Raw genomic sequence first — 113,717 nt, 5'->3', positions numbered from 1 at the left:
TCTCATCCACGAATGATTGGAAAACTGAAGGAGCGTTCATCAACCCGTATGGCATGACAATATACTCGTAATGGCCCGAGGTGGTACTAAAGGCTGTCTTCCATTCATCGCCCCCCCTAATGCGCACCAAGTTGTACGCGCTCCTGAGATCTAATTTAGTGAAGAAACGCGCCCCGTGCAATGACTCCGTCATGGTCGCAATCAGCGGGAGTGGATAACTGTACTTCACCGTGATCTGATTGAGACCACGGTAGTCAATGCACGGGCGTAACCCCCCATCCTTTTTCTTCACAAAAAAGAAACTAGAGGACGCAGGGGAAGTGGAGGGCCGTATGTATCCTTGTCTCAGAGATTCGTCTATGTAAGTCTCCATAGCTCTCTTCTCCTCCTGAGACAGAGGATACACATGGCTCTGTGGGAGCGCAACTCCTGCCTGGAGGTCTATCGCACAATCTCCCTGCCTATGGGGAGGCAACTGCGTCGCCCTCGACTTACTGAACACAATAGCCAAATCCCCATACTCAGGGGGGAACGTGCAATGCGGGCACCTGGTTTGGACTCTCCACCGAGGTAGCCCCCTACGGAAACGCCTAAACATCGACCCACACACTGGGCAGACCACTCCATCAGAGCCCTCTCCTGCCACGAAATAGATGGGTTATGGGTACTCAACCAGGGCATGCCCAGCACCACCGGATACGCAGGCGAGTCGATCAGAAATAGCTGGATCATCTCCTGATGACCCCCCTGCGCACACATCCTAAGTGGCGCCGTGACCTCCCTGATCAAGCCCGCACCCAACGGACGGCTATCTAGGGCATGAACGGGGAAGGGAACGTCAACAGGGAGAAGGGGAATCCCTAAGGCTAAACAAAATGTATTATCAACAAAATTCCCAGCCGCGCCTGAATCTACCAGCGCCTTATGCTGGGAATGAGGTGCTACCTGTGGAAAACGCACAGGCATACAGAAGTGTGCAACAGAGAGCTCTGGGTGAGTGGGGCGCCTACTCACCTGGAAGGACTCCCCAGTGCGGGACCTGTCGCCTTCTCCCCTAGGAGGCCATCCCCAGCACCTAGCCGCGGTGTGTCCTCCCCGACCATAGTTGGTGCAGGAGATGGACCCCCTCGTCATCCGACCCCTCCTCTCTCTAGCGCCAGTGCCCCCGAGCTCCATGGGGCACGGCTCGGAGGCGCTGGAGGGTGAAATGGACGGACCCCCCTCGGGACGTCCGCGGGTAGCTAGCAGGGTATCCAGCCTGATGGACATGTCGACCAACTGGTCGAACGAGAGGCTGGTGTCCCTACAGGCCAGCTCCCTACGGACGTCCTCACGTAGACTACATCGGTAGTGATCGGTGAGGGCCCGCTCATTCCACCCTGCATCCGCCGCTAGAGTCACGGAATTCTAAGGCGAACTCCTGGGCCCTCCTCTTCCCCTGCCGGAGGCAGAACAGACGCTCCCCCGCCGCTTTCCCCTCCGGGGATGGTCAAACACCGCCCTGAAGCGGCGGGAGAACTCGTCGTAGGTGATGGTGGTAGCGTCGATTCTCCTCCACTCTGCGTTGGCCCATTCCAACGCCTTACCGGAAAGGCAGGAGATCAGGGCGGACACGCTCTCGTGTCCCGAGGGCGCCGGGTGCACGGTGGCCAGGTAAAGCTCCACCTGGAGAAGGAATCCCTGACACCCGGCAGCGGTCCCATCGTAGGCCCTCGGGAGCGAGAGTCGAACTCCTCTGGGTTCCGGAGCGGGAATGGGCTGACTTGCCGATGGTGCGGGCAGGGAGGATGGTGGGGGAGGTGTCCCTCGGGTCTCCCAGCCTCGGATGGTGGTGATCACCTCCTGCAGTGCGGACCCCATCCGCAGGATCTGGTCATTCTGCTCGCGGACCCGGTCCTCCAGCGTCGCCTGTGCTGCTGCGGCTCCTGCTGATTCCATTCTAAAGGTGTGTTATTCTGTCAAGGTAGATGTAGGTGGGTGTGGTGGTGGAATCAGGCGCAGGACGCAGAACGTTAGTCCAACAGACTTTAGTAGATGCACACAAAAACAATCACGAATAAATGCCCTGAGGCGAAAACTCCGCACGTAGGCGAAAATAACGGGCGCACTAACAGGTGCGACAAAACACTCCAAACATTATGGAGAAATAGCTCAACCGAGCAAACAGTAGAATAACAGCCTACCGGCACGACAGTAAAACAATAACACACAACACTAGACAAACACAACGAGAACTTATAGGACACTAATTACACTAAACGATAACAGGTGTAACAACAATCAGACAAAAGAAAACGAACATAGAAACATGCAACGGTGGCAGCTAGTATTCCGGAGACGACGAACGCCGAAGCCTGCCCGAGCAAGGAAGAGAGGCAGCCTCGGCCGAAACCGTGACAGGCATACTCCCACAGATGTATGACTCTCATTGGGCCTTGCTGACAGAGGGAGTAAGCATTCTGTTGGGGTCTGAAATAAGTGCAGAACATTAGTGTATGTTTGAGGATTTCAACGGATACCTCCTGAAACAAGTGAAAATGTGATGATGTGGTGTTGAAGGAGTCAGGCGCAGGAGGGTAAATCACAGAACAACAGGCTTTAATCCACAAAATACAGGTTTACGCAGAACTGCATCAAACACACTCCAGGGCACAAAACAGCTGCACTGGAAAATACAAGGCACACGGGACAATACTCCCGTCAAACAAAATACACGAGCTCCACCGATTTTCACTAACCTTCACAATAAACAATCACCCACAAGGACAAGGGGGCAGAGGGAACACTTATACACAGACTAATTAGGGGATTAGAACCAGGTGTGGTGATAACGAGACAAGACAATTGTGATGATGATTGGGGCGGCAGTTGTTAGTACTCCGGTGACGACGAACGCCGAAGCCTGCCCGAACAAGGAGGGGAGGCAGCCTCGGCCGAAGTCGTGACAGAAAAGTAGTAATGCCGTACCACAACAAATATGCAAACGAGTGGTGTTGTCTTGTGCTTTTCCTCATATAGCAAAACCATTCCTAATAAATGTAACTGCAGAAGTCAAAGATTTTGATAATGAAATGAGAACTGTAAAGCATCATGTCAAGATGTTTTCAAAGTTCACTGAGGTGACTGCCCTTGGGTCACCAAACGTAAGAGTCATATCGAATCGTGATCGAGCTGCCCTCGACACGGTGTGAGAGGTTCCCGTGAACTTTGTGGTGAGATGCTACAAGAGAATATCTGTAAATGAAGAAAGAGTTCATGGTCAGACCAACAGCAAAACAAACGGATGGGAGTATTTTTAGAATTTCCCACTTTCTTAACATGGGTGATCAATGGTTACAGTGAGGGAAAAAGTATTTGATCCCCTGCTGATTTTGTACGTTTGCCCACTGACAAAGAAATGATCAGTCTATAATTTTAATGGTAGGTTTATTTGAACAGTGAGAGACAGAATAACAACAAAAAAATCCTGAAAAACGCATGTCAGAAATGCTATAAATTGATTTGCATTTTAATGAGGGAAATAAGTATTTGACCCCCTCTCAATCAGAAAGATTTCTGGCTCCCAGGTGTCTTTTATACAGGTAACGAGCTGAGATTAGGAGCACACTCTTAAAGGGAGTGCTCCTAATCTCAGTTTGTTACCTGTATAAAAGACACCTGTCCACAGAAGCAATCAATCAATCAGATTCCAAACTCTCCACCATGGCCAAGACCAAAGAGCTCTCCAAGGATGTCAGGGACAAGATTGTAGACCTACACAAGGCTGGAATGGGCTACAAGACCATCGCCAAGCAGCTTGGTGAGAAGGTGACAACAGTTGGTGCGATTATTCGCAAATGGAAGAAACACAAAATAACTGTCAATCTCCCTCGGCCTGGGGCTCCATGCAAGATCTCACCTTGTGGAGATGCAATGATCATGAGAACGGTGAGGAATCAGCCCAGAACTACACGGGAGGATCTTGTCAATGATGTCAAGGCAGCTGGGACCATAGTCACCAAGAAAACAATTGGTAACACACTACGCCGTGAAGGACTGAAATCCTGCAGCGCCCGCAAGGTCCCCCTGCTCAAGAAAGCACATATACAGGGCTGTCTGAAGTTTACCAATGAACATCTGAATGATTCAGAGGAGAACTGGGTGAAAGTGTTGTGGTCAGATGAGACCAAAATCGAGCTCTTTGGCATCAACTCAACTCGCCGAGGAGGAATGCTGCCTGTGACCCCAAGAACACCATCCCCACCGTCAAACATGGAGGTGGAAACGTTATGCTTTGGGGGTGTTTTTCTGCTAAGGGGACAGGACAAGTTCACTGCATCAAAGGGACGATGGACGGGGCCATGTACCGTCAAACCTTGGGTAAGAACCTCCTTCCCTCAGCCAGGGCATTGAAAATGGGTCGTGGATGGGTATTCCAGCATGACAATGACCCAAAAAACATGGCCAAGGCAACAAAGGAGTGGCTCAAGAAGAAGCACATTAAGGTCCTGGAGTGGCCTAGCCAGTCTCCAGACCTTAATCCCATAGAAAATCTGTGGAGGGAGCTGAAGGTTTGACTTGCCAAACATCAGCCTCGAAACCTTAATGACTTGGAGAAGATCTGCAAAGAGGAGTGGAACAAAATCCCTCCTGAGATGTGTGCAAACCTGGTGGCCAACTACAAGAAACGTCTGACCTCTGTGATTGCCAACAAGGGTTTTGCCACCAAGTACTAAGTCATGTTTTGCAGTGGGGTCAAATACTTATTTCCCTCATTAAAATGCAAATCAATTTATAATATTTTTGACATGCGTTTTTCTGGATTTGTTTGTTGTTATTCTGTCTCTCACTGTTCAAATAAACCTACCATTAAAATTATAGACTGATCATGTCTTTGTCAGTGGGCAAACGTACAAAATCAGCAGGGGATCAAATACTTTTTTCCCTCACTGTAACTCTCTGATGCTATCACACAGAAGCTCATGGACATTGTCACATTGTTCTTCTTGGGTCTGAGATAGCACGTTTGGCGATGTGACGGTGTCAAATCAAATCAAATCGAATCACATTTTATTGGCCACATGCGCCGAATACAACAGGTGCAGACATTACAGTGAAATGCTTACTTACACCCCTTAACCAACAGTGCATTTATTTTTAATAAAAAAGTAAAATAAAACAACAACAAAAAAGTGTTGAGAAAAAAAGAGCAGAAGTAAAATAAAATAACAGTAGGGAGGCTATATATACAGGGGGGTACCGGTGCAGAGTCAATGTGCGGGGGCACCGGCTAGTTGAGGTAGTTGAAGTAATATGTACATGTGGGTAGAGTTAAAGTGACTATGCATAAATAATTAACAGAGTAGCAGCAGCGTAAAAAAGATGGGGTGGGGGGCAGTGCAAATAGTCCGGGTAGCCATGATTAGCTGTTCAGGAGTCTTATGGCTTGGGGGTAGAAGCTGTTGAGAAGTCTTTTGGACCTAGACTTGGCACTTCGGTACGGCTTGCCGTGCGGTAGCAGAGAGAACAGTCTATGACTAGGGTGGCTGGAGTCTTTGACAATTTTGAGGGCCTTCCTCTGACACCGCCTGGTATAGAGGTCCTGGATGGCAGGAAGCTTGGCCCCAGTGATGTACTGGGCCGTACACACTACCCTCTGTAGTGCCTTGCGGTCGGAGGCCAAGCAGTTGCCATACCAGGCGGTGATGCAACCAGTCAGGATGCTCTCGATGGTGCAGCTGTAGAATTTTTTGAGGATCTGAGGACCCATGCCGAATCTTTTCAGTCTCCTGAGGGGGAATAGGCTTTGTCGTGCCCTCTTCATGACTGTCTTGGTGTGTTTGGACCATGATAGTTCATTGGTGTAATGGACACCAAGGAACTTGAAGCTCTCAACCTGTTCCACAACAGCCCCGTCGATGAGAATGGGGGCGTGCTCAATCCTCTTTTTTTTCCTGTAGTCCACAATCATCTCCTTTGTCTTGGTCACGTTGAGGGAGAGGTTGTTATCCTGGCACCACACGGCCAGGTCTCTGACCTCCCTATAGGCTGTCTCATCGTTGTCGGTGATCAGGCCTACCACTGTTGTGTCGTCAGCAAACTTAATGATGGTGTTGGAGTCGTGCCTGGCCATGCAGTCATGGGTGAACAGGGAGTACAGAAGGGGACTGTTGTCGTATGCTGAGGCAGTGAAGAAAGTTAAGGAAGATGGGTCAAGGGGTAGGAATCCTGAGGGGAGTGGTGTGAGTAGTTGATCTGTACCAGTACAGAGGGATAGGCCAATAAGTGATATATGTTTCCGTAAGATATGATTTTTACCATTTATAGCAATGGTTATCAACTGTACTGCAGGGATGGAACGTAAGTCGCAGAAAATTGAGGTTGTGGTGGCAGCTGCAGAGAGGTATTTGGGTGTGCGAGACTTGACATCAGAAGAGTTACAGGGTGTGTTAAGTGGTGGCGTCCCATCCTTTCAGGTTGTTGGCCTGAGGTAGAAATAAATAGTTTTAAATAGTGGAGTAGGGTGGTGTTATTTTATTATGATTACATTTTTTGTGAGTGTTAGATGTTTTTATTTGATTTTATTTGATTTCAAGCAAAGTATAAGTACTCCAGTCTAATAGGTGGCGGTAATGCACATTTATTGGATGCCAACCGCCGTTAATCTCATCGAAGAAGAATAGACCAGCGTTTTTGCAAGTGTCAAAGCATGCAATTCATTGTTCGTTTTGCATGAGACTTTATACATCTGTGAAAATGCCTAAATCAATCAAGAAGTCCTGCACTACCCAGACATCCATAAGTAGCTACTTCGGCGGGTTGAGCAGCAGTGTCCCTGACAGAAATGCTCAATCCGGGATTATCGGTAACAACGTTGAGCCTTTCGCAGGGCAGAAGCCAGTACGAAAGGTAAGGACACAGACAGTGCGAAGTCTTAATGGTGTAACTGTATACAAATAAAGCATTGAACTCAGACATAGCTCAATCAAAGTGCATGACAGAGTTGTGAGAAAGCAATGGCCATGGCTTTATACTTTGCATATAACTTGTTGTCAGCTACTTTCTTGCTCGCTCTCTCACACACACACCTATATCAGTGGTATTGTGTTGCACGCTATGAATTAAGTTATATTCTATTATATCTCCCTCTACTGAATTCTCTGTATTGTGCAGCAGAAGCATTCTCCGAATAATAATGGTGGGTCATTATGGAAACGAGCCAAACTGGCCCATAATGGACAGGAAAAGGAGGACATGAACTGTGAGGTCATATCCTGGCGTGTCGATGGTGAGCTTCCCTAGCCAAATGCCGTGTTAAAGACAACTCTGAACGCGAAAAAGCTGAAACTTCAAATTATTTTTATTCAACATTCTGACTTGTAAAGGAACTGTTAAGTATTATGGAAGCTTCAAATTAGAGAGTGGAGGCTTGTCCAGTCCACACTCAGAATTATAGTAGGCACCCCCCTGAAAATGTTAACCCAAATCAGAAAATGATTTACCTTGAAGGGGAGTGTATAAATGTGTCCTTACCTTGAAAGAATTCCATTTGCCTACAATACACACCTTGGGTGTGTTTACACAGTCACTACCAGTTTTCATTTCATCTCTTATCCCTTTCTCCCATCAGAAATCAGGGTCCCCTCCTCTCGAGGGGCAGGCAGCCTCTCCTCCTCCACCCTGGAGAGACTGAAGGGCTTCATCTGCCCTAGTGAGCCCCAAGGCAGAGGCCCTCCTGGGCCTGGGGATGCAGGTGGTAGGCCTGGTGATGTAGGCCGTAGGCCTGGCGATGTAGGTGATGGGTCTGCTCATGGAGGTAATGGGCCTGGGGATGTAGGAGGCAGGGAGGCTGTGACCCACAAAGAAATGACTGGCGATAAAGAGAGACAGAAAAGCGAAGAAGAAGAGAAGGAGGAAGAGGAGCGGTGGAGTCCAGAGCCGTCAACCAAAAAACAGGTAGGAGATCATCATCACCTTTCTCTTGAGTTTTTGAGACTGTACGTTAAATATGCACTATGTAGAAATCGCTCCGGCATTAACTGGTTGCTAAAATTCTATTAGTTCGCTTAATTTCAGTTTATGTGACAAAACAAGCAAGTATAGTGTAGAGAATCATTGTACCATCTTCAATGCTGTGAAATATATTTTCCATAACCAAAAATATTGTATTTTCAGCTGTTTGAAGCTGGTGTACAAAGCCGAAAGTAAAAGATGCACAAATTAAACTTAAGAACAGGAATCATAGAAATAGTACACATAACAGACCTACCGCTTCTTACTTGCTTTATATGAGAATGACAGACCTATAACACACATTTCTATGTGAATTTAGTCGGGTCACCCAAAAAGTTACATATTGCAGCTTTAAATGGAAACGTTTTGTTGTTGTGATCTTTCCCAGGCCCTCAGCCTCATTCAGTTTGCCAAGCCAGGAGAAGGAGGAAGAAGAAGAAGAAGAGGCGGAGGAGGTGGGGGAGGTGTAATGAAGAGTCCTCCAGGTGTAGGGGGTGAAGCCTCTGAGACTAGTGCCCCCTGTAGGATCTCTAAGAGTGGGTACACTCCTCTGGAGCAGCAGTACCTGCAGATTAAAGAGCAACATAAAGACGCTCTATTGGCTGTGGAGTGTGGATACAAGTACAGGTTCTTTGGCGAGGACGCAGAGGTGAGAGGCGAAGAAGCTGAACATCTTCTGTCACCTGGACTATAACTTCCTGAAGTGTGTTAATCAATGTGTGTATGTAGATAGCAGCGATGGAGCTAAACATCTCTGTCTTGTGTGTGTGTGTGTGTGTGTGTGTAGAAAGCGGCGAAGCAGCTGAACATCTTCTGTCACCTGGACCATAACTTCATGACATGTAGCATTCCCACACACCGCTTGTTCGTTCACGTACGACGCCTTGTCTCCCAGGGCTACAAGGTGTGGAAAAGGACAGATTCAAGATTCTCCAGTTAGGCGCATCACTGTTGCAACTCATTATCGAAGTCAAAGGGCAGGCAGAGTGAAGTAAAGCAATGTGTAATTCTTTAGGCGTACAACTGTTGAAATGTCACCATAGCTTTTGTTTATGTGTGATGTCAATGTCTGCAACAGATTAACAATCAAAATGCAGTTAGTCTCAGACATTTATTTTAGGAAGAAGAAAAATAATGATCTGTCAGTGATGACAGATGTTAGTCTGTCCGATTTTACGTTTGATTGACTGTGATTGGTTCTCTCCCCTCAGGTAGGCGTGGTGAAGCAGACAGAGACGTCGGCCATTAAGGCCTCCGGAGCCAATAAGAACACTCTGTTCACCCGCCAACTCAGCGCTCTCTACACAAAGTCTACACTGGTGGGGGAAGGTATCCTTACATATGCTGATGTTTGGGTGCTGTGTGTGTTTGTGTGCGTTATTCACCAGGTGATGTATGGACCGGGTATAAGAGGAGTCAACTGCTCACAGCTGCAGTAGAGTGTACTGTGTGTGATGGCTTCAGCCCTCCTATAGTGTGTTTATTAACCCTTGACACTGGGTGTCAGATGTCAACCCAGTTTATAGTCTGGTTGATGTGGAGGAGGGGGAGTGTGATGTGGTGACAGATCCTCCAGAGAGCTACCTGCTCTGTTTCAGCGAGACCTGGGATAAACAGAGCAAACAACTAATCATTGGGCTGGTGGTGAGTACACGCTCAATTGTACGCACATGGGCTCATAGTGGGGTAATTCAGACCCGAGTTACGCACACGTAAATGGAACTTAATTCCCCATTTTATGCAAGTTTCTCGCTAAGCTTATTCTTTACGCTCTAGGATCAATAAGGTCGAGCGAACCTGCTGGTTCCAAGTGGAAAAAGCGTTTACTTTATTTTTCCCGATTATAAATAACAGCATACTCCATACACTGTAATTTATAAATTGATAAGAGCTAGGTAAATGAGTAATCAGTTTGGATAAGGGGATTGTGTGTGTATATAGGCTAAATAACAATTGTTTTAGATCTATTTTACCTTATGATCACTGGATATTAATGTGAAACCAGTCATATGGCAGGAAATGGAAAAGCATTTCAACATGACAGGTATGCCCCTTTCCTGCAGTGAAGTATGAAATTCTGTGCCATTATGCAGAATTTTTATTGTATGGCCTTATTTCCATGACTGATCAAAACTTGTTTTCTCATGGCACACTCTTGTCCCTCTGCTCAGACATATGGTGAGCTATATGTTTGGAACATCGAATCGCAATAAAATCACAGTATCGAATCGCAATACATATCATATCGTGAGGTCCCTGTTAATTCCCAGCCCTAGTTTCCTTCAATTCGGAGGCTATATGTTAAATATTATTAGCTAAATATTATTAGCCACTATCAGTAGTGACTGTAAATAATAAATATTTAACTGACAATTTAGTGTTCGTTTCCCTTCCTTACATTCATATAATTCCTTTGTTTGACTTAGCCTAACTTTATTTGTTTCTTCAGTAAACGCTGTCATGTCCTTGTGATTTGTTACAGAGGGTCAAGTAATAGTGGATACTATTTAATGAAGGCCAAATACAAATTGTAGTAAAAATATATCGGGACATGTACAGTAAGCTTATTAAATCATTATGGAGCTCAAACCATTACTTTGAACTTGACCCACGGCGCAAGACTTGGCACTTGTCATCACACAGTTCCATGATCAGTGCTGGCAATTGGGGTATATTTTATCATACTATTGCATACTATTCTCCATATTATAATGATATTGTACACTACTTCCAGTGTTACATTGATGAACTGAATATGGAAGCTTTCAGAATGAATCAAACCACCTTTTTCGATTGTGCGTCAAGGCTCTATTTTTCCATTCCGTTTACCTTTCTTTCCTCTGTCTGTGTAGTTGTTCCTAAGGGTCGCTATCAATAGTGGATAATATTAGGCTAATGTTGTGCAATAATTTGGGACATGTATCCTATTTGAATCATTATGGAACTCAGACAACACTTAGCAGTTTAAACCTGGAGCCTGGTGCACGGTTCACAATGACTGGACCGTTGTCGTTACAGTTCCATGAGTAGGTTAGATTTATAGGACTATTATTCAACCCCTATTGTACACTTTTCTCACATTCCAATATTTCATGGCTTGAACCACTGTATTATTTATTCATCAATATATTTTGTACGTAAAGGCTTTCAAAACCAGTTTATTTTATTATCCTTAAATACTTTCCTAACCCTAAATTATCTACAAGGTCAGAGTATTTTGTAATCTACCAATTGGTGCTGAAATGGAGACTAATATATTTAGATCTTAACCCGTTCTCTCAATGTATTCTAGTTAGTCTGTCGACAAAATTCAAAATAAAGTTAAACCATATTTAAAGGGATGGATTAAGATGAATGTACTGACAACCCTGTTCAATGAAAACGCCATGAAAATCTGTTCGCCAGCAAGTGGGAAGATTTTCAGTGGTTTAATTCAATATATTCATTGTGCGCAAGAGAGCCACACCTGCAGAGCGCATTACGCGCCTGCATAAGATACTGTAAGTCTGAATGCCAACTACTGAGAAGTGCGTAGGAAAGGTGTGCATAGGAAATGTATACCTTTCCTAAGTCTGAATCGGGCCTATAGTGACTAGCAAAAATTGCTGTGTGTGTGTGTGTGTGTTAGGCGGTGCAGCCCAGTACAGGTGACGTACTGTTGGATAGTTTTGTGGACGACTCAACGCGTTGTGAGCTGGAGGGGCGAGTCTTAAAGGTCAACCCTGTAGAGATCCTGGTGCCCTCTGACCTCTCAGACTCCTCCCACAGACTGCTGCAGAGCATCGTCACCGCCAGGTAACCTCTCACCTCTAACCCTGACCTCTCATTCTCCTCAGACTGCTGAAGAGCACTAAAGCCTTTTCATTTTCTACAAAATAAAAGTTGATGCATCTCCCAAAAAGACTGGGACATCAACAACAGCCTAGTTTCTAGTTGCTGTCCGGTTTGGAAAATGGGCATGAAGACATTTGACCTCTTACACAGCCTGATTCTGCTCTGACCTCTGCATATATTAAAGTATTTCCATTTTACATTTCCATTTTTTACATTTTAGTCATTTAGCAGATGCTCTTATCCAGAGCGACTTACAGTTAGTGAGTGCATAAATTTTCATACTAAGTGAGTGCATACATTTTCATACTTTTGAAAGTTATGTCTGGAAAACTTGATATCTGACATGCAAAACACCCTGGGACCATACCAACAATGGACCAATGAAACAAACACAAAAAAATGGTTTTAGGTGGAGTTTTCCTTTAAGGTTAGGATTGGGGATGCGAATCTTAGATCTGTTCCTAGTTGAAACTTCACCCTGGAGCGATACAGTACATGCAATGAGAGGAAGAGAGATGCAGAATAGCGATGGAGCTGGGATTCATACCCACAGTGGGGTGGTGCATGTGTGCTACAGGTGGTGGTGTTTCCCGCTAGACCAGCTTCGGGCACAACCTCTGCAGTTGTTCCATCTCTGACTGGGTGGCAGTGCTAGGTGCTGAACACTAGGGGGAAGTAAACGTCTGTCAGAGAGAGGGCGTGAGAGAGAGACGGTGTGCTCCTATGATCTACCCTTTACCCCAGAGTGTGTATTGTTCAGTTCCCCTCATTGATTTAAAGTCATTGCATTGGTGTAAGTTTCCACTACATTTCTTACACCAGTCAATTCCATTTAAATCCACGAGGGCGTGTGAACAAGCAAACAACATAGGGAGGACGGAAAATAATTTGGCCACGGAGTGTGTGTGAGTGTGTTGTTGTACTTTCACTAAGTGACTGTGAACACTGAGGAGAAGGTAATATCAGTCTCTCATCTCCACTAGTCCTAAAGCAGGGCTGCCCAACCCTGTTCCTGGGTTTTGCGCCAACCCTAATCTAGCACACCTGATTCTGATAATTAGCTGGTTCATAAGCAAATTGGTTTACTTACAACTGGGGTTGGAGCGAGAACTTACCGGGAGGTAGCACTCCAGGGACAGGATTGGGCAGCCCTGGGGTAAAGATTTACTCCTCACTGCTGACGGTCACTGGGTGATGATGTCATTTATTAGTGAGTGGCTGGGGAGGTAGATAGGGGAGAAGGCAGGGATGTTTTCTGCGCTCGTTTAACTTTCCTTCTCCCATCCTTTTCCCTTTCTATTCACACTCTTCTGACAAACCAATTTCCCACCTGCTGTCATCTCTATTTGCTCTCTCTTTCTCGCACTCTGTCCCTTTCTTTCTCCCTTATCTTTCAATCGTTTTTATTCAAACTCCCTTTTCTTTTCTCATTTTCTGACTTCTCTTTCTTTCACAGCTTTCTCTATATCATTCCATTCTGCCATGTCTGTCTGACTCTTTCCCTCGTCTCCTATTCTCTCTCTTCTGTTGAGGTTGTGTGTGTCAAAAAGCAGATGATCGCACATTCTCCTGACCTTGTGAATATCATGTGCATTGTGTGCAAGTTGTTTATATGGTTAGCCTGATGTTGTGTATATTGTGTGTATCATCTTCTGTATGATGACAGGTGTTTTAGCATCTCCGGGTGCTGCTAACGTTAACTTTACTTGTCTCTGGGGTGGGCTAGCCAGAGAGGCCCCTTAGCAACAGTCTCCGTGTGGTTGTCGCACGGCTGTCGAGCGCCCAGTTAATGAGATCCCGGGAGAGTTCCAATGTAGGTGCTGTGTCAAGTCTTTCACTCTGCTAGAACGTAAGACCCTTAATATTTTCACCGTAACATTCACATGGCTAGGGTTGCAAAATTCCACCCGTGATTTCTGGAAAACTTTCCCCAAATTCCCAGGTTAGCGGAATTTTGCAACCATACACATGCGCACACTGCTGTCAGTGTTGGACATTAAACTGGGATATTGATCCTTTAGGTTTTATTAACCTCCTGTGTGTGTGTGTGTGTGTGTGTGTGTGTGTGTATCGATCCATCAGGTTTTATGTTTTCCTTACAAAGATGCAGTACCTTCAGAAAGTATTCACACCCCTTGACTTTTTCCACATTTTGTTGTGTTACAGCCTGAGTTTTTAAAATTGAGATTTTGTGTCACTGGCCTACACAATACCCCATAATGTCAATTTTTACATTAATTAAAAATGAAAAGCTGAAATGTCTTGAATCAATAAGTATTCAACCCCCTTTGTTATGGCAAGCCTAAATAAGTTCAGGAGAAAATGTTTGCTTAACATGTCACAATTGTAGAATAGTGGAAATGAACTTTGTCTAAGGATGAATTAGGTTAGGGGTCTATGATCCTACTCTGATATACCATCTGACTCCATTATCATGTGAATGCTAAAGGCCCATAATCGTATCCAGTGGGTATAGCCAAGGTGCGAGCCTTGCGTCACCACTGGGGATACGATAAGATGCACGTGTTGCATTACGGTTTATTATTAAGAGGCTAAGGGACAAGGAGCTCATATTTTGTAATCAATGTCCTAGCGTTAAATGATTGAGTTAACCTTAGCTCAGAGATGCACAGTTGGAGACCAAGCATATATGCTATGTATATTGTGAATAACATTTACCATTAGACATTTCACCAAATAATAACTCAAGGAATATTACTCAGAAATGTGAGAACTACAGTTCGTATCCATTTAAAAGTAATCCGATTTATTTCAGATCCGCAATAAGAATACAATTAGCAAATGGTATATACCAGAAATCTTCACGATAAAAATAATACAAAATATTCCAAGTCTTAACAGCATAGAAAATTCACCACTATGATATACAAACGTAAATCAGCTTACCAATGACTCCATGAGTGACCCCAGGACTTCCGTGAAAATGTCGCCACGGCGAAGATGTGACCCTCTCCTATGAGATGTAAATATACAAACATCCGTCCGGACAATGCCATATTGAATCAACACGCCAGGCTGGCATCAGCAAGTCGCTAGACACGTCTTCATCACTGGCTTTCATCGTTCACATTTGTTCACTCTATCTTCGACTACATAATAAGTTGCGTGGACTCACTGTGTGCAATAATAGTGTTTAACATGATTTTGCAATGACTACCTCGGGTCGAGCAGTGAATTTCAAACACAGATTCACCCACAAAGACCAGTGGGGTTTTCCTATGCCTCGCAAACAGAAAACCTCCCTGGTCTTTGTGGGTGAATCTGTGTTTGAAATTCAGTGCTCGACTGAGGGACTTTACAGATAATTGGCTCGCAAAGAAGGGCACCTATTGGTAGATGGGTAAAAATAAGAAAAGCAGACATTGAATATCCCTTTGAGCATGGTGAAGTTACTAATTACGCTTCGGAGGGTTTATCAATACACCCAGTCTACCAATAGGAAACTGCTCTGGGATTTCAACATGAGGCCAATGGTGACTTTATAACAGTTACAGAGTTGAATGGCTGTGATAGGAGAAAACTCAGGATGGATAAACAACATTGTAGTTACTCCACAATACTAACGTAAATGACAGTGAAAAGAAGGAAGCCTGTACAGTATACAACTATTCCAAAACATGCATCCTGTTTGCAGTAGTACTTTAGTGCCTTATTGCAAAAAATATGGCAAAGCAATTAACTTTTTGTCCTCAATACGAAGTGTTCTGTTTGGGGCAAATCCAATACAACACATTACTGAGTAACACTCTTCATATTTTCAAGCATAGTGGTGGCTGCATCATGTTATGGGTATGCTTGTCATCGGCAAGGACTAGGACGTTTTTTAGGATGGAAAGAAAAGGAATAGCACAGGCAAAATCCTAGAGGAAAGCCTGGTTGTCTGCTTTCCAACAGACACTGGGAGACAAATTCACCTTTTCAGCAGGACATTAACCTGAAACTCAAGGCCAAGTACACACTGGAGTTACTTACCAAGACAACGTTGACTGTTCCTGAGTGGCCTAGTTACAGTTTTGACTTAAATTGGCTTGAAAATCTATGGCAAGACTTGAAAATGGCTGTCAATGATAGCAATAATCAACAACGAACTTGACAGAGCTTAAAGAATACTAAAAAACTATGTGCAAATATTGTGCAATCCAGGTGTGCTCTTAGAGACTTACCCACAAAGTCTCACAGCTGTAATCACTGCAAAAGGTGATTCTAACATGTATTGACTCAGGAATGTGAATATAACAACACATCTGCCACGTTGATCCTCAACATGGGGGCCCCTCAGGGGTGCGTGCCTAGTCCCCTCCTGTACTCCTTGTTCACCCACCACTGAGTGGCCAAGCACGACTCCTACACCACCATTAAGTTTGCTGAAGACACAACGGTGGTAGGCCTGATCACCGACAACGATTAGACAACTTATAGGGAGGAGGTCAGAGACCTGGCAGTGTGGTGCCAGGACAACAACCTCTGCCAGGACAACAACCTCTCCCTCACCGTGAGCAAGACAAAGGAGCTGATCATGGACTACAGGAAAAGGAGGGCCGAACACGCCCCTATTCATATTGACCGGGCTGTAGTGGAGCGGGTCGAGAGTTTCAAGTTCCTTGGTGTCCACATCACCAACAAACTATCATGGTCCAAACACACCAAGACAGTCGTGAAGAGGGCATGACAACGCCTTTTCCCCCTCAGGAGACTGAAAAGATTTGGCATGGGTCCCCAGATCCTCAAAAAGTTATACAGCTGCACCATCGAGAGCATCCTGACCGGTTGCATCACCGCCTGGTATGGCAACTGCTCGGCATCCGACTGTAAGGCGCTACAGAGGGTAGTGCGTACGGCCCAGTACATCACTGGGGCCAAGCTTCCTGCCACCCAGGACCTATATACTAGGCGTTGTCCCAAAAAATTGTCAAAGACTCCAGTCACCCAAGTCATAGACTGTTCTCTCTGCTACCGCACGGCAAGCGGTACCGGAGCGCCAAGTCTAGGTCCAAAAGGCTCCTTAACAGCTTCTACCCCCAAGCCATAAGACTGCTGGACAATTAATCAAATGGTCACCCCTTTGTTTTTACACTGCTGCTACTCGCAGTTTATTATCTATACATAGTCACTTTACCCCTACCTACATGTACAAATTACCTCGACTAACCTGTACCCCCGCACATTGACTTGGTACCGGTACCCCCTGTATATAGCGTCGTTATTTGTATTTTATTGTGACTTTTTTTTATTTTTTTTATTTTCTTAACTCTATTTCTTGAACTGCATTGTTGGTTAAGTAAGCATTTCATGGTAAGGTCTACACCTTTTATATTCGGCGCATGTGACAAATAACATTTTATGTTATGTAAATTAGATTTCTGTATTTCATTTTCTATAAATATGCAAAAAATTCTAAAACATGTTTTCACTTTGTTATTATGGGGTATTGTGTGTAGATAGTTGAGAAAAAAGTCAATTTAATCAATTTTGAATTCAGGCTGTAACACAACAAATGTGGAACAAGTCAAGGGGTATGAATACTTTTTGAAAGCACTGTAGATATTAATCAACTGCATCAAACTCCCTACAGCCCTGACCCTTCCGTATAATGGATTACAGCCATCAAATCAGTCTTAGTGTACAGCGAAGGCTGCAGCAGTAGCGAACTCCTTTGTCGGCAACTCTTTCGGCGCGCGATTGGCTGGCTCACGGAGAAACTCATGAAGGGTCTCATTTTTTTCATTAAGCCATGTTAATATTATTTCACACCTTTACCTCTTTTCAATAAAAAATAATCTCAGCTGCATGCGATTGAACAAGTCACTGGAAGCATGCGCTGCATTCATTCATATGGAGAGAGTGTTGTGTGTGTGTATGTATATACGACATTTGGTCGTTTTAATTCAAAAACACTCTTTGTAACATGACTAGGTATAAAAATGTAAACATTGGGATTTTAGTGTGCGCAGGGGAACTAGTTTAAAGCCGCTTATAGGCCTACTATATCTAGGCCTTTATGTCGTTTCTACAATGTTGACAGAATAAGTAAAACGGTTGGGTGGATTACTTAAAAAATTGAATCCGTAAACCTACTAGTAACAAAAACAAATTAACCTACATGACAAATAAAGTTCAATGGAAGAAACAAAGATATCGAAATGAAGTCATTTCTGAATGACAGTCAACTGATTTTAAAAGTGACAAATGTTCTAGTAAGAAAGCATCAAGGTAATTTAATGTTTTCATATTTCTGTGCGTCGGATTGGATAACTAGTCCACTGTGCAATTGTGTAGGCTATTGCGCAACACCCAATGGTATATTCCTTTCCACTATTCAGAACATTTAGAATGACAACAAATGAGTCTTCCAGTGAGCGTATTAACAAAATGATCTGGTAATCATGTTATGAAATGTCATGGCAAAGAAATATTAAATTATAGTCCCAGATCTATTGTTGTTAGACCAAATGTGTGTCTCCTCACTGACGTCAATGAATGAATAGTGGGCGATCGAGTTGTGCATGTGACTTGATTGAATTTTAATTGTGTGAATAGCCTAATAATGATGATGATGGTGATGAGAGCCCAGTAACAGATTGACTGTAGTCTCCTTAATCATACGCTATTGTTACATTGTGTCTCTAAAATCACATTGTTTTGATTTCTATAGTCATGTGACTAAATAAATAAATTGAAACGCCTTTTACCAGATTTTTTTTTTCTCACATTAACTGTTTTCTTTTCAGAACTGATAAAAACCTACAGTGGGGGAAAAAAGTATTTAGTCAGCCACCAATTGTGCAAGTTCTCCCACTTAAAAAGATGAGAGAGGCCTGTAATTTTCATCATAGGTACACATCAACTATGACAGACAAAATGAGAAAACAAAATCCTGAAAATCACATTGTAGGATTTTTTATGAATTTATTAGCAAATTATGTTGGAAAATAAGTATTTGGTCAATAACAAAAGTTTCTCAATACTTTGTTATATACCCTTTGTTGGCAATGACACAGGTCAAACGTTTTCTGTAAGTAGTGCACCAGTCCCTCCTGCAGCAAAGCACCCCCACAGCATGATGCTGCCACCCCAGTGCTTCACTTTTGAGATGGTGTTATTCGGCTTGCAAACAACCCCCTTTTTCCTCCAAACATAACAATGGTCATTATGGCCAAACAGTTCTATTTTTGTTTAATCAGACCAGAGGACATTTCTCCAAAAAGTACAATCTTTGTCCCCTGTGCAGTTGCAAACCGTAGTCTGGCTTTTTTATGGCGGTTTTGGAGCAGTGGCTTCTTCCTTGCTGAGTGGCCTTTCAGGTTATGTCGATATAGGACTCGTTTTACTGTGGATATAGATACTTTTGTACCGGTTTCCTCCAGCATCTTCACAAGGTCCTTTGCTGTTGTTCTGGGATTGATTTGCACTTTTCGCACCAAAGTACGTTCATCTCTAGGAGACAGAACGCGTCTCCTTCCTGAGCGGTATGACGGCTGCGTGGTCCTGTGGTGTTTATACTTGCGTACTATTGTTTGTACAGATGAACGTGGTACCTTCAGGCGTTTGGAAATTGCTTTTGAGGATGATCCAGACTTGTGGAGGTCTACAATCTTTTTTCTGAGGTCTTGGCTGATTTCTTTTTGATTTTCCCATGATGTCAAGCAAAGAGGCACTGAGTTTGAAGGTAGGGCTTGAAATACATCCACAGGTACACCTCCAATTGACTCAAATGATGTCAATTAGCCTATCAGAAGCTTCAAAAGCCATGACATCATTTTCTGGAATTTTCCAAGCTGTTTAAAGTCACAGTCAACTTAGTGTATGTAAACTTCTGACCCACTGGAATTGTGATACAGTGAATTATAAGTGAAATAATCTGTCTGTAAACAATTGTTGGAAAAATTACTTGTGTCATGCACAAAGTATATGTCCTAACCGACTTGCCAAAACTATAGTTTGTTAACAAGACATTTGTGGAGTGGTTGAAAAACGAGTTTTAATGTCTGCAACCTAAGTGCATGTAAACTTCCGACTTCAACTGTACATGTAAACCACACAGCTAGAGGTGCCATCATATCTCAGAGGAAGACAGCATATGTGGAGGTCAATATCAGAAGCTGTTACAATAGTCTGTCAATGAAAACAGTGAAACGTTCTACATAAGGTTGATCAGAACGATTGGTGTGTGAAATTATTGATTATTTGGAATGGCTGAGTGTATTGCCTATTTATCATAGTGATCAGTTGTACTTCAGGTCTACCCAGGAGTGTGAGAGGGTGTTGAAGGGCCTGTCTATTGCTTGTATTTTATAACCATCTCTAGCTAGAATAGGAGTCAGCTGGAGGCATGTTGCTTTGTCTGTATTTTCAACAATTGAATCCTACAGACTAATATATGGTTCTTCGTCGCAATGGTTCAGTTCGTTGTGTCTGTGTTTGTGGAGTGTGTTGCTGTTAAAGTGAACCCTCCAACTCTCTCTCCCGGCAATGTGTTTGCTTTGGTTGCCTTGGAAACAGCGAGAGATGACAAAGCCACAGAGTCCTTGAAATCACAGCAGGCTGAAAGACTGAATGGAGGGATGGAGAGAGAGAGTTTGTGTGTGTGCTTCTTTCATAGAAAGAAATACTTGTCAGACACAAGAAAAATATGGGTGCTGTATGATGTTGACTGAAATTGAAGTTTCAGTAAAACACAACAGTTTATTTGAAGCATCATGTTTGTGTTATATTTCTTAAAACGGCACCTTATAGATGCTGTTATAGAGCATTATGACACTTTATAATGAAGCAATAAGGTCATTTCCATGAGCACCAACATGTCAAGTTCATAGGAGCTTGTCAAATGAAAGCTAAAGGGCTCTACACCAGGGGTGTGAACTAACGTTTAAATGAAGTTCGGATCCTTAACATTAGGAAAAATTCCTTACAGAAAAACAACGTTTTTTTTGTTTTTTCCCCCCCACAGAATTAAAATCACATTGCAGTTATCACAAAACATATTATTTTCCGTGTTATAGGCTAGCTAAACGGTAGCCAATAAAGGCCTGGGGAAAGTTGTGTCATTTACGTAAAACCAGAGAGGAAGAGGCGAACTTTAGGCTACTTTGGTGAATTTGCGAGGCATACAAAACAAGACATTGAGAGATACAGATTACTAAGACATTCTTTCTGCCTGCCCCCTCCTCTCTTTCCCTCGCGCTGGCTCGCCTGCCCTTCGCTAATGATGCGAGTGGGTGTTCAGTCTTCGGTCTATTCATTGATGATAGGCGCTGCTGTACTGAAATTGCGAGACATTGCAAGCCGAGAAATTGCCAGATACAGCATTCCATTGCGAGATACAGCTTTTGATTACCGATAGATAGGCCTAGTGCACGGTTCTGACTGTCTGCCTGGTGGCCGACCTGCTTATAATGTGCTCCTCCCCTCTTTCTCAGTCCCTCGCTAGCTCGCTATGAAAGATGCAAGTGTTTGTGTTCTCGGAAGTATGGCAACTAATCAGTGTCCGCCGTTTCAAAAATACTAAATCTTCCGTTGGCTCTTTGCGTAGACTGTGTTAGACCCTTTAAGAGTCTATATTATTGAGAAATTAAGGCATATGCAGTTGAAATCGGAAGTTTACATACACCTTAGCCAAATACATTTAAACTCAGTTTTTCACAATTCCTGACATTTAATCCTAGTAAAAATTCCCTGTCTTAGGTCAGTTAGGATAACCACTTTATTTTAAGAATGTGAAATGTCAGAATAATAGTAGAGAGAATGATTTGATTTATTTCATCACATTCCCAGTGGGTCAGGAGTTTACATACACTCATTTAGTATTTGGTAGCATTGCATTTAAATTGTTTAACATGGTTCAAACGTTTCGGGTAGCCTTCCACAAGCTTCCCACAATAAGTTGGATGAATTTTGGCCCATTCCTCCTGACAGAGCTGGTGTAACTGAGTCAGGTTTGTAGGCCTCCTTGCTCGCACACGCTTTTTCAGTTCTGCCCACACATTTTCTATAGGATTGATGTCAGGGCTTTGTGATGGCCACTCCAATACCTTGACTTTGTTGTCCTTAAGCCATTTTGCCACAACTTTGGAAGTATGCTTGGGTCATTGTCCATTTGGAAGACCCATTTGCGACCAAGCTTTAACTTCCTGACTGATGTCTTGAGATGTTGCTTCAATATATCCACATCATTTTCCTTCCTCATGATGCCATCTATTTTGTGAAGTGCACCAGTCCCTCCTGCAGAAAAGCACCCCCACAGCATGATGCTGCCACCCCCGTGCTTCATGGTTGGGATGGTGTTCTTCGGCTTGCAAGCGTTCCCCTTTTTCCTCCAAACATAACGATGGTCATTATGGCCAAACAGTTCTATTTTTGTTTCATCAGACCAGAGGACATTTCTCCAAAAAGTATGATCTTTGTCCCCATGTGCAGTTGCAAACCGTAGTCTGGCTTTTTTATGGCGGTTTTGGAGCAGTGGCTTCTTCCTTGCTGAGCGGCCTTTCAGGTTATGTTGATATAGGACTCGTTTTACTGTGGATATAGATACTTTTGTACCGGCTTCCTCCAGCATCTTCACAAGGTCCTTTGCTGCTGTTCTGGGTTTGATTTAAACTTTTTGCACTAAAGTACGTTCATCTCTAGGAGACAGAACGCGTCTCCTTCCTGAGCGTTATGACGGCTGCGTGGTCCCATGGTGTTTATACTTGCGTACTATTGTTTGTACAGATGAACGTGGTACCTTCAGGCGTTTGGAAATTGCTCCCAAGGATTAACCAGACTTGTGGAGGTCTACACATTTTTTTCTGAAGTCTTGGCTGATTTCTTTTGATTTTCCCATGATATCAGTCAAGCAAAGAGGCACTGAGTTTGAAGGTAGGCCTTGAAATACATCCACAGGTACACCTCCAATTGACTCAAATTATGTCAATTAGCTTATCAGAAGCTTCTAAAGCCATGACGTCATTTTCTGGAATTTTCCAAGCTGTTTAAAGGCACAGTCAACTTAGTGTATGTAAACTTCTGACCCACTGGAATTGTGATACAGTGAATTGTAAATGAAATAATCTCTCTGTAAACAATTGTTGGAAAAATGACTTGTGTCATGCACAAAGTAGATGTCCTAACCATCTTGCCAAAACTATAGTTTGTTAACAAGAAATGTGTGGAGTGGTTGAAAAACGAGTTTTAATGACTCCAACCTAAGTGTATGTAAACTTCCGACTTCAACTGTATAGGGCTGCTATGATGACCGTATTTCCGCCACACCGGCGGTCACGGGTCATGACGGCAGTCAAATTCTATGTGACCAATTAGTCACGGTAATTTGGCTTCTCCAAGCTCTGATGCTGCTGATGGTCATTAGTAGCCTACAAAACTTGCTAACTGTCTGGTACTCAGTACTCTATTGTCCGTCTAATCACTCTGACATCAATGTAAATGTTTTCGAAAATCTAATCAAACACTTCATGAGAGCCCATGAGCTCATGTTGTGCCACATTTCTATGGGCTATGCAATTGCTTGAGAAAAGTGTTTTGATGGCCTCTATTAAAAAGAGGAGGATCCCATCAGCTAGGTCTACTAAATTGTATTCATCAACTTTCCTAATATGAAGCACAATGCTTCACTTTAACACAGGAACATAGCCTACCTGGCTGGCATGAAAATGAACCATTGGAAAAGGAACATTTGCGCTTATAGCCTACTGCCGTGTGCGCATTGCTGCGCTTGTAATGTGAAAAATGGCCTAATAGTTTATAAATATTTTTAACTAAATCATCAGCCTCATTGCTTTTAAAATGTTTTTTGATGCGAGTGGTTGTATTAATTTGGGATCTATCTCATCCCACAACTGTCCCAGAGTTTGGAATATTTATTTATTGCACAGGAGGACAAGTTGACCAATCGAATAGGTCAACTTTTGGACTATGGGGGAGAGTAGATTGACATAGGCTAGTGCTTTTGCTGTTCGTTAGGCCTACTCATCTTGTTGGCTGACGAAAAGTAGGCTAAATGTGGACAGTTCCAACATTTTCAATATGCGCCTCGGAATTCGCAGTTGCGTCCCCGATGTGTCTGTCTTCATTCATTTGTAGCCTACTTCTTAGCTGAAATGCCTGTGCGAAGGTCCCGATCACGTGACAGGCATTGGCTACATCTGAGAGAGCCATATGAGTGAGAGTTGCTTCGGAGCACGGCAGCCGGGAGAAGGGAATAATAATTAGCCTATTATATTCAGCCCAAGGGCACAACGGCCACTTTGGCCGCAAAAGGCATGGATTTTTAAGGGGGCATTACGGCCACACGGGGGATGCCGCCGGGAAATTCGAGGCCTGGTGAGAATATTATCAAGTGCATGTCAAATTGTGAATGAGAGACTGATGAAGTGTGTGCAGCTTGTAACTTTTTTCAAATCATCATTAGTGGCCCATCATGCAGCCTTAGAATGTATAAAAAATCTAGACATATAGCCCAACGTTTGTATCACAACTAAAGTTGCATAAATAACTCTAAATTAAGCATATAGGACCAGTTTCTTTGTTAACCACTCAACACAGAATAGCCACGTGTGCACTTCCTTTGAAATTGTTTGGAAAAAAATATCCTTTCTATTTTATTAAGCTATGTTCAATTGTATTCTTCATACTATAAAATAATTTACAAATAATGCCAATGAATTCTAAGCAACTCTTGTCTGCCAAATGAACTAGTGTAGCCCACGGTCATATGGCATACCATATCAGGACTAACAGAAGGACAACTCAGAGTATGCTATTCTGTTCTTCTGAAATAGACTACATTTTCTTCATATCATGTTTCTTTAGACCTGTCTAAAATAAATAATGGATTTATTGTGATGGTATAGGCTATATTAAATGGATTTATTAGATATTTTAAAATGTAGATGTTCCAAAGGTCTGCATCAGTGGTTAGTAGGCGTGTGGAAGCCAGGAGATGCTAAACGTGTTTATGCTAATTAACGGTCAATTATCGTGAGACCGGCAGTTATTTGCTTGACAATCACCGGCTGACAAAATTTCATGACCGCCACAGCCCTAGGTATATACAGTGGGGAGAGCATGTATTTGATACACTGCCGATTTTGCAGGTTTTCCTACTTACAAAGCATGTAGAGGTCTATAATTTTTATCATAGGTACACTTCAACTGTGAGAGAAAAATCCAGAAAATCACATTGTATGATTTTTAAGTAATTAATTTGCATTTTATTGCATGACACAAGTATTTGATACATCAGAAAAGCAGAACTTAATATTTGGTACAGAAACCTTTGTTTGCAATTACAGAGATCTTACGTTTCCTGTAAGGTCCCCCTGCTCAAGCCAGCGCATGTCCAGGCCCGTCTGAAGTTTGCCAATGACCATCTGGATGATCCAGAGGAGGAATGGGAGAAGGTCATGTGGTCTGATGAGACAAAAATAGAGCTTTTTGGTCTAAACTCCACTCACCGTGTTTGGAGGAAGAAGAAGGATGAGTACAACCCCAAGAACACCATCCCAACCGTGAAGCATGGAGGTGGAAACATCATTCTTTGGGGATGCTTTTCTGCAAAGGGGACAGGACGACTGCACCGTATTGAGGGGAGGATGGATGGGGCCATGTATCGCGAGATCTTGGCCAACAACCTCCTTCCCTCAGTTAGAGCATTGAAGATGGGTCGTGGCTGGGTCTTCCAGCATGACAACGACCTGAAACACACAGCCAGGGCAACTAAGGAGTGGCTCCGTAAGAAGCATCTCAAGGTCCTGGAGTGGCCTAGCCAGTCTCCAGACCTGAACCCAATAGAAAATCTTTGGAGGGAGCTGAAAGTCCGTATTGCCCAGCGACAGCCCCGAAACCTGAAGGATCTGGAGAAGGTCTGTATGGACGAGTGGGCCAAAATCCCTGCTGCAGTGTGTGCAAACCTGGTCAAGACCTACAGGAAACGTATGATCTCTGTAATTGCAAACAAAGGTTTCTGTACCAAATATTAAGTTCTGCTTTTCTGATGTATCAAATACTTATGTCATGCAATAAAATGCAAATTAATTACTTAAAAATCATACAATGTGATTTCCTGGATTTTTGTTTTAGATTCCGTCTCTCACAGTTGAAGTGTACCTATGATAAAAATTACAGACCTCTACATGCTTTGTTAGTAGGAAAACCTGCAAAATCGGCAGTGTATCAAATACTTGTTCTCCCCACTGTATATACATTTCTCAAAGTGCCCATCCCAAAAATGTGGAATAAGCAGGCTTTGATTTCTTGTCAAACAGGTAGAAATGGGGTCTTAGAAAACATCTACCAAAAAAGTATTAGAAGTACATCAAAACACATTTACATTACATTTTAGTCATTTAGCAGACGCTCTTATCCAGAGCGACTTACAGTTAGTGAGTGCATACATTTTTCATAATAATGTTGAAGAGCCCTAACTAATATCAACACTTACATTGCCTTCAATAAGTATTCACACCCCTTGACTTTTCCCAAATTTTGTTGTGTTACAGACAGAATTTAAAATTGATAAAATTGAAGTAGAATTATGTTTTTTTTTGGTTTTTACAAATTAATTAAAAATGAAAAGCTGAAATGTCTTGAGTCAATAAATATTAAACCCCTTTGTTATGGCAAGCCTAAATTAGGTCAGGAGTAAAAATGTGCTTAACAAGTCACTTAAGTTGCATGGACTCTGTGCGCAATAATAGTGTTTAACATGATTTATGAACGACTACCAAATGTTGGTACCCCACACAGACTGATCTGTAAGGTCAGAGCAGTGAATTTCAAACACAGATTCAACCACAAAGACCAGGGAGGTTTTCCAATGCCTCGCAAAGAAGGGCACCTATTGGTGGATGGGTAAAAAAATAAAATAAAATAAAAATATATATATATCCATCCCTTTGAGCATGGTGAAGTTAGTAATTACACTTTGGATGGTGTATCAATACACCCAGTCACTACAAAGATACAGGCGTCCTTCCTAACTCAGTTGGCGGAGAGGATGGAAACAACTCAGGGATTTCACCATGAGGCCAATGGTGACTTTAAAACAGTTAGTTTAATGGCTGTGATAGGAGAAAACTGAGGATGGATCAACAACATTGTAGTTACTCCACAATACTAACATAATTGACAGAGGGAAAATAAGGAAGCCTATACATAATACAATTATTCCAAAACATGCATCCTCTTTGCAGTATTACTTTAGTGCCTTATTGCAAAAACTGTGGCAAAGCAATTAACTTTTTGTCCTGAATACAAAGTGTTATGTTTAGGGCAAATCCAATACAACACATTACTAAGTACCACTCTCCATATTTTCAAGCATAGTGGTGGCTGCATCACTTTATAGGTATGCTTGTAATCGTTAAAGACTGAGGAGTCTTTCAGGATAAAAAAGAAACTGAATGGAGCTAAACACAGGCAAAATCCTAGAGGAAAACCTGGTTCAGTCTGCTTTCCACCAGACACTGGGAGATGAATTCACCTTTCAGCAGGACAATAACCTAAAACACAAAGCCAAATCTACACTGAAGTTTCTTACCAAGAAGACAGTGAAGGTTCCTTAGTGGCCGAGTTACAGTTTTGACTTAAATCTACTTGAAAATCTATGGCAAGTTCAGAAAATGGTTGTCTAGCAATGATCAACAACCATTTTGACAGAGCTGTAAGAATTTTGAAAATAATAATGGGCAAATGTTGCACAATCCAGGAGGGGAAAGATCTTAGTCTTACCCAGAAAGACTCACAGCTGTAATCGCTGCCAAAGGTGCTTCTACTAAGTATTGACTCGGGTGTGAATAGTAATGTAAATGAGATATTTCATTTTCAATAAATGTGCAAACATGTTTTCACTTTGTCATTATGGGGTGTTGTGTGTAGATGGGTGAGATTTTTATTTATTTAATCTATTTGGAATTCAGGCTGTAACACAAAGAAATTGTAATAAGTCAAGGGGTTTAAATGTTTTCTGAAGGCACTGTATATTTAGTTTAATATATTTTTCTGTAAGTTTAAGAAACGTCTTCTCTTACCAAAAACCCGCATATCTTTAAGATATATTAAAATGTGTATACCTCATGTGGAGGGAGGATAATGAAAGTTCACGGAAGTAACACATAAAGGTAGACTTATCAATTAGTTATAGTGTTTTTACTGATATTAATTTTGTTTATTAATTTTTAAGTGATTAAAACTCAATTCTGTTACCAAATCAGTAACAGAATTTCCTAAAAATTGTTAACGGAAATTCTTCTATTGAATTGGCTACAATGAGAAATCATAGTAGTCACAAACCAGTCACACCTACTAATGTTCTCCCTTCCACTGGCATACTGTTATGTTCAGCTAATAACTGTTTTCTTTCTCTTTCTGTCATCTGGTGGTCAACCCCTCGCTCTTGCACTCTTCTCTCTCTTCTGTCTCTTTCCAATTAATGTCACTGCTCCCGGCTCCTACTGACACCTACTCATGAGGACCCTCTCTTTCCATTTACTGTAGTTTACATTTGGTCCATCCGCCCTGGCCTTGATTTCAATGTCCACAGACCTCTTTTTTTGGTTGGTCCGAGCCAGCCCTGATTTCAACGTCCACAGACGTCTGGACCGGCCTTCGTTTGGCCCAAACATACACTGAGTGTACAAAACATTAGGAACACCTTCCCAATATTGAGTTCCACTCCCTTTTGCCCTCAGAACAGCCTGAATTTGTTGGAGCACGGAAAGCGTTCCACAGGGATGCTGGCCCATGTTTACTCCATTGCTTCCCTCAGTTGTGTCAAGTTGGCTGAATGCCCTTTGGGTGGTGGACCATTCTTGATACACACGGGAAACTGTTGAGCGTGAAAAGCCCAGCAGCGTTGCAGTTCTTGACACACTGAAACCGGTGCGCCTGGCACCTACTACCATACCCCATTTAAAGGCGTTTGTCTTGCCCATTCACCCTTTGAATGGCACACATACACAATCCATGTCTCGAGGCTTAAAAATCCTTCTTTAACCTGTCTCCTCCTCATCATCTACACTGATTGAACAAGTGACATCAATAAGGGATCATAGCTTTCACCTGGATTAACCTGGTCAGTCTATGCCATAGAAAGAGGTGTTCCTAATGTTTTTTTGTACACAAGTTTTGACAGCACAGTAGGGCACAGTAAAGAAAAGTAGAGCATAGTTCAGTACTGTACCGTAGAGTGTAATAGAGTGGAGTAGAGTTCCGCACATTACATAGTAGAGCACACTAGCGTTGACTACACTATAATGTACTGAACTATACTGTAATGTACTATACTGAACTATACTGTGCTGAACTCTACTGTTCTGTGCTGTGCTTAACTGTACTCTGTACACACTAGAGTTGACTACACTATAATGTACTGAACTATACTCTACTGTGCTGTACTTTGATGTCCAAACTTGTGAAACATAGGCGTCTGTGATTGGTTCAGATTTGGTCCGGACCAACCAAATGTGGTCTTGTTTGGTGGCAGAGCTCATTAATATAATAGCCAGTGTGTAGAATAATACCCAAATATGCCTTGTAAGATATTGCATATTTCTACCTTTGTGTACCTATTTAGGATACATCACCAGGAAGAGAATGACTTGCATATCCATAATTATGCATTTCTGTGTAGTACAGATCAGGGAGCCATGATGAAATTCTGTTACCGCAATTATTTTACCGGGTGTAAATTCACTTCAATTACTGTAGTTCAATATTTTTTTTTTACTCAAGGTGTCATGTCATAGCTGACACCCCATTCTTTCTGCAGACATCTTTTAATCTTAATTCGGAGCTAATAATTAACAGTATTTTGGGAAAATGTGTTCACACAAAAAAACTGAGGGAGATTTTACAGAAATTCTGCTACCAAACTTTGCATCTGCACAGTTCTTCCAGTAAATGTGATTTTGTACATGTTCAGTGTAAATTGTTAAATATAGTCCTTGTGAATAGAGTTGTATGGTTTGTTAAACTTTGAAATCGCTGTTATTTTTTTGGCATACATTTTAATTTAAAAATCTTAGTCTCAGCGCAATTCCATTACCGTATAATTACCCATAACTCAAGCATAATGTACGCAGATCGTCATATACGACGATCTTCAAGCAAAGTTAAATTACTTTTTTCTAAAATGTATTTCTTAGATATTTTACTTTATCTTAGATATTTGTGCCTGAGCTGTTCTGACTAACAGGTTAATTCTGAGAGGAGCTGGTATAATAACCTCCTCTCTCTCCCTCTTCCCCCCATCCTTCACTCCCCTCCCTATCTATTTGCCTCTCTCTTTCTCCAGTGTGCAGGCTGGTGATGGTGTACGTATAGAGAAGAGGGACAGTGCTCAGTTTGACTTTGCCTCCGCAATGAACACTGTCACTGAGTTCTTCTGTCACACACAGGACTCAGGTGTGTCTGAGTGTGTTTGTGTCTGTCTGTGTGTGAGAGCGAGAGCAAGAGATGGAGCAAATAGAGGCTTCATGTCCTGATTTACAGGTCCGTGCTTCCATCTGTCCTTTAAGTGAAAAATAATTTCAGTTGGGACAGCGTGTGGGTGGGTCAGGTGGGTGTGTGTGTATTTTGGGGACGGTGGTGGACGATCAACAAAACAAGTATTCTCTAACAAAATGAGGCACGAGGTTGTGACTCATGGCTGTGTGTGGGTGTTTGTGTGTCCATCCCCAGGTTCCAAGCCTCTCTCCGGTATAGCCTCTTTGGAGAGCCCCGTGGTCTGCTGTCTGGGTCCTCTCATCCACTACCTCACAGAGTTTAACCTGCAGAGAGTACTACTGCACCACAGGTACACACACACACGAACACACACACACCGTCCTTGTGGTTGCCACAGACTGACTCCCTGTGACTCTTTTCATACTGTATGTGGTAATTCTCTGTGGATGTGTGACTTTAAGTTCGTTCAGGCGCCTCTCCTGTGAGTCAGATGGTATGGTCCTCAGTGCTACCACTCTCAGAAACCTGGAGGTACTCAACAACCAGGTACGTGTTAGTGAATGAGTGGGAACTGCTATGTTTTTCCTGCAATTTACTTGTGTACAACAAGGCCGTATTTCATATGTAACTTTATCTTATATAATGGTACTCAGGTCAGACCACGGGTTGGTGGCCTAAAATGTGCTATTTTGTGGCCTAAATTCTGTTTGGGCAATTGTTATTGTGAAGCATTGGAAAGGTATGAAAAATGTATGCACTCACTAACTGTAAGTCGCTCTGGATAAGAGCGTCTGCTAAATGACAAAAATGTAAATGTATGATATTACTAGGCCAAGTGCAGTACTCTTTTTCACAGACAGGTTTGTGTGTGTGTATGTTACAGACAGATGGAGGTGTGAAGGGCAGTCTGTTGTGGGTGTTAGACCACACCCACACCTCATTTGGTAGAAGACTGATGAGGAAGTGGGTAAGCCAGCCCCTCAAAGACACACAGTAAGTACACACTGAATCCCAAACCAGTCCCTCGCCCCTACTAACTCGCTTGGAGGGCCCTCCGTGTTGCTGACAAAACTCAGAGGGTGACTTCAAGAGTGGCGAGTGGATCAAACAATGGAAGCTGCCGTCTAGCTAGTCGTCTTGACTTCTTTCTTATCTCATTCTCGTTGGCACCAAAAGTAAAAAAAGTGTTGATAGGGGACAGAATGCGGTCGGACCATCATATAATAGGCATATACATTACTCTGACTGAATTTCCACGTGGGCGAGGATATTGGAAATTTAATCAAAGCCTATTAGATGATAATTTATTTATAATTAGAACAAAGGAATTTATAACTGACTTTTTCCAACATAACATAGGTACAGCGAATCCCCTCATTGTATGGGACATCTTTAAATGTGCCTTTAGAGGCCATGCAATTCAGTACTCATCTCGAAAACAAAAGCAATTTAGGTCAAAAGAGTTTATACTAAGAAAGGAAATAGAAAGTCTAACAGAACAGATAATGGCAATAAAAACTGTAACATAGAGGCTCAGAATAAATTAGAGGAAAAACAAAAAGAAATGGAAAAACTTATTCAAGAAAGATCAAGTGTAATATATTATAAAAATAAAGCAAACTGGATGGAATATGGGGAAAAATGCACAAAATTCTTTTTTAATCTTCAACATAGGAATGCTACCAAAAAGAACTTAATGAAACTGGTTACAATTGACGGAGTCACCCATAATTCTAATGATATTTTGAAGGAAGAAACAAAGTATTTTAAGCATATGTTTTCTTTTCAGTCGCCTCCATCTCCTCTAACTGAAGCTAATTGTAGAGATTTTTTTCCTATTGATAATGTCAAATTAACAGCCACACAGAAAGACTCATGTGAAGGTGAAATTACAGAGGAGGAACTTCTGGATGCAATTAAAGACTTTAAGTCCGGGAAAACTCCAGGGTTGGATGGCATACCAATCGAGGTATACCAAACCTTTTTTGATATACTAAGAGGACCGTTATTAGCATGTTTTAACCACTCCTATGTAAATGGTAGATTATCTGACACTCAAGAAGAAGGTCTGATCTCATTATTACTGAAACAGGATACAAGTGGAAAATATAAAGATCCAGTCCATTTACAAAATTGGAGGCCCCTTACACTTCAGTGTTGTGATGCAAAAATCCTAGCAAAATGTATAGCGCATAGAATTAAAAAGGTATTGTCGGATATTATTCATTCTAATCAGACAGGTTTTTTACATGGAAGATACATTGGAGATAATATAAGGCAAGTATTGGAAACAATAGAACACTATGGAAAATATGGGAAACCAGGCCTGCTATTCATAGCAGACTTGAAAAGGCATTTGATAAAGTTCGACTGGAATTTATATATAAATGCCTGGAGCATTTCAATTTTGGAGAATCTCTTATAAAATGGGTCAAAATCATGTATAGTAACCCTAGGTGTAAAATAGTAAATAATGGCTATTTCTCAGAAAGTTTCAAACTGTCAAGAGGAGTGAAACAAGGTTGTCCACTATCGGCATATCTATTTATTGTGGCCATCGAGATGTTAGCTATTAAAATCAGATCCAATAATAATATCAGAGGATTAGAAATACAGGGCTTAAAAACAAAGGTGTCATTGTACGCAGATGATTCATGTTTTTTTTAGATCCACAACTAGAATCCCTCCACAGCCTCATAGAGGATCTAGATACATTTTCTAACCTCTCTGGATTAAAACCAAATTATGACAAATGTACTATATTACGTATTGGATCACTAAAAATACAATTTTTACATTACCATGTAGTTTACCAATAAAATGGTCTGATGGTGATGTGGATATACTGGAATACATATCCCAAAGGAAATAAATGATCTCACTTCAATACATTTTAATAGAAAGTTAGCAAAAATAGATAAGATCTTACTACCATGGAAAGGAAAATACCTGTCAATTTGTGGAAAAATCACCCTGATTAACTCTTTAGTATTATCCCAGTTTACCTATTTGCTTATGGTCTTGCCTACGCCTAGCAAACAGTTTTTTAAATTATATGAGAAAAAAATATTCAATTTTATTTGGAACGGCAAGCCAGACAAAATTAAAAGAGCATATTTATATAATGAATATGAATTCGGAGGACAGAAATTATTAAATATTAAAGCATTAGACCTATCACTAAAATCTTCAGTCATCCAAAAGTTATACTTAAATCCGAACTGGTTCTCAAGCAAATTAGTAAGATTGTCTCACCCACTGTTCAAGAAAGGCCTTTTTCCCTTTATTCAGATTACAACCTCTCACTTTCAGTTATTTGAAAAGGAAATAATCTCCCAAATGTCACTATTTCTAAAACAAGCCATAGAAAGTTGGTTGCAATTTCAATTTAATCCTCCAGAAACGACAGAACAAATAATGCAACAAATATTGTGGTTAAATTCAAATATACTAATTGACAAAAAACCTTTATTTTTTGACAGAATGTTTAAAAAAGGTATAATCTTCGTAAATGATATCATCGGTAGGACTGGTGGAGTTATGTCGCACATGCAGCTAACAAAAACATATGGAAATGTCTGCTCTACCCAAAATTACAACCAAATAATTGCAGCCTTACCTCAAAAGTGGAAGAGGAAAGTTGAAGGGGGAGAAAGTAAGGAACTTGTCTGTCGGCCTTGCATTAAAGAACATAATTGGTTAAGGAAAACTGTGATAAATAAAAAAGTATATCAGTTTCACTTAAGGACCAAAGGATTGACAGCAGTCCCATATAGATTGCAAAATAGTTGGGAAGAGATCTTTGACGTACCGATCCCATGGCATAGTGTTTATGAACTGACACGCAAAACGACACCGGATTCAAAAATTAGAATCTTTCAATTTAAATTATTATATAAAATTCTTGCTACCAATAGAATGTTATTTATATGGGGGATACAATCTTCCCAGCTCTGCAGATTTTGCTGTGAAGAGATAGAATCATTAGATCATTTGTTTTGGTTCTGTCCATTTGTAGCTTGTTTTTGGACACAGGTCCAGGAATGGCTAAAGGATTGCAATATTTACCTGGAACTAACCTTGCAGATAGCATTACTGGGTGATCTGAAAAGTCATAGTCAATCAATCAATAATATAATAATACTTTTAGCAAAAATGTTTATTTTTAATTCACAATCTGTAGAAGCAATGAGAATAGAAAGGTTCAGAACTTTTGTAAAACATCACAGTATGGTTGAAATATATATGGCAAATAGAAATCCTATATGGATGGTGTTAAGAGATAGATGGGAGGTATTGAATAGAGTTGAAGGATGGGACTAATAACAAATAACAACAAATAATAACAAAGATAGCTAATAATGTAAGCATACTGTGTCCATAATAAGTATATAGGTTGTATGTTGGGAGCTTTTGGGAAAGAGCACAGTTAGAAAGATATGGCATTTAGAAGCAAACCGGATGGACATCATGAAAATGATCGGAGAGGTTGAGAGTAGAAGAAGTTTAGGAGCAAAAAAATAAATAAATATATATATATAGATAGATATAGAATTATTGTAAAATTAACTCTGTCTATAAGGTGCAGATAGTAAGTATAGACCGGAAGTAGAGGCCTGGGCGTTGTTGTTCACAAATTTACTCCAAGTAGGGAAAGGATGGTGGGGTTGAAAAGTAATAAAGGGGAATATATATATAAAAAATAAAAAAACATGGGGGGATTGGAAGTGATGCAGACAATTACATTGATAGAAGATACAATCTATCTGCAATATTAAGCTGATCCATCCCCGAAAAAAAAAAAAAACAAAAACAATGGAAGCTGCTGAGGGGAGGACGGCTCATAATAATGGCTGGAACGGAGCAAATGGAATGGCATCAAACACATAGAAACCATGTGTTTGATGTATTTGATATCATTCCACTCCAGCCATTACCATAAGCCCGTCCTCCCCATTTAAAGTGCCACCAACAACCTCTGGGATCAAATTAACCCATCAATTTCAGGACACACTTGTGACTTGAATGATGCAATTCATGTTCCACATTAAATAATAAAACGAGAATTATATTCAAATGAACAAATTTCCCCAGTCATTTTACAAGATATAAACCTCAGTTACAGTTAAACATTTAATTTGTGAGGTATTTCATTTGTTACATGTGTCAAGCCTAGAAATCTCACTGTCAACTGCATATATTTTCTGCAAACTTAACCTGTGTAAATATTTGTATGAACATACAGTGAGGGAAAAAAGTATTTGATCCCCTGCTGATTTTGTACGTTTGCCCACTGACAAAGAAATGATCAGTCTATAATTTTAATGGTAGGTTTATTTGAACAGTGAGAGACAGAATAACAACAAAAAAATCTAGAAAAACGCATGTCAAAAATGTTATAAATTGATTTGCATTTTAATGAGGGAAATAAGTATTTGACCCCCTCTCAATCAGAAAGATTTCTGGCTCCCAGGTGTCTTTTATACAGGTAACGAGCTGAGATTAGGAGCACACTCTTAAAGGGAGTGCTCCTAATCTCAGTTTGTTAACTGTATAAAAGACACCTGTCCACAGAAGCAATCAATTCATCAGATTCCAAACTCTCCACCATGGCCAAGACCAAAGAGTTATCCAAGGATGTCAGGGACAAGATTGTAGACCTACACAAGGCTGGAATGGGCTACAAGACCATTGCCAAGCAGCTTGGTGAGAAGGTGACAACAGTTGGTGCGATTATTCGCAAATGGAAGAAACACAAAATAACTGTCAATCTCCCTCGGCCTGGGGCTACATGCAAGATCTCACCTCGTGGAGTTGCAATGATCTTGAGAACGGTGAGGAATCAGCCCAGAACTTCACGGGAGGATCTTGTCAATGATCTCAAGGCAGCTGGGACCATAGTCACCAAGAATACAATTGGTAACACACTATGCCGTGAAGGACTGAAATCCTGCAGTGCCCGCAAGGTCCCCCTGCTCAAGAAAGCACATATACAGGCCCGTCTGAAGTTTGCCAATGAACATCTGAATGATTCAGAGGAGAACTGGGTGAAAGTGTTGTGGTCAGATGAGACTAAAATCGAGCTCTTTGGCATCAACTCAACTCGCCGTGTTTGGAGGAGAAGGAATGCTGCCTATGACCCCAAGAACACCATCCCCACCGTCAAACATGGAGGTGGAAACATTATGCTTTGGGGGTGTTTTTCTGCTAAGGGGACAGGACAACTTCACCGCATCAAAGGGACGATGGACGGGGCCATGTACCATCAAATCTTGGGTGAGAACCTCCTTCCCTCAGCCAGGGCATTGAAAATGGGTTGTTGATCGGTATTCCAGCATGACAATGACCCCAAAACACACGGCCAAGGCAACAAAGGTGTGGCTCAAGAAGAAGCACATTAAGGTCCTGGAGTGGCCTAGCCAGTCTCCAGACCTTAATCCCATAGAAAATCTGTGTAGGGAGCTGAAGGTTCGAGTTGTCAAACGTCAGCCTCAACCTTAATGACTTGGAGAAGATCTGCAAAGAGGAGTGGAACAAAATCGCTCCTGAGATGTGTGAAAACCAAGTACTAAGTCATGTTTTGCAGAGGGGTCAAATACTTATTTCCCTCATTAAAATGCAAATCAATTTATAACAATTTTGACATGCGTTTCTCTGGATTTTTGTTGTTGTTATTCTGTCTCTCACTGTTCAAATAAACCTACCATTAAAATTATAGACTGATCATGTCTTTGTCAGTGGGCAAACATACAAAATCAGCAGGGGATCAAATACTTTTTTCCCTCACTGTAACAAGATTCAACAACTGAGACATAAACAAGTTCCACAGACATGTGACTAACGGAAATTGAATAATGTGTCCCTGAACAAAGGGGGGGTCAAAATCAAAAGTAACAGTCAGTGTGGCCACCAGCTGCATTAAGTACTGCAGTGCATCTCCTCCTCATGGACTGCACCAGTTTTGCCAGTTCTTGCTGTGAGATGTTACCCCACTCTTCCACCAAGGCACCTGCAAGTCCCGGACATTTCTGGGGGGAATGACCCTAGCCGTCACCCTCAGATCCAACAGGTCCCAGACGTGCTCAATGGGATCGAGATCCGGGCTCTTCGCTTGGCCATGGCAGAACACTGACATTCCTGTCTTGCAGGAAATCACGCACAGAACGAGCAGTATGGCTGGTGGCATTGTCATGCTGGATGGTCATGTCAGGATGAGCCTGCAGGAAGGGTACCACATGAGGGAGGAGGATGTCTTCCCTGTAAAGCACAGCGTTGAGATTGCCTGCAATGACAACAAGCTCAGTCCGATGATGCTGTGACACACCGCCCCGGACCATGACGGACCCTCCACCTCCATATCGATCCCGCTCCAGAGTACAGGCCTCGGTGTACTGCTCATTCCTTCGGCGATAAATGCGAATCCGACCATCACCCCTGGTGAGACAAAACTGCGACTCGTCAGTGAAGAGCACTTGCCAGTCCTGTCTGGTCCAGCGACGGTGGGTTTGTGCCCATAGACGACGTTGTTGCTGGTGATGCCTACAAGCCCCCAGTCCAGCCTCGCTCAGCCTATTGCGGACAGTCTGAGCACTGATGGAGGGATTGTGCGTTCCTGGTGTAACTCGGGCAGTTGTTGTTGCCATCCTGTACCTGTCCCGCAGGTGTGATGTTCGGGTGTACTGATCCTGTGCAGGTGTTGTTACACGTGGTCTGCCACTGCGAGGACGATCAGCTGTCCGTCCTGTCTCCCTGTAGCGCTGTCTTAGGCGTCTCAGAGTACAGACATTGCAATTTATTTCCCTGGCCACATCTACAGTCCTCATGCCTCCTTGTAGCATGCCTAAGGCACATTCATGCAGATGAGCAGGGACCCTGGTGTTTTTCAGAGTCAGTAGAAAGGCCTCTTTAGTGTCTTAAGTTTTCATAACTGTGACCTTAATTTTGTAACTGTGACCCCACCCCCCCAGGTCTATTTGTGAGAGACAGGGTGCTGTATGTGAGATCCTGGAGTCTGATTCCGTCACCCTGCCCTCCGTTAGAGCCCTGCTCTTCCGACTGCCGGACCTGGAGAGAGGAGTCTGTAGCATTTACCACAAGAAGGTACACAAACATCAAACACTCACAAATCAAATACGCACACGCATGCACACACAGGGTCTAGGAGCAGTGGCCTCACTCAACGATTAAACGAGTGACCACTCTAACAATGGAAATGCATGTCCTCGATGTTTGAAGGCAGGCGAGATCAGGTGGGACCATTCTAGCCAGTAAGAGGGCAGATACGCGTGTGAACAGGCACAAGTAGGTTGTTTATCTCAATGTTGCTGGAATACTACGTGCATCTACTTAAATCAGTACATTTGTAACAGCCTAAACATTACAAAACTTCTATTCGATCAAATAAGCCTCACGTAATTCGATACTCTCTCATAGACCTCCATACAAAAAAGGGGTTATCAAATCAAATCAACTTTTATTTGTCACATGCGCCGAATACAACAGGTGTAGACCTTACAGTGAAATGCTTACTTACAAGCCTTTAACCAACAATGCAGTTTTAAGAAAGAATACACAAAAAAATAGAATATATAATAATACAAAATAAAAGTAACAAATAATTAAAGAGCAGCAGTAAAATAACAATAGCGAGGCTATATACAGGGGGTACCGGTACCGAGTCAATGTGCGGGGGCACTGGTTAGTCGAGGTAATTGGGGTAATATGTACATGTAGGTAGAGTTATTAAAGTGACTATGCATAGATAATAAACAGAGTAGCAGCAGCGTAAAAGAGGGGTGGTACCGCTGGCCGTGCGGTAGCAGAGAGAACAGTCAATGACTAGGGTGGCTAGAGTCTTTTACAATTTTTAGGACCTTCCTCTGACACCGCCTGGATGGCAGGAAGCTTGGCCCCAGTGATGTACTGGGCCGTACGCACTACCCTCTGTAGTGCCTTGCGGTCGGAGGCCGAGCAGTTGCCATACCAGGCAGTGATGCAACCAGTCAAGATGCTCTCGATGGTGCAGCTGTAGAACCTTTTGAGGATCTGAGGACCCATGCCAAATATTTTCAGTCTCTTTAGGGGGAATAGGTTTTGTCGTGCCCTCTTCACGACTGTCTTGGTGTGCTTGGACCATTTTAGTTTGTTGGTGATGTGGACACCAAGGAACTTGAAGCTCTCAACCTGCTCCACTACAGCCCCGTCGATGAGAAAGAGGGCGTGCTCTGTCCTCTTCTTTTTCCTGTAGTCCACAATCATCTCCTTTGTCTTGATCGCGTTGAGAGGTTGTTGTCCTGGCACCACACGTCCTGGTCTCTGACCTCCTCGCTATAGGTTGTCTCGTAGTTGTCAGTGATCAGGCCTACCACTGTTGTGTCATCGGCAAACTTAATGATGGTGTTGGAGTCGTACCTGGCCATGCAGTCATGAGTGAACAGGGAGTACAGGAGGGGACTGAGCACACACCCCTGAGGGGCCCCCGTGTTGAGAATCAGCGTGGCAGATGTGTTGTTACCTACCCTTACCACCTGGGGGCGGCCCGTCAGGAAGTACAGGATCCAGTTGCAGAGGGAGGTGTTTGGTCCCAGGGTCCTTAGCTTAGTGATGAACTTTGAGGGCACTTTGGTGTTGAACGCTGAGCTGTAGTCAATGAATAGCATTCTCACATAGGTGTTCCTTTTGTCCAGGTGTGAAAGGGCAGTGCGGAGTGCAATAAAGATTGCATCATCTGTGGATCTGTTGGGGCGATATGCAAATTGGAGTGGGTCTAGGGTTTCTGGGATAATGGTGTTGATGTGAGCCATGACCAACCTTTCAAAGCACTTCATGGCTACAGACGTGAGTGCTACGGGTCGGTAGTAATTTAGGAAGGTTACCTTAGTGTTCTTGGGCACAGGGACTATGGTGGTCTGCTTGAAACATGTTGGTATTACAGACTCAGACAGGGAGAGGTTGAAAATGTCAGTGAAGACACTTGCCAGTTGGTCAGCGCATGCTCAGAGTACACGTCCTGGTAATCCGTCTGGCCCTGCGGCCTTGTGAATGTTGACATCCTTGGAGAGCTCTTGGGTCTTGGCCATGGTGGAGAGTCTGGAATCTGATTGATTGATTGCTTCTGTGGACAGGTGTCTTTTATACAGGTAACAAGCTGAGATTAGGAGCACTCCCTTTAAGAGTGTGCTCCTAATCTCAGCTCGTTACCTGTATAAAAGACACCTGGGAGCCAGAAATCTTTCTGATTGAGAGGGTGTCAAATACTTATTTCCCTCATTAAAATGCAAATCAATTTATAACATTTTTGACATGCGTTTTTCTGGATTTTTTTGTTGTTATTCTGTCTCTCACTGTTCAACTAAACCTACCATTACAATTATAGACTGATCATTTCTTTGTCAGTGGGCAAACGTACAAAATCAGCAGGGGATCAAATACTTTTTTTCCCTCACTGTACGTACTGTCACTGTGGGGACGACGTCATCGATGCACTTATTGATGAAGCCAGTGACTGATGTGGTGTACTCATCAATGCCATTGGAAGAATCCCGGAACATATTCCAGTCTCTACTAGCAAAACAGTCCTGTAGCTTAGCATCTGCTTCATCTGACCACTTTTTATATTGACCGTGTCAATGGTGCTTCCTGCTGTAGTTGCTGTTTGTAAGCAGGAATCATGAGGATGGTCATATTTTTCAAATGGAGGGCGAGCCAGAGCTTTGTACACGTCTCTGTGTGTAGAGTAAAGGTGGTCTAGAGTTTTTTTCCCTCTGGTTGCACATTTAACATGCTGGTAGAAATGAGGTAAAACTGATTTAAATTTCCCTGCATTAAAGTCCTCGGCCACTAGGAGCGCCGCCTCTGGATGAGCGTTTTCCTGTTTGCTTATGGCCGTATACTGTTCATTGAGTGCGGTCTTAGTGCCAGCATCGGTTTGTGGTGGTAAATAGACAGCTACGAAAAATATAGCTGAAAACTCTCTTGGTAGATAGTGTGGTCTACAATTTATCATGAGATACTCTACCTCAGGCGAGCAAAACCTTGAGACTTCCTTACATATCGTGCACCAACTGTTGTTTACAAATATACATAGACCACCACCCCTTGTCTTACCAGAGGCTGCTGTTCTATCCTGCCGATACAGTGTATAACCCACCAGCTGTATGTTATTCATGTCATCGTTCAGCCACGACTCTGTGAAACATAAGATATTACAGTTTATAATGTCCTGTTGGTAGGATATTCGTGCCTGTAGGTCGTCCATTTTATTATCAAGTGATTGTAGGTTTGCAAATAGTATCGATGGCAAAAGCAGATTAGCCACTCGTCGCCGGCTCCTTACCAGTCACCCCGATCTCCTTCCGCGATATCTCATTTTCTTTCTACTGCGAATGACGGGGATGAGGGCCCTGTCGGGTGTCTGGAGCAAATTCCTCTCGTCCGACTCATTAAAGAAAAATTGTTTGTCCAGTTCAAGGTGAGTAATCGCTGTTCTGATGTCCAGAAGCTCTTTTCGGTCATAAGAGACGGTAGCAGCAACATTATGTACAAAATAAGTTACAACAATGCGAAAAAACACACAAAATAGCGCGGTTGGTTAAGAGTCCATAAAACGGCAGCCATCCCTTCCGGCGCCATCACTATTATCTCACGTGGACAGGTTTTGGGCAGAGCACATCCTCTCGCTTCACCTCTTCCTCTCTGCCTCACTATCATATCTCCCACCCTCCCAGTATGACATTGTCTCCTTTCTTCCTCAAGCTGTATTCAAATGTCAGGACAGAGAGTTTTCATCAGTGTGTGCTTATTTGATGTTGAACCTTGCTCTTGTCCACAGTGTCATTTTCTCAGCTTGCACACTTGCATCAAAATCTGCTGAAAGTTTCATCCTCACAGTGATTGGTTAGAAGTTTTCTGTAAACTATTCCCTCCTCCCTACACACATTAATTGTCATATTTTGCGGTCTGTAGATGGATGAGTTGTGTAATGGACTGCTTCTCTATTTGCATAATGGATAGAGGAAATGGAATGGTTATGGTAGCAGGCTCTCAACCATAAAAACCACGTCACACGACCCAATTCCGGAGAACCATTAAAACTGTGACACTCATTAACCCTGGATTTTTATTCATTTAGCAGACGCTCTTATCCAGAGCGACTTACAGGAGCCATTATAAAAGTCAATATTATCTATAACGCCACTTCCCTCCAATAACAGTAATACACCACTGACATACAGGTCACTGAATCAATAAAACTGTAGTATCTATAATGATAAAAGATAGGACATTTTGAAAACATACACTGCCTTCAGAAAGTATTCACACCCCTTGACTTTTTCCACATTTTGTTGTTACAGCCTGAATTTAAAATGGATTACATTTATACTTTTTGTTACTAGCCTACACACAATACCCCATAATGTCAAAGTGGAATTATATTTTTCAAATGTTTTACAAGTTAGTAAAGAATGAGAAAAGTATTCAACCTCTGTTATGGCAAGCCTAAATACGTTCAGGAACAAAAACGTGCTTCACAAGTCACATAATAAGTTGCATGTGTGCAATAATTGTGTTTTAACATGATTTTTGAATGACTACCTCATCTCTGTACCCCACACATACAATTATCTGTAAGGTCCCTCAGTCAAGCAGTGAATTTCAAACACAGATTCAACCACAAAGACCGGAGAGGTTTTCCAATGCTTTGCAAAGAAGGGCACCTATTGGTAGATGGGTAAAAACACAAAAAGCAGACATAGAATATCCCTTTGAGCATGTTGAAGTTATTAAGTAGACTTTGGATGGTGTATCAATACACCCAGTCACTACCAAAGATACAGGCGTCCTTCCTAACTCAGTTGCCGGAGAGGAAGGAAACAGCTCAAGGATTTCACCATGAGGCCAATGGTGACTTTAAAACAGTTAAAGGGTTGAATGGCTGTGATAGGAGAAAACAACATTGTAGTTTCTCCACAATACTAACCTAATTGACAGAGTGACAAGAAGGAAGCCTGTACAGAATAAAAATATTCCAAAACATGCATCTAAAGTAATACTGAATAATTTTTTTATGAAAGAATGGCAAATGTTGCAGAATCCAGGTGTGGAAAGCACTTAGAGACTTACCCAGAAAGAGTCTCAGCTGTAATTGCTGCCAAATGTGATTCTAACATGTATTAACTCAGGGGGTTGAATGCTTATCTAATCAAGATATAATTAGTGTTTTTATTTTTCATAAATGTTTTACAAATATTATAATTTTACTTCCACATTACAGAGTATTTTGTGTAGATCGTTGACAAAAAAAATACAATTAAATCCATTTTAATCCCACTTTGTAACACAACAAAATGTGGAAAAAGTCAAGGGGTGTGAATACTTTCTAAAGGCATTGTATGTCAGATAATGGTGATTTATAGATGTAGATGCTGCTGGTCTTTGAGTGTTAATGAAGTAGTAGATTGGCTTTTAACATCTGTGTGATTGAACTCAGGTTAGTGTGACCAACTCAGTGGCCTTGTGGTTAGTGTGGCCGCCCTGAGATTGGAAGTTTCGGAATTCGATCCCCGGCCAAATCATATCCCCGGTAATATCTGACATCCAAACGGGTACTATGTTGAAGTTTGAACAGGTCAGATAAAACCTACCCAATTATGGTCTCCCCATCAAAGGACCGAGGCTGCCGTCTACCAAAAGCATCTCCAGTCTCCATCTGTAGAAGTAGCCAGAGTTGAGGCAGATTTCATCAGTGACACATGGAATGAAAAGGGTGTTGCTATTACTGGACATTTTGTGCTGGACTGTATTATTAGTAATCATCTCATTGTGGATGTGTTAAGTGCCAGGTCTCTCTGCATCTCATGCATCTGTGAATACATACACACAGTCACTGTTCTATTACCAATGGCAGTTAGGGATAGGTGAACAGCGCCGGAGAAGATGGCTGCCGTTTTACAGCCCTCTAACCAATTGTACTATTATGTGTGTTTTTCTGCGTTATTTGTAATTTATTTTGTACATAATGTTTCTGCCATCGTCTCTTATAACCAAAAAGAGCTTCTGGATATCAGGACAGCGATTACTCACCTCGTATTGGACGAAGATTTTTTCTTCAACGAGGCGGCCGCAAAGGATATCATACAGACACCCGACAAGGCCCAAATCCCCGTCATTCGCGTGAAGAAGAGACGGAGATATCGTGGACGCAGATCGGGGTGCCTTGTAAGGATCCGACGGCGAGCGAGTAAACTGCCTCTTCCATCAATCCTATTAGCCAACGTTCAATCTTTTGAAAATAAAGTGGACGACTTAAGATTACGGTTATCCTACCAACGGGACATTAAAAACTGTAATATATTATGTTTCACCGAGTCGTGGCTGAACGAGCGACAATGATAACATTCAGCTAGCAGGCTATACGCTACATCGGCAGGACAGAACGGCTGACTCCGGTAAGACAAGGGGTGGCGGTCTGTGTATATTTGTAAACAACAGCTGGTGCACAAAACCAAATACTAAGGAAGTCTCGAGGTTTTGCTCGCCTGAGGTAGAGTATCTTATGATAAGCTGTAGACCACACTATTTACCAAGAGAGTTTTCATCTATATTTTTCATAGCTGTCTATTTACCACCACAAACCAATGCTGGCATTAAGATTGCACTGAATGAGTTGTACAAGGCCATTAATCAACAGGAAAACGCTCATCCAGATGCAGCGCTCCTAGTGGCCGGAGACTTTAATGCAGGGAAACTTAAATTTGTTCTACCTAATTTCTACCAGCATGTTAAATGTGCAACCAGAGGGAAAAAAACTCTAGACCACCTTTACTCCACACACAGAGACGCATACAAAGCTCTCCCTCGCCCTCCATTTGGCAAATCTGACCATAACTCTATCCTCCTGATTCCTGCTTATAAGCAAAAACTAAAGCAGGAAGCACCAGTGACTCGGTTAATAAAAAAGTGGTCAGATGACGCAGATGCTAAGCTACAGGACTCTTTTGCTAGCACAGACTGGAACATGTTCCGGGATTCTTCAGACAGCATTGAGGAGGACACCACATCAGTCACTGGCTTCATCAATAAGTGCATCGATGATGTCGTCCCCACAGTGACCGTACGTACATACCCCAACCAGAAGCCATGGATTACAGGAAACATCCGCACTGAGCTAAAGGGTAGAGCTGCCGCTTTCAAGGAACGGGACTCTAACCCGGACGCTTATAAGAAATCCCGCTATGACCTCCGACGAACCATCAAACAGGCAAAGAGTCAATACAGGTCTAAGATTGAATCGTACTACACTGGCTCTGACGCTCGTCGGATGTGGCAGGGCTTGAAAACTATTACAGACTACAAAGGGAAGCACAGCCGCGAGCTGCCCAGTGACACAAGCCTACCAGACGAGCTAAACCACTTCTATGCTCGCCTGAGGCAAGCAACACTGAAGCATGCATGAGAGCACCAGCTGTTCCGGATGACTGTGATCACGCTCTCCGTAGCCGATGTGAGTAAGACTTTTAAGCAGGTCAACATTCACAAGGCCGCAGGGCCAGACGGATTACCAGGACGTGTACTCCGAGCATGTGCTGACCAACTGGCAAGTGTCTTTACTGACATTTTCAACATGTCCCTGACTGAGTCTGTAATACCAACATGTTTCAAGCAGACCACCATAGTCCCCGTGCCCAAGGACTCTAAGAGAACCTGCCTAAATGACTACCGACCCGTAGCACTGACGTCTGTAGCCATGAAGTGCTTTGAAAGGCTGGTCATGGCTCACATCAACAGCATTATCCCAGAAACCCTAGACCCACTCCAATTTGCATACCGCCCCAACAGATCCACAGATGATGCAATCTCTATTGCACTCCACACTGCCCTTTCCCACCTGGACAAGAGGAACACCTACGTGAGAATGTTATTCATTGACTACAGCTCATCATTCAACACCATAGTGCACTCTAAGCTCATCACTAAGCTAAGGATCCTGGGACTAAACACCTCCCTCTGCAACTGGATCCTGGACTTCCTGACGGGCCGCCCCCAGGTGGTAAGGGTAGGTAACAACACATCTGCCACACTGATCCTCAACACGGGGGCCCCTCAGGGGTGCGTGTTCAGTCCCCTCCTGTACTCTCTGTTCACCCATGACTGCATGGCCAGGCACGACTCCAACACCATCATTAAGTTTGCCGACGACACAACAGTGGTAGGCCTGATCACCGACAACGATGAGACAGCCTATAGGGAGGAGGTCAGAGATCTGGCCGTGTGGTGCCAGGACAACAACCTCTCCCTCAACGTGACCAAGACAAAGGAGATGATTGTGGACTACAGGAAAAAAAGAGGACTGAGCACGCCCCCATTCTCATCGACGGGGCTGTAGTGGAACAGGTTGAGAGCTTCAAGTTCCTTGGTGTCCACATCACCAACGAACTATCATGGTCCAAACACACCAAGACAGTTGTGAAGAGGGCACGACAAAGCCTATTCCCCCTCAGGAGACTAAAAGATTTGGCATGGGTCCTCAGATCCTCAAAAAATTCTACAGCTGCACCATCGAGAGCATCCTGACTGGTTGCATCACCGCCTGGTATGGCAACTGCTTGGCCTCCGACCGCAAGGCACTACAGAGGGTAGTGCGTACGGCCCAGTACATCACTGGGGCAAAGCTTCCTGCCATCCAGGACCTCTATACCAGGCGGTGTCAGAGGAAGGCCCTCAAAATTGTCAAAGACTCCAGCCACCCTAGTCATAGACTGTTCTCTCTGCTACCGCACGGCAAGCGGTACCGGAGTGCCAAGTCTAGGTCCAAAAGACTTCTCAACAGCTTCTACCCCCAAGCCATAAGACTCCTGAACAGCTAATCATGGCTACCCGGACTATTTGCACTGCCCCCCCACCCCATCCTTTTTACGCTGCTGCTACTCTGTTAAGTATTTATGCATAGTCACTTTAACTCTACCCACATGTACATATTACCTCAACTACCTCAACTAGCCGGTGCCCCCGCACATTGACTCTGCAACGGTACCCCCCTGTATATACAGTGGGGAAAAAAAGTATTTAGTCAGCCACCAATTGTGCAAGTTCTCCCACTTAAAAAGATGAGAGAGGCCTGTAATTTTCATCATAGGTACACGTCAACTATGACAGACAAATTGAGCATTTTTTTTCCAGAAAATCACATTGTAGGATTTTTTATGAATTTATTTGCAAATTATGGTGGAAAATAAGTATTTGGTCACCTACAAACAAGCAAGATTTCTGGCTCTCACAGACCTGTAACTTCTTCTTTAAGAGGCTCCTCTGTCCTCCACTAGTTACCTGTATTAATGGCACCTGTTTGAACTTGTTATCAGTATAAAAGACACCTGTCCACAACCTCAAACAGTCACACTCCAAACTCCACTGTGGCCAAGACCAAAGAGCTGTCAAAGGACACCAGAAACAAAATTGTAGACCTGCACCAGGCTGGGAAGACTGAATCTGCAATAGGTAAGCAGCTTGGTTTGAAGAAATCAACTGTGGGAGCAATTATTAGGAAATGGAAGACATACAAGACCACTGATAATCTCCCTCGATCTGGGGCTACACGCAAGATCTCACCCCGTGGGGGTCAAAATGATCACAAGAACGGTGAGCAAAAATCCCAGAACCACACAGGGGGGACCTCGTGAATGACCTGCAGAGAGCTGGGACCAAAGTAACAAAGCCTACCATCAGTAACACACTACGCCGCCAGGGACTCAAATCCTGCAGTGCCAGACATGTCCCCCTGCTTAAGCCAGTACATGTCCAGGCCCGTCTGAAGTTTGCTAGAGTGCATTTGGATGATCCAGAAGAGGATTGGGAGAATGTCATATGGTCAGATGAAACCAAAATAGAACTTTTGGGTAAAAACTCAACTCGTCGTGTTTGGAGGACAAAGAATGCTGAGTTGCATCCAAAGAACACCATACCTACTGTGAAGCATGGGGGTGGAAACATCATGCTTTGGGTCTGTTTTTCTGCAAAGGGACCAGGACGACTGATCCGTGTAAAGGAAAGAATAAATGGGGCCATGTATCGTGAGATTTTGAGTGAAAACCTCCTTCCATCAGCAAGGGCATTGAAGATGAAACGTGGCTGGGTCTTTCAGCATGACAATGATCCCAAACACACCGCCCGGGCAACGAAGGAGTGGCTTCGTAAGAAGCATTTCAAGGTCCTGGAGTGGCCTAGCCAGTCTCCAGATCTCAACCCCATAGAAAATCTTTGGAGGGAGTTGAAAGTACGTGTTGCCCAGCGACAGCCCCAAAACATCACTGCTCTAGAGGAGATCTGCATGGAGGAATGGGCCAAAATACCAGCAACAGTGTGTGAAAACCTTGTGAAGACTTACAGAAAACGTTTGACCTGTGTCATTGCCAACAAAGGGTATATAACAAAGTATTGAGAAACTTTTGTTATTGACCAAATACTTATTTTCCACCATAATTTGCAAATAAATTCATTAAAAATCCTACAATGTGATTTTCTGGATTATTTTTTCTCATCTTATCTGTCATAGTTGACGTGTACCTATGATGAAAATTACAGGCCTCTCTCATCTTTTTAAGTGGGAGAACTTGCACAATTGGTGGCTGACTAAATACTTTTTTCCCCCACTGTATAGCCTCCCTACTGTCACTTTATTTTTCTTCTGCTCTTTTTTTTTCCTCAACACTTTTTTTTGTTGTTGGTTTATTTTTACTTTTTTTGTTTAAAATAAATGCACTGTTGGTTAAGGGCTGTAAGTAAGCATTTCACTGTAATGTCTGCACCTGTTGTATTCGGCGCATGTGACCAATAAAATTTGATTTGACTTGATTTGATATCTGATATACAAACGGGTACTATGTTGAAGTTTGAACAGGTCAGACTTAACCTCCTAATTCTGTTCTCCCCATCGACGACCATTGGTGAGCAGGCTAGAGGTGTGCTGGAGGTGAGGTCTTTGTCATAGCCCCATTGATGGGCATAGCAGTGTAGCTCAGCGCCTGGCCCCTCATCAAAGATACTGGTTGGACACACACACACACACACACACACACAAAAATATGTTATCAATGGTGGTTAGCATTAGCCTGGTGGAACCAACCTGATTGCTGCATTCACCTTTCTATTTCGCTTCAGATATCATCAAATGTGAAGTGAAATAGAATGGTGAACACCGTTATCAGGCTGGTTCCACCAGACTAGGTATGCCCTGGACATTATGCATCTAAGATGGCGCTTGTAACGCCAGGGTAGTGGGTTCGATCCCCGGGACCACCCATACGTAAAAATGTATGCGCACATGACTGTAAGTCGCTTTGGATAAAAGCGTCTGCTAAATGGCATATTATATTATTATTATTATAGTCAGCCACCAATTGTGCAAGTTCTCCCACTTAAAAAGACGAGAGAGGCCTGTAATTTTCAGATTATTTTCTCCAGAAAATCACATTGTAGGATTTTTAATGAATTTACTTGCAAATTATGGTGGAAAATAAGTATTTGGTCAATAACAAAAGTTTCTCAATACTTTGTTATATACCCTTTATACCCATATACTTATGTAAATGTGATATTTCAGATTATTATAATTTTTGCAGAAATTTCTAAATACCAGTTTTTTGCTTTGTCATTATGGGGTATTTAGTGTAGATTGAAGAGGAGAAAAAACAATTGAATCCATTTTAGAATAAGGCTGTAACATAACGTGGAAAAAGTCAAGGGGTCTGAATACTTTCCGAATGTGCTGTAATTGTAATCCAAACCCAACCTTCATTTACTTGTTGTGTTGCACTGAGGTTCCAAACTCCATTTTAGATTAGACTAACTTTATTACCAAAATTATCCTATTACACTTTTATAGTCAATTTCGACACTAGAATAAATGTTTCTGACTTATATTGATGTCACATAGGCCGTTTTCAAAGGGAGGGTTATATACTTACTTTACATATTAATGTGTGTGTCCGAAGTCCTACTTTACACCTTCCGCTTCAATCGAACATCTGCTCCCGTCCGCACAGGGTTCTGCGTCTGCACACCTCCTAGGAAAAGTGTCCTGCTGACATGTGTGGAGGGTAGCGGACACTCAATATTGCATCATTTCATTCGAGCCGACCTAACAGCGCGGAAGTGAAAGGTGTAAATTAGGCTTAAGAGCTGTCGTATCAGTACTAGATGAGAGTGAGGAATTTACACCCCCCCCACACACACACACACACTCTTGTTTTAGTCCCTGATCTAATTTATACATTCTTAGTTATGTTAATGATATTACCTCACCACAGGGGAATATAGGAAAGATGAATTTAGTTTTAATATCAAATGCACACATTGCATTCTAATGACGCGTGTGTGTTCCAGTGTTCCACCCAGGAGTTCTACCTCATCAGCAGCAGTCTTTGTCGGCTGGGGGTGGAACTACAGGCTCTGCTCCTATCCATCCAATCACAGCTCAGCTCCGCTCTGCTCCGAGGGCTCCTATTGGACACACCTGAACTGCTGGCTCCTGCTCACAACTTCCTCAAAGTCCTCAACGAGAAAGCAGCCAAGTGAGTCACCACAGTATTTGTGTGTGTGTGTGTTAGGCTTGGGCGGTATACTGTATACTGGGGTATTTGGAAATAGCCACGGGATGGTTTTTCAATACCGCTGAAACTATTTATTTGAAGTTTTTCAATACATTTTAATATTTGTAGCTACTTTTTAAGTAAATACCTGAAGTCAACTTGTGCAATACGTTAGGAGATAAAGCAGATCGCGTTGATCATTTCACCTCCCACATTATTTAACATTATTATCAAGCTTACCGTAGTTCCCCAGAACATTTGAACCAGTCATGTGCTTGTATGTAAATAGCACAACGGAAGAAAGCGGTAGCAGGTTTAAAGTCAAGTGTTTTTTTTGCTTTAGTAGAGTGATCAGGGGCGTGCAACTATAGTTTTCCTTCACATAAAATACATTAGTGCAACACATTCAGCAGAAAATGACGCTATTTGGCTGGCAGCCACACAAGTAAATGAGTTTAAAATTTAAAGTATTTTTTGCAAAAACGCTACATGGCCATCATATTTCTAATGTTTACCATAGAAAGAATGTAGCCAGCTGCATTTCCTAATGTATTGCTTAAAGTTAATCTTGCATTTTACCTGAGAAAAGTAGGCTACACCAAGAAAAGTAACCACACATCAGTCAAAGCCCTTACTGCTAATTGGGCGAGCTTAGTGGTTAAGAGCGTAGTGCCAGTAGCCGAAAGGTCGCTGGTTCTAATCCCAGAGCCGACTAGGTGAAAAATCTGTCTGTGCCCTTGAGCAAGGCACTTAACCCTAATTGCTCCTGTAAGTCGCTCTGGATAAGAGCGTCTGCTAAATGACTAAAATGTAAATGTAATAGAATGTCCGTTTGTGAATTCTCTGAGTGGAGAATCAAATCAATCTTTATTTATAGAGCACATTTCAGACATGAAATGCAACAAAATGTGCTTTACAGGAAAAAACTAACAAAAACAATGAAAATATAAACGGAAATATTTACTAGACAACAAACATAAGAGGATAAAAAACTAGATAATAACAATGAAACTGAACGATTAAAAAGCACACTAAGGAAAGCAAAAGCTAAAAAGGTGTGTTTTAAAAATGTCCACTGTTTTGGCCCCACTCAGGCAGGCTATTCCAGAGGCTGGGGGCATAGTAACGAAAGGCTGCCTCTCCATGCCTCTTGGTCCTAGGCTTTAGGATAGTTAAAAGGCCAGTGCCAGAGGACCTGAGGGACCTACTGGGTACATAACTTAAAAGCATGTCCTACATTAATTGGGGTGCACAATCGTGGATTGATTTAAAAACCAATGGAAGAATCTTAAAATGAATTCTAAAACTGACAAGCATCCAGTGCAGAGACCTTAAAACCGGTGTTGTGTGTGCTCTCGGTCTGGTATTGGTCAGTACACGTGCTACAGCATTCTGTATGTTTTGACCAATGGCTTTCTTGGGTAGACCAGACAGGAGAGCATTACAGTAGTCAAGCCTGTAATAAAAGCATGGATGAGTCTCTCTGTATCAGCCTGAGAGAGAAACATCAGCACCTTGGCAATATTCCTCAGGTGGTAAAAAGCTATTCATAATGTGTGATTCGAAATTGAGTTCAGAATCTAAAATAACACTCTTACTGAATTTCCACGTTGGCAAGGATATTGGAAATGTAATCAAAGCCTATTGGATATTAATTTATTTTTAACTAGGACAAAGGAATTTATAACTGACTTTTTCCGACATAACATAGGTACAGCAAATCCCCTTATTGAATGGGACACCTTTAAATGTGCCTTTAGAGGGCATGCAATTCAGTACTCATCTCGAAAACAAAAGCAATTTAGGTCAAAAGAGTTTATACTAAAAAAAGGAAATAGAAAGTCTAACAGAACAGATAGATGGCAATAAAAACTGTAACATATAGGCTCAGAATAAATTAGAGGAAAAACAAAAAGAAATGGAGAAACTTATTCAAGAAAGATCAAGTGTAATATATTAAACTGGATGGAATATGGGGAAAAATGCACCAAATTATTTTTTAATCTTCAACATAGGAATGCTACCAAAAATAATTTAATGAAACTGGTTACAATTGACGGAATAACCCATGATTCACCAAATTATATTTTGAAGGAGGAAACAAGGTACTTTAAGCATATGTTTTTGTTACAGTCGCCTCCATCTCCTTGAACTGAAGCTAATTGTAGAGATTGTTTTTCTATTGATAATGTAAAATTAACAGCCATACAGAAAGACTAATATGAAGGTGAAATTACAGAGGAGGAACTTCTGGATGCAATTAAAGACTTTAAGTCTGGGAAAACTCCAGGGTTGGATGGCATACCAGTCGAGGTATACCAAACCTTTTTTGATATACTAAGAGGAATGTTATTAGCATGTTTTAACCACTCCTATGTAAATGGTAGATTATCTGACACTCAAGAAGGTCTGATCTCATTATTACTGAAACAGGATACAAGTGGAAAATATAAAGATCCAGTCCATTTAAAAAATTGGAGGCCCCTTACACCAGTGTTGTGATGCAAAAAATCATAGCAAAATGTATAGCACATAGAATTAAAAAGGTATTGTCGGATATTATTAATTCTAATCAGACAGGTTTTTTACATGGAAGATACATTGGAGATAATATAAGGGAAACAATAGAACATTATGGAAAATATGAGAAACCAGGCCTGCTATTCATAGCAGACTTCGAAAAGGCATTTGATAAAGTACGACTGGGGTTTATATATAAATGCCTGGAGCATTTCAATTTTGGAGAATCTGGTGTTTGCAACGCCAGGGTTGTGGGTTCGATTCCCACGGGGGGCCAGTATGAAAAAAAAAATGTATGCACTCACTAACTGTAAGTCGCTCTGTATAAGAGCATCTGCTAAATTACTAAAATGTAATGTAAAATGTAGTAGGTGAACTTCCGTCCCAGTCTCAAATCTCTGGAAGCCTGAAACAGATTTCCCACAAGAATTTCCCTGTATTTAGCGCCATGTATTTTCCTTCAATTCTGACCAGTTTCCCAGTCCTTGCCGATGGAAAAACATCCCCACAGCATGATGCTGCCACCACCATGCTTCACTGTGGGGATGGTGTTCTCGGGGTGATGAGAGGTGTTGGGTTTGCGCCAGACATAGCGTTTTCCTTGATGGCCAAAAAGCTCAATTTTAGTCTCATCTGACCAGAGTACCGTCTTCCATATGTTTGGGGAGTCTCCCACATGCCTTTTGGAGAACACCACACGTGTTTGCTTATTTTTTTCTTTAAGCAATGTCTTTTTTCTGGCCACTCTTCCGTAAAGCCCAGCTCTGTGGAGTGTACGGCTTAAAGTAGTCCTATGGACAGATACTCCAATCTCCACTGTTGAGCTTTGCAGCTCCTTCAGGGTTATCTTTGGTCTCTTTGTTGCCTCTCTGATTAATACTGTCCTTGCCTGGTCCGTTAGTTTTGGTGGGCGGCCCTCTCTTGGCAGGTTTGTTGTGGTGCTATATTCTTTCAATTTTTTAAAGAATGGATTTAATGGCGCTCCGTCGGATGTTTAAAGTTTCTGATATTTTTTTATAACCCAACCCTGATCTGTACTTCTCCACAACTTTGTCCCTGACCTGTTTGGAGAGCTCCTTGGTCTTCATGGTGCCGCTTGCTTGGTGGTGCCCCTTAATTAGTGGTGTTGCAGACTCTGAGGCTTTTCAGAACAGGTGTGGGGGAAAAAAAGTATTTAGTCAGCCACCAATTGTGCATGTTCTCCCACTTAAAAAGATGAGAGAGGCCTGTAATTTTCATCATAGGTACACGTCAACTATGACAGACAAATTGAGGATTTTTTTTCCAGAAAATCACATTGTAGGATTTTTTATGAATTTATTTGCAAATTATGGTGGAAAATAAGTATTTGGTCACCTACAAACAAGCAAGATTTCTGTCTCTCACCGACCTGTAACTTCTTCTTTAAGAGGCTCCTCTGTCCTCCACTCGTTACCTGTATTAATGGCACCTGTTTGAACTTGTTATCAGTATAAAAGACACCTGTCCACCACCTCAAACAGTCACACTCCAAACTCCACTATGGCCAAGATCAAAGAGCTGTCAAAGGACACCAGAAACAAAATTGTAGACCTGCACCAGGCTGGGAAGACTGAATCTGCAATAGGTAAGCAGCTTGGTTTGAAGAAATCAACTGTGGGAGCAATTATTAGGAAATGGAAGAAATAGAAGACCACTGATAATCTCCCTCGATCTGGGGCTCCACGCAAGATCTCACCCCGTGGGGTCAAAATGATCACAAGAACGGTGAGCAAAAATCCCAGAACCACACGGGAGGACCTAGTGAATGACCTGCAGAGAGCTGGTAACAAAGCCTACCATCAGTAACACACTACTTCGCCAGGGACTCAAATCCTGCAGTGCCAGACGTGTCCCCCTGCTTAAGCCAATACATGTCCAGGCCCGTCTGAAGTTTGCTAGAGTGCATTTTGATGATCCAGAAGAGGATTGGGAGAATGTCCTATGGTCAGATGAAACCAAAATATAACTTTTTGGTAAAAACTCAACTCGTCGTGTTTGGAGGACAAAGAATGCTGAGTTGCATCCAAAGAACACCATACCTACTGTGAAGCATGGGGGTGGAAACATCATGCTTTGGGGCTGTTTTTCTGCAAAGGGACCAGGACGACTGATCCGTGTAAAGGAAAGAATGAATGGGGCCATGTATCGTGAGATTTTGAGTGAAAACCTCCTTCCATCAGCAAGGGCATTGAAGATGAAACGTGGCTGGGTCTTTCAGCATGACAATGATCCCAAACACACCACCCGGGCAATGAAGGAGTGGCTTCATAAGAAGCATTTCAAGGTCCTGGAGTGGCCTAGCCAGTCCAGAACTCATCCCCATAGAAAATCTTTGGAGGGAGTTGAAAGTCTGTGTTGCCCAGCGACAGCCCCAAAACATCACTGCTCTAGAGGAGATCTGCATGGAGGAATGGGCCAAAATACCAGCAACAGTGTGTGAAAACCTTGTGAAGACTTACAGAAAACGTTTGACCTGTGTCATTGCCAACAAAGGGTATATAACAAAGTATTGAGAAACTTTTGTTATTGACCAAATACTTATTTTCCACCATAATTTGCAAATAAATTCATTAAAAATCCTACAATGTGATTTTCTGGATTTTTTTTCTCATTTTGTCTGTCATAGTTGACGTGTACCTATGATGAAAATTACAGGCCTCCCTCATCTTTTTAAGTGGGAGAACTTGCACAATTGGTGGCTGACTAAATACTTTTTTCCCCCACTGTATATATACTGAAATCATGTGACAGATCTTGTGACACTTAGATTGCACACAGTTGGAGTTAATTTAACTAGTTATGTGACTTCTGAAGGTAATTGGTTGCACCAGGTCTTATTTAGTGGCTTCATAGCAAAGGGGGTGAATACATATGCACGCACCACTTTTCCGTTATTTATTTTTCAGATTTTTTTTTAAACAATTTTAATTTTTTATTTCACGTCACCAATTTGGACTATTTTGTGTATGTCCATTACATGAAATCCAAATAAAAATCAATTTAAATGACAGTTTTTAATGCAACAAAATAGGAAAAACGCCAAGGGTAAATATTTTTGCAAGGCACTGTAACTATGGGTCTTCCAATCCTGTGGTGGTCCTCATGAGAGCCAGTTTCATCATAGCTCTTAATGGTTTTTGCGACTGCACTTTAAGAAACTTTCAAAGTTCTTGAAATGTTCTGTATTGACTGACCTTCATGTCTTAAAGTAATGATGGACAGTCGTTTCTCTTTGCTTATTTTAAATAAAATAAAGTAAAATTATTTGTCACATGTGCCGATTACAACCTTATAGTGAAATGCGTACTTACAAGCCCTTAACCAACAATGCAGTTTTAAGAAATAATTAAGAAAAACGCTATGTGTGGCGCAAACCCAACACATCTCATCACCCCGATGAGTGGCAACATCATGCTGTGGGGATGTTTTTCATTGGCAGGGACTGGGATAATTATGCACGCTCAAGTTTTCTGTTTTTTTTGTGTTATTTCTTGTTTGTTTCACAATAAAAAATTATTTGAAATAAAATAATAAAATAATAAAAAACAGACAGACACACACACACAGAGACACGGAACATAGGAAGGTGTTTGAAAGTATTCACCCCCCTTGGCATTTTTCCTATTTTGCATCTTCAAAGTGGTAGGCATGTTGTGTAAATCAAATGATACAAACCCCCCCCAAAATCCATTTTAATTCAGGTTGTAAGGCAACAAAATAGGAAAAATGCCAAGGGGGGTGAATACTTTCAAACACCTTCCTATGTTCCGTGTCTCTGTGTGTGTGTCTGTTTTTTATTTCATTTTTATTTAACCAAACATGAACACATCAATCAACAACAATTACACTATACATATCTATACACACATCAATTGCACAATACATGAAAAGCAAACACGAAAATCAAAACATAATAATATGAAACAAACACATTCTTCAGTAAAAAGGCCCTCTATCATCCGCCTGAATTCCCCTAGAGGCACCAATTCCACCAACTTTTGGAAATCATTCCACGTGAGTGTGCAAAAATAACTAAGAACAAATGTACCTAACTCGGTGGAGATTGACGGGATCTCTAGGGTTAGCCATCCCTGAGTCCGTGTCTGGTAACTTTTACATCTGAAGGTTAACAATGAGGTAAGGTATGGCGGAAGTTTATGCAAAAGAGGGCTTTATAGACAAAAAGTGCACAATGCGTCGATCTACGAGACTTCAAAGAGGGCCAACCTACTTTCTGATACAAAATGCAATTGATTTGTACTGAACATATCACCCGTAATAAAGCACAATGCGCTATAATAAACTATGTCCAATGGCTTCAATACAGTGGCAGCTGCATTCATACAGACGATATTGCCATAGTCAATAACCGGAATGAATGTTGACTGATTATTAGTGTTTTGCTATTTAAGGAAAGACAGGACCTGTTCCTATAGAAGAGGCCTATTTTAATTCTTAATTTAACTAATTCATCAACCTTCTTTTTGGAAGATAACTTTTCATCAATCCAGATGCCCAGATATTAATAAGTGGGGACACTATCAATGAGGGCACCATTCAAAGTACTTATGCATAAATCATCAGATACATTTTTACGTAAATTGGAAAATAACATATACTTGGTTTTACCTGCATTAAGTACCAATTTCAGTTCAACAAAGACTTTCTGCAGTGAAATAAAGGCAGCTTAAAGCTCTGGCAGAGCTTGGTCAGCTGTGGGGGCAATGGCATACACCACAGTGTCATCTGCATACAGGTGAAAGTAAAAAATGTGTGTGTGTTTAGGTCAGGGGATAAGCGGGAGCTGTTCTGTGACCTATCGGGCTTCCCAGTGCTCCAGGGGAGGAGAGCGGAGATCCAATCGGTTCTGACTGAGATTCAAGACCACCGGAGAGAGGTCCGATACACACTCAGGACCCCCACACTGGACTACGTCAGCGTCAGTGGACAAGAGGTAACAGAGAGAGGGAGCGTGTTGTGTGTGACAGAAGCTGCAGGTGGACAGGGGAGTGTAGGTCTGTGTTTGTGTTAGGCGGAGACTGATATCATTTTAGCCCTATTCCCACTACGAGATATGTAGGAGAGTCTGAGGAGCGGGGGGGCGAAAGATAATTCTACTTTTCAATTCACATTACAGCCTTGCCTGTCGTTGTGGCTGGCAACGTGACATACTTGGTCCGCAGCTCAAATTGAGAATTATACAATTAAAAACTAAAAACTATGTTTTAAGCGAGAAACAGGCATTGGTCTGAATCCGAAAAAGAAAGGAAATTCACGTTAGCACCACAATGCCTACTCCACCCATGCTCAACCAAGGTTTTCCGGCACACAACTTTGAGCTACTACAGTAGCTATGTTGGTCTGTTGTAGACGAAAGTTGCTTTAACAGCATATCTTCATCAAGTAGCGTTAGCCTATAAAAAATGAACGAGTAACCCTCTCATACGAATATAAAAGTACAGTAGGCCTACATTACAACAAACCAGGCTTGTCTGTGCTTCAGTCTGATCAACTGTAGCCTACTGATAACAACCACAACTGCAGGTAGCCTAGAGAAGCCCATCCGCTCTGATCCCATCTGGGACAGGGGAAACGTAACATAATGTTTTTATGTGTTTATAAAATAGGCCACTTTTATTTGTGTTCTGAGAAAATGTGAATGTGATCAAATTTGGTTTATATTCACACTTTGGATGGCCAGGCTACCTAGGCCTTTTGAATCCAAAATTATTGACTGGAATTAATCAATCACCACAATAGTGATGACCTACTGGATGAGAATTGTTTTAATTACAGCTGCAAAGGCCTACACAATTACTACTGTGTCATGCGCTACAGCTAGGTTCAGAGTTGGTTAGGTTAGTATACTACGAGATCAGGGAAAAACTCTGGGCCCCAGGAAAACAATTTCCCCACCACCACTCTGGGACCTGAAATCACACAATGTTACAAATTAAAAAACATATCCAATTTGTATGATCTACATTTTACATGTTTGTGGTGGTGGGGATGGGCTTCCATAGTTTTACGAGGCTCAGTGCAGCCGTCGGCTACTGCGACAATTTCAGAATGTAACAGGCACTTACTGCAATTTTAGGTAATAAATCAATAAAACAAGTCTCAAATATTAAGAAAATGTCTATACATTTCAACTGTTTTAAAAAACATTGCACTGCTATTACCATTTATTCTGTAGGATTGTTGACTCAACAAGACAGTTCTGTTTACACTGCCCTGCTTCAAGTGGGGCAACTGTCGGGCGAGTGTCGAGACGTAGCAAGGACGCAAGTTTGCATTTGATTAATATATGTAGCCTATGGTATTTTTACGGAAAGTGTACAAAGAGGTCCTTTGTGTCACAGTGGTGATCAAATTTAGGCATGTGTGTTTGTGAGACAACCCGCGGGTGGATAGGGGAGTGTTTGTGTTAGGCGGACACTGATGGCCTCATTTTGTGTAGGTGGCTAGATCACAGTGGGGATCTGACTTAGGTGTGTATGTCTGACTTATTAACTGCTTAAATGTAAGTAAATGTAATCCACAAAAGTAATTATTAAGCATGAGAGTGCCATAAACCAGGGCTTCCCAAACTCGGTCCTGGGGCCCCCCCTGGATGCATGTTTAGTTTTTTGCCCTAGCACTATACAGCTGATTCAAATAATCAAAGCTTGATGATGAGTTGTTTATTTGAATCGGCTGTATAGTGCTAGGGCAAAAATCAAAACATGCACCCAGGTTGGGCCCCAGGACCGAGTTTGGGAAGCCCATAAACAATAACTAGTAATGCTGCATACTCCAAGAAAGTTTATAATCTCACCTTACTGATAAAAATAGTTATAAATTGCTGAGGGGCGTAGTCACTTTTGAAGACACAAGCTCAAGTACACAGTACAAATATGATACAAATATGAAAATAGGGTTCAGCCAGGATTTGATGGACAGTCGGCGGAGCTAATGAAATGGTAGAAGGGACATTCCAGCTTCAAATGGTGTCAGATTTCATATCCTGTGTTACACAGGCAGAAGAGACATACTCCTGTCCGTGAGAATCAGGGCTACCTCTCAATGCATGCCATTTCAATCTATGGTGTCCACATATCGATTTATAAGCGACAATGTCTGTCGTAACTGGTACCAGAACCACAGACTTTACATCTTTAAGGCTTGTTTGTGTGTTTGAATCAAAGTGACATCGTCTCTGTCTGCGGGAAGTTATTTATCTCCCCTCCTGTTCTACCTCCTAACCTCTCTCCATCCCTCACTCTCGCCCCCTAAATATCTCTCTCTTCCTGCTTCCCTCTTCGCCTCCCCCATCCCAGTTCTTGATAGAGGTGAAGAACTCTATGGCATCTGTGGTTCCGTCCGACTGGGTTAAGATCAGCAGGTGAGAACAGAGAGAGAGAGGACAGAGACGGGAGTGTTACACATTTTGTCACATTTTATTTATCTGTTCTAATCAGTGTTGTTTCTTCCTGTCATGTCTCCCTCTCCCCTCAGTCTCATTTCTCTAACCACCGTCTTGTAGGATAGAGGGCCTGGCAGGAAATTGTGGTATTTGTTGAGCCGGTAAATGAAATCAAAGGCCATGATCTATGACTGAGGATGAATCGCTCTCTCTCCCCCTCCCTCCTTCCCCTACTCTCTTCCTCCAAGTACTAAGGCAGTGAGTAGGTACCAGTCTCCGTACCTGATAGAGAGATGTAGGAGTCTGTCCCAGCTCAGAGAACAGCTGCTCATCGACAGCCAGAAAGAATGGACCAACTTCCTACAGTATGTATCCCTTAATCATCACCTACAGTAAATCTATTTAATGTTGTTTACATCCATCCAAAGTGGGGAGGGGGTTGATGTGTAAAACAGCAGAAATTCTAATGGGAGGTTTAAGACGTAGTTTAAAGGAGCTTTTTATTTTATTTAACCTTTATTTAACTAGGCAAGTCAGTTAAGAACAAATTCTTATTTACAATGATGGCCTACACCGTCCAAACCCGGACGACGCTGTACCAATTGTGCGCCGCCCTATGGGACTCCCAATCACGGCCGGTTGTGATACAGCCTGGAATCGAACCAGGGGGTCTGTAGTGACGCCTCATGCACTGCGATGCAGTGCCTTAGACCGGTGCGCCACTCGGGAGCTACATGTAACATTTCCACCGGCAACTAACACCAAATGTCAATTACATATCAGTAGTAGCAAAGTGCTAGAAATCCACGAGAGTAAAACATCCTTTTTAGAACACCGCGCAACGCTGCTAATTAGCATGTTTACTGCTAAGTAGTATTTGAGTAATTTTAGTACTAATTAGCATTTTTACTTGGACTACAAGCCGGTCCGGCTGATAAGATAAGAAGCAGTAATAAGCCATTTTAGGTGTTTTTAAACGGTGTCCTTAAAAAATACAAAAACATGAAGAAATCCAATTTATGGCTAGAAAAGTACGTTTAAGACATCCTTCCCTCCAACACGCCACATCAGGTCTCCTGGCACCTCAACTCCTATGAGGGACAACTCCCCAAATCCCAGTCAAAGCTCTTCTCTGTCCTGGCACCCCAATGGAGGAATAAGCTCCGTCCTGAAATTCAGACAGCAGAGTCCCTGCCCACCTTGTAAAAATGTATCTTCAAAATCTCTCCAAAGAGCCCCTTGGTTTAACCCCCTAGCACCCCCTTGCACTAACACTTGCACTTTACTTTCTTACTATCACTGATTGTGCTAATAGCTATACTTGGAGGAAAGTTGTACTTGCAATGACTATGATATGCGCTTGTCTTACCTACCTTAATGTAACAGTATTTATTCCGTCACTCTCCTCGCCCCAGCCTGGGATTGAACACGGGACCCTCTGCACACATCAACAACAGTCACCCTCGAAGCATCGTTACCTATCGCTTGACAAAAGCTGCGGCCCTTGCAGAGCAAAGGAAACAACTACTTCAAGGTCTCAAAGCGAGTGACTAGGGCTGTTATGGTGACCGTATTACCGCCACACCGGCAGTCATGAGTCATGACCGCAGTAAAATTCCACGTGACCGTTGAGTCACGGTAATCTCCTTTTATGCACTCTGGACATGCTTTGGTAGTACCCAACTTGCTAACGACCATCAGGTTCTAACGGCCTGGTACTCAGGGCTCTATTGTCCCTCTAACCACTCTGACATCAATGCAAATGCAATCGAAAATCACATCAAACACTTATCATCAAAACAGTATCATGCTTTTAAAACTCACCTCAATGTGCTGATCAGTTTGAAGAACGTTCAACAGCAGGTTGAAACTGAGTGTAAAAAATGGTTGTTGTGGATGTTGTTTCAAAGCCTAAAATAATTAAATGGGCAGCGCTTTCTAAGGTGATAATTAATTCAAAACACATATACGCATATTAGAGCTTATGCATACGCTTATGAGCCTAAGCCACCCCCCAACTAACACCACCAAATGTCAATTACATATCAGTAGTATCAAAGTGCTAGAAATCCACGAGAGTAAAACATACTTTTTAGAAGACCGCGCAACACTGCTCATTTGCATTTTTACTGGGACTACAAGCCGGTCCGGCTGATAAGATAAGAAGCAGTAATAAGCCATTTTAGGTGTTTTTAAACAGTGTCCTTAAAAAAACATGAAATCCAATTTATGGCTAGAAAATTACGTTGAAGACATCCTTCCCTCCAACACGCCACTATGCATAGGCTTATGAGCATAAGCCCCCTCCCCCCAAAAAAGTATGATTGTGCCGTTATATAATACATAGCCTACCGCATATTACCCATTACAGAAAAAACAAAACTGATTTAAGATGTCTTTGGTACATAATAGGTCTAGCCTATTCTCCAAAATTAAACAAATTCGAGTAATCGCCTTTGATTGTGGATTTTTATGCATACTGGATGGACTGGTTACCTTATGCTCCAAAATGTATATCCAGCAATCTGGGAGAGAACGTATAGCCCTAGGCGATGCTATTGGTTCATTGATTGTGCAGGGCAGCATACAGAGTTAGCCTACGATTATAGTGAATTTATATTTGATTTTGAATTTTTTTATTTTCATAATTAATTAGGTGACACATTACCTTTTAGCTATACAGAATATCTCACCACAGTGCATTTATATATCCTCATTTCTCTCCTTTATTCCTTTCTAGAGCGCTCAGAGTGGCTGTCAACAGTTTAGTGAAATATGTTTCGTTGCGAAAACATGTTACTATGGATGTTCCCGAACAGATTTCACTTGGTTTCCCAAATTAAGCACTGGGTAGCAGCAGAAACAGGGTTGGAGAGCCTATTGCATACAGAGTTTGAGCGGAATCACTTGTCGCACAGCGAGAGCATGCTCCTCAAACAGTGGTTGATGCGTGGAGCGAATTAAATGTTCTTATATTTATTTCTCAGCTACTCATATTAAGCTCATGCTCTGTTGTAAAATCGAAGAAGCCTACTCTGCATCATTGACAATCCCTCAGAAGATCCCGCAGGTATAGAAGCCGGATGTGGAGGTCCTGGGCTGGCGTGGTTACACATGGTGCCACACCTGTCAGGTGGATGGCAAATATGAAACACTCACTGACGGGGATGTGAACAAATTTGAGTGAAATAAGTTTTTTGTACATATGGAACATTTCTGGGATCTTTTATTTCAGCTCATGAAACATGGGACCCACACTTTACATGTTGCGTTTATCTTTTTGTTCAGTATAAATCTAAATCAATTTTACATATTGGTAAAGACAAGATTAAATTGAGTATAGTCTGATGGGTGAAAATAGGATCACTTGATGAGAGAACAGATGTGCAGCCTGAGGCAAGGAACAGAGCGCAAGCTCTTTTTGTAACTTTCTCAAATCATCAATAGTCGCATCATGCAGCCCATATATGTTTTGATTTCTTAGACATTTTAAGGTTTGTATCATTCACAACTAAAGTTGCCAAATAAATCTAAATCAAGCATCTAGGACCTGTTTCAAATGATCACTTTTACGCTCATATGCGCACTCGCTCCGGAATGGGAAAAATATAAGTTAAATTATATTCTTACTATAAAATAATATTGAATAAAATAATGGCACTGGACTTCTAAGCATATCTTGTAGGCTAAATGAACAAGCCTACAGCCTATGACCTGGAGCAGAGCCAGATAACATACAGTAGGCCAACTCATATTCTGTTCTTCTGAAATACATTTTCTTCATATCATGTTTCTTTAGACTTGACTAAAATAAATAATGTATTTATTGTGATGGTGTATATTAAATAGATGTATTACTTTTTTTAATGTACAGTTGAAGTCGGAAGTTTACATACACCTTAACCAAATACTTTTAAACTCAGTTTTTCACAATTCCTGACATTTAATCCTAGTACAAATTCCCTGTCTTAGGTCAGTTAGGATCACCACTTTATTTTAAGAATGTGAAATGTCAGAATTATAGTAGATAGAATGATTTATTTCAGCTTTTATTTCTTTCATCACATTCCCAATGGGTCAGAAGTTTACATACACTCAATTAGTATTTGGTAGCATTGCCTTTAAATTGTTTAACTTGGGTCAAACGTTTTGGTAGCCTTCCACAAGCTTCCCACAATAAGTTGGGTGAATTTTGGCCAATTCCTCCTGACAGAGATGGTGTAACTGAGTCAGGTTTGTAGGCCTCCTTGCTCGCACACACTTTTTCTGTTCTGCCCACAAATGTTCTATATAATTGAGGTCAGGGCTTTGTGATGGCCACTCCAATATCTTGACTTTGTTGTCCTTAAGCCATTTTGCCACAACTTTGGAAGTATGCTTGGGATCATTGTCCATTTGGAAGACCCATTTGCGACCAAGCTTTATCTTCCTGACTGATGTCTTGAGATGTTGCTTCAATATATCCACATAATTTTACTTCCTCATGATGCCATCGATTTTGTGAAGTGCACCAGTTCCCTCCTGCAGCAAAGTACCCCCACTGCATGATGCTGCCACCCCTGTGCTTCATGGTTGGGATGGTGTTCTTCGGTTTGCAAAATTGTCCTTTTTCCTCCAAACATAACAATGGTCATTATGGCCAAACAGTTCTATTTTTGTTTCATCAGACCAGAGGACATTTCTTCAAAAAGTACGTCCCCATGTGCAGTTGCAAACTGTAGTCTGGCTTTTTTATGGCGGTTTTGGAGCAGTGGCTGCTTCCTTGCTGAGCGGCCTTTCAGGTTATGTCGATGTACGACTCGTTTTACTGTGGCTATACAGTGAGGGAAAAAAGTATTTGATCCCCTGCTGATTTTGTAGGTTTGCCCACTGACAAAGAAATGATCAGTCTAATTTTAATGGTAGCTTTATTTGAACAGTGAGAGACAGAATAACAACAAAAAAATCCACAAAAACTAAATAAATATAAAAAAATAAATTGATTTGCATTTTAATGAGGGAAATAAGTATTTGACCCCCTCTCAATCAGAAAGATTTCTGGCTCCCAGGTGTCTTTTATACAGGTAATGAGCTGAGATTAGGAGCACACTCTTAAAGGGAGTGCTCCTAATCTCAGTTTGTTACCTGTATAAAAGACACCTGTCCACAGAAGCAATCAATCAATCAGATTCCAAACTCTCCACCATGGCCAAGACCAAAGAGCTCTCCAGGGATGTCAGGGACAAGATTGTAGACCTACACAAGGCTGGAATGGACTACAAGACCATCGCCAAGTAGCTTGGTGAGAAGGTGACAACAGTTGGTGCGATTATTCGCAAACGGAAGAAACACAAAAGAACTGTCAATCTCCCTCGGCCTGGGGCTCCATGCAAGATCTCACCTTGTGGAGTTGCAATGATCATGAGAACGGTGAGGAATCAGCCAAGAACTACACAGGAGGATCTTGTCAATGATCTCAAGGCATCTGGGACCATAGTCACCAAGAAAACAATTGGTAACACACTATGCCATGAAGGACTGAAATCCTGCAGCGCCCGGAAGGTCCCCCTGCTCAAGAAAGCACATATACAGGCCCGTCTGAAGTTTGCCAATGAACATCTGAATGATTCAGAGGAGAACTGGGTGAATGTGTTGTGGTCAGATGAGACCAAAATCGAGCTCTTTGGCATCAACTCAACTCGCCGTGTTTGGAGGAGGAGGAATGCTGCCAATGACCCCAAGAACACCATCCACACCGTCAAACATGGAGGTTTAAACATTATGCTTTGGGGGCGTTTTTCTGCTAAGGGGACAGGACAACTTCACCGCATCAAAGCGACGATGGGCCATGTACCATCAAATCTTGGGTGAGAACCTCCTTCCCTCAGCCAGGGCATTGAAAATGGGTTGTGGATGGGTATTCCATTATTACAATGATCCAAAACACACGGCCAAGGCAACAAAGGAGTGACTCAAGAAGAAGCACATTAAGGTCCTGGAGTGGCCTACCCAGTCTCCAGACCTTAATCCCATAGAAAATGTGTGGAGGGAGCTGAAGGTTCGAGTTGTCAAACGTCAGCCTCAAAACCTTAATGACTTGGAGAAGATCTGCAAAGAGGACTGGGACAAAATCCCTCCTGAGATGCGTGCAAACCTGGTGGCCAACTACAAGAAACGTCTGACCTCTGTGATTGCCAACAAGGGTTTTGCCACCAAGTACTAAGTCATGTTTTGCACAGGGGTCAAATACTTATTTCCCTCATTAAAATGCAAATCAATTCATAAAAATTTTGACATGCGTTTTTCTTGATTTTTGTTGTTGTTATTCTGTCTCTCACTGTTCAAATAAACCTACCATTAAAATTATAGACTGATCATTTCTTTGTCAGTGGGCAAACGTACAAAATCAGCAGGAGATCAAATACTTTTTTCCCTCACTGTAGATACTTTTGTACCTGTTTCCTCCAGCATCTTCACAAGGTCCTTTGCTGTTGTTCTGGGATTGATTTGCACTTTTCGCACCAAAGTACGTTCATCTCTAGGAGACAGAACGCGTCTCCTTCCTGAGCGGTATGACGGCTGCGTGGTCCCATGGTGTTTATACTTGCGTACCATTGTTTGTACAGATGGATGTGGTACCTTCAGGCATTTGGAAATTGCTCCCAAGGATGAACCAGACTTGTGGAGGTCAACAATTATTTTTCTGTGGTCATGGGTGAATTCTTTTGATTTTCCCATGATGTCAAGCAAAGAGGCACTGAGTTTGAAGGTAGGCCTTGAAATACATCCACAGGTACACCTCCAATTGACTCAAATTATGTCAATTAGCCTATCAGGTGCTTCTAAAGCCATGACATCATTTTCTGGAATTTTCCAAGCTGTTTCAACTTACTGTATGTAAATTCTGACCCACTGTAATTGTGATACAGTGAAATAATCTGTCTGTAAACAATTGTTGGAAAATTTACTTGTATCATGCACAAAGTAGATATCCTAACCGACTTGCCAAAACTATAGTTTGTTAAAAAGACATTTGTGGAGAGGTTGAAAAATGAGTTTTAATGACTCCAACCTAAGTGTATGTAAAATTCCGACTTCAACTATATATAGTTGTTCCAAAGGCACGCATAAGGGGCTTGTATTCCGCTTGTATGCGTGGAGACCTGGAGATGCTAAACATGTTTGTGTAAATTAACGGTTAATTACCGTGAGACCGGCAGTCTTTTGCATGACAATAACGGCTGGCAAAATTTCATGAACAACACAGCCCTTGAGTGACATCACCGATTGAAACGCTACTAGCACGCACCGCTAATTAGCTAGCCATTTCGCACTGGTTACTCTCACCACCCTTTGACCGCCTCCTTCTCCGAGGCAACCAGTGATCCCGGTCAACAGCATCAATGTAACAGTATTGCTTCCGTCCCTCTCCTCGCCCCAAGCATCGTTACTTATAGCTCCACAAAAGCCGCGACCCTTACAGAGCAAGGGAAACAACTACTTCATGGTCTCGTGCGAGTGAAGTCACCGATTGAAACGTTACTAGCGCGCACCGCTAACTAGCTAGCAATTTCACACTGATTACATTAAGACAACTGCATATCACTTGGTGCTAACTTTTGGTGGTTTTGCCTGTTCCCCTTCTACACTCAAACTCTCTCTCCTTCTCTCTCCCGCTCTCAGTCAGTTTGGGGAGTACTACCACACTATGAAGAAGGCTGTTGGTAACTTAGCAACCATGGACTGCCTGTTCTCATTGGCTGACGTGGCTAAGCAGAGGAACTACTGCAGGTAGTCACTCTGATGACCTTTACCTTAGGTGTGTGTGTGTGTGTTAGTTACAGTCTTAAACAGCCTGTGAGGAGGATTGGACTGGGCCCAGAAGGCTTAGCTCTACCGCCAACTACACCCCTACACCTCCCTCTCTCTATCCCTCTATCCATCTCTGTGTCCCTCTCTCGCCAACTACACCCCCTACTTCTCACCTCAGAGTATATAACTGTGTGTGTGTGTTCTCTCCCAGGCCGGTGTTGTGTGAGGGAGACCGTCAGATCGTGATCAGGGACGGCAGACACCCTGTGATAGACCTACTGGTGGGAGAGCACACACAATACGTCCCCAACAACACAGATCTACAGGTACACACACAAACACACACACAGGCTGTTGTAGGTCCTTCTGTCTGTGAAATGCAAAAGGCGCCAATAGGAATCCGAGCCAAGCTCTCATACTGCCCACCTACTCACTGTACAGATCAGCAATGCAATATCGACCTCTCCCTCTCTTTCTCTCTCTCTCTCTCTCTCTCTCTCTCTCTCTCTCTCTCTCCATATGTTGTTCTCTCCTTCCTTCTCTCTCTCTCAAATTGTATTAGTCACATGCTTCTTAAAGAACAGGTGAAATGCTTACACTGGAAGTGTAATGCTTACTTATGGGTCCTTTTCCAACAATGCAGAGTTTAAGATAAAACAATATAAGTGATGTACTGGGCCGTACTCACCACCCTCTGTAGCGCCTTGCGGTCAGGTGCCTTGCAGTCAGGTGCCTTGCAGTTGCCGTACCAAGTGGTGATGCTCTCAATGGTCCAGCTGTAGAACCTTTTGAGGATCTGAGGGCCCATGCCAAATCTTTTCAGCGTCCTTTTCACAACTCGGTGATGTGGACACCGAGGAACTTGAAGCTCTCGACCCATTCAACTACAGCCCCATGGATGTAGATGGCGGCTGCTCGTCCCTCCGTTTCCTGTAATCCACGAACAGCTCCTTTGTCTTGCTGACATTGAGCGATAGGTTGTTGTCCTGGCACAACAACTGCCAGGTCTCTGACCTTCTACCTATAGCCTGCCTCATCGTCGTCTGTGATCAGTCCTTCCACCGTTGCATCGTCAGCAAACTTGATGATGGTTTTGGAGTTGTGCGCAGCCACGCAGTCGTGGGTGAACAGGGAGTGCAGGAGGGGACTACGCATACACCGCTGAGGGGTGCCCGTGTTGTTGGTCAGCGTGGCGGATGTGTTGTTGCCTACCCCCACCGCTTAGGGGAGGCTCGCCAGGAAGTCCAGGATCCAGTTGCAGAGGGAGGTGTTCAGTCCCAGGGTTCTGAGCTTGGTGATGAGCTTGGAGGGGACTGTGGTGTTGAATGCTGAGCTGTAGTCTGTGAACAGCATTCTTACATAGGTATTCATTTTCTCAAGGTGGGTGAGGGCAGTGTGGAGAACAATAGAGATTGCGTCATCTGTGGATCTGTTGGGGCAGTATGCGGATTGGAGTGGGTCCAGGGTGTCTGGGATGATGGTGTTGATGTCATCCATGACCAGCCTTTCAAAGCTTTTCATTGCTATACTGTACATGTGAGTGCTACGCGGCAATAGTCATTTAGGCAGGTTACCTTGGCGGATGTTGCCTGTAATCCATGGCTTCTGGTTGGGGTATGTACAGTCACTGTGGGGACGACGTCACCGATGCACTTTTTAATGAAGCCAATGACTGATGTGGGTGAATTCCGGAACATATTCCAGTCTGTGCCAGTGAAACAGTCCTATTCTAAAATGGATTAAATAGATTTTTTACACACACTACCCCATAATGACAAAGGAAATGTCACATTTACATAAGTATTCAGAACCTTTACTCAGTACTTTGTTGAAGCACCTTTGGCAGCGATTACAGCCTTGAGTCTTCTTGGGGACGACGCGAAACGCTTGACACACCTGTATTTGGGGAGTTTCTCCCATTCTTCTCTGCTGATCCTCTCAAGCTCTGTCAGGTTGGATGGGGAGTGTCGCTGGACAGCTATTTTCAGGTCCATCCAGAAATGTGCGATCGGGTTCAAGTCCGGGCTCTGGCTGGGCCACTCAAGGACATTCAGAGACTTGTCCCGAAGCCACTCCTGCATTGTCTTGGCTGTGTGCTTAGGGTTGTTGTCCTGTTGGAAGGTGAACCTTCGCCCCAGTCTGAGGTCCTGAGCTACTTTAATATACATAAGTGAATTTGTCCCAAAAGTGCAGTAATTCCTAAACGGTTCCACCCGATATGGATTGAAATACCCTCAAATGAAAGCTGACAGTCTGCACTTTAACCTCATAGGCATTGTATAATTTAATATCCAAAGTGCTGAAGTACAGAGCCAAAACAAAAACAAAATATTTCACTGTCCCAATACTTTTGGAACTCACTATAGGTGTATGTATGCTGTTGTTCAAATGCCCAGATCGCTTTATATATCTTCTCAAGCAAACTACCGGTAGTTCAAATACTTGCCATCATATTTCTGTCATGCTGCTTTGTTGACAACTTCAACCACCTCGTGCCCCTGGTATTCAGTCAATCAGCGGCTGCCACTGATGGAGTTGTTGTAGACATTGGATAGGGATTGCAGCAAAATAGCCTCAATTAGCCTACTTTAGCTAGCTTCTTTACAACGATTTAATGCAGTCAAGATAGGCACTACCAGATGGTATGATAGATAACCTATGGCAGCAACAAGTTTGTCTAACTAGCTTGAGTCGGTTTGGCTACTTTCTCGCTCTCTCCCTCCGTGCCACACAGACTGTCAAAGCGCAACGCACCGGCTCTCTCGCAAGTTACGCGAGCAAGTCTCCATTTAACAAACAAAAAAAACTATCCGGATATCCGAATTTTTCTTTTATTATTTGAATGCTGAAATGATTTAAATTGCCCATCCCTAGACTGTATGTAATTTAGTTAAGTGCATTTAACCAAATATCACGATTCACAAGCATTTTGAATCTATTCAGTTTTGCAAAAAGAAGTATCATTATTGTCACAATATTTTTCCCTCCGCCTTCAAAATAATATCAGAGATCGAGAGCGAGAGAGAGGGTGGTGCTGTAAAATGACAAACCGTTTTGTCGAAAGAAAATGAAAATAAAGTGTTAGTTGTTTTCTCAGCTGCTATGTGTCGGAAGTGGTGGCTTTCAGCTTAGGGGTGTCAAACTAATTTTGCCCGAGGTGCCCCCAAATAAATAAATGAACACCACTTAGCTATTTACACTTTGTACCCCCCTCTCTGTTTTTGCAGGGTGACGGAAGGAGGACTATGATAATAACAGGCCCTAACATGGGGGGTAAGAGCTCCTACATCCGCCAGGTGGCGCTAGTCAGCATCATGGCCCAGGTGGGATCATATGTACCAGCTACAGAGGCAAGACTGGGCATCCTGGATGGCATATACACCAGGTACACACATACATACACACACACACACACACACACTTACTGATTGACACATTGTCAGCCCCTTGTTGCCCATTATCAACTCATTAGCAACTTAGTTCTGGTGGCCTTTTTAGCTCCTCAGTAGTTTCCAGGTAATGTGAGGGAGACCAGAGACTACTCTCCCTCTCACACACGTGCACACACTCACACACACACGTACGCAAGTTTCTGTTCAACGCTTATGTGAGCATAGAGAGACTAAAGGAGGTGGAAAGACTGTTTCTCCTTTTCTGTCTGTTGTTGGGCAAAAGCAGAAAGAATAGTGGCCATGACAACACTAGAGGCACAGCAGATTTTAGATTTTTCTCCATCTCGCTCTCTTTTTCTTTGTCTTTCTTTCTCTAGTGAAATTAGACTTACGACAAAATTGAGTAGTGCATGGCCACCGCTGCCCCTACCGGTACATATTAAAATCGTGTTGGATATACATACAAATGACACAATAACACACCTCTATGGCTAATATTGGCCACATAAATGATTACTTTTGTTTTTATATTGTTAACTTGAGTGTGTGGCAGCCAAACAAGCACACATCAGCGTTAGAAGAAGACATTCCCAAATTCATACCATACGCAATGAACATAATAAGCTACGCAAAATGACAATCTTGCGTACTTGCGTCAAGTTACAAATTGCAGGGTGCACACATCTACATGTTTTTGTTACGAGTATAAATTAGGCTTTATGTGGTCTCTCTGTTTACATGTAATTTGAGTGCACAACATCAACACATTTAGCCGTGTGTACAGCCCCGATGACTGCCCACTGTTTTGTGTGTGTTTATGCATGGCGTACAGGCGTGTGTGTGTGTGTGGTCGTAAAGATGTGACGTTATTTTTAGTGTGACAGCCACATTAATCTCCCATAATCCTTTTGTGTTCCTCTGCAAGCCCGAATATGTGTTGGTGTCTACCACAGGTAATTTGTGTTTATCCCGACTTTCAATGTTGTATTTCACACAGAAAGTGTATTTTCCTCTTGCTGACTACATGTTAGTGTGGTATCTAGGCCAGTAAATAGGCCAGTATAACGGTGTGATCACTACGGTATAGGGAAATACCCCTAATCACCTGCAGATGTTTATTGTGTGTTTTGAGTGTTTAAGCATGTTTCTGTGTGTTAACACACAGAGGGGGCAGTGCCAGTCAGCATACCACGGTAAACGACAGGGTGTGTGTGTCTGTGTGTGTGTGTGTGTGTGTGTGTGTGTGTGTGTGTGTGTGTGTGTGTTTGTTGGTGTGGGTGGACGTTTGGGCGTGTGTGTATCCGGGGTGTTTGTAGGTGTGGCTGGGCATGTGTCGATTCCTGTGTGTGTGTGTGTGTGTGTGAGATGACTGAAAGCGAAAAGGTTGATTCCTACATCCTCCTCTGCCAGTCTCATCCCTCTCTTTATCTCACACTTGATCTATCACTTCCTCCATTCACAAGGCCAGTGATATGTGTGTGTTTGTCTGTGAGTTTGGGGCTAAAGTTGAACTAGTTCAAGTTTTTATTAGTAGCGTGTACGGGATACACATGTATACATCGTCCAACGAAATGCTTACTGGCAGGTTCCTTCTCAACAATCCAAACAACAATAATAAAAGATAAGAATACGAACATGAAGTAAATGGAAGTAGAATGGAATAAACATTTTAGCATCAGTATAAAACAGGAAGGCACAATTTATAGTCCAATATTTATATGTATATTGGGGATGGGGGGGGGACGTGTAAGAGCAGTGTAATAAGTGTCTGGTTGCAGCAGTTGTGATGTGTGTGTGTAACGTGTGTGGGTGTGTGCATGTGTGCTAAGTTGCGGAGAATCAGAGTAGGTGGTCAGTCCAGTTCAAGTGTTCAGCAGTCTGATGGCTTGTGGATAGACTCTGTCTCTGAGCCTGTTGGTATCAGACATCATGCAGCTCTTGGCTGGGGTGTGTGGGGTCCTTGGTGATGCTACGTGCCTTCCTCAGGCATTGTTTCAAGTAGATGATGGACCTGGATGGGTGGGAGCACAGTCCCAGTGATGTACTGGGCCGTCTTCAACACCTGCTGGAGGGCCTTGCGGTTGTAGACGGAGCAATACCCGTACCAGGCCATGATGCAACCGCTCAGAACGCTCTCGATGGTGCAGCGGTAGTATTTGGAGAGGACCCGGGGCAGCATGCCGAATTTCTTCAGCCGCCTTAGGAAGTAGAGACGCTGTTGCACCCTCTTGACAAGAGTGGTGGTGTTGTTGGTCCATGACAAGTCCTCGGTGATGTGGATGCTGAGGAACTTAAAATTTGTGACTCACTCTACTGCAGTCCCGTTGATATGGATCGCTCCTATGAGCGCCAACGTTCGCTAATTGACAGGCAGAGAGCGTGTGTATATACACACTAAGGCTGTAGATCAGAGCTCTGCCAGTCTTTAAAGCACAGCACTGCTTTAAGTAGGAGTATCTAAAATACTTAAATACTTAAGTATCTCTCTGCCGCTTTTCTCTTCTCACTCCCTTTTTCTCCCCATTTCTCTCCCCCTCTGTTCTGAAGTACTGCCCTGTAGAAGTGTCTGATGTTCCCTCTAGTCCCAACACTCACATGTCCACTTTTCTCATTCTCTATCTTCTCTCTCATAGACTATAAATAAGATATGCTGTATGGCCATTTACAATTAAGTGTTTTTGAGAGAGGGACAAAGATTAAGCTTTATCTGAATAATAAACTCACTATGAATATACACTCCTCTGAGATGACTGAAAGCGAAAAGATAGATTCCTCCCTCCTCCTCTGCCAGTCTCATCCCTCTCTTTATCTTACACTTTGTGTGGTCGTGTGTGTGTGTTATAAAGGACAGAGATAATGCTATTTTAGTTTGGGAGATGAGATGACATCATCTGTTTCCTCCTCAGCAAAGTTCATCAGAGTGTTCCCTCGGTTGGAGAGTGTGTCTCGTTTTTTTGTGCGTTCATGGCTGATGGTATTTGAGTGCTGATGGACGAGTGCGTGTGTGTGTTGTCTGTGTGTTTCTGATGGTATTTTAGCTCTGATGGACAAATTGAATCTGAAGGTTATGGAGCACATTTTCTCTTTTCCTCACTGTTGTTATGGAAACTGCAGAGGAAATGGAATGTAGAAAGCTGTTTGAAAGAACCTTACATCGACCGTACATTCAAACCAGCCATTACTATTTGTTCTCTGATGTCTCCTATCTCTTCTCTGTTTTCATGTCATATATTGTATCAAAATGGTTTCCATGTCTTGATTCTGCAGTCTGTATTGTAGTATCTATCTGATGCAGTGCTTTAGACGCAACCTGCATGGACTTTGTGCTTCAGAAGATCCACTCGTAGTCAATCCCTTGGCAGCGGAAACGCGATAGACCAGTCTCCAGGATTTTGTGATCAATAAAATAAATCAAAAATTTCCCGCATTTTATGCAGATTTGAAAAATCACAACACTAGTACCGGTTGACAGGTAGCCTAGCGGTTAGTGAGGTGAGCCATCAACCCTCAAACATCATTAAAAAACGCAGTGAAATCCTGGAGGGACAGATAGACCTCTGTTTCTAAAGACAATTTGGTAGTAGGGATGATTGAACCCTGAGTGAGGATAAGCTTACTCCAGAAGTAACAGACCCTTTCAATCTATGTAGACTTTAAGGGGCTGTTTCCCTGACACAGATGTAGCCTAATCCTGGACTAAAAAGCATTTTCAACTGAGATTCTACATTGAGCCTGCTTTTAATCTGTGTCTGGGAAACCACCCTTCAATGTAGACTCTCTATTGAAAGTGTTTTTAGTCCAGGAGTAGGCTCATCATGGTTCATTCACCCAGCCCTGAATGTTTCATAGCTGGATTGCAGGGGATGTTTTGTGTAAAGGGCATGGTTGTTGTGTAAAGGAAAAGTCTTCCAATGCTCCACTGGCGTCTGTTCTGTTCAGAGGGAGTGTGGACAGAGGTGGCATGGAATGGCTTTCTGGTGGGTGGCACAGCACGGCATGGAGGGTCCTACAACCCATCTGCCTTCGCTTAGACTCTGAGTGTTCCCTGGCAAACTGCCGCTAGTCTGGAGGCCTAATCAAGAGAATAAATCATTAAATATTGGAGGAAGTGAAACAGAATAAATGAAGGACTGAAAGCGTACAGCGAATAGGCAGAAAATCCCTCCCTAAACGAGAGGAAACTTTAAGACAGCCATGATGTCCCCAGATGCTTATGGTCTGGTGAAATGGAGAGAACAGCTCCTTATTTTGTGAGTGGGTGCCAGTCCGTACAGCCACAGAATATTAAAGTATGGGAAATGGAACACACTCCAAACTAATAGTTTCATTGTTTTATTTAGAAATAAAAGACCACACAGTTTGCTCTGGCAGGTTATCTACATGGCATCACTGAGCCAGCTGAATAGCCTCATGATCTTATACTCTACGTCGGTCCACTGCTAGGCTACATTATATATTTTACTGATTTAATTTCCCTGGAGTGTGACACACATGCACGCAACGTGCACACCCTAATTGGTTGATGAGATGCAGAGGCATGCTGGCTACACCCCTCTCCTCTCTGGCATGTGCCGTAACCATGGTTACATACGTTAGTGGTTTATCTGATTGGTCAAATGACAAGAAGCATGTTCAGAGGTGCGGAAACCATATTGAAAATGAAATTAATGTTGCTTGTAGAGTCTAGAAATGTTTAGAGGTGAAAAATCCATTATTAGTCAATGGTTATCGGTGAGAGTCCAGAGCTGGCTAGGGAGAGACAAATCTAGTTCATGTGAGTCGCGGATTCTCGCTCTTTCTCTTTCTCCTTTCTTCTTTATCTCTCTCTTCTCTGTGTGTGTGTGTGTGTGTGTGTGTGTGTGTCTCGTTTTATTAATCTCTTATCCTGTGATTTGCTGCATGTTTATCTGACAGCATTTCAACAGAATTCTCATCTGCATCCTAATCTAAGGCTCTGCTCACACACACGCATGGACACACACCAGGATTTCTGTTAACCGCTAATAGCCTGCTTTTGTCAGATTTTTTTCCAAAGCCAATTGTCCAGGAGAATTAGGGAAAAAATCCCATTAGGAATAATGATTTTTTGCCTATTTAAATGATGGAAATACCAGTCGATGGAAATACATTTGACTGGTCATGCTTATCGGTCCATAGGTTAATTAGCATAAGTTAGTGGAATTAAATTGCCGCGTGTTTACAGTTTTTTTCATTACCTATCTTGTCACACAGAGCCTTTGAGTGGAACATCTGTCAGGTGCTTTCAAGACAACTGGAAACTCTGAAATATACGAGGTCAAATCATGACGTCAGTGATCTTCAGGTCGGAAAGTCGGAACTCTAGAAAGAGGCCCGAGTTCGAATTCCGAGTTGGATGACCGTTCAAAAATATTTTTCCCAGTCAAAGCTAGTTTTTTTCCCTGTTGTCTTGAAGTCTGAGATTTCAGAGTAACCAGTTGTTTTGAATGCGGCATTAAACGGCAACGGAAGGCAGGCTTCATCAGCGCGTCACACAACACAGCAATGAGATGGAGGCAGTATGCATTTTGAAAACATACTTCATTGTTTGAAACCGGAATGTTTTAATATACACTGAACAAAAATATAAACCCAACATGTAAAGTGTTTGAGGTCCCATGTTTCATGAGCTGAAATAAAAGATCCCAGAAATGTTCCATACGCACAAAAAGCTTATTTCTCTCAAGGTTTGTGCACAAATTTGTTTACTTCCCTGTTAGTGAGCATTTCTCCTTTGCCAAGATAATCCATCCATCTGACAGGTGTGGCATATCAAGAAGCTGATTAAACAGCATGATCATAACACAGGTGCACCTTGTGCTGGGGAAAATAAAAGGCCACTCTAAAATGTACAGTTTTGTCACATAACACAATGCCACAGGTGTCTCAAGTTTTGAGGGAGTGTGCAATTGGCATGCTGACTGCAGGAATGTCTACATTGGCAGTAGAATGGCCCGTACTGAAGAGCTCAGTGACTTACAACGTGGCACCATCATAGGATGCCACCCTTCCAACAAGTCAGTTCGTCAACATTTCTGCCCTGCTAGAGCTGCCCTGGTCAACTGTAAGTCCTGTTATTGTGAAGCGGACATGTCTAGGAACAACAACGGCTCAGCCGCGAAGGGGTAGGCCTCACAAGCTCACAGAACGGGACCGCCAAGTGCTGAAGCGTGTAGCGCTTAAAAATGGTCTCTCCTCGTTTGCAACACTCACTACAGAGTTCCAAACTGCCTCTGGAAACAACATCAGCACAAGAACTGTTGGTCTGGAGCTTCATGAAATGGGTTTCAATGGCCGAGCAGCCGCACACAAGCCTAAGATCACCATGTGCAGTGCTAAGCGTCAGCTGGAGTGGTGTAAAGCTTGTTACCATTGGACTCTGGAGCAATGGAAACTCGTTCTCTGGAGTGATGAATCACCCTTCACCATCTGGCAGTCCGACGGAGAATCTGGATTTGTCGGATGCCAGGAGAACACTACCTGCCCGAATGCATAGTGCTAACTGTAAAGTTTGGTGGAGGAGGAATAATGGTCTGGGGCTGTTTTCCATTGATCGGCTAGGCCCCTTTGTTCCAGTGAGGGGAAAGCTTAACGCTACAGCATACAATGACATTCTAGACGATTTTGTGCTTCCAACTTTGTGGCAACAGTTTGGGAAAGGCCCTTTCCTGTTTCAGCATGACAATGCCCCCGTGCACAAAGCGAGGTCCGTAAAGAAATGGTTTGTCGAGATCAGTGTGGAAGAACTTGACTGGCCTGGACAGAGCCATGACCTCAACCCCATCGAACACCTTCGGGATGAATAGAACGCTGACTGCGAGCCAGGCCTATTCGCCCAACATCAGTGCTCGACCTCACTAATGCTCTTGAGGCTGAATGGAAGCAAGTCCCCACAGCAATGTTCCAGGATCTAGTGGAAAGCCTTCCCAGAAGAGTGGAGGCTGTTATAGCAGCAAAGGGGGGACCAATTCCATATTAATGAGATGGTCGACGAGCAGGCGTCCACATACTTTTGGTGATGTAGTGTACCTGTGTGTGTGTGTGTGTGTGTGTGTGTGTGTGTGTGTGTCCCTCTCAATCCCTCTCTTTTCTCTCTCCTCTGTTCTGTTTTTGTGCTGTGAGTTGAGTTGAGTCGGAGTCTGTAGGAGGGGGTTCAAGGTTGTGTAAGGAGATTGTGTGTTGTTATTAATGGACAGTAGGCTATTGGCGTCACACAGGTCCAACAAGTGTAGGTGTTAGTACACATACAAGCTGTTCTGTCTTTTCACTGCCTTGTGGAACACACCCTAAAGCTGTGTTCCTCCTCTCTTCCTGTAAAATGTAGAAATAAAATGAGTAGAATTAAGTGGACGCATTTCATTGTAAAATTATTCTCTCCTGTGTGTTATTGGTCTGTAGGATGGGAACGTCTGAAAGCATAATTAACGTGTGTGTGTGTGTGTGTGTGTGTGTTGGTAGAATGGGGGCGTCTGACAGCATCTATAAAGGCCGGAGCACATTCATGGAGGAGCTGACGGAAGCCTCGGAAATCGTTGCCCGGGCAACTGAGAGGTCATTGGTCATCCTGGACGAGTTGGGGCGGGGCACCAGCACCCACGACGGGATAGCTATCGCCTATGCTACTCTGGAGTACTTCATCAGAGATGTGAGTGTGTGTGTGCATGCATGCATCTGTATGTCAGCCTATTATCCTATCCTAGTCATTGAACAAACTTACTTTCACAACAAGACACATTTTTTCTTAGAAAATAAGTAGAAATTGAATTTATGTTATTGGATTTTCAACATTGCAGAACCAATTGTTTTTGGAAATTTACATTTACAATTTGAATGTAGAAAATAAAAACAAATGGCATTGACAAAATTATTGGCACCCCTGAGCTAGTACTTGGTTGCATAGCCTTTTGCCAAGAACTGCCAACACATGCTTGTAGCCATCAATGAGCTTGCTGCTCCTTTCTACTGGCTCTTCAACTTTAAACTGTTTAAATTCTTCAACGTTTGTGGGTTGCCTTCGACCAACTGCTGTTTTCAGATATCGACATAGGTTTTTGGTGGGATTCAGATCTGGACTCATCACTGGCCATTCCAGAGCAGTCCACCGTTTCTTTTTGAAGCAATCCTGGGTGCTTTTTATGTGTGTTTGGGGTTGTTGTCCTGCTGGAAGACCCACGAGATTCAAAGGAGACCCAGTTTTTGGACAATGGGTTGAACATTGCAATCCAAAGCACCTTGATAATCTGCTAATTTCATGTCTTGCACACGTTCAAGTCCCCCAGTAGCAGAGGCAGCAAAGTAACCCCACAGCATTATCGAACCTCCCCAATGTTTGATTGTAAGGAGGGTGTTATATTCTTCACTATAGTTACTTCACTTGACTGTAAGTGTAAAGGCCAAAACACACTGTGCTGATGAATGGTAAAAAACAGCGGGTGGCCGTCCTATCTTCTCTGACCAGAAAGTCGGACGTCATTTTCTGTTCAATCTGTACAAATCTACATGTTAAATCACCACACACGGTGATCACGAACACTCCAGACACCCACTGCTTTTAGACGTTCGTCGTTTGGCCTTCCTGACTTATGTCTCCCTGGCTTCACTGGTAACATTGTGCTTTAAGTGCTATATACACTTTTCAATACACACACACACACACACACACACACACACACACACACCCTGTACCCCATAGAGCTGAGTCAACACCTCCAGTGGGGTTTTATGTCAGACGCCCTCCAAATCACTAAGTTATGGCCTCCAATAAAGCTTTTTGGAGCTGTGTGTGGGTGTTTTGTGTGTGTGTGTGTGTGTGTGTGTGTGAGAGCGCTGTGATAGTTTGTTTTTCATACGTGGAGTAGGCCCTAGAGAGATACTGGGAGCCGAACAGAGCTAGAAGAGGGAGTATAATTGAGGGAGGTAGAATTGATCTATAATGCTAATATAATGGAGCTGCTTGTCGTGGGTGTGTGTGTGTCTTTTGTGTGTGTGGGAGAGGATCTCACATCACCTCTGCTTCAGGACCTGCAATTTTTTTATTTGTATTAAAAGGAGGAGGGGAGCATTGATCCAGATAGGAGGTAGAGAGAGGAGGAAGGCAGATGCATAGAGAGGAAGAGAGGTGACATGAAGAGGCAGCAATAGAGGTGTGGGGAGTAAGACAGACAGAGTAGAGAAGTCACCTGATGTCCCTCAGGACTCCTCTGGATGTTGTTGCAAATTGTTGCTGGTTTGACTCTTAAGTGACAGAACAGTGGCCTGGTCCCTGATGCGTGTGTGCGCTCATGAGTGGGTGTGCTCGTGCGTGGGTGCGTGTGTCTGCATGTTACTGGTCTCTCTGCCTCTCAGGTCTCATTTAGTTCCACCTGGACTCCACCGCTCCAGGGGGAATATATTTATCAGCGCACATTCAGGTCCTGTGGGAATGAGCTTATTGGTGCACATGGGGGATCTTGTTTAGCAGAATCTACAGTGGTGAGGAATCACCCACCATATGTCTACTAGCTGGGGAGCTGATGGAGCTGGAGAGAAATGGGCCCCTGTGTGCAGCTCCATGATGAGGCTCACACTGGTTGTAAAGCTGTGTTGTTGTCGACCTCTGCACACATCCAATCAAGGTTTTACTATGTGGTTGTTGTTTCAGCCTCCTCAATTGAATGTGCTTATTGTCCCTCTGGATTGGATCGTCTGCTAAATTACTCAAATATATTCATCTAAATGCAATCAAGCTAAGTTAGTAAATTAGCTTTTATGTTTATTTCTATTTCATCTCATTCAAATCACAGCAAACACTGGCCTCATTTTAGATTTGGTTAATTAATTAATGCCTGCGGCCAAGACTGAATTCAAACGTGAGTTGGTTTCTGGGTGTGGTTTTATGTGGGTGTGTGTTTTCACAGGTGGGAAGAGTTAGACACATTGTTGTCAATTAGCTTCATCCGACTGGTGTGCAACCGAGGCAAAATTGGTTTGACTTTGGATAGCCTATCTCCGGGGCTAGTTAGGGACCGTCAATAAATTACACAATGTAAATTAGACAATATTTTAATGTTCAAATAAAAGTGTATTGCTCGCGTACACAGATTAGCAGATGTTATACCAGGTGCAGTGAAATGCTTATGTTACTAGCTCCTAACAATGCAGTAAAATGTCAAACAAGTACACAAAAAATCAAAACGTAAAATAAAATAAATCAAGAAATGTTGGAACGAATCCAATTGACAACAAAAAAAGTACTATAACAGTCATCCAAATGCAATCTATTCGTATATACACCGGATAAATGTATGCAAGATGTACTAAGAATGATACAGTATGTACAGCAGTAAATATATTAGTGAACTATCTATGTCAAGCATCCAGTATATAAATAAATCTGCGGTGTGTGTATAAACAGTGTAATTAAAATGTAATGTACAGTAGTAGAAATATTAGAATGAGCTGAGAATTGGCCCCCCGTGGGATGTTGAGAATTCAGTATTTAAATATACAGTATAAAACCCCATGGTACAGTATATTATAGACGCAACAATAGTTTTCTTGCTGGAAGGATGGATAGACATTTTGCGTTCTCCCATAGGGACATTTCGGTAAGTTAAAAACAGTGACACTTCAATGACCGAGAAAGATTGCATATCAGAGTGCCTTCCGGTTGAATATCCTAATATTTTCTCTGCTGTGGGCTAACTGGCTGTGGGCTAACTGGCTAATATTTCATTTTTGTTAAAGTAGAAACCGAAAAAGACAGAATTAGGTTTACAGATCATAAGCTGTGTTCGAATACCCGTACTAACATTCTATATACAATTAGTTAATTTTAGTATACTGTAAACGAGCGGTATCCTTTCAGGTGAGAGTACTAGCGCTTCGGCGGTCTACCGGAAGTTGATGCTGTTGCTATGCAACTTCTTGCTAGCTTGTTAGCATAACTAATTACTAGCTAGACATCATTAACAATGTCCATTAAGAACGCACAACGATTATACCACTTAGCTAAGCTAAGAATGACTTGAATAATCAAGTCAATAGGTTGTGTTCGTAAATTCACTCTGGCTATCTACTCCGATTTCAGAGCACTCCTGTCTGAGTGTGCCAGAATGCATGAATAACGCTCAAAACCTGTTGAATATGGCCGGTGTCAGTAAACGTCTGCAAAATAGCGTAATTAAATTGTTTCCAGCAGCACAGTTACGGTCACCAATGCTCTGGATAACATGAAAACAGCCTAACCAGCTCTGCTAGGGTGAGTAAAATGGTCAGGGTGAGGTGTTCTCTCATTTGTGTCTGGAAGTACAGTTGAAGTCAGAAGTTTACATACACCTTTGCCAAATACATTTAAACTCAGTTTTTCACAATTCCTGACATTTAATCCTAGTAAAAATTCCCTGTCTTAGGTCAGTTAGAATCAACACTTTATTTTAAGAATGAGAAATGTCAGAATAATAGTAGAGTGATTTATTTCAGCTTTTATTTCTTTCATCACATTCCCAGTGGGTCAGAAGTTTACATACACTCAATTAGTATTTGGTAGCATTGCTACGGCTGCGTGGTCCCATGGTGTTTATACTTGCGGACTATTGTTGGTACAGATGAACGTGGTACCTTCAGGTGTTTGGAAATTGCTCCCAAGGATGAACCAGACTTGTGGAGGTCTACAATATTTTTTCTGAGGTCTTGGCTGATTTCTTTTGATTTTCCCATGATGTCAAGCATAGAGGCACTGAGTTTGAAGGTAGGCCTTGAAATACATCCACAGGTACCCCTCCAATTGACTCAAACTGATGTCAATTAGCCTATCAGAAGCTTCTAAAGCCATGACATCATTTTCTGGAATTTTCCAAGCTGTTTAAAGGCACTGTCAACTTACTGTATGTAAATTCTGACCCACTGGAATTGTGATACAGTGAATTATAAGTGAAATAATCTGTCTGTAAACAATTGTTGGAAAGATTACTTGTGTCATGCACAAAGTAGATGTCCTAACCGACTTGCCAAAACCTATAGTTTGTTAACAAGAAATGTGTGGAGTGGTTGAAAAACGGGTTTTAATGACTCCAACCTAAGTGTATGTTAACTTCCGACTTCAACTGTAGCTAGCATGCTAGCCAACGTTAGTTAGTTTGGGTGCTTGACTGCCGTTGTGAGGTCAGAACGCCCGGATCAACCCTACTCCTCGGCCAGAGCAGAGCGTCAAGTGCGGTGTGCGCTCTGAACGCTCCGTGAGAGTTAGGTACAGTGCCTTGCAAAAGTATTCATCCCCCTTGGCGTTTTTCCTATTTTGTTGCATTACAACCTGTAATTTAAATGGATTTTTATTTGGATTTCATGTAATGGGCATACACAAAATAGTCCAAAATGGTGAAGTGAAATGAAAAAAATAACTTGTTAAAAGAAATTCTAAAAAATTAATAATGGAAAAGTGGTGCGTGCATATGTATTCACCCCCTTTGCTATGAAGCCCCTAAATAAGATCTGGTGCAACCAATTACCTCCAGAAGTGACATAATTAGTTAAATAAAGTCCACCTGTGTGCAATCTAAGTGTCACATGATCTCAGTATATATACACCTGTTCTGAAAGGCCCCAGAGTCTGCAACACCACTAAGCAAGGGGCACCACCAAGCAAGCGGCACCATGAAGACCAAGGAGATCTCCAAACAGGTCAGGGACAAAGTTGTGGAGAAGTACAGATCAGGGTTGGGTTATAAAAAAAAGATCAGAAACTTTGAACATCCCACAGAGCACCATTAAATCCATTATTAAAAAATGGAAAGAATATGGCACCTGCCAAGAGAGGGCCGCCCACCAAAACTCACAGACCAGGGAAGGAGGGCATTAATCAGAGCGGCAACAAAGAGACCAAAGATAACCCTGAAGGTCACCCGAGTGGCGCAGTGGTCTAAGGCTGTGCCACTAGAGATCCTGAAAATGGCTGTCTAGCAGTAATGAACAACCATCTTGACAGAGCTTGAAGAATAGTTTTTAATAATAATGTGCAGATATGTATCTCCCGAGTGGCACAGTGGTCTAAGGCACTGCATCGCAGTGCTAGCTGTGCCACTAGAGATCCTGGTTTGAATCCAGGCTCTGTCGTAGCTGGCCGTGACCGGGAGACCCATGGGGTGGCACACAATTGGCCCAGCGTCGTCCAGGGTAGGGGAGGGAATGGCCGGCAGGGAGGTAGCTCAGTTGGTAGAGCATGGCGTTTGCAACGCCAGGGTTGTGGATTCGATTCCCACGGGGGGCCAGTATGAAAAAATAAATAAAATGTATGCACTCACTTAACTGTAATTGTGGACTACAGGAAAAAAAAGAGGACTGAGCACGCCCCCATTCTCATCAACGGGGCTGTACTGGAACAGGTTGAGAGCTTCAAGTTCCTTGGTGTCCACATCACCAACGAACTATCATGGTCCAAACACACCAAGACAGTCGTGAAGAGGGCACGACAAAGCCTATTCCCCCTCAGGAGACTAAAAAGATTTGGCATGGGTCCTCAGATCCTCAAAAATTATACAGCTGCACCATCGAGAGCATCCTGACTGGTTGCATCACCGCCTGGTATGGCAACTGCTTGGCCTCCGACCGCAAGGCACTACAGAGGGTAGTGCGTACGGCCCAGTACATCACTGGGGCAAAGCTTCCTGCCATCCAGGACCTCTATACCAGGCGGTGTCAGAGGAAGGCCCTCAAAATTGTCAAAGACTCCAGCCACCCCTAGTCATAGACTGTTCTCTCTGCTACCGCACGGGCAAGCGGTACCGGAGTGCCAAGTCTAGGTCCAAAAGACTTCTCAACAGCTTCTACCCCCAAGCCATAAGACTCCTGAACAGCTAATCATGGCTACCCGGACTATTTGCACTGCCCCCCACCCCATCCTTTTTACGCTGCTGCTACTCTGTTAAGTATTTATGCATAGTCACTTTAACTCTACCCACATGTACATATTACCTCAACTACCTCAACTAGCCGGTGCCCCCGCACATTGACTCTGCAACGAGTACCCCCTGTATATATAGCCTCCCTACTGTCACTTTATTTTACTTCTGCTCTTTTTTTTCTCAACACTTTTTGTTGTTGTTGTTTTATTTTTACTTTTTTTGTTTAAAATAAATGCACTGTTGGTTAAGGGCTGTAAGTAAGCATTTCACTGTAATGTCTGCACCTGTTGTATTCGGCGCATGTGACCAATAAAATTTGATTTGATTTGAAGTCGCTCTGGATAAGAGCGTCTGCTAAATGACTAAAATGTAAATGTAATATGGTACAATCCAACCCAGAAAGACTCACAGCTGTAAAACGCTGCCAAAGGTGATTCTAACAAATATTGACTCAGGGATGTGAATACTTATGTAAATGAGAGATTTCTGTGTATTTTTTAAAATATATTTGCTAAAATTTCTAAAAACATGTTTCCACTGTTATCATTATGGGGTAGTGTGTAGATATATGGGGGGGTGAATCTATTTAATCCATTTTGAATTCAGGCTGTAACACAACCAAATGTGGAATAAGTCAAGGGGTATGAATACTTTCTGAAGGCACTGTAAGTGTCCAGGCAATGTTGTTCTGCACTGAGATGGCTCCACCATCTTAGCCTTATTTATCCTCACTTTCTGACAATTATGTAATTCGTAAACAACTTAGCTATTTAAATGCAAGCAGCAGGTGATGAGACCATTTAAGAAAATATTACAATACCAAAACATAATGTTAGGTTCTGAGTTCTGGTACAATGATCCAGACGGACTCCATTTAAAAGTTAATGCTCGATTTATTAAACTACGCTGGGTCATACAGCCGCAAAGACAATTTACAGAATCTCAGTACTAGATAATTATCCTTCTCATACACAAAAAGCTATTTCTGAATATATTCATACTCAAGTGAATATATGGATGCAAAACATATTGAGAGAATATAATGATAGTAAAGCTATAAGACAGTGTTGTAGGGCAGTAGTTTACAATCTATTAGCTCTTAACATATGGCTCCTATCTCACCCTTATGGAAATATTCTGTTTCAGAGACAGGCCCCCTTTGTACTTTGCCTCAGGCCAAATACAATTGCACATAGATCATTCCATCTAACCCATAATGCATTAATCACTATTGCTAGGCTACTTATATGCTTATAAACATACACAAACTTGCTCAAGTCAATTAGTCAGTTTCCAACAATAAAAATCAAGGTCTCAAGTCAACCTTACCAACATGATTGTAATACAGTCATCAGTACTATTCATATTAACCTACTGGTCCTCCTTAGCACAGACAAACAATATGAAAGAAAGATTGTTCACTTTATTGTAAATGATGATGTAATGGTGAATGAATCACACATTGTTGAATGTGGTAGCTGCAAGCCGTCTCTGTTTACATCCCTCTCAGTCCAATCACCAAAGATGGCTATAGTAGAAGGAGAGAGGTTACAATAGAAAAGGATGGGGGGACTAGGTGGAGGTTCAGATTTCCTGGAGGGTTACCCTCCGGTAGCTTATCAACCAGCTACTTATTAGAATCAGGTGCACTAGATTCTTTTTTTAAAGTTTTTTTTGTCATTTAGCAGACGCTCTTATCCAGAGCAACTTACAGGAGCAATTAGGGTTAAGTGCCTTGCTCAAGGGCACATCGACAGATTTTTCACCTAGTCGGCTCGGGGATTAGAACCAGCGACCTTTCGGTTACTGGCACAATGCTCTTAACCACTAATTTCGGTGTTCCTCAAGGTTCCGTTTTAGGACCACTATTGTTTTCACTATATATTTTACCTCTTGGGGATGTTATTCGAAAACATAATGTTAACTTTCACTGCTATGCGGATGACACACAGCTGTACATTTCAATGAAGCATGGTGAAGCCCCAAAATTGCCCTCGCTAGAAGCCTGTGTTTCAGACATAAGGAAGTGGATGGCTGAAAACTTTTTACTTTTAAACTCGGACAAAACAGAGATGCTTGTTCTAGGTCCCAAGAAACAAAGAGATCTTCTGTTAAATCTGACAATTCATCTTGATGGTTGTAAAGTCGTCTCAAATAAAACTGTGAAGGACCTAGGCGTTACTCTTGACCCTGATCTCTCTTTTGACGAACATATCAAGACTGTTTCAAGGACAGCTTTTTTCCATCTACGTAACATTGCAAAAATCAGAAATTTTCTGTCCAAAAATGATGCAGAAAAATTAATCCATGCATTTGTTACTTCTAGGTTAGACTACTGCAATGCTCTATTTTCCGGCTACCCGGATAAAGCACTAAATAAACTTCAGTTAGTGCTAAATACGGCTGCTAGAATCCTGACTAGAACCAAGAAATTTGATCATATTACTCCAGTGCTAGCTTCCCCTACACTGGCTTCCTGTTAAGGCAAGGGCTGATTTCAAGGTTTTACTGTTAACCTATAAAGCGTTACATGGGCTTGCTCCTACCTATCTTTCCGAGTTGGTCCTGCCGTACATACCAATACGTACGCTACGGTCACAAGACGCAGGCCTCCTAATTGTCCCTAGAATTTCTAAGCAAACAGCGGGAGGCAGGGCTTTCTCCTATAGATCTCCATTTTTATGGAACAGTCTGCCTACCCATGTGAGAGACGCAGACTCGGTCTCAACCTTTAAGTCTTTACTGAAGACTTATCTCTTCAGTAGGTCATATGATTGAGTGTAGTCTGGCCCAGGAGTGTGAAGGTGAACGGAAAGGCTGGAGCAACGAACAGCCCTTGCTGTCTCTGCCGGGCCGGTTCCCCCTCTCCACTGGGGTTCTCTGCCTCTAACCCTGTTGCAGGGGCTGAGTCACTGGCCTGCTGGTGCTCTTTCATGCCGTCCCTGGGGGTGCGTCACTTGAGTGGGTTGAGTTACTGACGTGATCTTCCTGTTCTGGGTTGGCGCCCTCCCCCCTTGGTTTGTGCTGTGGTGGAGACCTCTGTGGGCTATACTCGGCCTTGTCTCAGGATTGTAAGTTGGTGGTTGGGGATATCCCTCTAGTGGTGCGGGGGCTGTGCTTTGGCGGAGTGGGTGGGGTTATATCCTTCCTGTTTGGCCCTGTCCGGGGGTTTCTTCGGATGGGGCCACAGTGTCTCCGGACCGCTCCTGTCTCAGCCTCCAGTATTTATGCTGCAGTAGTTTATGTGTCGGGGGCTGGGGTTAGTTGGTTATACCTGGAGTACTTCTCCTGTCTTATCCAGTGTCCTGTGTGAATTTAAGTATGCTCTCTCTAATTCTCTCGTTCTCTCTTTCTCTCTCTGAGAACCTGAGCCCTAGGACCATACGTCAGGACTACCGGGCATGATGACACCTTGCTGTCCCCAGTCCGCCTGGCCTTGCTGCTATTCCAGTTTCAACTGTTCTGCCTGCGGCTACGAAACCCCTACCTGTCCCAGACCTGCTGTTTTCAACTCTAAATGATCGGCTATGAAAAGCCAACTGAGAGACCTGAGCCCTAGGACCATACGTCGGGACTACCGGCCGTGGTGACTCCTTGCTGTCCCCAGTCCGCCTGGCCTTGCTGCTATTCCAGTTTAAACTGTTCTGCCTGCGGTTATGGAACCCCCTACCTGTCCCAGACCTGCTGTTTTAAACTCTAATGATCGGCTATGAAAAGCCAACTGAGATTTATTCCTGATTATTATTTGACCATGCTTGTCACTTATGAACATTTTTGAACATCTTGGCATGGTTCTGTTATAATCTCCACCTCGGCACAGCCAGAAGAGGACTGGCCACCCCTCATAGCCTGGTTCCTCTCTAGGTTTCTTCCTAGGTTTTGCCTTTCTAGGGAGTTTTTCCTAGCCACCGTGCTTCTACACCTGCATTACTAGCTGTTTGGGGTTTTAGGCTGGGTTTCTGTACAGCACTTCGAGATATTAGCTGATGTAAGAAGGGCTATATAAAATAAAATTGATTGATTGACTAAGCTACCTGCCGCCCTGTATCAGATCATGCTGGATCTTGCGTTAAGTCTGTTGATTCCATCTCGATCTGGTCATCACCATTGGGTTACTCCAGCCCTCGGGGGCCTGATTGGTGTCACACTATTTCCCCAGCCCCAGCTAACACCTGATTTTAAACTAATTGCATTCCAATGACCAGAGTTGCCCATCTCTGATAGACTGTTACCACAATCACCTGAAAAAAAAAATAGTGTCATAATTACTTTGATTGCAAACTGTAGCAACACTGAAACTTTTTTTTAAAACAACCAATGCTCTCATGTCTAACCTACATGCTTGTGGTTGGCAAATAAAGCATAAAAGATACATGGAACAAACATTCATTGAAGTATAGTCAGTGTGTTCAGAGTTGGATCATGTCTACATTCTGTAACCAGGGAGACATGAGGTGGGGAATGTGTTTAGTCTAGATAGAACAGCATTTCTTAATCCTAGTCCCGGGGACCCAAAGGGGTGCACATTTTTGTTTTTACCCTAGCACTACACAGTTGATTCAAATGATCAACTTATCATCAAGTGTTGGTGATTTGAATCAGGTGTGTAGTGCTAATGCAAAAACTGTACATCTTCCTCCTCTGTCCCTGTCGCACACTGGGCTTGAACCAGTGATCCTCTGCCAATTGGGTGGCTCCATCCGCAACATTTCAAGCTAGCTGTGGAGTGTGCTTACAGCACGTTCTTAACTCTGTTACACTAATACATGATCACATACAAACGTGTATGTCTTTGATTCGTCTCGTGACCCACCTGCCCTCGGTACTACTCATTCATATTGCCTGTCTCTCTTAGACCTTGGTACTGTACTTGTACTCCTCAGTCTTGCCTTCATCGTTCTTCAGTGAGACAAGGTTGTGGTATTGGGGGGGTTGCCCTCGGCCTCATTCATCCGAATGCAGGCCTCTCTAGAGGAACACTGAGAGGGGGGAGAGAGGGATAGATGGGAAGGAGAGAAAATTGACATGGACTTATCAGTAATATATACCAGTATAAATACAGGTATTTCGGTTGGAAATGGGGTCCTTGTCGAGGCAAATAATGCATAACTAAACCTTCTAAAAAGACATTGAGGAGCCATTGAGGGGCCACATTTACATTTACATTTTAGTCATTTAGCAGACGCTCTTATCCAGAGCGACTTACAGTTAGTGAGTGCATACATTATTATTAAAAAAAAATCATACTGGCCATACATGGAGAGGAAGCCATAGGTGGAGTTGACTCTGTACGTCTCCTACTTGAACATTTCACTGGCAAGCCAGCCATTAGACTAACAGAGATAAAAGGGAATGGTGGTTAGTGTGTGTGTCACAGTGTGTGTGTCACTGTCTGTCACCAGTGGTATACTATAAAGCAAGCTAGATCTACTCAGGCTTTTATAAAGCTAGCCAGTTTCAGTTAGCTTCACATTCCAGGTCAGGCTTCATCCGTACTACGACCGTGGATATTGCTCGCCCGCCTGCCACTAACTAATCTGATTTCATAGATCCTCAACTCGTGGCTCAGACACTTCATTTAGGATAAATGGAGTTAGCCCTTAGTTAGCCTGCCCTGGAGCAGGTTAGTTCTGAAGGTTAGTTCTGAAGGATTCGTTGCCATAGAAATGTACCTGGCTAAAAGGTGAGCCACTTTCTCGGTTGTCCCGAGTTGACCAAAGTTACCTCGCTAACTCCTCAAACCTGATTCGTAGTATAGGGCTCAGGACGAAGCCCCCTCTGTTGCCGTCTCCTCTGTCCCACTGCTACAGCACTGTGCACAGTGTGTCTGTGAATCGCTGTGTCTGTTTGTGTTACTTTCGGTACTTCTGTCAAATGTGTGTCATAGATCAAGCCTGTCTATCAGCGACGCCGACCCTTTATTATAGCGCTCACCTTGCCTGCTCCACTTACTCATTGCTAGCCTGCACTTGGAGTCTGGGCTACATCATGTTAGCTCCCCACTCAAGATGCACAGAAGTTAACACACTTGAATGTAGCGACACGGCATGTAGAAATGTTGAAACTGTTCATTACTGTTCGCAAAACAATGTCCATACAGACTAGAACACTTTACCATGGAAGATGATACTGGTAGCTTCCAGCTTTGTAGGCTAACTTTCCTTGCTAGCTGACAGCTAAAGCTAACATCAATTCACTACCTTAGTACTTTGTTTGTAAACCATAACGCAAAATATGCTGATTTCAAAGCTGATTGACACCAAAAACTTTATTCATTCACTTATTCGGTCTCTCCCGAAGATGATCTATTGCCTCAGCGAATTGACCGCTTCGTGAATTACGTCATTACTGGTTAAAGAGAGAGTGGACACATTTTTATAAAAGACGTTACATCTATGCAAATGTTGTTGATCAGTACAATAAAATAAGTCCCAAATGGAAGGGAAACAGATCGCTTGTGATCTGTGGCCACATGAAATAAGCTCAATAACTCAATGCATGCACACACTCCTATTGAATATGCATTCACCTGTATTGTGGATAGGCCTAGGCTACATCTTGATTTACCCAGTTTATCAATATAGATTTACCATTCAAATAAATGATTACCATTATGTAGTTAGATTGGTAAAAACAAAGTCAAATTGATTGTATGATTGTATAATTTATTCATTAATGCATACATGGCTGTCACAGAAAAATGCTAATGTCGAAAAATGCTAATGTAATGATATTGAACTCAAAAGATGCCTAATGATTGAACAGAGCAGTAGCTGAGTTTATCTGTCTCGATCAAGTACCATTCTGTGACTTTGGCTAATATGCCTTTTTTTGTTGCTTTGGTATCGTTTTGGTATTGTGGATCGTGATGGTGGCGCGTATTGTGATACTAAACATGGTATCTGTATCGAAGTCAAAATTCTGGTATCGTGACAACACTAACACACAGACACACACACACACACACACACACACACACACACACACACATGAGACATAACTGTAAATCAACCACACACTAACACTATCTACAAAAAATAAACAAACCAATCAGTAATTAGGAATTGATGATTCATCATAATGAGATGGTGAGTACTGAATGACTCCAACTACTTAACATAATTGAGATGGCATTGTACTGTAGCATGAGGTCATAAAGACAGATGGAGATATGCTCACATCTGTGTGTTGCTGTGCCTTTACCTCTTTCTTCCCTTATTTGCTTTTATTTTCTGGCGCCCACTCCTGAAAGAGAGGTTTCATTAGACTCCATTGAACGACAAGGCAGATCGTTCCAATATATAACCCTCCAGCAGTCTCCAATAATGGTCACATTGTTGGACCATACACTACTATCTACAAGCCATCAGACTGCTGAACACTTGAACACTGGACTGACCACCTGCTCTGATTCTCTGCAACTTAGCAAACATGCACTCACGTACACACCCACACAGACATACACACATCCACACACACATCACAGCTGCTGCTACCAGACTCTTATTATGAGTGCTAAATACTGCACAATTTTAAAATGTACCCCCAATCCCCTCTTCCCCAAAACACGTGTAAATATTTGACTATAAATTGTGCCTTCCTATATTATACTTATGCTAAAATCTTTTATATTTTACTGGGCCATTTACTTTATGTTCATATTCTTAACTTTTATTTCTTATTGTTGTTGCATTGTCGAGAAGGAACCTACAAGTATGTGTATCCCGTACATATGACTAATAAAACTTGAAACTACTGTTATACAGTCTGCTACATTAGCTTGTAACACTGTTCACTACATTAGACTCTCTGACAATAACAAAGGGGCTGAAGTCTACATCATCCTATATTACAGTACACTCCATTAGGCCCCAGTAACTTCCATTAGCCTGCTGTGTGTTGTGTTGCACCTTGAACTGAGGCCAGTCAGTGGGCATGCCCGGTCTGTGGGTGTTATTCCACCAGTGCAGTTTGTCCTGCTCATTGATGGCCATGAGAGTGTTGTGGAGCTCATTAAACACAGCCTTCACACTGGGAGATAGAGAATTAAAGGGGGAGAGAGAAAGATGGAAAGGGTAGGGAGAGAGAGGGGGAAGGAGGGATCATTGCATGACAGAAATTATCAGTGAGAAATTAGATAAAGACCACCCACATCCACACACACCCTCCTATTAACAGTCTGACTGCAGGTGTATCCTACTTCTCATTGTTGGTGACATCCATTGCGGGTAATTGCTGATCCTCTTCCTCTCCTTCTCCTGTGAATGCAGGGTTCTCCCCAAAGAATGTAAGCGGGGCGCTGCGCTATCTTGTGGACTGGCTGCACCACTATGTAAAATAAAAAAAAATTTTTTTTTGTTATTTACTTTCTTTTTTATCATTTAAGGCCACCCTAATTGAGTATTTTTTGCTATAAATTTCAGGAATTGGCAGTTACAGGTGTTAAAAAATCTCCACCACTAAATAGCTAGCACACAGTGTTCTTCACTCCTGCCCTCGCTGTCGTTAACAGAACTGTGGGAAAACAGTGCCTGATAGGCGAAGGACACTGTCTACTGGTGTCTTAGCTATCGTTAGCTAGCCAGCTACATATCCCTCCTGCTCTGAACCTATCTAGCTAGCTACCGGCGTTGTCACTCCCGCCTCTTCTTCTGCGGGGTTTATCGGCAGTTGGCATCCAATGTTATGGTGCATGACCGCCACTATTACCGCCACCTACTGGAGCTTCCTAGGTTAAAAATGAACCAATAGAAGTATAAAGAGGGGTTCCTGCAGATGCAGGAATGCCCACATGCAGGATCGCCCCGAATTGCGGCCCGCAATTGCAATTACTGCCCAGCGACAGTTTCAACAAACAAAGCAACAACTTTTTACCTTAGATAATTCTAACCTCAACATAATGGCTAGTTGGCTATTTCAGTTTGGACATTCAATACAGGTACAATAATCCTATCTCGTTACGACGATGTCCTATCGTTACAATATGGTAACTCACCTATGCATAAAATGATCCCGGCCTTCTTCTATGGTATTATGGCGGTCCGCAAACAAACGTTAGAGGTGCATGCCGCCACCTACTGTACTGGAGTGTATAGTCAATCACAGCTTACCGACTAAATGAATAAAGAAACAAATATTAAGAAAAACGAAACTCTCCTACCTAATCCTGTACTACTAAGAAAATATTTTTAAAAAGAGCTCTACTAACTCCTAGCAAACCGTCACCCATCCCCCAAATACCTTCTAATCTTACATTTGGACTCAACTACCTCTCCCAGTCATACTGTCTGAACTAACTTGACTGTGTATCAGGATTCCCCAACTGGCGCCATAAAAGACTGTTAAGGCATATGTGATCGTATCAAGTAATCAAGATAAGAAATTATTATGTTTTTGTGAAATACTATCAGTTGGGGGTCTTTGCGGTCAATTTGCAGTGTACAAATTATAATTGTAAAATGGATTGTTTGGATCCTGGATGCTGATTGGACGAGCAGTTCCAAGCTGTGCTGTATTGGTCGTCACTGCGTCTTCATAAGAAACCTGGTTGAGACCAACCGGTGCTGGCACTTTGCTCTGGTTAGCACTGACATGTCGGACCTGGTTAAGATCAGCCACCAGCTGGACGGCCCTTGGCATTTTCTAGAAAGATCAAAGGGCCCCCGAACCCAATAACTAAAACATATTTACGTACAGTGCCTTCAGAAAGTATTCCCACTCCTTGACTTTTTCCACATTTTGTTTTTACAGCCTGAATGTATTATTTTTTTGGTGTCACTGGCCTTAACACAATACATCATAATGTCAAAGTGGAATTATGTTTTTAGAAATGTTTACAAATTAAGTAAAAATGTTAAGCGGAAATGAGTGAATAAGTATTCAATCCCTTTGTTATGGCAAGCCTAAATAAGTTCTGAGTAAAAATTTGCTTAACAAGTCACAAAATAAGTTGCATGGACTCACTCTGTGTGCAATAATAGTATTTGAAATGACTACCTCATCTCTATACCCCACATATACAATTATCTGTAAGGTCCCTCAGTCGAGCAGTGAATTTCAAACACAGATTCAACCACAAAGACCAGGGAGTTTTTCCAATGCCTTGCAAAGAAGGGCACCTATTGGTAGATGGGTAAAAATACAAAAGCAGACATTGAATATCCCTTTGAGCATGGTGAAGTTATTCATTACACTTTGGATGGTGTATCAATACACCCAGTCACTACAAAGATACAGGTGTCCATCCTAATTCAGTTGCCAGAGAGGAAGGAAACCACCCAGGGATTTCACCATGAGGCCAATGGTGACTTTAAAACAGTTACAGAGTTGAATGGCTGTAATAGAAAACTGAGGATGGATCAACAACATTGTAGTTACTCCACAATACTAACCTAATTGACAGTGAAAAGAAGGAAGCCTGTACATAATAAAAAATATTCCAAAACATGCATTCTGTTTGCAATAAGGCACTAAAATAAAACTGCAAAAAATGTGGCAAAGCAATTAACTTTGTCCTGAATACAAAGTGTTATGTTTGGGGCAAATCCAACACAAAGCATCACTGAGTACCACTCTTCATATTTTCAAGCATGGTAGTGGCTGCATCATGTTATGGTATGCTTGTCGTCGGCAAGGACTAAGGATTTTTTTTGTTATATAAAAATTAATGGACTAGAGCTAAGCACAGGCAAAATCCTAGAGAAAAACCTGGTTCAGTCTGCTTTCCAACAGACACTGGGAGAATTCACCTTTCAGCAGGATAATAACCTTAAACACAAGGCCAAATCTACACTGGAGTTGCTTACCAAGACGACATTGAATGTTCCTGCGTGTCCTAATTACGTTTTGACTCAAATCAGCTTGAAAATCTATGGGAAGACTTGAAAATGGCTGTATGGCAAGGATCAACAACCAACTTGACAGAGCTTGAAAAGAAATGTGGGGGTACAATCCAGGTATAAAAAGCTCTTAGAGACTTACCCAGAAAGACTCATAGCTATAATCACTGCCAAAGGTGATTCTAACATGTATTGACTCAGGGGTGTGAATACTTATGTAAATTAGATATTTCTGTATTTCATTTTCAATACATTTGCTAAAATTTCTAAAAAACATGTTTTCACTTTGTCATTATGGGGTATTGTGTGTAGATGGGTGAGGGGGGAAAAAAATATTTTATCAATTTTGAATTGGTGGACCATTCTTGGGAAATTGTTGAGCATGAAAAAAACAGCGTTGTAGTTCTTGACACACTCAAACTGGTGTGCCTAGCACCTACTTCCATACCCCATTCAAAGGAACTTGCATCTTTTGTCTTGCCCATTCCCCCACTGAATGGCACACAAACACAATCCATGTCTCAAGTCTTAAAAATCCTTCTTTAACCTGTCTCCTCCCAATAATCGTCACTGATTGAAGTGATTTTAACAGGTGACATCAATAAGGGTATGTATTAGGCTGTTTGAGAGAAGGTTTGAATCCTAATCAACCCATTCAATGTGATTACATCTGTTGTTGAAGTACAGTAGATCATTAAAGCTACAGTACTCTAGCACAGTAGTCAAGCTGCTTAGCTGAAAAGCCTTGTTAGTGCATAGGTCAAATTTAGCTTTTGACAGAAGCTAATATTTCACTTAAAACTGTTTTTTATATTAATAAATATACAGTATATGTATGTGAATGGTGCGTGTAGACTGTATGTTAATAGAAAAGGTGTGTACACCAGTAATTATATAGGATGAACCATGACTAGAATACTGTATATACACGGAGTGTACAAAACATTAGGAACACCTTCCTAATATTTTGCCCTCAGAACAGCCTCAATTCGTCGGGGCATGGACTCTAAAAGGTGTCAAAAGCATTGTGTCAAGTTGGCTGGAGGTCCTTTGGGTGGTGGACCATTCTTGATACACACGGGAAACTGTTGAGTGTGAAAAACCCAGCAGTGTTGTAGTTCTTGACACACTCAAACCGGTGCGCCTGGCACCTACTGCCATACCCCGTTCAAAGGCACTTAAATCTTTTGTCTTGCCCATTCACCCTCTGAATGGCACACATACACAATCCATGTCTCAATTTTCTCAAGGCTTAAAAATCCTTCTTTAACCTGTCTCCTCCCCTTCATCTACACTGACTGAATGGATTTAACAAGTGACATCAGTAAGGGATCATAGCTTTCACCTGGATTCACCTGGTGAGTCTATGTCATGGAAAGAGCAGGTGTTCCTAATGTTTTGTACACTCATGTACATATAGAGTAGGTAAAACAGTATGTAAACATTATTAAAGTCATTGACCAGTGGGCAGCAGTCTCTAAGATGTAGGATAGAGTGCTGGGTGGTAGCCGGCTAGTGACAGTCTCTACGGTTCAGGGCAGGTTACTGGGCTGAAGCCGGCTAGTGATGAATGTTTAACAGTCTGATGGCCTGTAGATCGAAGCTGTTTATCAGTCTCTCGGTCCCAACATTGATGCACCTATACTGTCTCCGCCTTCTAGATGGTAGAGGGTTGAACAGGCTGTGGCTCAGGTGGCTGAGGTCCTTGATGATCTTCTTGGCCTGGCTGTGACACCGGGTGCTATAGATGTCCTGGAGGGTGTGTGTGTTGCACACCTTTTAGTTTTCTCATTAAATACTTTCAATATTTGTATATGAATTTCTACAATTTATAGTTGGATTGAGGTTTTTAAGTCTTTGAAATTTGGAGCTATTGGAATTTTAACATATTGTCCCATTTACATTGTGTAATTTACTGACGGTCCCTAACTAGCCCCAAAGGAATATCCAAAGTCAAACCATATTCACCACAGGTATTACGATTGGGTCACGTGCAGCTGCACTCCGAATTGATAATTACTTGTGTGCTGCCAGCTGTGGGCATGTGGGCAGCATTGGAATGAACCCAACATTTCTGTTGTGACATACTCGGGTACAAAACTTTGTTTTGGACGAGACTGACTTCATGACCAAAATTATCCTATTTACACTCTAGTCAATTTTAACAGAATAAATGTTTGACTCATATCGATGCCACATAGGCTGTTTTCTAAATTAGAGGTTTAGGGGCATTTGCTCTTTAACACTATCCACATTTGTAAAACAAAAACAGTTTTCCATGAGAGAGCTCTCAAGGTTTCATGTTTTACAAAATAAATAGTTGGAACTGAATGTTCATGTTATATAAATTGGGGGGGAATTGTAAATGTTTAAGTTGCAGCTAATGCCTTTCTAAGCTGTTTTTGGCGGTGGTTTGGCTAGAAAAGCACAGGCTAACGACCTGTTGTGTAATAGCATTGATTTGTTTGAACAACTTCAAAGGAGGGAGTTTATAAAAAGACAGAAACATGGCATTGTTTCAGGGCTTTTACTTCTCCTTCATTTAGTAAGAAATGCTAGGTAGCTACATTATTTCTGTGATTTCCAGTCCATACACACACTACCATCACCACCACCCCCTCTTCCTGCTCCTTCTTTTCCTCACCATTATCATCACCCTCATCACCATCCGACATGAGTCTGCATCAGAACAGGAGTCCTGGTTGTCATAGTAACCAGTCTGTCCCGATCTCCTATGCTCACCTGTGAGGTAGATTGTAGTTATGTATCTGTCTTGTTACCTAACACTCTGAATGGAGCATTGTGGACAGACAGCCTTGAAGCTCAACGTTCTCTCTCTTTCTCTGGGGACTTGGAGAAAGAGTGAGGAGAGAGAGAGAAAGAGAGAGACACTGTGGTTGCCATAGCAAAGCTCTCCCAGAGACTCAGAGAAAGAGAGAGCTCAGAGGAGTTATGTTGGCAGTCAGAACCAGCACTGAAGTGTTCTTTCTCCCACCTGGTCCTGGTGAGATACATGGTGTGCAGGCTTTAGTTCCAGCCTAGCACTAATCTCCTTTGACAGCCTGTTAACATAATAATGTTACATAGCTAGCACAAGTGAGAACTGGTTCTGGAATTTGGCTCTGGAAATGGCTTGCTGTTATTACAATTAATACCACAATACCAACCCGTTAGACTACAGTGAGTTCTATTAGATGAGTGGCCCCACCCTGTACCCTGACCTCTAACCTCTGAGTGTCATCAGGAGGGCAGGTGTGGTTGTCCTGGCAATCTGTTGTTGACCTTAGGATACACCACTGGGTGTTATAGGGCCGGTTTCCCGGACACAGATTGAGCCTAGTTCTGGACTGAAATAACTGCTCAATGGAGATTCTCAGTTTAAATAGATTTTTACTTCAGGACTAGGCATAACCTGTGTCTGGGAAACCAGCCCATAGTGCTATAGTGGCCTTTTACCTTAAACATCAGACAGCAGGTTAACCAAGGTACACAAATTGGCACACATACACACGTATTTATAGTGCTGGCTATGATACAGGTAGTAAGCTCCCCAGTACAAAGCTCCTCTCTTCAGGTCAAGAAAAGTTGACACCAGGTGACTACTCATCTCTATTTATCCTCCTCTTTCCTCCCTGTTGCTCCTCCCTCTGTGTCTCAGAGCTCAGTCAGAGCCTCTAACCAGGTTTCACAATAAGTGTAAAGCAATAGCATGAAGAAAAATGATTACCTGGGTTGATTGAATGACTGAAAAGGGCCGTGCACTTTTCTTTTTATTTATACAGATGATCTCAATGAAATTGAAAATATGATTGTTCACTTACTGTTGAATGGTTGACCTCTCTCTCTTGCTCTCCCTTTGTCTCTATCTCTCTTTCTCCCTCTCTCTATCTTCATCCCTTTCTCCTCCCCCTTACCTCTCTCAGGTGAAGTCTCTAACTCTGTTTGTGACCCACTACCCTCCTCTGTGTGAGCTGGAGCGGGTGTATCCTCTGCATGTAGGCAACTTCCACATGGCCTTCCTACTCAATGAACCAGACATCGCCACAGACGGTACGCTGGTGGTGTGTATGTATATGTGTGTACATGCTTGTGGGTCTTTCTATAAACAACGGCACCAGTGAGGATTTCCTACACTTGACAACTTGTTACAGCTGTTGATAAATCATTGATAATAATATTTTTGTCATTACATTAAGATTCAAGGGGGGAACATGGCTATATTCAATTCACAAGTTGATTTAAAACCTATGTTTAACCCTTTCTCATGGTTGGTGTCTTGATGGATTTGTCCAGAATCGAGTGACATAAAACATAACTTTTCTGTCCTTGCATTTATGGCAGTGTAAATTGTCCTTATATCGTATATTAAGCATGAATCAGTTAAATTAGACATTGAACTTGAACCCTGTAAGAATCCTGGATCTAGCTTTCGGATTGTTTTTGTATAGAGATCTCGGAAATGCAGTGTGTGTAACTGCATAACATTTCGTGTCTACTTATGTAAAGGCGTTAAAACAGTTTTCATGGGTATACAAATCCAAAATATTGTATGCGATTTGCAAAATCGAATGCTTCTAACCGAGTCACCTTACCTTGATACTTATAACTTAAATCGCTACTGTCATTAACGTGGTTCTTCAATAATTATGCATAAAACTTGTTGGATGAGCATTTGGTGTCGAGCTGTTTAATTACAGTGTGATATTTTCACACATCATCAAATACATTTTGGTTTCCTGCCATTTTAAACAATACAAAGGGCTTGAAGTAGCCTACTTGAATTTGGGGCTCAGAAATTCAAGTACAGGAATAGGCCTACTTTTAAAATCAGAGATTTCCTCAATTTGGTGCTTGAAAAGTCTTTGTAATTATTGTAGCCAATTTATAAGTTCTCCTGCTCCCTTATAATTATCTGTGATTCATTTCATTACGTTTTGTGAGAGCCAACTGGGCACAGACGTCAATTCAATGTCTATTCCACCTTGGTTCAACGTAATTTCATTGAAATTACGTGGAAACAACGTTGATTCAGCCAGTGGGAGATGTGGCCACTTTAGTTGGTTTCCCGCCGCTTCAATTAAAGGGTGTTGCTCTACTCTGTTGCGGTAAAACCATGTTTGGTTATTATGAGGACGACAACATCTAATGTTGGCTTCAACTTGGCTTTCCATACAAATCCTTCCATTACAAAAGGAACCTGTTTTTCGGTTTCTTTCTCATTATAAAAACGGCGATGATGAGATTAATGCTACTGCTATTCATGAACATAGGCTTTATTATGTGTGCCTGCGTCTGCCACATTGGATACATGCATGGCGATTTTTCTGTAGCCTATCTATTTAGCTAGGCAATGTCCACATTATTCTCACGTATTTTAGAATGTAATAATAATTTGAATATCAATGCATTAGCAAGGGTTTAAAAATGCATTATTCTTAAAATGGTAATGGCCTCATTATTTGACACTTTTTGCATGCTTTTTGGGGTGTGTGTGGGGGGGGTTCTACACTGAACAAAAATATAAACGCAACATTTTCAAAGATTTTACTGAGTTACAGTTCAGAAAAGGAAATCAGTCATTTGAAATTAATTCATTGGGCCCTAATCTATGGATTTCACATGACTGTGAATACAGATATGCATCTGTTGGTCACAGATGCCTTTAAAAAATGGTTGGGGCGTGGATCAGAAAACCAGTCAGTATCTGGTGTGACCACCATTTAACTCATGCAGCACGACACATCTCCTTCACATTGTGTTGATTAGGCTGTTGACTGTGGCCTGTCGAATGTTGTCACACTCCTCTTCAATGGCTGTGCGAAGTTGCTGGATATTTGCGGGAACTGGAACACGCTGTTGTACACGTCGATCCAGAGCATATTAAACATGCTTAATGGGTGACATGTCTGGTGAGTATACAGGCCATGGAAGAACTAGGACATTTTCAACTTCCAGGAATTGTGTACAGATACTTGCGACATGGGGCCGTACATTATCATGCTGAAACATGAGGTGATGGCGGCGGATGAATGGCACGACAATGGGCCTCAGAATCTCGTCACGGTATATCTGTGCATTCAAATTTCCATCGATAAACTGCCCAGTACAGTTGAAACCGGGATTCATCCATGAACAACACACTTCTCAAGCGTGCCAGTGGCCATCGAAAGTGAGCATTTGCCCACTGAAGTCGGTTACGACGCCGCACTGCAGTCAGGTCAAGACCCTGGTGAGGACGATGAGCATGCAGATGAGCTTCGCTGAGACGGCTTCTGACAGGTTGTGCAGAAATTCTTTGGTTGAGCAAATCCACAGTTTCATCAGCTGTCCGGGAGGCTGGTCTCAGACGATCCTGCAGGTGAAGAAGCCAGATGTGGAGGTCATGGGCTGACGTGGTTACACGTTGTCTGCGGTTGTGAGGCCGGTTGGACGTACTGACAATTTCTCTAAAATGACGTTGGAGGTGGCTTATGGTAGAGAAATTAACATTCAATTCTCTGGCAACAGCTCTGGTGGACATTCCTGCAGTCAGCGTCACAATTACATGCTTCCTCAAAACCTGAGACATCTGGGACATTCTGTTGTGTGACAAAACTGCACATTTTTAAATGACCTTTTTTTGTCCCCAGCACAAGGTGCACCTCTGTAATGATCATGCTGTTTAATCAGCTTCTTGATATGCCACACCTGTCAGGTGGATGGGTTATCTTGGCAAAGGAGAAATGCAGGGATGTAAACAAATTTGTGCACAAAAGTTCAGAGAAATAAGCTTTTTCTGGGGTCTTTTATTTCATTTCATGAAACATGAGACCAACACTTTACATGTTGCGTTTATATTTGTGTTCATTATATATTAGGCCCTATAGACTTAGTATACCGAACATTAAGAACACCTTCCTAATATTGAGTTGCACTCTGCAGGGATGCTGGCCCATGTTGACTCCAATGCTTCCTTTAGTTGTGTCAAGTTGGCTGGATGTCCTGCAACCAGCGTTGCAGTTGTTGACACAAACCGGTGCACCGAGCACTTACTACCATACCTTGTTCAAAGTCAGTTAAATATTTTGTCTTGCTCATTCACCCTCTGAATGGCACACAAACACAATCCTTTTCTCAATTGTCTCAAGGCTTAAAAATCCTTTAACCTGTCTCCTCCCCTTCATCTACACTGATTGAAGCGGATTTAACAAGTGACATCAATAAGGGCTCATAGCTTTCACCTGGTCAGGCAGTCATGGAAAGAGCAGGTGTTCTTAATGTTTTGTATACTCAGTGTATGTACAATTATATAAATTATACAATTGTATAACATTGAGGTCCTTGAACATTACAATTAAGTACTTGAAAAAGTCCTTGAATTTGACTTGCCAATGTCTGTATGAACCCTGCTTGAAGGATGTGTAGTCCTAGGCCTATGTTGTTGTATAGGTGGAGTTATGGGCCAATTTGCATATATTCAGTATTATTCCTCTAACTACACATGGGGAACTGCATAAAACTCCTTTTTATTTTGGTTTCAAAACAATTAAACAATGTCACACATTGGCCCCATTATTTATAGAAATAACCTTGTGTCGAGTTTAACCCATGCTGTGGGCTAGTTAAGGGTTAGTTAGGACGGTTGACTTAAGTCCAGTAAGGTTAACCATAGGGCAAATGTGTTTATACCTTTTGGGTGTGCGTGTGTGTAGATGGTGAGGTGCAGCCTGAGTTCATCACCTTCCTATACCAGCTGACTGAGGGGGCGGCTGGGCAGAGCTATGGGCTGAACGTTGCCCGATTGGCTGAGATTCCAGAAGCTGTACTCCACGTCGCCGCACGCAAAGCACAGGAACTAGAGAACACCATCGACGCCCGGAGGTATGCATACAAAGACACACACTGTCCCACACGGTGGGACACTCTTTCGGATGAGTTGTCCAATGACTGAGTATGAGAACACTTCTGTGAAACTTTTTTAAATTAAGCTAAAATATCAGGTTTCCCTTTTCTCTAACCATAACACTCTTCCAATTACTTGTATAGGATAGTGCTAGAGTACTCTCTTCTAGTGGTATAGTACAGATGTGTATGTACGACGCTCTTAGTCACCTGTGTGTGAATTAATCACACAGTCTGTGTGCAGACCAATAATGTATTTTTATACATTCTATTTAGAAGAGGTGTATATTTGATGTCAGCCAACTAACAATGTGCAGGTTATAGCCTTCTAATCGTATGCCTTTCTGAGTGAAAAGCAATGGTGTAAGAACTAGATTTTTTATTTTTTAACAAATATTTTTACAATACAAAACATGCACATACAAACGACAATATACAGGTGCACACAAATATCCACAACATTACCCCTGCCCAGACCCACCTGCTCACACCACCATCTCCAGCACCCGTATCACTCTCCACCACATGGCCTCAAACTGCACCCTTTTCTTTCTTCCTCGTCGTCCTTTCAACATTTAGATAATAAAGCATTTGACCTTTCCATTGTATTAACCGTGTAGGATTGTTTGATTTCCAGTTAAGTATAATTTTTTTCAAGATGATTAATGTGAAAAGTATCGTCCAACCCATCGGGCATCTCACTGCACCCTCATATGCCATGTCTTGAAATATACAGACAGACGGATTAAATGTAAATTTACATTGTAATACTTCTGACAGCCAACTTTTTTAACTCTGCTTATAACATTTGGACTTTATAGCATTCCCAGACAGCATGAATTATTGAGTCATTGTTTTTTTGGGGGTGGGGGTAGATCAGCTTTAATATTACAGATAGATTGTGGCTTCTATCAATCCCCCATATATTTTGGGGGGTAAATATATTATTTTAAATGTTATTGTTTTTAAATATATTTTCCTTTATTATTATTTTCCCCTAACCCCTCCCCTAATTGGAGTAAACTAATAGACAACAATACTTAGGCTTCTACTTCCAGCTTATACATACTATATACATTCTTACGGAAACAGTATATTTTACATGAGTTATCTTTTGTTTGTTTTTAGTCCCAGCCTTCAGCTACCCCAACCCCTACTATCTATCTCTGAAGACCATCCAGTTTTGATTTCTAGCTGCCATATATTTTTCCGTTGTGATGTTTCATCAAAGTTCTGAACCTTTCTATTCTCATAGTTTCTAAAGATACATTTTTTTGATAAGAGTATTATTATATTATTGATCGATTGACTATGACTTTTCAAATCACCCAGCAGTGCTATTTGCAGAGTTAGCTCCAGGTAAATGATGCAATTCTTCAGCCATTCCTGAACCTGCGACCAAAAACAAGCTATATGTGACCGACCGGCTCGATTCGGTCTTAAGAAATAGTGTTTTTTACATTGGATAAAAGTAGAGACTCAGAGCTAGAAAATGGTATATCACACACTACAGTTGAGTAATTCTGCTTTGAAAGTTGATAAACTTGTAACCCCACTTTTGAGAAAATGGCTCTTGAATGTTTAGGTACACCTACTGGAGAGCTCTTCTTTGTCTATACCCATTCAGCATCTTTCACACCCTCTTAAGCCTTAGCCCCACCCATCTCTTTAAGGATTCACATGTGAGGCCATGTGCTAAACAGTGAGTAGGGTTGTGTACTAAACAACAAAAGATTTCAAGACTAAAGGCTGGTTTATTCTACGTCTATGGACATGTCTGTATACTGTTGACATTCATTATTACAGGAAAATAAACTCACAACAAGATCATTACTTACAAGACTTACAAGTTAATGGCCAGGTAATGATGTTTTCATTGGCAAGATTAGCAAACTTAGGCATGACATGCCAGCAACAACACCGACACTACACATCCAAGTATAGCAGACCAAATTATGAAAGACGAGCATTGTATTTTTGAATTCCATAAAGTAAGTGTGGAAGAAGTGAAAAACGTATTGTTGTCTATCAACAATGACAAGCCACCAGAGTCTGACAACTTGGATGGAAAATTACTGAGAATAATAGCAGACGATATTGCCACTTTTATTGCCATATCAGCCTACTAGAAAGTGTGTGCCCTCAGGCCTGGAGGGAAGCAAAAGTAATTCCGCTACCCATGAATAGTAAAGCCCCCTTCACTGGCTCAAATAGCCGACCAATCAGCCTGTTACCAACCCTTAGTAAAGTTTGGGGGAAAATGGTGTTTGACCAGATACAATGCTATTTTACAGTAAACAAATTGACAACAGACTTTCAGCACACTTATAGGGAAAGACATTCAACAAGCACAGCACTTACACAAATGACGCATTGGCTGAGAGAAATTGACAATAAAAAGATTGCGGGGGCTGTTTTGTTAGACTTCAGTGCGGCTTTTGACATTATCGATCACAGTCTGCTGCTGGAAAAACGTATGTGTTATGGCTTTACACCCCCTGCTATATTGTAGATAAAGAGTTACCTATCTAACAGAACACAGAGGGTGTTGTTTAATGGAAGCCTCTCTACCATAATCCAGGTAGAATCAGGAATTCCCCAGGGCAGCTGTCTAGGCCCCTTACTTTTTTCAATCTTTACTAACGACATAACACTGGCTTTGAAAAAAGCCAGTTTGTCTATGTATGTGGATGACTCAACACTATACGCGTCAGCTACAACAGCGACTGAAATGACTGCAACACTTAACAAAGAGCTGCAGTTAGTTTCAGAATGGGTGGCAAGGAATAAGGTAGTCCTAAATATTTAAAAAACTAAAAGCATTGTATTTGGGACAAATCATTCACTGAACCCTTAACCTCAACTAAATATTGTAATAAATAATGTGGAAATTGAGCAAGTTGAGGTAACTAAACTGCTTTGAGTAACCCTGGATTTTAAACTGTCATGGTCAAAACAAATTGATACAACAGCAGCTAATGGGGAGAAGTCTGTCCAAAATAAAGCACTGCTCTGCCTTCTTAACAGCACTATCAACAAGGCATGTCCTACAGGCCCTAGTTTTGTCACACCTGGACTACTGTTCAGTCGTGTGGTCAGGTGCCACAAAGAGGGATTTAGGAATTTTGCAATTTTCTCAGAACAGGGCAGCACGGCTGGCCCTTGGATGTACACAGAGAGCTAACATTAATACTATGCATGTCAATCTCTCCTGGCTCACAGTGGAGGAGAGATTGACTTCATCACTACTTGTATTTGTGAGAGGTATTGACATGTTGAATGCACCGAAATCTGTTTGAGCTACTGGCACACAGCTCGGACACCCATGCATACCCCACAAGACATGCCACCAGAGGTTTCTTAACAGACCCCAAGTCCAGAACAGACTATGGGAGGTGCACACAGTACTACATAGAGCCATGACTACATGGAACTCTATTCCACTTCAAATAACTGATGCAAGCAGTAGAATCAGATAAAAACAAAAAACAGATACAAATACACCTTATGGAACAGCAGGGACTGTGAAGAGACACAAACACAGGCACAGACACATGCATACGATAACATACGCACACATGGATTTTGTGTTGTAGATATGTGGTAGTAGAGTAGTGGCCTGAGGGCACACACTTAATGTGTTGTGAAATCTGTTGTGAATGTATTGTTTTTAAAATTGAATAAACTGCCTTAATTTTGCTGGACCCCAGGAAGAGGTCTTGGCAGCAGCTGATGGGGATCCATAATAAATACAAATACAATACACAGGCCTAAGACCACCATGCGCAATGCCAAAGCGTATGCTGGAGTGGTGTAAAGCTTGCCGCCATTGGACTCTGGAGCAGTAGAAATGTGTTCTCTGGAGTGATTAATCACGCTTCACCATCTGGCAGTCCGACGGACGAATCTGGGTTTGGCGGATGCCAGGAGAATGCTACCTGCCCCAATGCATAGTGCCAACTGTAAAGTTTGGTGGAGGAGGAATAATGGTCTGGTGCTGTTTTTCATGGTTCGGGCTAGGGCCCTTAGTTCCAGTGAAGGGAAATCTTAACGCTACAGCATACAATGACATTCTAGACGAATCTGTGCTTCCAACTTTGTGGCAACAGTTTGGGGAAGGCCCTTTCCTTTTTCAGCATGACAATGCCGCCGTGCACAAAGTGAGGTCCATACAGAAATGGTTTGTCGAGATCGTTTTTGGAGAACTTGACTGGCCTGCCCAGTGCCCTGACCTCAACCCCATCGAACACCTTTGCGATGAATTGGAACGCCGACTGCGAGCCAGGCCTAATCGTCCAACATCAGTGCCCGACCTCACTAATGCTCTTGTGGCTGAATGGAAGCAAGTCCCAGCAGCAATGTTCCAACATCTAGTGGAATGCCTTCCCAGAAGAGTGGAGGCTGTTATAGCAGCAAAGGGGGGACCAATTCCATATTAATGCCCATGATTTTGGAATGACATGTTCGACGAGCAGGTGTCCACATACTTAAAAAAAAAAAAAAGTCTGGTAAGACTAGGGTTGTTGCGGTGACCGTATTACCACCACACCGGCATTCATGAGTCATGACCGCAGTAAAATTCCATGTGACTGTTGAGTCACGGTAAACTCCTTTTATGCAATCTGGACATGCGTTGGTAGGACCCAACTAGCTAACGCTAATGGCCTGGTACTCAGGGCTCTATTGTCCTTCTTACCACTCAGACATCAATGCAAATGCAATTGAACATCACATCAAACACTTATCATCAAAACAGGATCTTGCTTTTAAAACTCACCTCACTGTGATTGATCAGTTTGAAGAAAGAATTTAAACAACAGGTTGAAATTGAGTGGAAAACATATGTTTCAATTGCTAAGACAGTCTAAGGTTTGTATAATTCACAACTAAAGTTCCCAAATAACTCTAAATGTAGCATATAGGACCTGTTTCAAATGATCACTTTTATGCTCAACTTAGCTCAAAAAATATCCTTTCTATTTTATTCAGCTAAGTTCAAATATATTCTTCTTGTTATAAAATCATATAATATAAAATAATGGCATGGGACTTCTAAGCATATCTTGTCAGCTAAATGAACAAGCTTACAGCCCATGGCATGGCGCACAGTCAGATAACATACTGTAGGCCAACTCGTATTCTGTTCTTCTGAAATATATTTTCTAATTAAAGCATTTGTATCTTTATCTTTTTAAATTATAACTGGTTTGGCGTGTATTCATTTTATGAGGGCGGCAAGATGTTTACCAGGTTTATTTGCCATTTAAGTAGTAGGCTTTATTTGAGATTAACCTGTATTTGTTGGCTCACTTCAAAAGTAAAAGATCATATTCCTGCTTATGTTCAGAAATTGTATTTTCTTTACCTTATAAATATTTTTTATGGGCTATTTCTAAAATAGTGATTTCTTTTTCTTTCATTTTAATTTCTAACTCCGATTGAACTATTGCGGAGGATGAAATTATCATTCCCCTAATGAAATTAACATATTATAATTGTGATAATGGTTGTTGCTCAGGGTGTACGTGTGCGTGCGTGTGCATGTGTCAGGTAACCAGCAGGCCATGGCATACAGAGCTAGTTTACTCCATCTCCCTCTTTAATCCTCTCCATATGAATTACCTGTCAGCGGAGGCACACACACACATCATGTGATCCCCTCCATATGAAATGTGTGTCTCGTGTCAGACAGTCAGAGCCCATGGGTTGAAAAAGAGTACTGGCTTGCCACTCATTCCTCTACCATCAAGGCACAGTTCACCGCTGGGGACCGGTGTCTTGATGTTAGTGAGAGAAGGCCAAATCTTTCTCAAAGAATCAGGCTGGTTTTTGCAGGTTCCACCATCCTGACACCAGCCCATTCCTTTAAAGGATCTAGTAACATATCCACCTGCAACTAGCGCCAAATGGCAATTGCATACCAGTACTAGCAAAGGAATAGAAATCCATGAGTGTAAAACATACTTTTCAGAACGTAGCATTTTTTATGTGACTCTCCGGTCCGGCTGTACTCTGATTCTACCATATTGCGGACACTTATCAGTCCTTTCAGATCTACATAACTGGCGGAGGGCTTGATATTGGGCAAACCTTCAGAACACACTAAATGGATTTAGTTCAAGACTGAAATATTTGTACTAAAATAATTCCATATGATTCTCTGTTGGCCTCCAATTATATTGCATTGAATTAAAACAACTTTTCTATTCTGTTCCCCCTTCCTCTACCCCACTTCTCTCACTCTCTCTCGTTCTCTCTCTTTCCCTCTCTCTCTCTCTCTCTCTAGAAAGGGCAAGAGATTGTTGTCTGAACTGTGGCGCATCGACGACAGAAAGGCTCTTTTGGACTGGGTACAGCTAAACTCCTGATCACACGCATGCACGAATACGCACGCACACACAAATCCCTGGCCGTTGTGTGACTAAGCCTGGTTGGCCCTGTAATGTTCTCCATAAACTCTCTCTAGCCCTGACCCAGGAAGGACTAAAGCCCTGAGGGGACAGGAGGAACAGCATTCATCTCTGTGTCTATAGAAAATGGACACACACACCATTAAATGCCTGAGCACATGCAAGTGCGCAGCGGATTAGCGGGGCCAGTGATGCGAGACCTATCTGTAAACCCAGTCAGCAGAGAGATGGAACAGTGATCCTGGATTTTTCGGAAACAAAGATTGGCTGAAGGCCGCTAGGACCACAATGGCCATCTCCATCACTACAATGTTTGTGTGTCTGCTTCCTCTGACCAGCGTAGGTTATCTCTCAGGGTTTCTCAGTCTTTGGCCGGGATTCAATCCAAGGTGCGTTATAGAGCAGTGCATAAATAATAATGAATTAATAATATTGTTTTTCTTTGGTACCAGGTAGTTTTCAATTGTGTTAAAGTAAGTAAATACCTAAAAGTACCCAGTTACCACAGATTGTTGGTCAATACCAGCAGAAACAGGAAGTCTATCTATGGTTAAGGCAACTCATAGCGTTAATAGGCATGGCTTGCTGTGATTCCAGGGCCCATATTCATAAAGTGTGTCAGTGTAGGAGTGCTGATCTATGATCAGTTTATTCGATCATAATGAATAACATTACATGGACAAACCTAGATCAGCACTCTTACTCTGAAGTGCTTTATGAATACAGGCCCAGGTCTGAGGACAAACTGGCTGTGTGGATTAACGTAGACAGATGATCACAGAGGTTGTGTGTGTTTGTTAAAAACTCCAGTTTCATGACTACAGGAATGAATATGGTCAAATGCGTCCTATCTGTTTCCTACAGTTTGAGGAGCATGTTTTAGCATTTTAGCTCATTCTCTCACACACACACTCACTCTCTCTCTCTTCATGTATTGAACAAACAGACAGGAATATTTTCAGGCATTCTGTATCTCAGCTGATTCAGACTAGGGATTAATACGTTTCAATACCAGGAATAATTCATATTTATCCCATGAGACCCGGGAAATACAGTAAAAATCGGAAGTGCCCATTTTAAACCGTTTAAAATCAAGATATGGTCATTATGCCAGGGTTCTTCCATTTACATTTACATTTTAGTCATTTAGCAGACGCTCTTATCCAGAGCGACTTACAGTTAGTGAGTGCATACATTTTCATACTGGCCCCCCGTGGGAAACGAACCCACAACCCTGGCGTTGCAAGCGCCTTGCTCTACCAACTGAGCTACAGGGGACTAGTTCTTCCCAAATAAGAGGGGTGCTGCTCCACTATGTAAAGATTTCAGAGTAAATAAAACTGATATTTAGTAATGATAGAGTAACTATCTTTGATTGCCAAGGACATTGTTGAAAATTGCAAAATAGGCCGTTCATAAATTCTGAGCGTTATTATGTTCCTCAATCAATTCAGCGCATTGGTCCAGTGTAGCTCAGTGGGTAGAGCATGGCGCTTGCAACGCCAGGGTTGTGGGTTCGTTTCCCACGGGGGGCCAGTATGAAAAATGTATGCACTCACTAACTGTATGTCACTCTGGATAAGAGCGTCTGCTAAATGACTAAAATGTAATATGTAATTCCAGCAGTAGGCCATCTCGACACAAAGCGCGCTCAGGACGCACAGAGCGCAACCCGAGTATAGCGTTGTCGAATGCAGACTGTTACGGCAGTCAAACAAGAAGACAGTTTTCCCTCATGCCTCTCTGAATTGTAAGCAGACTTAATGTCTATGACAGAGACAATGTAGTGAATTGTGCATAGGCCTATCAAATTTGAGACTGTCTGAAGAGACACAATGACAGCTCAAAGAGGCACGTTCTTTTATAGGCTACTGTAGGGGTTTATTAACTGCATTCGGGTCGCGTGTGCAATCTGGCAGTGTCAATGATGCGTGTGCTTTGAATTAATGGCGACTTTGTGTGAAGTGGATACACTCGGCTAAAGGCTTCCATGCGTCAACCTGTTTGGATAATGTGATATTTTCTGTTAATCTGATGCTGCGCATGTTGTGTATTTTGTGGAAATGCATTAGTGCCGACATTGGGGAAAAATGTTGTATTTTCCCGGGTTTCGTCATTTAAATTTTTTCGGCAAATGTGAAGAGTGTTCCCGGGACAGTCCGGGGATCCCGGTTACCCATGTTAATCCCTAATTCAGATTTAGTCTGTGTACCAGTCTGTTTAGCTATCATTCCACTCCTTGCCACTCCTGTCATTTGGCAAATGACAGGAGTGCTAGGAGTGGAATGTTAGCTAAAAAGACTGTTACCCAGGCTCATTCAGACTGTGTGTAGAATGAATTCAGGCTTGTACAGTTCAATAAAAAAATAACTTTATTCAGACTGTTGAATCTTTGTGTTAATTTCTCCAGTGTGAAACTCAGTCTAATGAAAGACTTATCTTCCTTTTTTAATGTCTGATTTACTTTCAGTGATACCGTTTGGGTAACGCTTTACTTGACACCCAGTGTCATAACACCTTATGACACTGTCATAACCATGTCATAAATGTCATAACAGCTGACCTAATTTATCATAATCTGTTATAATATGGTCATAACATTGTCATGACCCATATTTACACCTGTTGTGACATATATTGCGTTATTCTATGGCTGGTTATGACACCTACATGTTTCAAAACCTACATTTATTC

General features: G+C 42.3%; 1 protein-coding gene across 2 annotated transcripts; it reads left to right on the top strand.

The window, feature by feature from the left end:
- The first annotated feature begins 6,659 nt into the window (after positions 1–6,659).
- On the top strand, positions 6,660–112,209 carry msh3 (mutS homolog 3 (E. coli)). 2 transcript variants are annotated; one of them, XM_041900515.2, is made up of 24 exons: positions 6,660–6,888; positions 7,153–7,267; positions 7,610–7,935; positions 8,381–8,641; positions 8,780–8,896; positions 9,204–9,321; positions 9,500–9,636; positions 11,621–11,787; positions 30,134–30,243; positions 30,520–30,634; positions 30,756–30,831; positions 31,169–31,278; positions 38,253–38,385; positions 50,665–50,852; positions 58,197–58,365; positions 60,731–60,795; positions 61,065–61,181; positions 68,479–68,586; positions 68,819–68,933; positions 71,835–71,992; positions 79,476–79,662; positions 100,656–100,782; positions 104,424–104,592; positions 110,900–112,209. In XM_041900515.2, the coding sequence occupies exons 1-24, from the start codon at positions 6,712–6,714 to the stop codon at positions 110,979–110,981; spliced, it is 3,447 nt and encodes a 1,148-aa protein (XP_041756449.2). In that variant the 5' UTR covers positions 6,660–6,711; the 3' UTR covers positions 110,982–112,209. The 2 variants fall into 2 exon arrangements, with proteins under 2 accessions (XP_041756449.2, XP_041756448.2); XM_041900514.2 differs by having other exon boundaries at positions 30,747–30,831.
- The last annotated feature ends 1,508 nt before the right edge of the window (positions 112,210–113,717 follow it).

Source organism: Coregonus clupeaformis, chromosome 16, assembly GCF_020615455.1.
Source record: "Coregonus clupeaformis isolate EN_2021a chromosome 16, ASM2061545v1, whole genome shotgun sequence".
NCBI lineage: Eukaryota > Metazoa > Chordata > Actinopteri > Salmoniformes > Salmonidae > Coregonus > Coregonus clupeaformis.
The sequence above is the reverse complement of the archived record's forward strand: the minus strand, read 5'-3'. Positions and strand labels throughout refer to the sequence as shown.

Excerpts from the sequence above, each read along its gene's own strand:
- msh3 (XM_041900514.2), top strand. The coding sequence starts at position 6,712 with ATGAGACTTTATACATCTGTGAAAATGCCTAAATCAATCAAGAAGTCC. Across the intron at positions 38,386-50,664 it reads GTAGCATTTACCACAAGAAG|TGTTCCACCCAGGAGTTCTA; the intron begins GTACACAAACAT and ends TGTGTGTTCCAG. Across the intron at positions 50,853-58,196 it reads CTCAACGAGAAAGCAGCCAA|GTCAGGGGATAAGCGGGAGC; the intron begins GTGAGTCACCAC and ends GTGTGTGTTTAG.